Raw genomic sequence first — 144,179 nt, 5'->3', positions numbered from 1 at the left:
TATTGAGAATTTTTATTATGACAGGATGTTGGATTTTATCAAATGCTTGTTCTGAGTTTATTGAGAAGATCATATGATTTATGTCCTTCATTCTTCTGATGTGATGATGTATCTTATTTATTGATTTGCATATGTTGGACCACCCTTGCATCACGGGGATAAATCCCACTTGATAATGGTATATAATATTTTTGATAAGTTGTTGGATTCAGTTTGCTAGTATTTTATTGAGAGTTTTTGCATGTATGCTCATCAGTAATATTGGCACATAGTTTTGTTGTTGTCGTTCTGTATTTGTTTAGTTTTGGTATCCAGGTAATGCTAGCTTCATAGATTGAGTGTGGAAGAATTCATTCCCCTTCCATTTTTTGGAATAATTTGAGAAGAATTGCTGTTAGTTCTTCTTTTAAATATTGGTGGAATTCAGCAGTAAAGTCATCTGGTCCTAGGATTTCTCTGTTGGAAGATCTTTTTATTACTGATTCTATTTAATTATTTGTTATTAGACTGTACAGTTTTACTATTTCTTCCTGGTTCAATCTTGGTAGGTTTTGTGTGTTCAGAATTTATCCATTTCCTCTATGTTTTCCAATTTTTTGATATATAGTTGTTCACAATATTCTCTAATTATCCTTTGTATTTTTGCAGGTTTTTTTTTTTTTTTTTTTTTTTTTTTTTGCTACAGTCAACATTGGCAATTCCTGCAAATGCCTCATAACTTAGGCTATAGGAGTTCATGTGGCTTGTCTGCCTACTGGGACTCAACTCCCCTGAGGGCAGTGCACTGGACTGGTCTGTTCTTCCAGGCAAGAGTGAGGCTAATCTGTCTGCAGCTAGACTTGGTTGTTTCTGTTTTATTTTTAAGTGACTTAAACATGCAACTTTTGAACTTTTTTTTGGAGGGAGGATTTATCATTTTCAAAATTGTAAATGTTCATGTACTGCCAGTGTGACATCTAGTCAGCACTCCAAAATTTTTAATTTAGTTCCATGGATGAGAGTTGCAACTGCTCTGAAGATTAATGTAGCTTTTTCTTACTTTTCTTTAAATAACTAATAATTGTTGAAGAGAAAAATCACTCACATGACTATCTCACTACTTAGCATGCTTTGTAAATAATGAGCTACAACATATTAATATGCTAACCATGTATTTTGGACATCCTGTTTATTTTAGGTAGGTAAAATGAACCTTTTAAGTCTACAAATTTTTAGTGATTTAATTTCACTTGAAAAAATGTCACTTTATGTAGCACATCTTGTGAATTATGCAACTAATTGAAGTTATTTACTCCTTATCTGAAAGAAGAGAATGTAAATGAAACAGCTAACAAGTAATTTATCTATCATAAGAAATATCAGTATTTAATATAGATAAATACTGCATATTTGAAATCAGAAACTTGTATATATACTTAATATGAAAATCCATTTGTGTTTGACCAACTCTTGGCAAGAGGGCATGTGCACTCTCGGCTCCACGGCAAACCAGTAAATCCTGAATGTGATGTTATTATTATCCACAATCTTGCTCTTAATATCTAAACTTTCTAGGTATCCCATATTTCAAATTCTATAGTAAATCAAATGGTTAGAAATTTAGGGAGTTAGACTCTACCTGTAGTTGATAGGCTACTACATAGGCTACTAGATAGGCTCTTTGTGGCATATAGGGAAAAGAAGGTCTCTTTTTCTTAAAAACATTCTACATCTTACATTTTCAGAAAATAAATTTGATAAATTGTTTATACCCGTTTTAAAAAATATTCAGTACCTTACTTCTGTTTTCAAATTATATTTGTTCATTTAATGCTATTTATTCTTATTTTATTTTATTTTATTTATGTGAGAGGTCTCATCTCTGTCACCCATGCTGGAGTGCAACGGTGCAACCATGGCTCACTGCAGCCTTGAACTTCTAGGCACAATCCTCTCACCTAAGCCTCCCAAGCAGCTGGGACTAAAGGTGCCTGCCACCATGCCTGACTTTTTTTTTGAGCTGGTGTCCCACTATGTTGTGAGATGGGGTCCCACTATGTTGCCCAGGCTCAAATTTCTAACCTCAAGTGATCCTCCTGCCTCAGCCTCCCAGAATGCTGAGATTACAGGTGTAAGCCATCACACCAAGGCTGTTTAATGCTATTTAGATGCTTCATTAAGATGCTAATTTATATTTCTCTAAGTTGAAAATTTGATTATTACAAGTGCTCTTGCAATATGTTGATTTTTAGACTATCCTATATAAAAGTCATTATCACCCTTAAAACAAATTTTGTATCCACATTTAAAAGAGACAATTTACGTGATAATATAGAAAATTTAAAAACACAGATCTACTAGTAAGACTCTCCTTTTACTTACAAAGATTTAACCCTTTCAAAAATAATCAGCAAAAAACAAAAAAAAGGAGCGAAGGAATTACTGGATATTTAGGTATAACCCACAGATTTGTGTAGTGGAGCTATTTAGTTGATTAATTTCTCCTTATCCATACAAGTTATGTTGAGAAACTTACTGACTTCCAGGAAACTGCAGGATACTTGATAACTTATTTTAATTAATTAATTAATACCCTAAATATATTGGTTAAAGATTAAATAAGTTGAATTACTTAGTCCAAATCACAACAACTGATGGGTAGTTGCAAATTAATATAATCTAACAGTGGTTTAAGTGTTAGAAATCTCTGAATATTGTAGCGTAACTTTTGTTTCCATGCATGTGGTTTCCAAAAGGAACAATACAAAAAGGAATATCCATGTAAATAAATGAAATTGAAAACTACAACACCCTAATACTCTGCAGATGAACATTATTTTTATCATTTTGAAGGTGACTGAGACAACATTACTTATGTTGTTTTCTACCCACACTAGAATATTGGAGACATTCTGTCAAGAGTGATGTGACTTGCCTCCTTCAAAGTTGGATTATCTAGGCTTTTTCTTGGCCACACAAGCTAAACTCTGATTTTTGCTCATGCAATTTAATTTTGTTCATTTACTTTTCCAACTTTTTCTTAAAGCATCATTGAATCTAATGAAAAGGACTAGCACTCTTATATACATATTTAGATATAAGATACGGTTTGAATGCTCTAGGGCTATGTTCGTAAGATTTTTTTTCCCGAAAACTTTTCTGCTACATTTTATATTTTTTTCTTCAGGAGTCTGATATAAATTTTCAATTATTTCTAAAACTTCAAACTTAAATTCACCTTTTATTAATTACTGTCTACTCTCATGTTTTGATGCTTCATTCCTTCAATAGCAATATGTTGGTTGTCATTCCCTCTACCTATCTAGCTGTTTCTTCCTTCTGTGTCTTTGCATGTCGCCATGAATGGCTGTAAAGCCACTTTTTTTCATCTGACTGACTTCTAGTCAACCTAGTCAGATTGAGCTCAGGTTTCACCACTGGAAGAAGCCTACCCTGATCTAGACCAATGCGCTCTCTTCTATCTCCCAGGGTAAGAACACTTAGTAGCATGAATATTCTCAGCTTTTCACCAGATGGTGGAGCTCCTGGAAGGTAAGGTTGTGGATTAACTATATATGTAGCACCAGTGTTGAGATCACTTGACACTCAGTAAGAATATGTTGAAAAAATCAATTAATAGATGAGTAATCAATTCAATAGATGTCTGGGTGAATTAATGAATAAATGTAGAATGGCCATGTGTTGTCTATACTTCAACCCATTCTCTTAGTAAGTGGTGCTAAAAGCCATTTTTTTAAAGTAGTTTTGTTGTCATTTTCTGAAACACTCCACTATATAATTTAAAATGACACTTTTGATTTGGTTTGTATATTTTAGCAAAAAGACACTATAATTCATTCATATGATAATCATCAGTTTTTTTGACATTCCACATCACTTGGATAAACCTGAGCTCATTTCCAGCTTCAAGGTGTATTATGCTAACAGATATTTATATGTACTGTCACGGATCATAATTGTTTCATAGAAATACCTACTATTTTGATTAATAGAATCTATTGGTTGGAGATACATGTTTAATGTAAATACGTCTGTTTATATCCAAATGATAGGCAGATAAGTTACTTTTGTCCTAAAATCATTGCAACAAGTGATTCCCAAGACTCTATATTTGTTTGAAAATAACTAATGATTTTGAAATTTCCCAGATATTGTATATATTTAGAATACCAACTTTTTTTTCTTTTTAGTAAAGCAGTATGAATACATGCCACCCTTCTTTCTGAAACAAACAAAAATGTTGTCTTAATTCACCTTGTGCATGGACTTAAAACAGTTTACAGCAAAAAAAAAATGTTGATTATTGCTTTGCACCATTGTAGTAGCCTCATTTGTCTTATTACACAGCTTGAGATGGTTTCACATCAAATTAAAAATGTAGGTTATTCAAAGGATTAAGGTTGCTAGTTCAGCCTGAAGAAATTTCAAGCTCATGCATATTAAGAATTTTCTTTATGATTCTACTGTAAACCATTTTTCATAAGGGTGATAATTATATATGCTATCCTTTTGATAGCATTTTTAATTAAATTGTTAAAAAATAAACCTAACATGTCCACTAGACAACGGAAATTTTAAGACAGTAACTGTTAGTGACTGACAAAGTAATTAAACTTTTCAATGTGATAGAGCAATAATTTCCCAAAATGCATTCCACAGACCACTAATTTACTTGGATATTAATGTGCAATATTTAAATAATAATTCAGTAATCAAATAAATTTAAAAAAACATTTAGTTAAACTATTATGTGAGTTTCTTTAATGCAGAAGTTCTCAAAGTTCGTTATATGCAATATAAAATTGGAAACAGCTGTCATTAAGGGTATCAATGAGAAGAAAAATATTTGACACTATTCAATCATCAATTTACTTTTTAGCCCTACTTAACATTACAATTACTCTCTTTTATTTTCCCAATTCATTTATTTAATTACTGAAGAGATAATACATTTACAAGCATCAAATGAAAATGTACAACCAAGTATAAAGTAAAAACCTTCCTTCAAGCAACTTCATACTTTTCTCCACTCTCCCCACCTAGATATTCAATGTCAGTAGTGTCCAGTTTAACCTTCCACTTTCTTTATGCATAGACTAGTGTGTGTGTGTATAGATATATATATCTATACACACTAGTATATATAGAGATGTAGATATCTTCCCTGTTTTACACCAAGATTAGCACACAAATACATAGATTAGAATACTGAAACATACCTTGTCCTTTTACTTAACAGAACATTCCAGAAATCTTTCCAAATTAGTACATAGATAGCTTTCTTGTTCTTTTTTTTTTCTTTTTTAACAGCTGTATAGAATTCAGCTCTGTAGCTATAATAAAATTGATTTTCATCTGGAGCAGAATATTAAGTTGTTTATAAAATATTTCTACTGCAGACAATAAATTACTTTACATCCATGCTGGTATATTTTCTTTGCATCCATGCTGGTATATTTGAGTGATGACTTCACTAATGTAAAATTTCCAAGTAAAAAAGGATTATATTGAGATTTTGATAGATGTTATTCAATCGCCACCCATAGTCGTTACACAAAACATACCATACTAGAAGAAGAGTCTGGCCAATAGAAAATGATGCCACTTAGTTTGGTTTTTCCAGTGAGAAATACTATCTCAGTGTTACTTTAATATGTATTTATCTTAATCTGAGCATAGCTGAATGTATTTCCATTGGTTAAAGAGTCATTTGTATTTCTTGTTCTGTCTTTTTATATGTTTCGTCCATTTCTCTATTAGATTCATATTCATCTTTTTTTTAAACTTCGGTGCACCTTTTTTATATACCAGAGAAATATATATAGATAGACTTGTCTGTCTCATTAAACTTATTCCATGTCATTTAATTATTTTACGTTACTATATATAAAAGGTGAAGTTTTCCTCCATATTTATCTTTCAATTTTATGAAATTTCTTATAATTTATTGTAGTTTTTTGTAGGATTTCTCACATCTATTTATATTAATAAAATCAATAATCATAGTTATGATTGTATTATAATTATATTAAATCACTTAATCTAATATTATAGCATATTAATAATATTGATGTTATGTTATAGTAATATATATTACACATCACATGTTAATTTAGTTCTATAACATCTGTTAATTATATCTTGATTAAAGATAATTTCACTGCTTCTTCACATTTTTTCAACTTAAGACTCAGAAACAATGTCAAGTAATAGTTTTGAAAGTTGGAAGATGGATCTTATATTTTCCATCGCCTTAGAAATGACCACACGATTCCCCAATTAGATATATAGTAATATGGAGAGCTATATTAATAAATTCCTAGAATTCAAACTTTTTGTGGCTCCTTGTATAGATTTTAATTATTCATGGCATATTATTTTTAAGGTTTCATTGTAAATAATACTTATTATTAATTTCTAACTTTTGCCCTGACAATTCTGTAACTTTCTTTATAATTGTACTCTTCCAAAGCTTTTGATGCTTATTTTTGTTCATCCATATGACCTAAGGCTGATCGTAGATGTTTTTTCAGCTCTAACTTGTGTTTTGTGTAATCAACCAGTTATCGTATCCTGCTTATTTTGATAAATTTTGTGTTTAAATTTGATAAATAATTTTTTAAATTCTTCATTTTTATTTTTGCTTACATTCAAGAGGTGAAGAAAACCTGTCCATTGCTTTTTTCTTTAAGTTCTCTTTCAAGTGGCTTCTAGACCACAGTATTCTCCCTTCTTTCTTTGTGGCTGGCTCCCCACCTCGCTTGTCGAATTACCTTCCCTTATCTAGCCAGTAACTATGAGAGTTCCTCTAGCTTTGTTTATGAGCTTCCTTCTCTCTTCATTATATATTCCCTTCCTGGACATTAACCTGCTTCAGGGAGAGTACTCACAAATTTATAACTCCAAGTCTATATTCCCCTAAACTTTGCAGACATATATAGGATTTTTTGATACAATCAAACCTGATCTCATCATCTTCTTCCCCTACATCAAGTGTAGTGGAGAGACTCCAGGTCAACACTCTGATTCCTGTTTCCTAATGTTCATGCCCTTCTGTGTTATTTTCCCAGTTGAGTATGGCTGGAGTTTGCTTCTCAACAATAGAACAAAACACGAGTTACATAATGTACATGATCATGTGTGCATGTTTATGTCAGGTGAGATGTAGTACCCATCTTGTTAGTAAATTATCTTTTCCTTGCTGATTTTTGAAAGTAAGCAGCCATTATGGGAAGGAACTGAGCCTCACCTCTAGCTGATAGCCAATAGGAAACTGAGGCTCACAATAGATAGCTATTGAAAAATTGAATACCACTAACAGCCACTGAGCTAAGAGGTTAATTATTTTGTAACCAAAGTTTGGATGATACTGAAGCCCCAGCCAAAACTTTTACTGGAACTTTTTGAGCTTCTAAAGCAGAGGACCCAGCTACATCATGACCAGATTATTGACACAAAAACTGAAATAATATGTGTCTTGTTTATATCCACTAAGTCTATGTAATAAAGTTATGTTATCAGCACAATAGATAACTCACGTGTCAAGCAGTTTGCCAGATCTCCTATCTCAGTGAGCTTACTCTTCCTCAGTCAGTTACGCAAGCCAGAGAGCCCTAAGATGGTTCCTCATTATTCTCTACCTGCTTTTCTCTGCATTTATTCTATTACCTAAGTGTGTAATAAATCTATTCCATCTCCATCACTAAAAGAACAGGTCAACCTTGGAATACTTGTGACCTTGTTCTCTTAAGTCTAGTTTTTTCAAGATATCTGTAATTTAGCTCTAATCTTTTCTCTGTACCCAGGCTATTCTTAACACAAGAATAGAATCATTTTATGCCTCTTCTAAACATTTGTTGAATGGCTTTCCTTCTTCACCAACAGCACAATCTTTAATTGACTCATAGACTTTAAAAGCCTGGTTCTTCTTCACTCCTACAGTCTAACGTGCTTTCTTTGCCTTTGCCGTATAGGTCTGCTTTCTGTCACTGGACAGTGCTTATGTTTTTTATTCACTAGAAATAACTTTGTTCCTGCTTTTGGTAGTTAAATACTACACATCCATTTAATCTCCTTTCAGTTGCCACTTCTTTTGTTGACTTCTCAGGCTAATAAGGACCTTATAATGTTAAGTACCATTTATTGGTATGATATTTTACAATTGCTGTTTTAAACACTTATCTTCATAATTGCTTTATGAATTCCCTCGAAGAGACATATCAGTTGACTCTCCAAGGTAGTCTTAGGTCACACAATGAGTGTTATGTAAATGTACATTAAATGAATGAAGTGTGAGATTTCCAAATGCATTTAATCATGAAACCCTCACTTTGAAGTCAGATATCTTACAGGACTACATTTCTGACAAATAAGCTTTGGAAATTAGTGCGATGAGTAACAAAGCTGAAAAGGAAACTTTAAAGATGAGTTGAACTCCTTCATTGGGCAGATGACAGACCTAGTGCTAGGACAAGTTAAGGACTTGGACAAACCCATAAAATAAGGAATTGATAGGGCTGAAATTAGAGTAGGAATCTCTTGACTAACTATAGTTTTATTTTTATATTGCAATAGAATAAAAAATAAACTTCTGTAATTTTTTGTTTTTTAAATATTAGAATTTTCACATAATGAAACTGTTTTATGAATTAGAAGAAAATAGGCAAAGCTCTGTGACCATAATTTTAAAAAAACTTTTAAAAAGGCAGTTGAGGAGATAGATGCATTGTGAAAAATATTCATTGCATAAAAAAGACTTCATTTAAATGCATTTCCAGAATAAAATGCAAATTATCTTTGCAGGAATAAAAATAAGGTTTTCTACCCATCTGAAGCCTACCATTCTATCTTAATCATCACTACTATTTCTTACTAAGAGTGGAAAATCAATTTCCTATTTATTTTTACTTTTCCCCGTGATGGATGAGTCTTGGTCAATGGGGCCTTCCATGAGGTCTTCAGTATCAAAGTTAGAAAACATTCTTGAAACAAATTTCTATGTGGCCCAGGAGATATTTTGTAGCATGTAATGACAATCAAGTTAGAAGAAATTTCAGCTTTCTAAATTATTTACCATATTAATTGTAGTATTCTGAAGCCAAATTTGTTTAATTAAAAATGGAGGCTATTTTTAATTGCCTGAAAAATTGTTTAGTGTTGTGTGAAAAATCATTGGCCCTAAAAATAGTTCAAGATCATTAGATAACTGCCATCCATTGATTTCACTTGGCTATACTGACCTATTTTGAGCTCTGGAAACAAACTGGGCAAGTTTTCATCAATCCCACTTGACTTGTCCAAAGTTCATTATGGATTTGGGAACAGATGGGCTGCCTATAACGTCCAAAAATATCTGAAGTTCTGGTTATATCTACTTTCATAATGTGCAATGTTTTAAGTTGAGAGGAGGAAAAATAATTCTTAAAAGAAGAGTTTCTAATCTATTTATACATATACCCATGCACGCAAATGTAGACATATGTTATACATATAAACATTTTATATACATATATTTCTATACATCACATATATATGATGATATTATGTATAGACACTACATTCTATTAGATTTTTGCTAAGATGTTTGTTCTTAATGTGAATATTGCAATCGCCTCGGGTTGATATATTTTGAGTAAAATACCTGCAAGACTCTCATTGCTCTCTCCCAGGAAGTATAAATGACAGATACAGGTTGTAGGCAAATGGAAGATATGAGGTCAATAGTCATTGAGAGTTTCAGGATTATAATTGTTACCTTGGAGATGAGACTTGAAAGTGAGTTTTGTATAATAAAACAATCTAATGACATTACTACTGGTGTACTGGTGCCAAGTTACAAGAGTATTCTCTGTAATTATGAAATTGATAATAATATAACTAGATTACATTTTAAAATTGGATAATATACTGCATTACCAAAACTCTTTTATTTGGATGCAACAGTTGTCCAAAGGACATAGATAGCTTTGTGTTTCTCATCCTTTTGGCCAGTAGTTTCCCACAGAAATGTTTAAATGCCTTCTTATGCAATACTTGCCTTCTATCAGGAGATTTTAATGTTTTTCACAATTAGTAAAGATGGTATTTATACATTTTCTAAATTTTTTGTGTGACTTGGAAGAGTAATTTACATGAAAATAGCTTAATAGTGAACTCTTTAAAGCAGTGCTACTTACCTGTTAATTGAAATAGGATTTCATCTAATGGTAAAGAGGAGCTACTCAAATATGGAAGAGAAAGCAATTGGTTTGGCCCAGAAGGATTCACTGGTGAATTCCATCAAACATTTCAGGAAGATATACCAATTTTTTACAATCTTTTCCAGAAGATAGGAGCTGTGGGAACATTCCCTAACTTATTATAAGAGATGAACATTACCCTAATTTTCCTCTTTTCTTTGTAGTTGACTCACCATCTCCCTTGTAGTGTTACCTTCCCGTATCTAGCCAGTAACTTTTGCAGTTCCTTTCATTATATATTCTCTTCCTGGACATTAACATGCTTTGAAGGGCATACTCACAAATTTATAACTCCAAGTCAATATCTCCCTGGATTTTTCAGACATATACTTGATACAAGACAAAGATATTTTGAGTAAAAGAAAAAAAAAAACTACAGACCAGTATTTTTCATAAACATATAAGCAAAAATTCTCAAAAATTTAGCAAATCAAATCAACAATGTATAAAAAGAATTATAAATTATAGTCAAAAGGATTTATTCCAGGTATGCATGGTTAGTCTGACATCCAAAAGTTAATTAACATAAAAAGCATATCAATAGGTTAAGGGAAAAAATTATAAGATTAAATCAATAAATTCAGAAAAAATATTCGAAAAAATCAAACACCCTTTTATGATAAAACCTTTGTACAAACTATGAATGAAAGACAACTTCTTCAATTTGATAAAGAATAGCTATAAGAAATTTAAGGCTAATATCATACTTAAAAATGAGAAACTGGATACTTTCCTGCTAAGATCAGAAAAAATTCAGGAATATCCCCTTTCACCACTCATTTTCAAGATCTTACTGGAAATCCTAGCTAACACAAGAAAATAAGACAAGAAAGTAAGAGGCATACAAATTGGGAACGAAGCAATGAATCTGTTCTTATTTTCAGATGAAAGGATTGTCTATATAGAAAATTCCAAAGAATTGACAAAATATCCTGTAACTAATAAGCAATTATGGCAAGGTTGCTATAAAAGAAACAATTTCTTTAATATATTGGCAATAAACAATTGAAATTTGAAATTAAAAAGACAATACCATATATATTACCACCATAAAATGAAAATCTAGATATAAATCTATCAGGGAATCTGCCCCACTATTCACATAGGTTCTTTTCTATTTTCCCAAAGGGTCAGCTGGCTTGAGAAATAAAGGGACAGAGTACAAAAGAGAGAAATTTTAAATCTGGGCATGCAGGGGAGACATCACATGTCGGTAGGTTCCATGATGCCCCACAAGCCGCAAAAACCAGCAAGTTTTTATTAGAGATTTTCAAAAGGGGAGGGATTGTGCGAATAGGTGTGGGTCACAGACATCAAGTACTTAACAGGGTAATAGAATATCACAAGGCAACTGGAGGCAGGGCGAGGTCACAGGACCACAGGACCGAGGCGAAATTCAAATTGCTAATGAAGTTTCGGGCATCATTGTCATTGATAACATCTTATCAGGAGACAGGGTTTTGAGATCAACCGGTCTGACCAAAATTTATTAGGCGACAATTTCCTCTTCCTAATAAGCCTGGGAGCGCTATGGGAGACTGGAGTCTATTTCACCTCTGTGGTTTCGACCATAAAAGACAGGTGCACCTGGGGGTGGCTGTTTATAAGCCTATACCTCCAGGCACGTATTCTCTTTCTCAGGGGTGTTCCATGCTGAGAAAAAGAATTCAGTGATATTTCTCCCATTTGCTTTTGAAAGAAGAGAAATATGGCTCTGTTCTGCCCGGCTCACTGGCGGTCAGAGTTTAAGGTTATCTCTCTTATTCCCTGAACAAATGCTGTTATCCTGTTCTTTTTTCAAGGTGCCCACATTTCATATTGCTCAAACACACATGCTGTACAATTTGTGCAATTAATGCAATTATTACAGGGTCCTGAGGTGACATACATCCTCCTCAGCTGACAGGATTAAGAGATTAAAGTAAAGACAGGCATAGGAAATCACAAGGTTATTGATTAGGGAAGTGATAAGTGTCCATGAAATCTTTAAAATTTATGTTTAGAGATTGCAGTAAAAACAGGCATAAGAAATTACAAAAGTATTAATTTGGGGAACTAATAAATGTCCATGAAATCTTCACAATCCATGTTCTTCTGCCATGGCTTCAGCCGGTCCCTCCGTTTGGGGTCCCTGACTTCCCGCAACATAAATCTAACAAAATACATTTTAAATTTATACAAAGAAAAGTACAAATACTGATAAAATAAATCAAATAACTAAATATACGAAGAGATATTCCATGTTCATGGATAAGAAAACTCAATATTGTCAAGATGGCAGTTCTTCCCAATGTGATTTGTAGATTCAATACAATCTCAATCAATATCCTAGCAAGCTATCCTCAGATATAAAAAAGAAAGTGATTCTAAAGTTTATATGGAGATGCAAAAGATCCAGAACAAACAAAACAATATTGAAGGTGAAGAACAACAATAGAAGACTGACACTAACCAACTTCAAGTCTTACTACAAAACTAAAGTAATAAAAACAATGTGATAATGGTATGAGACAAGACAAATAACTCAGTGGAAATAAATTAGTCCAGAAATAGGGCCACACAAATCCAGCCAACTGATCTTTGACAAAGGAGCAAAGGCAATACAATGGAGAAAAGATAGAAAAGTAGTCTCCAAAAATTGATGCTGGGACAACTGGGCATAACATAGTAAAAAATCAAGATGCCTTTGGGTTTGGCAATGGCTTTTTAGATATATACTGAGGGCACAATCTATGAAAGAAAGAATTGATGAGTTGGGTTTCAGTAAAATTAAAATCTCCTGCTCTGCGAAGACATTGTGAAGAGAATGAGAAGACAATTAACAGATTTCACAGATTGTGACAAAATGTTTTCAAAGGATACATCTAATAAATGACTATTATCCAAAATACATTAATACAAATACCTAAACTCAACAATGAGAAAACAAACACAATTTATGAATGGAAAAAAGATATTAACAGACACCTCACCAAAGAATATACACAGATGGCAATTAAGTATATGAAGTAATGATCAACAACATAATATAGACTGAATGTTTGTGTCCCTATACTTCATATTTTGAAATCCTAACCCCCAATGCACAGTAATAGGAGGTGAGGCATTTGGCAAATTATTAGTTCATGAGGGTGGAGTCCTCATTCATGGGATTAGTGCCCTAATAAAAATGAAAGAGCTTTTTGCTCCTTCTGCCATGTGAGGACACAGAGATAAGACAGCCATCTATAAACAAAGAACTGGGTCCCCATGAGACACCATATCTTTAGGTGCATTGATCTCAGACTTTCCAACCTTCAAAGCTGTGAGCAATAAATGCTTATTGTTGAAGCCATATAATCTATGGAGTTGTTGTTGTTATAGCAACCCCAAGAACTAAGAAATACTTTATTAAATAAATGGAAATTAAAATAATAAGACACCAATACTTACCTACTGGAATGACTAAAATCCAAAACACTGACAACACCAAATGCTAATAAGGATGCGGAGCAATAGGAACTCTCATTCTTTGCTAGGCAGAATGCAAAATTATACAGCCACTTTGTTAGACAGTTTGGCAGTTTTTTATAAAATTTAACATAGTCTTACCGTATGATCCAACAATTGCGTTCCTTGATATTTAACTAGATAAGTTGAAAACTTCTGTCCGTGCATTATCTTTCACATGGATGTTTATAGTGGGCTTATTCATAATTGGCAAATCTTGGAAGCAATAAAAATGTTCTTCAACAGGAGAAGGGATAAGTAAACTGTGATACATCTATACAATGAACTATCATTCCGTTATAAAAAGAAATGAGCTATGAAGCCACAAAAAGGTAAGGTACAATCTTAAATGCATATTACTAAGTGAAAGAAACATATTTTAGAAGGCTACATACTGTGCGATCCTGTCTACATAATGTATGACATTCTGGAAAAGACAAAACGATGAAGACAGTTAAAAAAATCAATGGTTGAAAGGGGTTTGGGGAGACAGTGGAATGAATACGTGGTGCATGAGGGAATTTTAGGGCAACAAAACTATTTCGTATGATACTATAATGGTGAATACATGAATTACACATTTGTCAAAATTCCTGGAATGTAAAACATACAGAGTGAACCCCACTTTTTAACTGTTGACTTTGGCTGATAATCAGGTGTTACTTTTATTTCAGCCACCATAACCAATGTACCACGATGGTATGGGATGTTGATGGTTGGGCAGGTTGACTGTGGGTGTGAAGGTTGTACATGGGGACGCTCTGTACTTTCTGTTCAAGTTTGCTGTGAACCTGAAACTGCTTAAACTATAGAGTCCATTTATTTTTTTAAAAGCAATTAATTTGTTGTTGTTTCTCTACAGAAGTAGATAGAATGAAACATTTTGAGAATCACAACTTCACATGAGTCATACTTTTTTTGACAATTTTGTTTTATTTTTGGTAATCTGGCCACAACTTGATGGTGTTTTCCCGTGTATGAACTGGACCTGCCTGTTGATCCGTGTTCATGAATAGCCTTCTCTGCTATCCGTCTCTTTTCTTCTACTATACCCAATATGTCTTTACAAAAATATAACCTGTTTATTTTGTTCTTCAACAGGGGAATGGATAAGTAAAATACTGAAGTATTTTCAACAGGGCAATGGATAAGTAGAATACTAAAGTAGAAGCATGTATAATTATTGAGACTGTACTGTATATTTTCTGCTCTGAAATAATTTTCATTAATTCTACTCCAATATCTAAAAGTCTTAGAGATGGGTATATCTTTTATATGATACAGTCTCTTTCATGACCAATATTCAGCTTCCATAACTTCTCTCTCAGTTTCCAAAAGTGGAAAACCGAATGCTTAATATTTTATATTTTCACCAAAACATTTAAATTATTTTTGTCATGGACAAATTTTGAGCTGTTTGATATTTAAATAAAATGGCAATGATTTTAGAGCTTATGGCCTTCATTTTAAACATCTGCGTAGTTGCATGTTTCTAAAATACTACTTTGTTGAGTTGGGAATTATGAAGTGGGGCCGATTGGAGAGTACAATCTTTCCATTTTAAATTTTCGTGTAAATTGTTACTTCTCTGCAACAGCTGAGCCTGAGAAACAAAAATGAGTCAGTCAGATGTTTATTTCATGGAACATGATTATATAAAGTACACCTGCCATGCCATAGGCATGACAACTAAAGGAAATTTGCTAGTTTTCACATCTAATAGAAATTATAGAAGGCATTCTTAGAATATAATTTTGGCCAGTTTTCACTTCAGCAATCCTTGGCCATCTAAAGTAGAATATTCAACATAGAGATGATTAATCATTTAATAGATAATACAAATATAAGAGATGTCATAAATAAATTATATTTCCCAAAGTAAAAATACAGCTCACAGAAAATGAGAGTATTTGAAACACTATATATCTTATGGAGAGACAATAACCAACACAGTTTATAAGCATGGGGTCTAGAGCCAAACTACTTGAACTGGGATCAGGTTTCTGTCATTTACTAGCTTTGTGACCTTAGGAAGTCATTTAAATTCTCTGTGCCTCAATTTCTTCTTTATTTGTAAAAGAAGGAAAATTATGCCATCTATCTTAAAAATTAATTATAGGATTAAATAGACTATCATCTACCTGGTATATTGTAAGTGGTCCTGATTATATCAATGATGATGATAAAGAAAAAGATGATAGTTATTACCTAGGTCAATTTATTAATGTATAAGGCACTCTGTTTATTATTTAGAATTAGGTATGGAGCAGCCACTTTCAGAGACATAATTGGCCTGTTTAGAAATAGAATAAAAGATGATTAATTTGTCAAGCGGAAAAAGTCTGAGTTAATTTTTCTGAGAAAATGCTGTTTTAGTTCTTTCAGTTATCTATTTTGCTAAGTGTGCACTTTAATTCACAAGAGGCACATAAACATAAATCATTCATTACTTCCTTCAAATCTACTTGAAGAATATAGTGACGTACAGTGAACCATAATCAGAGATACTCGTGTGTTATTTCAAGTCCACTATATTGACAATTGTTTTTTACCTTTCTTAGTTTCTACTTTTTATTTTTTATTTCCTATTTTTCTCAGTTTTATTTTTAAGTTGAGGCTTATAAGTTCTTATAGGAAATAAATAAGATGGCCTGTGTATAACACTTAACCCTGTTCTGGTTCTTTTGGAAGATGTCTTGAGGGCATGAGCTATAGTAAAAATAAAAAAAAGATTAACTTAGCATAGGAATTTTGGGGAGGTGGAAAATTTATTTTCTTTAAGGTATTAAACATGGAATTATAACTGTCCCTGGCACATAGTGATAAGCTTTCAGTACCTTTATTTACTTATTTTATCTAAACAGCAATCACAAGGTTTCTAAATCAGTGGCAGACTAAATATTTATTCACAAAAATGTTTTGGCATTGTTTCCCCAAGTTCCATTTCTCCACCAAGTGACACATCAAGGCAGATGTCAACCTCCATGTACAGGTAGAGTTAGTACTACAGGAGAGAAGCACTGAAATTATGAACTTCAGAGCTTTCAGAGGAATGGTTCATAATGTCCCTCTTCTTCTAAGAGAGGGAGAGAAATTTTTTCTCTATAACATAGTCACATTACTTCTGGAAAGAAAGGAGGAATTTCTTTAGGATGTTACAGCACTTTGTAATGCAAGCAAATGAAACTGGGATGATGATGATTAGTACTAGTAGTATCATCATTTGAAATGTGAACAAATGGCTCCAGGGAAGATTAATCTTTAAATCTGTCTGGGATATTTTACTGTCTTTCACTTCCAAGGCTTGTTTGTCATTCGTTTATCCTTTAAGTCAGGTTGCCAGTATTTTTTGCTCAGAAAGCTTTGACCATGTAGAAACATGAAAATAGTTAGTTTCTTGATACATAGCAGGTGCTCAGTAATGGCTGAATGATTAGAGAACTGAAGGCTGGGACAAACACCTGTGCTACTGCAGAATAAATGAAGAACATGATGTATCTATGTATGAAAGAGGCTTTCCCCAGTCCGTTCCTGACCTGTTACATTAATGGCATTTTCTACTAATGATCCACCCATTCCATGTGCCAGCTTTCCAGTCTTTCATGTCTCAATACTTTACAGCTAATATTTCCTTGGTTTTCTCATTTTCTCCCAAGCAATGCCATGTATTTCAATCCAGCTCAAAGCTTACTTCCTCTGTGAATTCCTTCCAGATTTTTCCAAGGCATTGGCCTTTCCTTTGCTCTCCTATGGTATTTTGTTAAAATAGTAGTGAATCTTTTAGACAGAATATTGTGATATTACCTATTACTGCTACTACATTATGGGTTTAAATTTAAAATTTACTCATAATATTGTCCTGATCTATAAAATTAATAGCATTTTTTACCAATGTGCAATAAAATGCACAATAAACACAAAAACATACCTTGCTCTCACACAATCTATGTTAATTTCTAAAAATGTTTATAACTTAAATATTATCCATGTGGCTGTAACTTTCTTGGTATTGTTAGGCAAGTTTAACACCATCCATAGAAAATCTCATGTAGAGTGTAAAGGCCAGACTGGTGATTCACAACCTGTATGTACATTGCCCTCTGTATGCATTCATTCATGTTAAAATAGTATGAAATTTAAATATGCATAACCACAAAATTTCAAACAATTGTTTTTGTATCGTCTTGTTATTTAGTTTACCCGATGAACAACATTTTGTTGTGTGTGTTGGAAAACTCATTCTATTGTATTTTAAGCATCTGATTACTTGTCTGACTCAACTCCATGGATCTTTTTTGTTTGTTTGTTGTACTTTGTTTTTTATTGTAAAACGTAAAATCAGAAAAGTGCATGAAACATAAATGTGACTTTAATAAAATAAAATTGTCAACCATGTCACTCAATGCAAGAAATAAAACATATCACATATCAGTTTGCTCTCAATTACTGTAGCTTTAATACATGTTTTATCTTATTAGTTTATCTCATCTTTTTCTAGAGATACTTGCAGTATATTATTATAAAAATAGCAAAATAAGCCAACAGAACAGTAGAGAGTGTCAGGAAATAGACCAATGGATGTAAAGTCACATGATTTATGTTGAGAGCATCAGTACAATTTAGTGGTTGATATGATGCACTTAAATTTAAAAGTCTGGGCTCAACTGTATAGTCGCAAGGAAAAATGTAATTTTAACAATTATCTCACACCAAACCAAAATAACTTCAAACAGGTAAATAAGGCCAGGTACCTACCGTGGCTCACGCCTGTAATCCCAGCACTTTGGGAGGCTGAGGCTGGAGGATCACTTGAGGCCAGGAGATGAAAAGCAGCCTGGCCAACGTGGTGAAACCCCATCTCAACTAAAAATACAAAAAAAAAATAGCTGGGCATGGTGGTCTGCACCTGTAATCCCAGCTACTTGGGAGGCTGAGGCACAAGAATTGCTTGAACCCAGGAAGCGGAGGTTGCAGTGAGCCGAGATCGTGCCACTGCACTCCACCCTGAGCGATAGAGTGAGACTCCATATCAACAATTACAACAACAAAAGATTATAAGGATAAAGGTAAATTTTAAAAAATATAGATAAAAACATAAGAAATATGTTTACAATCTTAGGGTAAGCAAGGCAAAGGGAATTCATACAGTACTAACTTTAAAAAAAGTATTTAGAAATTAAACTTGAAAAGTTGAACAGTTACCTCCCAAATACACCAAAATCATATGAAAAAACCAACATCACTAGTCATGACAGGAGTGCAAGCCAAATCCACAAACATGCAAAAATCCTACCACACATCCACCAGAATAGTTAAAATAAAGAAACTGACCACACCAAGAATCAAGCAAAGATATCTATAGACCAACTGAAACACATATATTGCTTGTACCACTGTAAATTGGAACAACTACTTGGGAAAAGTTTTGTCAATAAAGGTCAACTTCAGTATATATTAACAACAAGTTTTCCCAAGTATTTGTTTCAATTTACAGTGGTACAAGCAATATATGTGTTTGAGTTGGTTTACATCTTCTCTGGATACTTGGTGTGGTTACTTTTTTTCATTCAGCCTATAATTCCAAAATTCCATTCTAGGTATATATTCAATGAAAATTAGTGTTTATGAACAAGAAAAAAAAAAGTAAGACAATGTTTATAAGAGCACTATTTATAACAACAAAACCAAAAATCAATCCAGCTGTCTAGCAACAGTAGTATGTATAAAATATGACGGTATATCCAAAGGATTGTAGTGAACAATGCAAAAGACCAAACCTCTTCTACAAAACCCAGCATGGATGATTCTTACAGGCATAATTTTAACTAAAAAAGTGTGAGGCAAGGCCAGATGCAGTGGCTCACGCCTGTAATCCCAGCGCTTTGGGAGGCCAAGGCAGGCGAGTCACGAGGTCAGGAGTTCGAGACCAGCCTGACCAACATGGTGAAACCCCATCTCTACTAAAAATACAAAAATTAGCTGAGTGTGGTGGCAGGCGCCTGAAATCCCAGTTACTCAGGAGGCTGAGGCAGGAGAATCACTTGAACCCAGGGGGCAGAGGTTGTAGCGGGCCGAGATTGTACCACTGCACTCCAACCTGGGCAACAGAGTAGGACTCCGTCTCAAAAAAAAAAAAAAAAGTGAGGCAAAAAAACCATATTGCATAATTTCATTTAAATAAAACTCTCTGTAGTGATAGTGATCCTGTTTGTGAGGAGAGTTGGCTAGGGAGGGCTATCTTACTGGTAATGTATGAGAGGGAGCATGTTGGGACTGGAAATAATATAAACCTTGATATGAGAGGTAATTGCATGCATATATAAAAATGTAAAAATTTTAGCTACATCCTTATTAAAACTGAATTATAATTTTAAAATTTGTGCACCTTAATATAGCTAAGTCTTACCTTAAAAAAAGAAAAATGTTTTCTTACCTGCGTTTCACTTTTTAATGTCTAAATTCTGGAATCACATCATCACATAATATTCATCATAGAAATTTCCTGGAAGTGCATTGGCTTTATAGATCAATTTAGAGGAAATTGACATCTGTACTATATTAAGTCTTCTAATCCCAGAATTTGGCATATATTTTCTTTTGTTAAAGTCTTTGTCATTTTTCTCAAAAATATCATTTTTATATTAAGTTTTCAAATATTATCTTAGATTTATGTTTTATAATTGTTCTTTTTGACACAATTGCAAAAAGCATCCTCTGTTTGCAGCTGAGAATTCTTATTTCTCTTAAATTTATTGGTCCTTGTGAAAAAAAAATAAAGTTTTCAATTCATGTTTATACAATGTGAAGAAAAAGTAATGTAAAACTCAGCTTCTACCTCTAAAGTTTCACTAACTCTGAATTTGTACATTCACCTCTAATATATGAATATAAATACTTTTCATAAAATTTGTGACTCAAATATTTTTATTTTCTTAAAATAATAACAACCATTTATAACCATAGCAAACATTTATTGTTTAATTGCAATATGCTAAGTGCTGTGCCAAGCATTTAACATGTGTAATCATAATTAACCTTAAAACAAACCTATGATTTATAATTCATAATTGTGTTCATTTCTTAGGTGAGGAAACTAAGACATAGACTATTAATATCTGTGATACCATATCAAGTTAGGGCCAGAGCTAGATGAGTGATTCAAGCCTTTCTGACTATAACAAAAATTAGTTTAAATGTGATTTAATTTATTCTAATTAATTGTAGGATCTAGCAGGATTATTGATTAAAACAGTCCCATAATTCACTATTATATGCTTTAATTTAACAAAGAGTATTTATAACTAATCTTGTATGAGGGATTTAATTATTTTAATCAATTGTTGATGAAGCTCAAATATAGATTAAAAACACATTCTATTACATTGAAAAAGCAATTTAACATCATTATAAATGAGCTAACCAAGGATCGCTGATATTTGCCAAATAACATTACAAACTGTGTTATCTGTTTAGTGTGGGTACAAAATATATTACTTCAAATTTGCTTTAATGGATATATTATTTAGTGCAAAACAGTGTCATTTTAATGAGACAAAAATTATTCTCTGTATTTCTTTAAAATTAAAAACTATTTTTGCTATATTTAAGTTAAAATTAACATTAAGGGTTATAAGTATAACATGGCCATAAAAAGCGTAATGGAATATATGTGTTATAGAAGAGTAATAGAGTAGATGCCTGTACGGGCATATCAAACATTTGACTTCCTTGATGGCATTTGTAAGTACATTGCTTTCTCTAATGGACATTTTAATATAAATTAATAAAATTATTTTCAGTTAAATACAGTTCACAGAAGAAAATCATGTTTTTCACAGCAGGTAAATAATTGGCACATGCATTATTTTAAGAATGTCAATAAGCCAGCTGATTTTTACCAAAATACAAGTCCATATAACCAAAATGGAGTTCATAATTCTGCACATGAGGAAAAGAAAATTACTTAGATAAGACTATGTGGGGAATAGTGGTACCTACTTCAGTTTGAAGTGAAATATTTTATAGTAAGAAAAAAACTTCATGGTTTAATTCACTTTTCATCAATAATAGTCTTAAAGTTTGCTATTAAAATATTCCAGGAAATTACCACTAATTCTGTTTATTTGAAGCCTCTGTCCTGTATATCAGGAGGATGTTTTTTCTCAGAAAGATGAAATTGCAACAGTGCACAATGAATCTGAAAACAACAAAAGCAATTACACTTCTTTTGAAAAATGGAAAACATACACACACACAAGCACACATGACACAAATAAAACAAACTGGTAGGTTTTGAGCTTTGTTTGATGTGGAACTTTCCACCACAAATAACATATTTCAAACAGATTAAAGACAGAGAGTATTTTGTGTTTATTTAACCCCCCCCAGAGTATACTGATCTTAGTCATGACGTGTAAGAAAGTATCTTATTAATGTCATAAAAATATACCTATACCATCAAATTTAATGAACTTAATCTATATATAAATACTACATAAAAATGATTAAATTCTTTTTTTTTCCCTGTGGAATCATTGGTCTCCTTTGTCTAACAGAAATTTCATTTATGTTTTTAAACTTTAAAAAAATTTTCTTTCTTCCAAAATCTTTGAAAAGAATAAGTAACTGTTATTGACATATCTCTTAATAAATTTAGAATTTCTGATTAATTGCAGCACATGGATTTATTCCTCTTCAGTTCCTCCCACTTTTGGGTCATTTTTTTTTTCTTTTCCCTTCCCTGTGAATTCCCTGACTGTCATTAAGAACAGCTCCTTACTAAACCTATAGTTGATACTGATTTTACTAAAGATTTGTACAGCTGAGTAAAGTGAGTTCTGACCCAATGAAATAGATAAGTGAGCTTGTTTAAAGCAAAATGAAAGAAATAAAGTGCTGTAATGAAGATAATATAGTTTTGCTTTATGCTATTTGCAAACTGAAAATTAATGTGATATTCATGTTACTATATTTTGTTGTTTTATTGCAAAGGATATTCAGAGGTTTCTTAGAGATTTCATGGCAAACGTAGCTATAACTAGAAAGAATTTATGTAATATTATAGTAATTATTTCAGGAGAAACATACCATTGTGCCTTACACTATAATTCCATACAGCAGTAGGATTGCTGAAGCTGTTGTTCTTTATTTCTTTCCTTGTTTGTGACTATGTACATGAGGGACCTGGGGAAATTGCTCAGAACACTAGGATGGAATGCAAGAGAACAGAATTCTAACATGGTTTTGCTGCTGATTATATATATAAAAAAGAGAAATGTAGTAGACTTTATTTGGTCTTTTAATAGTAGTAGTAGATGATTGGAAGAAACTAAAATGATATGAAAGGCATGTTTTTACTCAAAAACTCAATGCCAGATTGCTTTACAGGTGAGTTCTATCAACTACAAAAAGAAGGTTCAATCCAATCCTGTGTGATACAAGTAGTTCCAGAAAATAGAGAAAAAGCTGTCAAGTGCATTTTATGAGGCTAAACTATTTTGTCAGTAAATGTTTAAAAACCAAACTGTAGCTAAAATAAATCATAAAACATATTTATACCCCAGTAAATTTTCACATAGTGAATGCCTCTCTGTAACTATAATCTAGATCAAATAATGGAATATGGCAAATGCCCAGAAGACTCTTTCATGCTGCCTCCTAAACTTTATGCTTCTCAAAGGTAACAACTGCCCTGCCTTCTAAAAATAAGCAATGTTTTGCCTCTTTATGAACTTTCGGTAAATCAAATCATACAGAAATTACTCTCAGTACGTCTGGCTTCTTTCATTCTATGTTTTATCATGACATTCATTCATAAAAGTGTGTAGATTTACATATAGATGAAGTTCATTAAATTTTATGGTAAAATTATATTTTTGTGACATTAATAAGATACTTTCTTACACATCATCACTATTTAAGTTCAGTATACTTTGGCTAGGTTAAACACAAAATACTCTCTGTCTTTAATTTGTTTGGAATATGTTATTTTTGGTGGAAAGTTCCACATCAAACAAAGATCAAAACCTAGCAGTTTGTGTTATGTGTGTTGTGTGTGAGTTTGTGTATGTGTGTATGTCTGTTTTTTATTTTTCGAAAAAGTGCAATTGCTTTTGTTGTTTTCAGATTTACTATGCTATTGCAACTACATCTTTCTGAGAAAAAAAATCCTCCTGATGTATGGGACAGAGGCTTCAAATAGAGTTAATTTTAATTTCCTGGAATATTTTAATAGCAAACTTTAAGAGTATTACTGAAGAAAAGTGAGTTAAACCATTAAGTTTTTTTTCTTACTATAAAATATTTTACTCCAAACTGAAGTAGGTACCACTATTCCCCACACAGTAATATAGTCTTATCTAAGTAATTCTCTTTTCCTCACTGCAAAATTATGAGCTCCATTTTGGTTACATGGCCTTGTATTTTAGTAAAAATTAGCTGGCTTATTGACGTTCTTAAAATAATGCATGTGCCAATTCTTTACCTGCTGTGAAAAACATAATTCTCTTCTGTGAACTGCATTTAACTATTAATAATTTTATTAATTTATATTAAAATTTCCATCCAAGTAAGCAATGTATTTACAAATGCTTTCAAGGAAGTCAAATGTTTAATATGACTATATAGGCATTTATTCCATTACTCTTCCATTACACATATAGTCAATTACACTTTTGATGGCCATCTTATAACCCTTAATGTTAATTTTAGCTTAAATATAGCAATACATTTTTTTCACTTTTTTATTTTATTATTATTACACTTTAAGTTTTAGGGTACATGTGCACAACGTGCAGATTTGTTACATATGTATACATGTGCCATGTTGGTGTGCTGCACCCATTAACTCGTCATTTAGCATTAGGTATATCTCCTAATGCTATCCCTCCCTCCTCCCCCCACCCCACAACAGTCCCCGGTTGTGATGTTCCCCTTCCTGTGTCCATGTGTTCTCATTGTTCAATGCCCACCTATGAGTGAGAACATGCGGTGTTTGGTTTTTTGACCTTGCGATAGTTTGCTGAGAATGATGGTTTCCACCTTCATCCATGTCCAACCCAAATGTCCAACAATGATAGACTGGATTAAGAAAATGTGGCACATATACACCATGGAATACTACGCAGCCATTTTTTTCACTTTTAAAAAATACTGAAAATATTCTTTGGAATTTTGTGAATTAACAAGAAGGAGTGAACCAACAGATCTTCAGGGTTCAAGCAGCAGACATATACCTTTAAGTAACCTGGTAAGGACTCATTGCTCTACATTGGCCATCTTCCTTTAAACCTAAACTTGGCTGGAGAACCCAACTATGGCTTATGGATTCAAAGGAGTTTTACCAATAGTGTCCAGGCCTTAGATAAACCTAGCCAGGTGTTCTAGATTATGTACTGAACAGAATATTCACTATTGAATCGCATTTCAGTTTTTGTCATAAATAAAGCTACCAAATGTAGGTATGTCTCCTTCTGGATGTTTGTTCTGTTCCATTGGTCTATTTCTCTTTCCTTATGCCAACATCATAGTATCTCAATTACTGTATCTTGAAGTCTAGAAATCTTGTAGAATAAATCTTCCAAAGTTTTTTTTTCTCAATTCCTTTGCATTTCCATACAGATTTTAAATCAGCTTATTCATTTCTATGGAAATATACTGGGATCATAATTTGGATTGCATTGAATATATAGTTCAATTTGAGTGAGGATAAATTTTTTCAGCACTTTCGATTATTTCAATATTTTATTGGCTTATATATTTTATTAAAAGGAGCTTTTTAAATGAGTGGGTCAATTTTAAAATATTAATTATGATATATTATTTTTTATTATCCTTTTCAATATTGCTTCTGTACCATTCTCCTCTTTTCCTTTTGGGATTCCAATTACCCAAATTAGATTTTTTCACTATACCTATTATGGTCTTTTCAGTATTTAAGTTTGGATGTTTTATATTGATTTGATTTTCTATTTATCTACTATCAAATATTCTATTGTTAAAGTTATTTACTGCATTCTTAGGCTTGTTTCGTTATAAAATCATTTGACTCATAGATATATTTTTATTTTATTGTAAAGTTATCTCTTATTTTATTTACTTTCTTTTTTCTTCTCTATTTTATTAAACATGGAACTCATAGTCGTTGTAAGGTGACTTTTTCTGTTGTAGGTTTTCACTTTTGTGTTTTGGTCCCGTAATACTAAGAATGCCTATTTTTACTTGAATACTCTGCAGTTTATATTTATTATTTTAATCCTTCTCATTTGAAAGTTTACCATTTCTTTATTAGACAGGTACACTAGGGACTAACTGGAGACTTTGGTTAGTCAGGATTGCACTTTTGTTAAAGTTCTGTCAAACTTTTTTTTGTCCCAGATAATAGGGTGTAATGGTAGTTTTCACAAGCCTCCTAACTTTAACATATCCTGACTTATAATCTTTGTTTTTCTTAGTGCAGTTGGCCTCCCAAAGGTCTGATCTTTTTGGAGAGCATTTGCAGAGTTTTGTTTGTATTTTCTCTTTGCACTATGTAGCTTCAAAAGTTGGAAAATATCTTGAGGGAAAATCTGGCAGCATGTCAGGCTCAGTTCCCTTGTCCCATGAAATTATCTAAAGCTCTACTTTTTTCTCTATTTCACAGTAGCAGTTTCTCAGCCCAGAAAAATTCTGAATTCACAGACAACTTGTTCTGTGAATTTGCAAATGTCTTTAGGGAAAAAGTGACTTCAGCTAACATCTCTGAAGTTCTTTCCTCACTGGAATCTTGGCTCCCTTAGTTCTGCTGCTTCAAAAGCTCTCGGATGTATTTAAGTAGATTATTTTCAGAGTACTCTGCCATGTTGAGAAGGTGCAATGACACCAACGTATAATATTTTAAATTAATTATATTCAAAGTGTTAGAAATGTTGCTTTTCTATATATTCTAACACGTTCTAAAAGCATCACTTAACTACATGTGTAAAAATTCATTAAAAGTGTTTGAGAAACAAAGGAAATTATGACATATTTAAAAATTAAAATAGCCACTCATAACATCACTTAAATAGTAATAGAATGAAAGGTGGAGTAAATGTATCACTTGACATTCAGTCTATATTCATTTATTTCCTCTGATTACACTCATTTCACTTTGCTTTAGGTACTTCTGGGCAATTTTAGGTAATATAAATTAATAATTTATATGTAATGCTTCTGAATCATGTGTCTGGGCTATTTCTTGATAAAAGGGTTACATAACTCTCAAAATTTTAGGAATCATTCATAGTATAGTCTACTCCTGAAGATTAACTAATGTTTGATTTTAAAATACTTATTTTATGTCTTACACTGAGAAATCCTGCTTTACTCTTTGTAACTAACTGTTTTCCAGACTTATTTCCCAACTACATTATTTCTTTTGCTTTATTTTTTCACACTTTTAACTTCATATTTGGCCAAAAAAGTCTTTCACTTTTATCTTTCTCATAGCACTTTTAAAATGTTATCTAACTATGGTTCCTCCTTGGAAAACACTACTTTGTTATATTTAATAAAACAAATTTATGGATAATAAATATAAACCTTTCTCCTGTTTCTTACCTTTCCCAGAGTGTCTTTCCAAAAAATACTATTAATCCCATGAAAAATACAAAATTATACTTATCTTCCCATAAAATGTCTAAACATCTAAATATAATATTCATGTATGGTACAGTGTAGATTTAATACATTTTACATCATCATACTGAACTGTTCCTAAAAGTAGTTTCCCAACAGCCTTTTCTCTTAAAATTCCATGTTATTTTTATAATTGCCATACTGTTTCTGCAGAAGAAAATTTTCTCTCGTTTGTTTTTCATGTGTAAGGAAATAATATTCAACTTTCAAATTCACATGACATTACTATTAAATTTACACATAATTTAACTTCATTTATGAAGGTTCTTTAAGTCTTGAATTACATACTTATTTTCCTTCTATGATCCCAGAGCTGGCATCTTGATTATAGTGCATATTTAATCCAGGTGCATTATGTTTTTAACATTAACTTTCGTCGCTTTTTAAATTTTGCTTATAGTATATGTGAAATGTGTTAGAGAAAAAATCTCATCTGTTTTCTGCAGTTCTCTTAATTAAGCTGATATTTCTCTTTCTGATATTTCTCGTATTTCTAGTACTTATTATGAATTTTTAAAAATAAGTCTTTGTAAGTGAGGATTAAGTCAAAAACTTCTTAACTAGCATAAATTGCATAGAATAGGACTCAACAAATAACAGACAGTAAATATTTGTTATGTTGAAGGAATTTAAGGAGGTATTCTTTCCAGATTTGTTGATAGTCTGTTCAACAACCAGATAATCACTTTATACACACACACACACATACACACACACACACACACACACACACACACTATATATATATATATATATATATATATATATATATATATATATAATTCAGCTCATTGTCGTAACATTCCCAAAAGAAACTGTAGTGCACTTTTAGAGAATCAATAGTAACAGAGAGGGCTGCCTGAAGAGTCCAAGGAGTCTAGTTCTATTCAATAACATTTCCATAGCTAAGCTTAATAGAGCAGCAAGAAAGACAAGTACTCTTTACTATAATTGAAGATCTGTCCTCTTATGGATGTATGGTATGTATAGCTCCTTACTTTGTTCATATGCATGAAAGTCTTGAATTATAAGCTGTATTTAAAAGCAGTTTTTAAGGAAAGACTCAATAAGTTATCGAATACCCCATCAAATTAAATAGAGAGTAATGATGTATCTGACCCTTTCCATTAAATTATATTGGTATAACTTGGAAAATCAAATAAAATGTTTTACATTCAACAATTGTTTCCTCTTGAAAATTTAAAATCTAAAGTTAATACCTATATAACTGAATGACCATCTGGCTCCACGTTTAATATTTATATATAGTTCTTACATTTTTCAGATTTTTAGGTTTGTCCTCAAGTTCATATTCAGTTAACCAGAAATGTTTCATTTTCTTGATTTTATCAGAAGACGTATTTTCTTATTTTTATTATATAGCATAATGGTAAACTTTATTCACGATGATAAGAATGCCTTTATGTACAATTATTGAAAATAAAACATACTCATGAAATACCTGTTAGTATTATTGCTATAAACCACAGCTCATTTTCCAACAACACTGACAGCATTTTAAGTACCTGAGAATCAGGGTGAAATGGAATCTGTATATGGAGAGACTTATAGTGCCTTTTTAATGTTTAAGTCCTTAATATTCATTTTTATGCTATGGAATGGCAGTTGCTGTATGTAAGAGAAAAGAAACTGTTTGTCTCTTAAAAACTGAGGGGCATTAAAGTTCTATACCTACTCAGCTACCATGGCAGGTGTTCTTCCTTTTCCATGTAGGCCACTGATGCCAAGTAAAAAGTGTCATCAACTAGTATTTGTAGTTTAGACAACAAAAAAACAAATTTGCACAAATTTAGTCTCCATTTGAAGGCTATTTAAGAAAATACACATGCATACTTTATAAAGTATGGCCACAAGCACTTATGACTTATGTAGAGAGGTACCTTTGAAAAACATTTATCTATTTATAAGTTCTAATTAAGAGACAGGAAATCTATGTAAAGATTTATATTCAGCTAGTTGGATCCAATTATCCCCCACTAGGTGTGACTCTCAATTATTCTTCTTTCTCTTTTATATATGACTTATCCTCTCCTTTGAAGGTCTGCATTCTTTGATTTTAGAGTCTTGTTGATGAAGGTGTTTTTCTGTATGTATGTGACGATAAGAAATACATTTCCAACTCTCTTCTTTGCTCTTTATCTTACTGTTCCTGTAATACCACCCTGTGCTTACAAGAATGAGATCCAGAGATACTGATAAATAGTTCCAGTGGATATTTTAAGATATAGATGTAACCCAGCTAAAATCTTTATCTGTCAAGGTTTAGTTAGGAAACAGAAACATCAGTAAATTGAATACGAAAAATTTAATACAAAGAATTTTTGCTATGCAACAGTTGTGTAACTACTAAAATGGATAAGAAATCACCGTACAATCAGCAGATGGAACAACTTCAGAATGTAGTTCCTATACCTCAGGCTAAAGAATAAGTAAATGAGGAAGAAATACAAAGAAGCTTCTGAAAGGTTGAGATTCAAGCCACTTATGAATGGGTATGATTCCCATGAGAATACAATGCCCAGCCATACAGTGATGATGAACTTTGTTGGAGTGTGCCCACTGCTGAATGGAGGCTCACTGCCACTGTAATTGTAAAGAAACTGTCTGGAGGACATTAGTATCAGAATCACAGGGATTGTCATCATTGTGGTCAATGCTTCCAGAACCAGTAGATACAAATGACCTCTCACTATCACATTGAAACAAATAAAAACTTCAAGAAAAGTTTCTTAATCTTCCTTGACATATGCAATATCCCATGGTAGCCTCAACTGGCATAGCATAACATCAAGCTAACAGATGAGAAATGTAGCTTGCACAGTCTCAGTTCCATAATCACAAAAATAAGACAAAGTAACATGAGTATGGAGTTCAAAGGCAATAGATAATAACTGGAATAGTCTACCTTTTTTGGTTATTCAGCATGTAGTCACATCTTTCTATACACCTTTCAACTTTTATGGAATAACTCGTCTACGTTTCCACCTAAAAGTACAGCTATCTTTTGTAAAAGTGAAGAAGTTATCATCCTGTCCCCAAGACATAGTCTCAAGAGTTCTTGTATCCAACAGTGGCTATATCAATTACACCTCCACCATCCCATTGACTATTTTGATATCTAAGTACTAAATTATACTTAGTGGTAAATACTAAATTTCAATAAACTTGTATAAAATAAGAGGAAAAGATAAAGAAAAATTTTATATATTCATATAATAATCCATAACTCTTCATATTATATTTATATAATAATCCATAAGTCTTCAGAAAAGTAGTTGAGAAGAACCACATTTCAATTTGACCAGTTGCTTCTGGATACTGGAATATGTGGTAAAACTAAACAATTCCAGGAGCATGAGCCTATTGCTGAACTTCCTTTGCCATAAAAAGAGTCCCTTGATTGGAACCAACTCAGAGTGGAATACCATGATGGTGGATAAGGCATTTGTGAGTGTATAGATATGGATTTTGACAGAATTATGGGCAAGGAAGACAAATCTACCCCAAGAATAGTTGTCTATCCTAAGGGGAATGAAATTTTGCCTGCTGTACAATTGAAAGCATTGAATGAAAGGAACCTACCATTAAATATTTAGTTGATTCCACCAGAATAGTGCCATATTGAAAATGCAGTCTGGAACCCCACTTTTGTTTTTTTTTTAATTATTATTATTATTATTTTATTTTATTTTATTATTACTATACTTTAAGTTTTAGGGTACATGTGCACAATGTGGAGGTTTGTTACATATGTATACATGTGCCATGTTGGTGTGCTGCACCCATTAACTCGTCATTTAGCATTAGGTGTATCTCCTAATGCTATCCCTCCTCCCTACCCCCACCACACAACAGGCCCTGGAGTGTGATGTTCCCCTTCCTGTGTCCATGTGTTCTCGTTGTTCAATTCCCACCTATGAGTGAGAACATGTGGTGTTTGTTTTTTTGTCCTTGCGATAGTTTGCTGAGAATGATGGTTTCCAGCTTCATCCATGTCCCTACAAAGGACGTGAACTCATCATTTTTATGGCTGCATAGTATTCCATGGTGTATATGTGCCACATTTTCTTAATCCAATCTATCGTTGTTGGACATTTGGGTTGGTTCCAAGTCTTTGCTATTGTGAATAGTGCCGCAATAAACATATGAGTGCATGTGTCTTTATAGCAGCATGATTTATAGTCCTTTTGGTATATACCCAGTAATGGGATGGCTGGGTCAAATGGTATTTCTAGTTCTAGATCCCTGAGGAATCACCACACTGACTTCCACAGTGGTTGAACTAGTTTACAGTCCCACCGACAGTGTGAAAGTGTTCCTATTTCTCCACATCCTCTCCACCACCTGTTGTTTCCTGACTGCATTCCTTCCGAAGGCTCCAGAGATAAACCCATTTCTTTTTTTTCCAGTTCCTAGAGACCTCCCAACACTGCTTGGTTTATGGCCCAGTTTCCTCATATTTATTCTTAGCAACATAAAGCCAAGTTCTTCCCACATTGCCGTCTCTCTGGTTCTCTTTCTTCTCCTTTTTCTTCCATCATATCCCAGGAGGGATGGGATGTGGTAGAGATTAATGCCAACATTAGGAATCTAAAATAATGTAGATGTGTGGTCCCTGTCATATCTATGTTCAGTTCATCAGTTTGCCCTTTGTAGAAACTGGATGATTCATGGAGAATAACTACAGACTATCATCAACTCAATCAAGTAGCAGCTTACATTTCAGTTGCCATGCCAGATGTGACATATTTGCAAAAGCAGGTAAATATGGTCTCAGGTACATGGTAAGTGGCCATGGTTAATTTGTTCTTTTCTAACCTAATCAGCAAGGAAAAACCAAAACTGTTCACATTCACATGAAATGGACAATAATACACTTTGTCACAGGGTTTTGGTAACTCTCTTCCTTTTTATAATAATATTGTCCAAAAACGTATGGAAAATCCTGACATCTTATAGACTATCACATCGATGTTTTTCGTTAGTGACATATTTTTTAGCCTGAGTGATTAAGGCTGGCTTGCATGCTGAAGGCATCTATAGTACTCAGGTACTTCAGGGTGTGAGACATAAACTGTGTGTGTTTTATGGCCTGCCACAATGACTACATTTTTATGGTTTTAGTGGCCAGGGGCTTTTATGTGACATTCTTAGCAAAAACAAAGAAACAAATTATTTCAACTTGCACCTTCTTCCAAAGAGAACAAGCAAAACATTCAGTGGTTTTTGAGTTTTGATGTCACCATTTTACTAGGGCTACTGTTCTAGCTACTAGATGAACCGAAACCTGCCATCTTTAAGTAGAACCCAGAGACAGAAAGCCATGCAGAAGGCATAAGCAGCAGACTCTATGTTGTTAGAGGTATCACTAATGGAAAAAAATATACCATTTATAGTTTGTAGCAAATGCCAGTGACAGAATTATAACAGAGAGCTTTTGGTCTCTGGAGCAAGGTAATTTCTTCTGCAGCATAGAATTATTTGTCATTTGACAAATAGCTCCTGGCATGCTAACTGGGCCATGGTAGAGGTGTTATGGTTCATTGTGAGACCAAGAATTTGCAGCTGAAACTTGCCATTCTGAGATGAGTCCTGTCATATTCATCAAGTGATGATACTGGTAGTGTCCAACAACAAATTATAAGATGGAAGAGTTACATGGGAAACAGAGGATGACCAAAACAAGAAGGTATAAGACAGATGCATGGGAAGGTGTCCAGGACACTATTGGTACCCATAACTATGCACAAATATCTCTCCCTTATCTCATGGCTATAGCTTAATGCAGGATACTCTGTAGCCAGATGAAAGAGGATGAAAATGCATATGCTGAGTTTATAGGTAGGTTAGCATGGCTGTGGATACAAGCTGAGATGGTTGGCAGGTATTCTATAATCTCACCCATTAATGGGTTTTTAAAACAGGCACAGGAAAATCTCTCACTGGGCAGATATTTGGGGAGAATACGTAGTCATCCACTTCGTATGGAAAGCGAAGTGGCCAAGGTTAGGGTAGATATGGATTCAAGGGCAATGGTAAAGGACCTGCTTAGTAAAAAATGAATACAAAAAATATATAAAAATAAAGCTAACTGTATATCAATCTGTCAACCTAATTATACAGAGAAAAGAATTATTTAAGTAAACTTAAAACATAGTAACTTGAACTATATAGTTTATAAATATAGTCTGAGGACAAAAATAAATATAAAGCAGTTAATTTTACTTTTAGTGAATTTATTAACAGTACTATTTATTGTAATTCTGAAACTACATTTGGTGGGATAGAGAATACATACATATTCATAAATATGTATATATGTATGTAGGTATGCATTTATTTATTTACGTTATTAGAAAACCTGGTGTTTTTATCAAGACTCTCCAGAGAGAGAGAACTGATAGGAGATTTGGAGATATATATATATATATATATATATATATATATATATATATGAGAAGAGATTTACTAGAAGAATTGACTCACTTGATTGTGAAGACAAATAAGTCACTTCATAGGTTGAATGCAAACTGGAGAACCAGGGAAACCAGGAGCATGGCTCAGTCCAAGGCCCTAGAACCAGGGAAGTTGAGGGTGTAACATTCAGTTTCAGGCTGAAGGCCCAGGAGCTCTGGGACTGCTGGTGCAAACCTGGAGTCCAAATGCTGGGGAACCTGAAGTTCTGACATCCAAGGACAGGAAAAGACACATGTCTCAGATCCAGAAGACAGAGCAATAATTTCCCCTTCCTCTGACTTTTGTTATACTGGGATCCTAGCTGATTGAATGGTGTCCACCCATTGAGGGTGGATCTTTCCTACTCAGTCTACTGACTCACAAGACAACTTCCTCTAGAGACACTTTCACAGACACATCAAGGGCAGCCCAATTATTCTGATCAAAAGCAAAACACCTGGGTTTCCCTTTCAGCAGAAGAGGCATGGGGCTCAGTGCCACTGAAGCATTGAGGATAATGCAATGATTTAGAATTAATAATGATTTACTAGCTATTAGAATATTCCCAAATTCACTCACATTGACACACAAAATCAACCATTACACACAGTTTTCACAATAAGAAAATAGGGCTATAAACGTATTATTTAAAATGCCTAAAAAACCTATAATATTACATTTGACCTGTGACATATTGGCATGATCTCATGCTATTATATGGAGACATAAATACAGATTTTTATCTCTGTTCACTGGTAGGGCTTATATGTAATGTAATCTAGTACTATCTGGTACACATGTTTTTCTTCTCAAAAGACTGGGAGTTCCTTGGAGAAATGTTTGATTCTATGTCTGAAGCTGGGAAACAAAAAAGGTAAGCTTAAGACATCTTTCACCGAAAAGTAAAAAAGTGCCCAAGTAAAAATGAGGTCACGTCAAAAGGACATGTGCAAGTTTGTGTAGTCTCCCACTGGTCAAAATCTACAGAATCTTTTCAACAGATTGCTCCTGTGAGGATATCCCTGTAGGACTACTGATGGCAAACAAAACAAAATTAGAATCTATGGAATCATGAAGCATGACCCCCTGGAAAAGGTCACTGAATCTCAGTAACCATCTTGATATAAAATTAAGATGTTTTAAAATCTAAACACTCTCACCAGGTGAGATGACTAATCTCTAATCCATCTCTACTCTTGGGCTAGAAGTAGGCCCATTATGAGAAAGACTTGCCTGGGGACATTGCTAACCCTCTTTCTGCTTTCAATATAGATTTAAAGTGATTATATCCTTGAAATTATTAGCTAAGCTTGAGACTGCTTAACAACTCAGGTTTATGCAGGTATATGATCCTTTATGGGTCTCATAAATGATTCTGGACTTCTTCATAAATGAGAATCAAAATTACTGAATAAAAAGTTTCTTGGGAACAGGAAAGTCACAGAGATTCGAAGTATCACCTTGCATATTTCTTAGTACTTACAATGCCATGACATTCTACAAGAAAATTGACCTAGATTTTTAAAGACAGTTAATTTCATAAATATTTTTTATTTAAAAAGACAAAAAGAACTAAAAACGATAGGGTATATAAAATACATAACAAAATAATATCTTAAAACGTAAGGAATACATTTAATCACTTTATATTTATTTACTCCAAAACCTTTTCACGGAAGTGGCAACAATTCAATAAATATTTGCTGAATTTCTCTATAAGTAAGGCGAGTATTTTTTATAGAATCCAGCCTGTGGCCTTAAGTAGAGGCCAAGGAGAAAGACACAGTCAATGACTAATACTTGGATTTTGTTACAAATCACATCAGAACAATAATTCATTCTCAACAGGAAACCCAACTACAGTTAGCAAAAAATACTTGCTATTTAGGAACTAGTGAAGGACATTGGTTTAGTACTGCTAATGTAAAAAAGCTAACATTACATTGTTAAAATGATTGAATTAATTTGGTACATCACATATAACCTCTTTTCCTTATGACAACACCTTGATATACAAGATCATTAAAGCTTACCTGTAAAAAACTTGGGATGCCTTTTCATAGTACATCAAATTTACTACAAATGTATCTGGTTAATCCCTTACCAAACTTGTCCTTTATAGTAATAAATAGGAAAAAGAGAATGCAAAGTGAATATTTTTGATTTAATGCTTTCTCAGATTTTCTGTTTGCGACTCGAGTTTGTCAGAGCATCAGCTGACTGTAACTGCAGACTTTTGCTGCCTCCTCATTTTCTGTGAGAGCACGTAGCAAGCCCTTGACATCTGAAAAGTTTCACTGGGGCCACTTATTCCCCTACTGTGAATCCTTCCTGCTCAAAGCACATCGAATTCTAAGTGTCCAGTAACTTGCAATCACATAATCTTCCACTCAGAGTTAATTCTGATTGTCTCCTGACCTTGGCACCTGTCCTTAATATGGTCAACTGTGTGACCCTGTCTGAAAGCCAAATAATCCCAGGAAACTATATATTAATCACAATCCCCTGTGTCATATTCCTCCTAATAGTACCTGATCAGTCCCTTAACTAGCAATTATGGAACACTTAACCTTGAAAAAACAAGGTGCATAGCAAAGACTTTACTACATCCAGGCAATTGCTAACGTACGATCTTAATATATGACCATTTACAGTGAAGATCTACAATGCTAATTTTTAAAAATATATCAAGAACTTACTACCACTTCAGATACCTTTTCAGTAATCTTTAGTTTAAAAATACACCTATCCTATGACTCAAAAATTCACCCTAAAAATACTCAAAAACATTGAATATAATCGTCTACTGAAAGACATGTACAAGGATGTTCATAATAACTTTATTCCTGCTTGTCCCAAAGGAAAATAATCCAGTTGCCTACAACAGTAGAATGGTTGCATAAATTGTGGTACATTCATATAACTGAACATTATGCATCAACAAAAAAGAGTAATTACTGCTAAATGCAAATAGTACATGAAAGCCAGTCATACTGATGACTGAGAAAAGCCAACACAAAGATTCATCTGTATGATTCTATTTTTAAGGGATGAAAGAATAGGTAAAACTGATCTATAACACTAGAAGTCAGAAATAGTTGTTATATCTGGGGCCTATGACTGAAAAGGAGCACAGTAAAGCCTTCTAAAATGTTGGGAATAATCTATAAAGTGATGACATATCATATTGAGTTATATACTTTCTGCCCTTCAGATTTTGTATACCTTGTACCTCTGTTTAAAAAAGAAAAAAAATAGAAATAGCAGAAAGAACTATTATGTCAAACTGAGAATTCTTTGTTGACCAAGAAGCACTTACAATTATGTTTGCATTAAAATGTTTTAAGTACATGTTTAGTTTAATCTTTAGTAAAAGCCCATATAGATTTCAATGTTGATTTTTTTAGTCTGTTATGGCTTTGTAGATGTATATGCCTGTAGAAGTTCACTTTAATTTTTGGGTGATATCTGAGAAAATATGCAGAAAAAGAAAGGAAGGAAGGAAGGAAGAAGAGAGAGAGAGAAAGAAAGAAAGGAAGAAAGAAAGAAAGAAGAAAGAGAGTGAGAGAGAAAGAAAGAAAGAAAGAAAGAGAAAGGAAGGAAGGAAGGAAAAAGAAAAAGAAAGGAAGGAAGGAAGGAAGGAAGGAAAAGAAACGAAAGAAAGAAAGAAGAAAGAAAGAAAGAAAGAAAGGAAAGAAAGAAAGAAAGAAAGAAAGAAAGAAAGAAAGAAAAAGAAAGAAAGAAAGAAAGGAAGAAAATAGGGAGGGAGGGAGGAGGAAGGAAGGAAGGAAGAAAAGGGAAGGAAGGAAGGAAGGAAGGAAAAACTGGTACGCCATTGATTAAATTATATGACAATTCATCATGTGAAACTATACAATAATTTTGACAACAATAATCGACTATTAACACAAAGATATATTTAGGATGTTGCTTGAGCATAAAATAAAAAATGTTTAATAATTAACTCATTAAGTGATGTTTGCTTCAATGTAGTGGCATTCTTAGCCTCGGTTGAAACTCCTATTATTATCTGTTGGTAAATACTACCTGACCTGGAGACCCTAAGGAAAGGCAAAACCACTTATTTCTAGAAAAATGACTTTCTATAGTAAAGTTTTCCAAGTCCAAGTGCTGTTCTTCCATCTTAAGTGATCTTTGGTGCAAAAAAAATCTATGTGTAATGAATTCTAGACATTTTCTTGAAGAGAGCTATAGGAGACCTTGATCTATGTTCTTTTCGTGGGAAATGGGAGGAGCCTACCTCTGCTTAGCTTTCTGAAACCTCTTTAAACTTCGACTTGCATTAATGAAATGAATTCCTTCAATGCTTATGTTGCATGTATTTTAAAAGCATGTAATAAAAATCTACTACCTAGGCTTTATGTGAGTTACTTTATTTTAAAGGCAAAGAGATCAACTCAATTACAGTCTTGTTACTGAGATCTGCAACATAAACTCTAAGAAACCTGAACATCATCACTTCTGAACTACCCCTATGAATTTATGAATTAAGAATAAAATGATTAGGCTCCTGGTTCTGTACCAGTAACCCTGGTTTGTTTTGCATATATAATCTACTCGAAAGGCAAGAATAGGTCTTGTCAAACAAATACTTTGCGTTAACTATTAAGAAACAATCTAATAAGATATTATTGTATGCAGATTTTATTTATGCAAACTTAGTTTTAGAAAGGAAGTTGATACTTTTCCTAGAATTTCATACAGCTGTAGAATTTTCTTTCCCCTTTTCTTTCTTTCTTTTTTTTTTTTTAACTTAGTTTTCTTGCTAGAGGCAGAGATGTTTCTGGAGCAAGGCATTAAATCAAGCTGTTAGCTCTGCCCCATTATTTTATACACTTCAGGTTGCAACTGGAAATATCTACATAGAAATTTATATGGTTGCATTAAATAACTTCAAGCTCAATGTGTTTCTTCAAGGATGAACTAAATGTTCATATGCAGCTTGTACTTAATAGTCAAGCAGAAGCACACTGAAGCTACTTAAAGGGTAAGAAAGGGCTGAGACCTTCCATAGTTTTCAGTGCTCGAAACGAAAGTTTCAGTAATGACAAAAAAAAAGTCCTATTAAACACATTGCTTTTTATGGCCTAATTTTTCTGGGAGCTGTATTGATCAAAAGTATTTTGGCAGCTGAAACGACAACAGAATAATGTCCAAGTTCTTACATGCGGCCAAATAATAGCCCGATGTAGTAAATGAAAAACAAGACAAAGAACCCCTAGGAAAGTATATGAAATATATTATTATAGAATATTAAATCCATTGCAGATAGCCAGCTACATTTAAGTAATATTAAAACAGAAAATTTAAAGATAAAAACTAGGAAACATTAATTCATTTCCTGCTAATGCTTTCCTAAGGGACAGCTCCAGGGCCCAGTGGGGATTTATTTTTAAATAATATTACTTTTCCACTAAGCGACTTTGCTCCGTCCAAATTATATAAGAAAGAATACTTGGAAAAAAAGTATTTTTGAGGAAATGGAAATCTTTGCAGTCTTTCTGAAAATGTTCTAAACTGATACCACGATTTTAAAATGGTCTATGTATTAAAGTAATTTTAAGATATGATGTGAAGGCAACCACTTAGTATATATGTTCTGAAATGGGTGACAGAAAGTTTCTGAGCTCATGCTGGCACTTCGTTAATTCTGGAAATCCATTGTAATTGCAGAAGCCGGTAGTACAAATAAAATCTCTGTAAAGTCAGTAATATAAATAAAAGTACATCTCCCACAGTGTACAAGAGCAATTTACATCACCCAAATATTTTTAAAACATCATGGCTTACTGAATTTATGAACTTAATGCATTTATTTTGATAGGAGAGAATATCCTCATAGGGGGCCTAGAGAGAATTCTTTTATCATTGCATGTAAATTTAAATGTAGGCGATCTGTAAGATGATTTGTTGTATAAGCTTTTTCACATATTTTGAAGCTTTAACTCAAATCCCAACCCTATTTCCAAATACAGCCTTCTTTGTTATTGCAATAATATTAAGCTCTCTGAAAATATCATAAAATATGTGTTGATATTTATCTAAATTTCCATAACATCTATGCTTCAACTTCAACTCACAGAACTTACTTTCTATATAGGATTTGCAAGATCAAGAAAGTCCTGAATTTAACATGATAAATTATTATTTTAAAAATCATCGTGAGTATTAACATTTTGAAATCTCTAGTCAAGGTTATTAACATATTAGTGGCAATTTAAGTTAAACTTATAGAGAATAGGCTAATAAAGTGACATGTTTAGTATTGTTATTTGTGTGGGATATATAAATTTATAAATTAACATATGTAGCAGAAGAAATATTTTCACTTTGCATTTCCATGATATTAATAGGATCTTTCAAATAAAACTTCCAGCACTTTTGTACTGTTAAATACCCATTATTTATAATTTATAATAACTTGATTCAGACTGCAAAAGTTCTATTTTATGTTATTCAAGTAATGAATTCTGAGAAAACAAAACATACAGAAAAATTGCATGGCTGTTTAGTGCATGAGACAAAATACATTATTGTGAGAATTTTAGCTTGGTTTGTTCACATACAAACAGTACTCATTATAAGTGGTTGTTTTCATTTGCTACATGAGAAGCAAATGAATTTTAAATGCGTAACATTTAGCGTTTAGAATACTGCTTCCTATATGCTACATGTTCTTAAACAAAATTACCTTTCTAAGTTCCTTAATTTGTATTATTTGTATAATTAGTACAATTTTGTTGCATGTATATTTCAGTGACTCCTTTTCTGGCTCTCTGTGAGAACCGGCTAGGAAATGTTTAAATATATCAGTGTTTGCTCACCAAAGTTTCTAACTAAATTGGTATAAGGCATGAGACAGGCATGGCTATTTTAAAAATAACTTCTAAGGTGATGATAATATACATGCAGGATTGAGAACTCTTGGGAACTGTGATAAATTGAATGTCCCCACATTCCACATAAAAATTATTCATTTCTTGAAATTCTCACCATAAAACACAAACATAAAATTGAAGATAAAACTTTACTATGAGCCTCATGCTTTAGTCCTTCACTTTTAAACAAGCTATCTGTTATCAACTGCTTTTTTTTTTTCATTGTTTCTGCCACTTTTCTGGAATTCTGTCTGCTGCTGGTCCTGTTTCATGGCTACCATTGACATTACATGTAATATATTTAGGGAAAAAATTAAGACTTTTTGGATGTACAAGATGCAACATACTAATTTTGCCCACTGGTTACCAGACTCTTGATTTTTGTAATCAACATCAGGTCTACCTGGTGACTTTCCTTTTTACTTATCCTGAAAAATTAAAATAAAGGGATATTTAAAGTTACAATACTCAGAAATTACTATATTTGGCCTAGTATATAACAAATTGAGACAAACATACATACAGAAACATTGACTTCTATATCGTGAGTTTCAAGTTTCTAATACTGTGGATCTAGTAAATGAATGAATATTGCTTCTTAATTATGACACCTCTTATTATTACCACTATTATAAAAATATAAATTCACATATATTCAGTGCCCTTTGTATAGCATTTGTTCTTATTCATAGAACATGAATTATTTAATTCGTACAATAATCTTCTAAACAACCATATACAAATTTACAATTATAAATAATCCAATATAAGTTGGATGCTATTATCCTCATTTCTCAAAGATGAAAATTACATACAAGAAGGTAGAGTAATTTGCCTAAGTTCAATCAGCTCATAAGAGATGAGACATATTTAAAATTCACTTTGAACCAGTAGATATGGGTATATTTTTAATACTTCAGAAATTGCCTGGCGTGGTGGCTCACACCTGTAATCCCAGCACTTTGGGAGGCCGAGGTGGGCAGATCACGAGATCAAGAGATCAAAACCATCCTGGCTAACACGGTGAAAACCCGTCTCTACTAAATAATACAAAAAAGTAGCTGGTCGTGGTGGCAAGCGCCTGTAGTCCCAGCTACTGGGGAGGCTGAGGCAAGAGAATGGTGTGAACCTGGGAGGCGGAGCCTGAAGTGAGCCAAGTTAGCGCCACTGCGCTCCAGCCAAGGCGACAGAGCGAGACTCTGTCTCAGCAATGACAACAACAACAACAACAACAAAAGAGATGGGACTGGAAATTGAAGCCCAACAACTGGATTCAACATATGAAAGACTCTAACTTCCATTGCACTTTCTACCCACCATGGTATACATTACCTTATAAATATTCATTAAAATCCAGTTAAATATATTTTCTAAGTTACAACTTTGTGAAAATAAAATCACTTTTTTGAAATGATTTATTGCTTAAGATATGCCTATGTGTCTATTCTTTGCTGTCACATGATTATGGATATGTCTTGACAAAGAGACTCGCAAGTTTAAAAAGATAACATTTGATGTAAAATATAAAGATATTACTTTATTCACTTTAAATCACAACACCCAGAAGTCACATGTTGCTGATTAAAAGTAATGGCAAAACTGCAATTACTTTTACAACAATTTAATAAACGTCTTTCCTGAAACAAAAATGAAGGCTTAGCCTGGCGTTGTGGCATACACCTGTAGTCCCAGCTATTTGGGAGGCTGAGGTGGGAGGATTGCTTGAATCTGGGAGGCAGAGGTTGCAGTGAGCCAAGATCAGGTGTCAAAGCAAGATCCTGTCTCAAAAAAACAAAAGCATGCAGGCTCATCTCAATTTCATACTAATGGTAAGATGCTGTTTTGTAGGCTTTGACATAAAATCATTTACAGTGGAAACAATTGTCTATAGTATACCTATATACAAAAAGTTAAACTGTAGTGTTTATGTGTGCATACATGAAACTGTAGTACATTAAGTTAATGAATATTTTCCAACTTGTCTTTCAAAATAAAATATTATCTACTCTTATTTGAATTACATAAACTATTGTTATGGTGTATTGAGTTCAAATTATTATAGAATTCAACAAAACATAATGGGAATAGCATTTGGAAAAATGGTGCTACTTCCAATAAAAACACATGTCACAGCAACCCAGAACAAATTCTGATCACACAGTCAAAATAATTGTTAGAGCATTATTATTTCCACAAAGCTCCTTTGGCTATTAATTTTACCTCCTACTCTGCTGGGATCTGCCTTCACTCAAATCTGTCTAATTAGCAAATGGACCTTCCTTCCACCTAGTTGCTCAAGTCAGAAACCTAGGATCATCCTTAACTCTCATGTCTTTCAGCTCATATCACATCAATCACCATATGTTGTTGACTTTATCTCCTTTCCACTTTAAATCTTTCCCCTTCGGCCATTTCAATGTTGTTATCCTGGTATAGGCTACCACCTTCCTTTACCTGAATTAATGGGCAATCTCTTAAAAGACTATGTCTGCCTCAAAAAGCACTCTGTTATCATTTCTTCATTATGCAGCCAGAGTGAGCTGTCCTCAGTCATTTTTATGTCTCCCCTCAATTAAAGCCATTGATTTCTCACGATTTTCAAGATAATATTAGCAACATTAGCATAGCAATGCTTTCCACATCTGTAGGTCTCAACTGTAGGTAGTGCCACTTCCCTAGACTAGATCTGGAAAAGTATATAAGTATTTTTGCATGTCACAATGTCTAGGAGCAAAAGTGGCAACTACTATGCAGATGTCAAGGATGCTAATGATCCTGTTATGCATAGAACAATACCATAAAATGAAGAATTATTGACTTGAAAAGCCAATAGTGCTACCATTGAGAAATACCAAGGTCTTGATCATGATCACCTTTGCACCTCAGCCTCATCTCTTGACATTTGCTCTATATAATCACACACACACACACACACACACGCACACAATGAACACCCCACAATCATACCACACACAAACATACACATACTGATCCAGCTTTTTCAGACTGTTTTAGTTCTCTAAATGTACCACAAGTATAGGTTTTCAATAACACCTTGTTTTTAGGGCTACTGTATCATTTATTATCCGCACAATTCTCTTGACTGTTTCAGGATTAGAAAACTCCTCACCACTAATGGAGTCACAGGACTCAACACAGTTCTTTTCACTGAGTGAGAGCACTTAATAAATGTTTAAAAGTTGAAGAAATGAATTTATTCCTTCATTTGGTGTATGAGTTTTACCTTATCCTATTAACAAAATATAGGAAACATCTTTCTAAAAAAGTAAAAGTACCAATTATAAAAAATATAAATATATAAATATGCATACATTTATATATTTTTGTTTATCTATATATCATATATAAATATATATGATATAAATTATATATAACATAATATATATTTATATGTATTATATATTATAAATATATATTTAAAATATATAAATATAAAATTCTAAAAAAGTACCAATTATAGACTCAATCAGTGTTTGACTAGAGTGAATCCATGAATGTTAATGAAAATTGTTGGTTCATGTAGTTTTGATGTCTTCTTTGTAAATAAAATCAGTTTTAGTTCAATAAGTTAGGTAATTGGCAATTGAATTTTGTATCTTTCAAATAATAAGTTGACAAATAAAAATTGTATATGTTTATCATATACATATTTTAAAATATATGTACATTGCAGTGGAATGGCTAGATCAAACTAATTAATATATTCATTACCTCACATACTTCTCATTTTTAATGGAGTGGCCACTTAAAATCTACCATTTTTGTGATTTTAACTAATTTTATTTTATACCTATGGCATTGTGATGAAAACAAAAATTGAGAAAATAAGCACATTGCTAATGAAAAAATCACTTGTGTATTTGGGTTCCAAGCACTGAGATTAGAGTTGACTGGAAACAGGGAAAACACATGGCCCCTGACCCAGTTGAGCTTAGATTAAACTTTGATGGTAAATATGTAGAATATGATAATTAGTGATGAATGTAATCATCACAAAATTCCAAATAAATGTTGACAATGGGAGAAAAATTAAGACTGTAGTATGATTTCTAGGCTTATGAATGAATTTGTAAGGAGCCATAAGTTTTGGCGTCTCCAACTCATGGTATAGAAATAATTCCATTTACTCTTATATATTGTCACTAGAGATATGAATAATGGATCTAGCATATGTGTCCAAAAACAGTTTTGGTTCACATTAAACTTGCTTCATAATAATTAGGCCAATGCATGTAACAAAATTACACCTAGGGAGTTATAGTTCAAACAGTAAGGAAACATACCAAATACTAGTATTCAGAATTCACTAACACTTAAAGTCATTAAAAAATAATTTTGGAAGCAAGTGAAATATCTTAATTCTTTAAGATTTTCAAGGCTTACAAATCGGTAGCTCTTTGTATCTATACATATATATACACACAGAGAGAATATATAAATATACGTAGACATGGAATATAGATAATATAGATAATTTAAAAATTGTTATATTTTTATTTTTTGATATTTATTATCTTTTATTGTTTTACAAGAAATTTTAGCAGAACATTCAGAGACTACCTGTATACTTCTTTTCTTTCTCCCCAACCACAACATACAACTTTCCCTATTATTAACATCTTACACTGATGTGGTACATTTGTTACAATTGATGAACCAATATTATTATTAAGTAAAGCCATAGTTTACATTAGGGTTTGCTCTTTGTACGGTATCGTTCTATAGGTTTTGACAATAATGTCATGTATCCACAATTACATGCACGGTCTACTCAGTATCCTACAGCATAATTTCACCACCTTTACCACTCTCTGGGCTCTATATGTTCATTCCTTCCTCCATGCCCCTTAACCCTTGAAAACCACTAATCTTTTTACTGCCTCTGCAGTTTTCCAATTCAAGAATGTCATGTAATTAGAATCATACAGTATCTACTCTTTTTAGACTGGTTTCTCTCATTTGATAATATGTGTTTAGGGATCCACTATGTCTTTTTGTGGCATGATAGCTTATTTCTTTATATAGTTGAATAATATTCCATTGTATGGCTGTAACAGTTTATCCATTCACCTATGGAAGGCTATCTTGAATGTGTCCAATTTTGAACAATTATGAATAAATCTGCTTCTCCTGTGTAAGGTAATTCCAAATAGTTTTGGTAGCAAATCTTTCCTCAAAGAAGTTGAGCCTAACTCCTTACTTCTTAACAGAGGACTATGTATAGTGACTTCCTTTTAAATCGCACAGTGTGGGAAAGGGAAACAGAAAGAGTAATTTCACAATGGAGAGAACTGACAAACTACTTCAGCCAGGTGACCAAGGTTTAATCTCAACAGTGACAGATAATGTTTATAGTACAAACTCTTGGCATGATTTGACAAGAATGGCATCTTACCTCTAATCTTCCTCTTCCAAACCTATATCACAGTCTAATATAAGAAAAAAATAGGCAAAATCAAATGAAAAATATTCTAAAAAATATTTGGCTGGTAGTCCTTAAAACTGTCAAGGTCATCAAAAACAAGGAAAACCTGAAAACCTATCACAATCTACAGTATCTTAAAATGACATGATGACTAAATGTAATGAGGTATTCTAGATGAGATCTACAAATACACAAAGGATACTTATGGTAAAAACTGTGAAATCTGAATAAAGTATGGATCCTAGCTAGTAACTGTGACATGTGTCCCATACGAGTGTAAATTGTTAACAATATGGGAAACTGAGTGTGGAGTACATGAAAATCCTACACTTCCTTCCCTGCATTTCTTTAAATGTAAATATATTTGTATTAGTTATTAGGGCTGCTGGAACAAAGAACCACAGACTTTGTGGCTTAAAATAACAGAAAATAATAGAAACTTATTCTCATAGTTCTGGAGGCCACAGGTCCAGAAGCAAAATGCTGGTAGTGCTGTACTTCCTCTGAATTCTTTGGTGAAGATCCTTCTTTGCCTCTTCCAGTTTCTAGCGGAACTTGTTTTGTCCCAGCATAACCCCAATCTCTGCCTCCATCTGTTCCATGGCCATTTTATCCCAGTGTGTCTTACCATCATCTTCTTCTGTAAGAGCGTGTCCAAATTTTCCTCTTAAAAGGACACCAGTCACATTGGGTTAGGACCCACCCCAATGGCACCGCCTTAACTAATTATAGTACATCTGCAATAACTCTATTTCCACATAAAGTCATATTCTGAGGTTTGAAAAATTAGGGCCTCAACATATTGTCTTGGGGGACATACTCTAACCCGTAACCCTACTCTAAAATAAAATGTTTATTTTTTAAAAACTGAATTTTCCTCTCTAAATATATAGAATAACTCTCACATTTTCCTCTAGTACTTTTATTTGGTTTTGCTTCTTACATCTAGGAGTATGATATAAAATATGACATACCCATATTGTTTTCCATTTTTCTTTACAGTTGTCCAAAGCCTTTATATTCAGTATCAATTGCATTCCTTGGTGGTGGTTGCTGAGGTGAGGGAGGGAATGAAGAATTTGGTTATGATATGTAAGTTAAATGTGCTGCTGATTTCACTTCTCAGATATTTAAATTTTTAGCCTTTATATGTATGAATGAGAGTAAGTAAGCTACTTAGCATTTCATTTGATTCCTCCTATGAGATTTATTGACTTTCTATTGTGCCACTCATTGGTCTCTGTTTCATTTGTATCATTTTCTTCAGCCTTTCTTTTTGTTTCTTGTGCTTTTTTTAATGCTATACCATATACTTAATTCATTAATTTTTATGTATCCATTTTTTAAGATACAATTTTGTTCCTTTTAGGTCTATTTCTTTGCCACATATTCTGCTATTTTTATATCCTCTATTCCAAAATATTTTATGAAATAATACTGATTATGTGGAAGTGTGAGCTTTTCATTTTCTATTTTATTATTTCTTTTTAATTAATCATAAAACGTACTTTAAGAATTGAGCTTGTCTTTTTTAAAGTATATGTAGAGAGGGGGTACATTGATATGGTTTGGCTGTGTCCTCACCTAAATGTCTTGAATTGTAGTTCCTATAATCCACACATGTCATGAGAGGGACCCGGTGGGAGGTAATTCAGTCATGAGGGCAGTTACCCCCATGCTGCTATTCTCCTGATAGTGAGTGAGTTCTTGTGAGATCTGATGGTTTAGTAAGTGGCTTTTGCCCCTTTGGCTCAGCACTTCTCCTTGCTGCAGCCATGTGAAGAAGGACGTGTTTGCTTCCCCTTCTGCCATGATTGTAAGCTTCCTGAGGCCTTCCCAGCCATCCTGAACTGTGAGTCAATTAAAACTTTTTCCTTTATAGGTTATCCAGTCTCAGGTATGTCTTTATTGGCAGTACGAGAACAGACTACTACGTACATCCTCTATACTCAGGGTAGAGACTCAATGTATACAAATAGTTCTACCACTTTTATTATTTTATTAAGTCTTCTCTTCCCCAAACTTTGTTCTTGATCTTTGCATGATTCTCTTTTCCAGGAGAATAGCGAAGTGGCTATTAGTACCTGGAACTGATGGAGCAACCAACCATGGGACACTAGGTGCCCACTAAGCCAGAACTTGGGCTGTGGCCAAAACAGCTCAACATAGGCTGTGTTTTATCAGAAACACCAAGCCATGTATTCGAGTGAGAACAACAAAAAATCTATTTATTCTAAGATTAACATGATACATCTGAAATAAAACACTAGAAAGACAAAAGATCACAAAAATACAAAATAAGCAGGTAGCCGTCCCTCACAACCAATCATTTACTGTCATTGCACTCTCCTTCAGTTCACTGCTATGCTCAAATGGTAGGTCTCTTTCTTTCTTTGAAACTGGGAGAAAAGGCTTCAGGCTGTTTCATGAGTGGGTCATCTCAGCATGAGGGTGCGAGCTGGAAACAGATGATAACTTCACATCTGCTGTATTCAGAGTTGCCCTAAAAGAAATGTTGAAGCCAAGTTCTCCCAAAGCAGTGCAGCTGTTAAAACTCTCATGGAAAGAATTAAGTTCCAATTCCTGGAGAGAGGATTATTCAATTATTTACGGATATATATTAAAACCACTACCATAAATAATCACTATTTGGGCAAAGATATTTTGAGGCTATGCATATATCCTGTTTCACTTTAAGGAATCTACCACTAATTCTAGCATTCCTCAATGAATATTGCCTGCAATAAATATTACGGTAATATTCTAATAGTTATTTCCTGTTTTCCTTATTCCTTCTGTACTTATTAATTGGAATCATTCTGTAATGTACAATGTTCCCTCCTCCCGTGAATTTATTCATTCAATCATTATATCACTATAAACTAAGTATTCATTTTATTTAGGATATTTCAATCAATAGTCTCAGTTTTTATTTTGTTGCACAAATTCTTCTGACTTTGATGACTGAAGCTATTTATGGTTCATTCCTGTGTTCTTTTCATAAGCCTTCTAGGTTTTTTGTTTTCGTTTGGTTTGTTTATTCCTCCTTTTTCTTTCTGGCAACACAAAATGCTCTAAGACTCATTTTACACTTTTTTTTTGTTTTTTGCACCAAGTCTAGATGCAGGTATTTCTTCAAAAAGCCCTAGCTTTTTTGGTTGGAGAAGGATGTTTTGAAATTAAGAGTCAGTTGCCAGGTGTGCCGCTTGCTATGGAGGTGTCAGTTTTGAGGCCCTGTTAGCTGAGAGAATTAGGACATATATATATAGACATACTAATCCATTTATACACATGTATCTATACTTAATATTTACCTCTCTACCTGGAATGTATTAACAGAAATATGAGTTCACACTCTCTGATTCCAGTCCAGCAACACAGTGTTCACTGTAGCATTAACCTCTCTTTATTTCTCAGGCAGACACCTGGCTCTCATTATCTATAATACATTTATATTTATGTCCAAAGCTAGAATACAGGTAAAGTAGTTGCAGAATTGCAAATCAATACCCTTGTGAGACATAAATTTACCAACTGGAGTACAGTGTTTGTTTACAGTTATTTTTGATTTTAGTCTTAGATTATATGGTCAAAACACAGTTTTACAAAGTTTTTTTAGTGCCTTCATTATCAGATCCAACACCTTTAATATTCCAATACAGTTGTTACAGTCTATATTTCATCTTGGATTTCCTTAACATTGTGGTTGATTTTTCAAAACTGTTGATAGTAAAATTTACTTTTGCAGTTTATATTTTTGTTTTGACAGATGCATAGAACTGTGCATCCACTATCATAATACCATACAAAGCAGTTCCATCACACCAAAAAGCTTCTTGTTTTGCTCCTTTTTTCTTCTGGTTTTTCACAGCTCTGTTTCTGATTCATTGTACTTACTATTTTTATTTAATATGCTATGTATTACTTTGCCACAGAGTCGATTTGTCCTTGGGCTGCTATCAATTTTGTATTTATTTCTGTAATTCGGCAGGAGTGGGGGGTGCAGGAGGATACAATTTTCCTGGATTATGCCATCTTTTATTTTATCCCCTCATGGTATCTTCCAACCACTTCTCTAAATTTCTGCATTTAAATTTCTTGACCCTCTTCCAGAGAGATTATTGTTTCACTAACCAATTTTTAATTAATGGGGGAAACTTTGTTTCACTTCTTACCTAAAAAATGACAATATGTTTCTGGTTATTGTCTTTTGCTAGTAAGCATATTTTTATTTTTTATCTTCTTTTACTATCTTTATGGAAATGCTGGGTCAGTTCTTTTTAATTATTCATTATTGAAAAAATTTGGTTTATCTGTTCAACTTACCTACATAATATTTCTCTGTGCTACTGATGGTCCATTACATCTTGCCTAACAGATTCATTTTCACAAATCAAAGGACCTCTTTTTTGTCAGAGGCCACAGAAGCAAACTGCTTCTTGCAAATATGACTTATATGTGTGATGTTTAGTGAAATCTCACTATCACTGGTCCTGTGAAATAAATTGGGTTTCAGTGGCTTCTGCCATTTCACATTCTCTCTCACATCATTGCTGAAGTCTCTCAGTCTATGCTCCTTCCCTTCAAAAAGTGCATTTCTATTGGCACTTTATGAACCCTACTCTCGCTGATTCAACATAAGAAATATATTCTGTTTCCCAACTTTCCCACAGACAACTCCTCAGTAAACTTGGCAGACCTTAATTTTACAAAAATAAAGCTTGAATTCTATTTTCTATTTTTCATATTACTGCTGAGTAACATGAACAAATAAAAACTGAATTGATAGGTATCTGGGTTATTTTAGTGTTTGACAAGTATAAATAATGTTGATATGAATATCCACATACAATTTTTTATGTGAATGTTTTTAGTTCTCTTAAGCATACAACCTAGGAGTGGAATTGAAAGGTTATATGACAATTCTGTGTTTAATTTTTTGACGAAGTGCCAAACTGTTTTCTAAGGTGGCCACATCATTCGACATTCCTGCCAGCCATGTATGATGGTGTTAATTTCTACACAACCTCGAAAATATTTGCTACAGTCTCATCTTTATCTTATCCGTACTACTGGGTGCAAAATTATAATTTATTGTCCTTTAAATTTGCATTTTCTAAATAAATGATGTCAGTTATCTTTCCATCTGGTTTTTAGCCACTTGAATTTTTTTTTTAGAGACATGGCTATTCAAATTCCTTGCCCATTTTTAATTAAGAAACTTACCTTTTTATGGCTGATTTGTAAGACTTGTTATATATTTTGGGTACTTGTTAGCTATTGGATGTATAATTTACAAATATTTTATACAGTTCTTTGTGCGTTTTGCTTTGTGCTTTTGATGATGTCCATGGAACTACAAATATTTTTATTTTCAATTGAATTCAATTTATCTACTTTTTAAATTTAATTACTTGTGATTTTGGTGTCACATCTAAGAAACCATTGCCAAATCCAAGGTCACAATTTACACTTATGTATTCTTCTAAGATTTTTAGTTTTATATCTTACATATAGGCCTTTGAAGCATTTTCATTTAATTTTGTGTATTGTAGTGAGACAGAGGTCAAACCTCATTTTTTTTTCATTTGTATATCTAGTTATCCTAGTAACATTTGTTGAAAAGGCTATTCTATCACACATAAATTATTTTGACACCCTTGACAAAAAAATAAATGACAAAATAATAAGGGTTGTTTTTGGACTGTAAATTCTTTTCCTTAATCTATATGTATAGCCCTATTGCAGTACCACACTGTCTTGATTATTGTACCTTTGTAGTACGTTTTAAAATCAGGAAGTGTGAATGCTCTAGATGTGTTCCTCCTTTGCAAGTTTGTTTTGGCTGTTCTGGATCACTTACATTTCTATATGAATTTGGTAGTAGCTTATCAATTTCTACACAGAGGCAAGTTGGGATTTTGATAAACATTATATTTTATATAGAGATCAATTTGGGCAGTATTAGTAGCATAATGATATTGTCATCTGATCTATGAAATTGGAATATCTTTTCATTCACTTAGGTCTTCAATGTGTTTATTTTCTCTTTATGTATTTTAATCTTTTGGGTACTAGTATAAATGAACTTTTTTCTTTATTTTTGTTTTTTGATTGTTCATTGCTAGTGCATAGAAGTACAACTGACTTTTTTATATAGATCTTGTATTATATAACTTTGCAGAACTTACATACTGGTTCTAATAGCTTATATTTTTATGGATTTCCTAGGATCTTATATTATTTATAAGATCATATTTTCTGTGAATAATGATGTCTTTATTCCTTCCTTTTTAATCTAGATTTTTGTTTTTTTCTTTCTGCATGTTGGCCTGGCTAGAACCTGCAGTATGTTATTGGGTGGAAGTGATAAGATTGGATATCCTTGTCTTGTTCCTGATATTAAGTAGGAGACCTTTTAATCTTTCACCATTAATTATAATGTTAATCTTGGGCTTTTCTATAGATCACTTTTATCAGGTTGAGGAATTTATTGTTTCATGACAGATTGTTGAGTATTTTTTAAATAAAAGTGTGTTGAATTTTATCAAATGCTTTTTCCCCATGTATTAATATAATCACTTTTTTTATACTTTATTAATACAATATGGTACCTTAATTTTCTTTTGTTTAATCAACCTTGCATTCCTAGAATAATCCATTTGGTTGTGCCATATAATCATCTTCATATATTGCTGGATTCTATTTGTTGGTTCAGTTGAACTTTGAACAATGTAGAGGTTAGGGGTGCTGACCCCTGTGCAGTCGAAAATCCTCATGTAACTTTGGACTCCATATAATCTAACTACTAATAGCCTACTGTTAACCAAAAGCCTCACCAATAACATAGTTGATTAACACATATTTTATGTTATATGTATTATATATGGTATTCTTAAAATACACAATAGAGAAAACAAAATGTTATTATGAAAACCGTAGGGGAGAGAAAATATATTTAATATTTGTTAAGTGGAAGTAAATTATCGTAAGGTCTTTGTTCTTGTTTCTTCTGGTTGCATGAACTGAGGAAGAAGAGGAGGAGAGTTTGGTCTTGCTGTGTCAAGTGTGGTGAAGCCTGAAGAAAATTTGTGTATAAGTGGACCCATCTAGTTCAAACTCATGTTGTTCAAGGGGCAACTGTGTTTTGTTGAGAATTTTGCATCTATGTTGAAAAGGGATATTACTCTGTAGATTTCTTGTGATGTCTTTGTCTGATTTTGGTATCAGAGTAATACTGGCCTCATAAAATCAGTTTGGAGTGTTCCTTCCTTTTCTAGTTTCTGGAAGATTTTCTGAAGGGTATTAATCAAGCTTTACACATTTGGTAGCACTCACCAGTAAAGCCATCTGAACTTGGACCTTTCTTTGTAAGAAATTGCTAATGCAGTCCCTTTACTTATTGTAAGACTTTTCAGACTTTCTATTTCTTCATCAGTTTAGATAGTTTGTGTCTTTCTAGGAGTTTTTCCATTTTATGTAGATGTTCTAATTTGTAGAATTGCAATGCTCATAGTATTCTTTTATAATCTGTCCAATTTCAATAAAGTTAGTAGTAATGTCTTCTCTTCCATTCCTGATTTTAGTAATTTGAGACGTCTCTTTTTGTCAGTTTTGCTAAAATGTTGTCAGTTTTCGATCTTTTCAAAGAAATATTTTTAACATAATTGATTTTATTGTTTTTCTAACATCTTTTTCATTTATCTCCCCTCTAATATTTACAATTGTCTTCCTTTTTCCATGCTTTAGATTTAGTTTTCTCTTTTTCTAGTTTCTTAAAGTGAATGTTGAGATCTGGTTAAATTTTTAGTAAGTCCTGGGAGTGGGTATTCTTAGAGAACTTCCAGATGAATCAGATAATGTCAGTTTTCTGGGAGTAGGGTTTTTGGAAAGCCCAAATTCCTTTTGTCACCTGCAGTGACTGTTAGCCTGCTCATTTATGTTGAAATTGTAGAGCCATTGGTTTTCAGGGATATTGAGGAGCTAGGAAGAGGAAGGTGCAAATTAAAATACTACAAATCTCACTGTTCTCATGGAAATTTAGCTAGTTTTATTGAATAAATGCTGTTTGTATTGTCACAAAACTTTAATTTCCAGATTTGTGAAAAAAGTTGATTTTGACAATTTTTAGAAATGTTCTCATGGCCTTAATTGAGTATTGAATATTAAGAGGTCCTTACTTCCTCCTTGTAACTTTTATCTAGACTAGCCAAGCAAAAAAAAAAAAAAAAAAAAAAAGAGAAGACTTAAATAAATAAAATTACAAATTAAAGGGAGACATTAAAACTGATACCACAGAAATATAAAAGATCATGAGATATGATGAACAATTATTCACCAAAAAATTGAGTAGTTTAAAAAAAATGAATAAATTCCTAAAATCATGATTGAATAAATTCTTGATCTTTTTCTACCATATTTGCATTCCTATAGTCTTCCTCATCTTAAAATGGCAACTACCTTTCTCCTGTTGCTCAAGCCATATACCTTGATGCCAATACTGACGTCTCTTTTTTTCTCACATGCCATGTAAAATCTAGCCGGTATTTAGGTCTACCTTCAAAAGATATTGAGACTGTCATCCATTCTCATCACTGCTATCACTCTGGTCTAAACTACCATTATCTAACACTGTGTTACTGCAAGTAGGTTTCACTATTTCTGCTCTTGTCTTTCTATTAGCACTGTTTAAAACGGCAACTAAAAGGTTTTCACTGACTGAAATTTTAGCCAAATAAATTCATTTTTCAAAACTCTTCATGTATCCTTATTTCTCTTCTAGTTCTGCATAATCTATCTCTCCCTCCGTCAATCTACCTTAGCTACACTAGCTATGAAGTTCCTTACATAAAACACAGTATCCCCACTTTAGGGGCTTTATATTATTGGTTCTCTCTACCCAGAGTGCTCTTCCTTGAGATGTCTGCATCGATAATTCATATTTTTCTTGAGTCTATGCTCAAATCTCACCTCCTCAATGAGAAAAATGATGACTATTCTATTTAATATTGCATACTACTGCTACCACACTTCTTTTCTTCAACGTTGACAATCCCTCAACTTTGACAATTTCTCTTTCTACTTTATGTTTTTTCTCTTTGCATAACTCTTACTGTCTTCCTACATAATGCATAATGTACTTATATATGATATTTACTGTTTATAGTGTGTCTCTTTCTGCTAGAACACAAAGTACATAAGAATAGAAATCTTTTTGTCTTTGTCCATTTAGTATAATGCTGGGCATATACTAATAATGAAAATGAACTTATGATGAACAAATGCAAACCTCTCAATTTTATCATCCAAAGTCCACAATATTTACCCCATTCTACTTATATGAGATAAGGAGATGTACGATATGAGATGTTATCTTGTGATTCAGGAGGGTGATATCTCTGATCCGGCCAGAAAAGCTCTGAATTTTTACTCCAAAGTGACTTCAATCCTTCTTGGTCTTATTTCTTACACTAGGATTTCTTTCACTGAAATCCATCCATTCTAAGACACAGCATCTCAAATTGTCTACCTAGTCATATTAGTCTAGATTAAGTAAAATTTCTTCTACAAAGTCATTATACATTTCCAAATTACACTAGAGTGATTTCACCAGTCTTTAAACTTTTACCACAATTAATTTCATAAGTGAGATTTTTTATTCATTTAACTATTCTCTGAAAGTATATAATTCTAATTACTTGGAAACTTAATAATGGGAATTACTACTAATTTTTTATTTTTATCTTAACTGCATTTAGCATACAGATTAAACAAAAGGAAAATTCTTTTTTATTATGTTACCCTAATGAATGTGAATTTTTGGGTTATATTGGAAAAATTTTGAAGAGAACTTATTTATAAAATATATAAGACTATTCATTGAATTTAATTTTGTACAGTTAGCTTTCTAGATAAGGTCATTGTCCGTCATTTATATTTAATTATAAGACTTGGGAATTATCATTAATGTTTCATAACATTTCACTACCAGTGACACAAAGTTTATAGTAGCCATCAAGATGAGTTAAATTAGAGTTAAATATTATGTTCATACCAAAATGTGAACAGATTAAAGGTAATATTGTGCTGAATAAAATAGATGTTTATTACAAAAAATTCATATTTTACAAATAAGTAAATAAAATTCATCTGTAACTTGTCTACTCAAAATTGCGCATTCTTAGCATTTTATTATCTGTGCATCTGGATTTGACTTATGTGAGACCATACTTAACATACTGCTTTACAACTTCACTTTTTTAACATTATAATTGTTTCACTTTTTCAGCCTTTGCATTTTGAACATCTTTATATTTAATTAGCAATTTTCCAGATAGTTGTGTTAAATACCTTTTTATATTTGCATTTTGCAGATTACTATATGTTTAAAAAATTCATATTGCTGGATATGTAGATAATCCTTTTTAATTATTTCCTAAAATATAAAAAGGATTGACATAAAATATCTAAATCTTTGCAAATCAATTGTTTTCTTAGCTTTACCAAAAAAAAAATGAGGGGTGAGATTAAATGGTTGAAAAATGCCTAAGGTTTTGACATCTATGCTAAATTGTCTTTCAAAAATATCTAATCAACTTATCTTCTTATAAACATTGTGTAGAAATGTCTCATTATAGAGAATCTTTAATCAGCCATAATCATTTTTACTTTAATTTTACTCTTTATTAAGATGGATAATTAAGAACACTACATATTGACCTAAATTCTGTCTTCTGTGTATTCAGGCTACCTTTACAGAAAGATAAGTTTTGGCCTTATTTTCCTTTTGGCTACTTTACCATTGTGTTTATTTTCATTCTTATAAGAAGTCAGGACTTAACAAATGTATGAGCCATACAATTATTTTCTCAAAATTATAATCAGACTTAGGATTTATAATGTACGTCCTGAGCATTCTCAGCAAAGACAACGCTACCCTAGAATTGCATATTTGACCGGTGGTTTTATCTTTGGTTCTTTTATGTTTGTTGCACTGGTTTTTAAATAGAATTTGTCCATTCATTTTACCAAAGAAGCTCTCCTTGAGTTTGACAACGTGGTGGTGATGGCGGGGTGGGGTGGCATAAATAAGTAAATAAAAATACAGACCCTGCTCTCAAAGTATTTAAAAACCAGTTGGGAAGAGATTAGCATAACGAGTCTTGATACAAGATGAAGTGCTCAGTTTTCCCAGAGAGATGTAAAGGCAGAGTCTGGGAGAATGCTGACGGATACAATTCTATTGTCCCAGGGAGCCAGATAAGTGGGCATTCTATAGGACTTGAAATGTTGAATGGGATTACACTTATATTTTCCAAGAAAATAGATGTTTGTAAATGTTTAAAATAATACAAAGAAAAATAAATTTCTATAGACGAGTAACACTGCCTTAAAATAGTTAAAATTTTAGAGCTGCAGGAATCACAATAATTATGTAATCTTATATCATCTCAGGAAGTAAAGGCAATATTTAGGAAGGTGTGGTAAGTTTTAAAAGAAAACCCCAGTTAGGCATAGCCATTTACAATTCTACCAGTGTCAACAGATATATTGACAGAGCAGCTATTTAAGGCTTGAAGAGGTTGAAATATTGAGTGAAAGTATTTAGACCTGTTGATTTGTATCAAATTGGTGGGATTTTTGACTGAATTATCGAAATGAATAACCTCATTAGATGATTCTGCCAAAGAAACTTTTGCTCTAAGTATACCTACATTTTCTATTTATATTTGGCATTTAAATCAAAATATGTTTTTCAGAAATACTGTTTTTGCTAAAGAGCACTTTCTATTGAAAGTAGACAGTTTGAGGTTTAGCCCTTATTTTGACAGTAATTAACTGTATAAACTTAGGAAACTCCTTTGACCCTTCTGGACCTTGACTTTTCTCACTGGTTAAAAGAGGAGATTCCACACAGTGATCTCCAAGTTCTTTCCAATTTTGTCTTACATTAATATTTTTCCTTTTGGCAAAAGTTAGTTGTATTATAAATCTTAAAATTGGATTTTACTTGACAGAGAGTCTATGAAATTGGCTGTTTGAAGCACAAGCGCCCAGTTGTATGTCAATAATTAGTTGCTTCACTGAAAATGCATTACTTTTCATAAAACCTTCTTCGCTTCCTGCAGAGATGACTACATTTCTCAGGGTAAGCTGCCCTTTCTATTTAATTCATTGTTAAAACTCAAGCAAGTATAAAGGGCTTTTTTTATTCATTTAAAAAAATACTTTATTTCGCTTTAGAATACAGCTACAGAATTGTAGTAGAGTTATTCTGTGTTGAATACAGGTGGGCTGCAAGATGAAATGTACCTTTACTATACAAATAACGAAAGTTGCAGCATATGTGGCTATAATTACATGGCATAATTATAAATTAAATTGAATCTCTAGTCATTGAATCCGTTCATCTCATTTTGAGTGGGAAATAATAGTTTTCCCGGAGATGTTACTTTAGCTAAGCAAGAGATTGGTTGAATAATAACACACGCTTGTAATTTTGTGTGACTAGGCCTGTATTCATGTTACTTTTCAGAAAAATGCTGATTTTTTTCTTCATTCATGGGATATTATTCTTTTTAAATTTTCAGCTCAAGGCTAAAATCTTGTCTGGAGCATGAGAAATAGGTGACCCTTTCTGCAGATCTTATGCTTGCCTCAGCAGCTTTTCCAAGAATCCAGTGGCAGAATCAAATTATCAGAGGTCATGAAGAGGCTGCTTTTGGCAGTGTGCATCACGCTGGAGGCCCATTACTGATGCAGCCATAATTTTTATCAACGTTACACATACAGCCAGTGGTGCCAAGAGGGTTCAAGATTGACTGGCCCACCCATACCCAAAGTGTAGATACCTGCCAGTTCACAGGCTCTGAGGTCTCACTAAGCACTAGCCTGTTAAAAATTAGTCCATTTCAGCAATTGATTTAACTTTGAAAACATCATTGGCAGGCACTCTCCACTTTACTTCAAGTATTTTCTGATTTTAAGCTCATTTTGTTCTGATGAAATACGCATACACATTTTTCTATAGGGTGCTGTTTATTGTAATTTAAAAAGGTATGTTTCTTGAACAGCATGAGTGTATAGTATTTTAAGTATTGTATTTTTATTAAATTGTTCATCAATATTTTATGACAACTAGATTTTTACTCGAAATATCCATGTGGGTTTGAATTATTGTTTCACTCACTGCCCTTTGAAAGCTCATCCCTGAACATCTTTGCATATACTTAGTAAGACAGTTTTTGCTTTTAAAAAAATATAGCCAGACTTCGATTGACTTATATATCTAAATTCTAAGTATAAAAATGTAATAGAATGTTTTCACTTAAAATTGTTTGAACATTTTTCTTATTACTTAATGCAAAGCAGTAAAAAATGCTTTTAAAAGTAAATTTTATGTTTTTAACAACAAAATAGCTATTTCTTTTATGACATAACTGACCAAGAACAGTATATTTTGTGATTCACTGAAAAAGAGGGTAAAGAGGCATAAAATAAAAATATATTCCTACAGTATGTATGACTAAGGACATATATATAACTTTGAGCCCAGAGATGTTGTCATTTTAATTAAGTATTATTTAAGTAGTTGGCTCATTCTATATGCTTTCTATTTTTTTGTAACTACTCTAGAAGACCTTCTTAGACCAGCGCATTTTGCAAGTCACTGTCATCTATTTAACTGTGATGACTTTGTTGAATTCCGTTTTCACAAAATGTCAATGTATTTTAAGCATGTCTCTTGTATAGGGCTAGCTTTTTGTTCAAGATTAATACCGCCAATTGCTATGTTTGAATTGTATGGAACTTAGGCCTAAACAGGAAGACTAGGACTAATAAAATTCAGAGTTGCTGGCAGCTTATAATACTGTCTAGAGTGTCTATAAAATATGTTTCTGTAGGAAGACCACAGAGGGAGAAACATAAATATTAATGTAAAACACTAAATTGTAGAATAAATAAAGGGAAGCAGACAGTTTCTTAGTGTGCTAGTGGTGTCTCTTCATTAACAATATAATTAATAATTGCCCCCAATCTGATGTTTAGTTCTACTGTCACTAAACCAAACAAGAGTCTTAGATAAAAATAAAATTCCTGGCGGGGTGCGGTGGCTCACGCCTGTAATCCCAGCGCTTTGGGAGGCCGAGGCGGGAGGATCACGAGGTCAGGAGATCGAGACCATCCTGGCTAACACGGTGAAACCCCAACTCTACTTAAAAAAATACAAAAAAATTAGCCGGGCGTGGTGGCAGGTGCCTGTAGTCCCACCTAGTAGGGAAGCTGAGGCAGGAGAATGGCGTGAAACCAGGAGATGGAGCTAGCAGTGAGCTGAGATCACACCACTGCACTCCAGCCTGGGCGACAGAGCGAGACTCCGTCCTCCGTCTCAAGAAAAAAAAAAATTCCCCTAATATTAGCAGAATTGGTTCAGTAATGATCCCTAATTATCTATAATAGGACTCTGTGAGCTTACTTAATATTCAGGAATAGATGTACAAATACTCAAATCATGCAAATTAGCCCTTGAATTGTTTGTAGCCTCTTATTAACTCATAGATTTGGGAGATATTTAGTAAAGACCTTAGAAGTCGTCTTAGAATATAAATACTACTAATATTTAGTTATTAGATAGGTTAAAGGTTCAAATGCCCTGTATTAAGATTTATTTGGCATGATTATTACAGAGATTGTTATTTAATTTATATATATATATATATATATATATATATATATATATATATATATATATATTTGGATACAGAGTTTCACTCTTGTTGCCCAGGCTGGAGTGCAATAGAATGATCTTGGCTCACCCCAACCTCCACCTCCTGGGCTCAAGTGATTCTCCTGCCTCAGCCTCCCAAGTAGCTGGAATTACAGGTATGCGCCACCACACCCCGCTAATTTTTTGTATCTTTAGTAGAGATGGGGTTTCTCCAGGTTGGTCAGGCTGGTCTTGAACTCCCAACCTCAGGTGATCCACCCACCTGGACCTCCCAAATTGCTAGGATTACAGGCATAAGCCACTGCCCTGGCTGAGATACATAATTTCAAAAAGAGTTACCTAATTATACCAATCTCAATTTGAAAACTGAGTATATTTATTTGTTGAAAACATGGTTCTCCTAAAATAAAATACTAAATATTTGGTCATTCTAATCTAGATTTAATTTGCAACCTTTTTTCATTAACTGCAATTATCCATGCTATCAACTATTCAGAAAATTAGCAATGCTATCTTTTCATGTGAAATTACTCATGACAAGGAGTATTGACATTCATCATATTTTAATAGAGTTTTAATATCAATATATCTCATTGTGATGATCACATCTAACATTTTATCTCAATTCCTGATTCATACATTTATGCTGATTCTTCACAAATACAATCAAGACATAATTTTTAGAAGAGCTAGCTGTGACAAAGCTGAAGAGCAATTATGTATGTTTGATTGAAAATAATTTCTTGGTTACATTGGGAAAAGCAATGATCTCTTCACAGAATTCCCATTGTAATTAAATCAAAAAATTATTAAAATTAGCCATATATTTGCATTATTTTTCAGTGTTCTTTGATTATAATCCCACAGTGTTACAGGTTTAGTTTAAAATTTGACTTCACTTTTATTGACTGGCTGTCTAGAAAGTAGAAATGAAATAACTAAACATACGTTTTTCAATAACATGTATGCAATTAATTGAACTATAATAACACATACACTTTTGTACATGTATGTGTGTGTGTGTGTATGCTTTGTTCTCCAAGAATCTTTTTTCTATACATATTTTAGAATCAGATTGTCAGTTTCTGCAAAAATATCTGCTTGGTTTTCTATATGGATTTCATTGTCACTTGTATTAGTCGGGGTTCTCCAGAGAAACAAAACCAACATGCAGATATATGAAAGGAAATTTTTTAGGGGAACATGAGTATGAAAGCTGAGAGTTTCATAGTAAGCCACCTGCAAGCTGGAGAAACAGAAAAGACAGTAGCTTGGCCCAACCTGAGTCCAAAGGCCTCAGAATCAGGGAAGCTGATGGTGTAACCCTGAGTCAGAGTCCAACAGCCTGAGAAGGGGGGTTGAGGGACATTTATGGTACAAGTATTGCAGTGCAAAGATCAGAAAACCTGGAGGTATAATGTCCAAGGGCAAGAGAAGAACGATGTTTCTGCTCCAGAAGAATTGGTCTTTTGCCTGCCCTTTAGATCTATCCAGGCCTTCAACCAATTGGATGGTCCCCACTCACACTAAGGAAGAGCAGATCTTCTCCACTCAGTCCACTGATTAAAGTGTTAATCTATTCAGGAAACATCAATAGATATACCCAGAAATAATGCTTTACCAGCTATCTGGGCATCCCTTAATGCAGTCAACTGACATCTAAAATTAACCATCACAACACAATAGATCAATTTGGGGATAATTACTGTCATAATCATATTGAGTCTTCAGTTCCAGAAACATGACGTTGTCTCCCCTTATTTATATTTTTAATTTGCCTAGCAATGTCTGGAAGTTTTAACTGCATAGTTTTTCAACTTCTTTTATTAAAGTTACTTTTAAATATTGTATTGTTTTTGGGCTATTTATTTTCAGGTTGTCCACTGCTACTGTGGTAAAATACAATTAACTTTTATGAATTGTAGTCTGTGACCTTGTTAAACTCTAGTTCTAGTATCTCTCTCTCTCTCTCTCTCTCTGTGTGTGTGTGTGTGTGTGTGTGTGTTTGTTTGTTTGTGTGTGTGTATTTCTTGGAATTTTCTATGAAAAGTGTCCAGTAATCTGGAATAAAGGCACTTTTACTTTTTACTTTCCAATCAAAATTCCTCCTATTTCCCTTTCTTGACTATACCTGCTAGAACTGCTGGTACAGTGTTAAAGTGATGAGAATGTACATTCTTGCCTTATTACCGATGATAAGGGAAAAAGACTTCCATCTTTCGCCAATGAGGATCATATTATCTTTACGTTTTTCCTACTTAACTTTTGTCAGGTTGAAGATTTTTCTATTTTAGTTTTTTGAGTGTTAAAAAAGGTATCACAAGAGAGATTTGGGTTTTTCAACTTTTTTTTGCATCTATTGAGACAATCATATGACTTTCATCTTATACTTTATAAATGCTATTGCATTAATTGATTTTAGAATTTTATAAATACTGCATTTCTAGTATAAATTTCACATGATTGTGGCTTTTTAAAAAAATATGCTGCTGGATTCAGATTTATTGAGGATTTTTGCATCTATGTGAGAAATATTGGTCTGTAATTTTTTGTTTCTTTCTCTTATTGTATCTTTGTCTGGCTTTGCTATCAGAGTAACACTGGCCTTGTAAAATGAATTTAGAAGTATGTTCTCTTTTCCTCTATTTCTGAAAGAGTTTATGAATAATTAGTATTATTTGGTGTTTATATATTTGGCAGGACTGAACTTTTTGCGGAATTAATTTTAATTACAATTCAATTACTTTACTTATAGATTCATTCAAATTTTGTATTTCTTCTTGAATCAGTTTTAGTAATTTGAGTCTTTCTGGAAATTTGTCAACTGCATCTAAGTTGACTATTTTGTTAGCAGGAAGCACCTAACAAAGGAACTTGATTATCCCATATATACCATTTGAATTTCTGTAAGTTTTACTGTGATGAATCTTCTTTCTTTCTTGATTTTATTAATGTGTTTGCCCTCTTTCTATCAATCTATCTCTCCTTTTTCTCATTACTCTATTTTTTCTATCAATTTTAATCTATCAATTTAGACTACCAATTTTATTAATCTTTTCAAAGAATCATATTTTAGTCTCATGTATTGTTTCTATTTTTCCTTTTTATTGATAGTTTCCAGTTGTCTTATGTACACATGACCCATATCTGATACAATATGCTGCCAGAATCTCACTGCTATAATTTATAATAATAAAAACATGTCCGGACAAGAAAGAAAACCAAAAATACGTCTATACAAAAACTTATGTGTAAATATCTATAATTACCTTATTGATAAATGCCAAGAACTGAAATCAATCCAAATTTCCCTAAACTGGTAAATGCATAATCAATCTGCAATTCATTGATGTAATGGAATAATAATAATAAATAAGATCACAGTAGTGTTACACATAACAAAATTATAAATCTCAAATTTATTATGCTAGGTCATGAAAGGATACACACGCTATTATTCATTTGACACTCTGGAAAGTCAAATCTGTGGGGACAAAACTAAAATCATCAGGTAGGGAAATAGCTTTGGAGGACAGAAAACTGGCCGCAAAAGAGCATGATGTGACTTTTTGATCGTATAGAATTCAGCTGTCTTGGCCGGGCGCGGTGGCTCAAGCCTGTAATCCCAGAACTTTGGGAGGCCGAGGCGGGCGGATCACGAGGTCAGGAGGTCGAGACCATCCTGGCTAACACGGAGAAACCCCGTCTCTACTAAAAATACAAAAAATTAGCCAGGCGTGTTGGCGGGCGCCTGTATCCCAGCTACTCGGGAGGCTGAGACAGGAGAGTGGCGTGAACCCGGGAGGCGGAGCTTGCAGTGAGCCGAGATTGCGCCACTGCACTCCAGAGCAAGACTCCGTCTCAAAAAAAAAAAAAAAAAAAAAAAAAAGAATTCAGCTGTCCTGTCTCTTTACCATGGTTATTGTTACATGATCAAAGTACCTGCATTGGTACATACAAAGGGCATTAGTACATACAAAGTGCATTTATCAAAGTACATGGAATGTTACATCTAAAAATATTAATTTTACTGTATGTAAATTATGCTTTGATAACCCTGACATAAGAAGAATAAAGCTAGAGACAGCCTCAGTTTCAGATGTAGAATAAATGTAACATATCTGAAAATTATCATCCATAGATAATTGTACATAAATTCTGTCTTCCCGATGTTTTCTCAATGAATAGAAACCTCTATATAAAATGTCTATTTTAAAGAAGACAATATAATGAATAAAAATTGGACCAATACATAGAAGGGAGCTTGTGGAATATGTGTTGAAGAAATAATTTTTCATCTTTCTATAATTAAAATGGTCTAATGAGAATTTTATCTATTACATGAGTTTAGCTTCAAGACAAAAAAATTTTCATTTTCCTTTTTCCTTGTGCATACACACTACTTTTTATCATGTTCAAAGTGAAAATAATTTTTCTCATGAATTCATTACCCTAGAGTTATTGTATACTGACTAGTCGATACAAAGTTTTTAAAATGGTAGTGATTAAAACTTCCCTCACATCTCAGGTCACTCAAATATAAGCTCTATTTTAATGTATACTAATTGCAGTGTATTCATGTTTTTCATATTAGGCTGACTACGTAACTGTTTCAAAATATTACTTACAGATGTAGGGTTTAAGGTTATAATATTTAGATGTAAAGTGCCAGAGAATTGTATTGATTACCTATATGTATCCAAGCAGCTGTGAGTTACTGCCTTGTCAATCGTTTACTTTTATAATCTACTTCTAATAATCTTAACCCAGTCATTTATTTCTGTTGCTATTCTCACATAAGTACCTATTGCTGGGAAACCTCTACTGATAACTTTCTAGATTTATTCCACAAAAACCCAAAGTCAAGTAATTGAAGTCATGGAGCACATACAAGCAAGTCCTTTTATTGAAAGGGCTGTTCCACAGAGTTTTACGCAGGTCTATTGTTCTTTGGTAATTTTATTTTTATAACTTCCTATAAAACTTTATATCTGGTCTATATACTTTTGACTTAATATTTTTCTACCCTGTTTAGGCAATCTTCATCTTTTTATACCTTGTATTTCATAGTAGAACATATTTCTCAACTCTCACTTTCTTATTTCTATGATCTTTTGTCATTATTTTGAGCAATCATAGAATACTATTAGACTAACTCTTTTCTTTAGAGAGAAACAATGAAGTCATGAGTTGATAAGTGGATTTTTGTGAATTTTCCAAATTTTTAAAGTTGTATCAGCATTAACTTAACAATAAGTTTTAGAGATTCACTTTTTTCTATCTTTCCAAAACATTCAACTCAGTATTCATAGAAATGATTCTCTTTCAAATTCAGAATTCATTGCTCTGTAATATTTAATTAAATTATATACTTACAGCCAGAGCTACAACTGGGATAAAGGATTTTGGTGATAAGCACAAATTAATTTTAGAGACTTACTGATGGGAATATATGGATAAGATTACCCGGAAATTCTCTGCATCTGCAACTACTGTGGAATGAGGATCTGGGTTTAATTTAGATAGGCATTTAAGCAGTGACTATTTAAAAGTGTTCTATTGTAGATGTTTATTAGACCCCAGAAATATTCCTTCAAAAACTGAAATGAATTCAATTTCCCCAATTATGCTAGCAATTATTTCTATCACCTGGAAGCATTGGCTTCTCGATTAAAGCATGTGAAAAAATTATTACATTCTTTGTGGCAGTTTATAAATCTTATCAAACATGTTACATAATTACTGCACAATTTCTGTTTAACATTCAGTCATTTATTAAAAGAATAACAAGAAAATATTAGTGAAATGGTCATTGTGAATCTTTTAAATAATGCTCTATGTAAAAATATGCATTACTACATATACACATTTATTACTTATCTTGTAATGCATTTTATGCAATATAGTGAAAACATGCATGACAAATAAATTATTCAGTGGCCATGTACAGAGACTTCTTAATCTCTTCACAGCAGGGAATGTCTGCTTTATACTTCTAAGACTGACAAGATACAGTGGTGTTAAAAGAAAGCCTGATAGAAATTCCAATTACTGTAAAACAGACTGTGATCTTTTCCTCCACATAAAGCATAACCAAACAATCACCTCCCCATTATCTAGAGTTGTTCTGTTGACAATATATGTGTTTCAACACATCATACAGGGCTCTCCTTTAAGGGTCTTTAAACTCCATGATATTTGAAAGAAGCCCTTAATAAGCTTTATGGATTGAATTGTGTTTCCCAAAATTCATATGTAGAAGTCCTAACCTGCAACATGACTGTATTTGGAGATAGGAACTTTAAAGAGGTAATTAAGGTTAAATTAGGTCATAAGGGTGGGTTCCCTAATCTAATATGATAGGCATCCTTGTAAGAAGAGGAAGACATACCTCGGATGCATAGGCAAACAGAAAAAAATGCCAAGTGAGGACACTGCAAGAAGGCAGTCTGCAAGTCAAGGACAGAGGCCTCAGGGGAAGCCAATCCTGGTGGCACTTTGATCTTGGACTTCTAGTCTCTAGAACTGTGGGAAAATTAATTTTTGTATTTTTATGCCACCCAATCTGTGGTATTTGTTATGGCAGCACTAGCAAATGAATACAACAAGCTACTCTAGTGAAAATAGCATAACAGACTCAAAATCAGTAATAAAAGTTTGGTGAAGTATGTGTTAAATTCGCTTTGCTATTGTGTTTAAGAAGGGGTGTAGCTAAATATAATTAAGCACTAAGATTTTTGCAACTTAATGTTCATCATACCTCTGACTTGAACTTACTTTTTTAGCATTAATTTATGTAATTCCTTATTTAATTGTATTCTATTTTATGTGGATTTCTACAAAGTAAACCTCTCAACTATCCTTTTGATTTATATTGAAAGTGAAAATATTCTTTATAGTAAATAATTAAATTTGATATAAACAAATCCTTCACTGTATGGCTAGATAATGATTCTTGTTGTCACAATTTCATTGCTGAGAAACTGACTAGAGAAGATTCGTGGTTGACTGTGTAGTAGCGTGCTATTGCGTGGCCCTACTTATAAAGACCTCAAAGTAATCACATACAAATCAATGTGTTCTCTGTGTCACACTATCTATATTTTTCCCATTTGAAAAATATGATGATACTGAAGAATTCTTATAAAAGTTATGAAAATATAAAATAAATTAAAACATAAGAAAAAAGTCATTGGAAATTAATAATTTCAAATTTACTTAAGCATGAATTTCTGTTAGGAAAGGCAGTTTTGTTTAGAACAGTTTTAACTTTAGAGCCTGTCATTTAATTCTGTGGTTGTCTTCACTTGTTGACACTAATGTACATAATATCTAGGGAGTTGTATGTACACCAAGGGCAAAGACTGACTACAAGCAATTTTACGAAGTAATTTATAAAATGTGTTATGCAGTTATAAAATCAGTAAGGAGTTATAAGATCTCCTGCTAGTTTGAAAGAATAAGAACTAAAGGAAAAAGAAGTGAAGAAATGTGAAATTAGATTTATGTAATATACTTTTAAAATCATCAGTTTTATGATATCCTACTGGTAGGAGAAAAATTACATTAGACTCAAATATAAGGGTGACATATTTTAGAATATAAACTGTCACTCTGCTTGCTAGGCAGGCTTATATTACTTTGTTTTTTAATGTAATGTTGATCTATCGAAAGTCTTTTCATTCCTACTACCAATATTGAGGTGTTCAACACTCTGGCAAGAAAATTTAAATCTATATATAGGTGTTGCATTTCATGGCTTGGACATTTTTCCTCCAATAAAGTGGCACAATGATTAGTTTTGTTCCTAACTGTAGGGAATCCTTACTGTAAAATGTTTTTTGCACTTTTCTTTGTTTCAAGTTTGTCCACTACCTAAGAAAAGAATAAGAAATACAACTGGGATACACGGTCTATGCAGTAACAAAGCAGTCCACGAAAGACTGAAATATTAGTAATAAATATCTGCAATGTCTCCTATATTCTTTTGAAAAGTGAAGGATAAGGCAAATTATATTATTTGAAATCGTGCAGATGAAATCAAGTTTATCTAAGTAAAGTTGTCTTTAATTGGTTGATTAACAACTAAATGAAGGGATCTTTTGACTCAACCATTGACTCCCTAAAGAACCTTAAAGGCATTTAGCTTAATCCATCCACTTTGCAGGTCAAAAACACATGTGAAAGTATTAAGTGACTTTTCTTCCTCGCATAAGTATTGCATAATAGCTAATTGAGAACTTCATTATAAAGCGACACCATATGTATAATACATTTAGAAAAATAGAAGTAGATGTGCAGATACATTTATAAAATTTATAGAATTAGTACCTTATACATGTAATGCGAAACCATTAATTTATTTGAGAAAACCATTGCAGTATTTTACATATTTAAAATTCACTTTGAACCACGAGGTATGGGTATATTTTTAATACTTCAGAAATTAATTTTACTGTCTTGACATGTTATAATTTGTTTAAAGTCCACAAAACACACACTTACTATTACTTTTAGAAGTTCAATACTGAGTTAATGTGGAACTATTAATATAATTATGGATAAATTATGTCATAATATTGCAAGAGCAGCTTCAAAACAAGACTGATGGATGGTTTCCTTCCTTTTAAACTCAGATGTATTTGCAAAACTGTAGGACAAATAACCAAAACAGGACAAATGTTTTAAGTGTCATATAAAAAGCATTTCAGGGATATATCAATAAAATTGTAACACAACAATTAATTATAAGAAAAGAATTTATATTTAAGTGTTCAGAGTGAACCTACCCATGCATATTTAAAGTTAAAATTTCTCCCTCTCCCAACTCTGATCTGCTTTAGACTGATTGTATATGGAGTAAAATAAGAGAATCAATAGTTATATTTTATTTTCTGTTTTTCCACATGGATCATCTACTCTCCCAGTTTGCTAATTCTAGATTCATAGAAGTGGAATACGGATGAGGTGAATAAAAAGCAGCTATTGGAACTCTCTGGGCTTGGTCAGTGTTTGAAGCTGACATACCCTCTCATTGGATGGTGCTTGGGTGGTGCATAGGTAAGATTGCCAGGTAAAAGATTCCCAGACAGAAATTTGCATGTAGGAAATTTATTGGGGAATGCTCCAGAAACACTTTCAAGGAAGTAAAGGGAGCAGGATTAGGCAGATGGAGAGGCTGAGCTGTGATGCAGTAACAACAGAGGCCTCAGTTGATCCCACAGGAAGCCCTGAAACTAAGATGGCCCTTTAGAGTTGGCCAAACTTGAGTAAAGTAGGGTAGATGTTTGCATCTCGACATTCTTCAGAAGGACCAGCTATTCAGTATGATCTGTCCCTGTAGGTCCTCTCAACACAGAGAAAATTTTGTAGAGAAACTCAGCTATGAGCCATGATGATACTTTGGGTCCCTTTCTATCAATTAAAACATTGACCCTTTGCCCATCAGGGCAAAAAAATAAAAATAAAAAATCCCTGGATTTCCCATTTCCCTAGTGTACAGTTACCTGGGTAAATAGTCATAGACTCCCTTTGGAAAAAAACTAGGTAATCATTACTGCAGACAGTTCCCACAGTTGCAGTGCCCTTTTTTCTTGGAATCTGATCTCTCCTTTAGTCAATGAGTTCCAAGTATGATAACTGGTTTGAGGTTGGAAACTGATAAGAGATAATCACTTTTCATTAGAACATTGTCTTCCATTTTCTGATCATTCATTCTTAATTTCATTTGTTTGTGTAAATGAAACAGTATCTTTATTGGCTGTATATCCATGTTGTGCTTTGGAACACTGTGCATTCTTTTAAATATTTTCCTTATCTCTCAACAGAACAGGTAACCCTGGCTGCCATTCTACAAACTTGTCACCTATTGTGGTGATTGCATCACCTTGCCTGTGACAATGGAATGCTGCCATTTGTCCTCTACTACATTAATATTTCTTTATTCCCGTGGCTACTGGGAAGTCCATTTCTAAGACCGTATCACTTACTACCAAGACTAACACTCAAAATCTACTGAAGATGAGTGTTTCGTAGACCCTGCTGTCACAGAGAATTTTTCATCTCTAACTCTTCTTAAAATTGGCAAATTCATCTCCTCTGGCAGCTTGCTTAGGATCCTCTATCCCTTTTCAGTTTAAGCTTTATTAAAAAGGACTCTAACATCTGATCTATAAGAAACATGTTCTTTGAGCAACTTTCATTTATTGAATCAGCCTTTCCTTCAGCTGATTCAGACTTACTCAGGTAAATAATTATGTTTTAAATTTGTCAGTTGAGGGTTGAACACACACCTTGCACTGTCTACATTCCTGAAGAAATGTGAAGCATTTTCACTGAAATGGACGTAAGGTTCCACCACCTCTTCTCACTATGGTGAGGGAACTCCAGGCTCACCACCAACTCTCTTTATGGAGGTCTCTTGAATAGCCACTGCCATCTTGGCCTCTCCTGGAAGAACTCCTAGCAGAACTTAGGTGGTCAGCTAAGAATTGAATTGTTCTTGGCAACTTCCTTAGCAAGTTTTCCTTTGGTTGTCTAATACGTCTTTGTGGAATAATAAAGTACTATTTGGAGCTTCAGATACACCGAGAAAAAGAGAGCAAGGGAGAGAAAGAGAGATTTAAAAAATCATGTTACATGTCCTATGACAATTTTGAGTAATTAAAGTTTATAATGAATAACATTTTATTTGGTATAAACATGGTCTCCGTGGTACATTTGAATAATATATTAATGACAGTTTCAAGCATATATTTTTATGATGTAATATTATAAGTCCTGTAAGCATTACAATGAGTAGCTTTGCATCTCTAACTTCCTCTTAATGCTTTACCGGGGGAATTGTAGGCTTTGTGGGGCCTTAATCTTGTATAATTTGGGGCTCTTTTTAAGGGAAATAACACAAAATTACAAAAAGAAAATTAATTCAAAAAGTGAATACTTATTAAGAATGAGAAAGGTAATTACTAATGAGATTTTTAAAGCTAATCAACATCACACAATTTGGAAAATAAGATACTTTTATTAATTACTTTTCTAACATGCTTTTATAATTTGTAATTTTTTTACACTTTAGCTGTATAGTCTTTAATAGTCCCTTCATATCATAATTTTAATACCATTTTCTTTAGAAAGAAAAGAAAGGTGATTTAGTGTTTCCTAAGCAAAAATTCTTAAACTTTTTTGATATTATTTATCATTTTAAATATTTTCCCTTTAAGCCTCTCAACCTATTATTATTAAGTAGTGTACATTTTTAGGATTGTTCTCAAATTTGTAACAAGCTTTATCATTTTTCACTTATAAGCTGCATGATCTCAGCTCTCAAATTTCCTTGTATACTCTTTAACTAGTGTGTCAACAATGTCATGGTTTTAGTGGGATATTAATTACTTACATGTTATCTTGTTGTCTTAGTTCATTCTGCGCTGCTATAACAGAATGTCACAGGCTGGGTAATTTATAATCTGTAGAAATTTATTTGGCTCATGGTTCTGGAGGCAAAGAAATCCGAGATCATGGGGCTGAATCTGGTAAAGGCTTTCTTGCTGCATCATAGGATGATAGAAGCCATCACATCGTGAGAGAGAAAGAAAGAGGGAAGGGATTGAACTCATCCTTCAGGAGGAAACTGCCCTCCAGATAACTAAATCACTTCTGCAGTAATGGCATTAATCCATTCATGAGAGCAGAACCCTCGTCACCTAATCATCCTTAAAGGTCCAACTTCTCAGCGCTGTCACACTGTGGATTAAGTTTCCAATGCATAAACTTTGAGAGATACATTTAAACCATAGCATTTGTCATGTATTATTTAGTAATTATTTAATCCAACTTTTTAGTTATTTTTGGTAGTGGACTCTGTCTATCCAAATACTTACACAGCTCTATTATTAGAACAAATAATAGAATTAGGAAGTCTGCTTTCTTAACTGTATGCTCACCAGAAAGTTTTCTGATCTGTATTATGGTGTTTGAGTAGATTTAATCATGAAAATTGAAGGCCCAGTGTAAATGACAATTGTAAATCTATTCTCTTACCAGACCCAGTTTCATAATAAATGTGTAAAGTCACATTCTAGTACAAAGATTTGTCTATTTCTCAAGATCAAAATACTCTGAAGTGGAAGAGGGAAAACGTTTATAAAATTACAAAGCTAAAAACTGTACCTTAGATATACATAATACTCTAATTGATATGCAAATACCCTGAACACTGTTTTGAACAGCAGAGACAACCAGCCTCTCTCTTATACTTGATAGATTTGAATTATGAAGAATAGCATTTTAAATGTACTTAGAAGAATAAAGTAGGCAATATTTACCATATTTATCCTAAGGAGAATTAATAGAAAAATATATGATTTACCAACTCATATGAATGCTACTTATCTATACATCTTGATGAAAATACGACAATTAAGGAAGAAAAGGACAATTTTGAAGCACCATGAGGAGGGTTGTTAAGAAGACAACACAGGTCTGAAAGGTTGCTGCCCTGCTGAGAATATATGTTGAGTGAGCGGAACTTGGGTCTATTGAACTCATCAGCAGTGTGGGGGGTGAGTAGGGACAGTGCCAAAGGAAATTTAGTTGCTGGAAAAGACCACCTACTGCAGCCTACTCACTAATTGCTAGTATGTCTTTAGCCTTTTGTTAGCAATGACTTCAAAGATTATTAAATGACAAATGTATAGATGTGTATGTGTATGTAAACCATTACAAGTCCTTTAACAGCTTTTGGTTCCAAAAACAAAAACAAACAAAACTTTTATATAAATTTGCACTTCGCTTTATAATTGAGGTCCCAAGAGATAGCTAGCACGAGGCACAAGGTAGGTGTTTATCAACTGCCTAATATGTCCCCGCTGAGTGTTAGATACTCAGGCACAGGGGTCTTAACCTAAGTGTTATGCATTTTCCAACAGCAAAATGTCATGCTAATTAAAGGAGTTTTCTCTTCAATCCAACTGAGCATAAACATGAGACTTAACTGTCTCTGATACAGCTTCCAAGTCTTCTCCTAACTCTAAGAGAATAGCTCTGAATGCCTTTACAGGACTTATGCTCCTTTTTCTGAGACCAAGCAGCAGTAATTTGTCAAAAATAGACTCCTCTTATTGTCCTGCTTCTGCTTTCACTTTCAATGAAAGCAGACTAAGAAGAGGTTGCCATGATTTACTCTTCTTTTTACTTCTTGCTTTAAAAGTGGTTGTCATAAATGGAGATTTAGTTCTCCAAATATTAGGTTTAGAATCCCCTGGCCTAGGCGAAAGAGCGAGACTCTGTCTCAAAAAAAAAAAAGAAAAAAAAATAGAATCCTCAAATTTGAGTCTCTCACCATTGTGTTGACATAGAGGTCTCAAAGAATTTTTAGAAAAAGAAGTTATTTTCCTATCTTTGGCTACATATTTCTTTTTCTCACTTCTTGAAGTGTGTGATCAGCTGCCCACACTGTGAATAAAGTTCTACTATTTCTTTATTAAAATCCACAATGATACCAAACAACTTTTGAATTTTTTTCTTCTCCTACATTTTTAATTTGGCTGATGCTCTGCTTTAGTTATCTATTTTTTGAAGTAAATTTTGTTAATTTACTGTTTGTAATTGACATTGTTCATTTACTGTTTGTAATTGACATTGTTCATTTAAAAATGATTAGAATGAAACTATAAGAAATTTCCTTATTTCTTTAATGTCCTTCATATTTGTGGTTAGCCCTTCTTTCTCTTGCTTCATGACATTTTTCCCCTTCAAGATATATTGCATATTTCCTTCAAGATATATTGCAATAGTTTGTGAAATTACTCATTGCTAAATTCCAATTATTCACTTTTCTTTTGATTTCTGCATGTTTTTGATGTTCATGTATCTTCTTTTAAGAGTTTATGAGCTATATTTTAAAAGCAATAAAACAAAAAGATCTTAATTGTTAGATGAGTTTTAGCTATTGCATATAATCAAATAATCACTACTAAAATCTTGAAATAAACTAACATAATTAAACAAAATTTTCAAGCTATATTTGCCTATTCTATATTCTTTACATTTTCATAAAAATTTCAGCATCAGCTCATCTTTTTTTTAAAAAACTTTAGGCTATGTTTTGTATTTTATTGAAACAACATATCAGCATGATGAGAACAGACATCATAAAAATTCAGTCTCCTAACTTATGTGTATGGTATAGCTCTGTATTAATTTAGAACAATTTATTTATAATTTGTAACTTTTTACTCTGAAATAATTTTAAATTTAGAAAGTTGCAAAATAATAAAAACATTCCTGCTATACCTTTCAACCAGATTCCCATAATGCTATCATCTTACATACTTACAGTACAATTATTAAAACTAAGACACTAACATTGGTAAAATATTGTTAATGAACTTACAGATAGTATTTGAACTTCATCATTTTCCCATTAATATCCTATTTCTTTTCCATGATTCAATACAAGGTTCCACGTTGCATTTAGTTGTCATGCCTAATTAATTTCCTCACACCTGTGGCTCTTTTTCTTTCATGACCTAGACACTTCCAGTTATTTTTTTAGAAAAGCCCTGAATTTGAATTTTTTTAATGTTTTCTAATGTTTAAACTGTGGCTATGAATTTTGGCAAGTATAAAACTGAAGTGATACTTTAACATTCTCAGTTCATCTTATCAATAGATAAATTATGTCAATTTATCTCATTACTAGTGGTACTGACTTTGATCACTTGGTTAAAGCAATGCCAGTTAGATTTTTTCCTATACATAGTTATCATTTTACCCTTTGCAGTAATCTCTTGGGATGATTCCTTGTGACTATGTAAATATCTTATTTCTCATTATATTTTCATCCACTGATTTTAGCTTCCATCATTGACTAGCATCCACAATAGTTGTTACCATTATGTTTTATATTTCCATTATTTATTCTACATTTTAAAACTGTAATTCTGTCTAAGAGATGTTTCTTCTCCCTATTTTACGTCTGTCTGTCTGCACTTATTTGTATCAAAATATATTCATAAATACTTATTTTATTCTAAGGGATATATGCCCTTTCTATCATTACTTAATTTGTTGGTCAAATTTTGAAAGCTTGGCCATTTGTAACTTCTTTATAATTAATTCCTGTGTCCTTTTGACATGTTCACATTAATTATATTGTTTTACTACTTCATCACTATCTGGATAAGAGTCTTATGTTTTCACTATGTCAGACCTGAAGAAAGCATTTCTCCAAAAGGCCATGATTCTTCTTATCGGAGATTGACATTTAAATGTCAAGATCCGAGCAGTAGGTGTGTTCATTGTATTGGATTGTCTTTGCTTCTAGGACCCTTGGACAGAGCTAAGAAATATATCTATATATTCTCAAATACATCCATATACACAAAACTTGTTATTTCTATAGCTATCTAATAGCTATTTTTCTCTTTTGTTATATACTTTTAATTTAATTTCACTACGATTAAAGAGCACAATTTGTGTCCTATGAGTTGTTGTTGTTTTTGGAATTGCTATATGGCCCAGAATATGGTATCTGGAATATATCTGTTCTGGTATAGTTTCAAAAAAGGATTAGTCTGTTAAATAAGATATTTCTCTTTTCCATCCTTTATTTTCTTCATCTGCAGAAAGTAGTGAGCTGCATTTATGGCTCTGCCATTTAATAACTATGTAAATCTAAATATCTTACATAATTTCTCATGAAGTTTCTGCACCTTAAAATGATGATTATAGTGATAAACCTATTTCAGAATCATGAAGGTTATTTATGTTTGGTGTCAACCTCAGATTAAGAAAACAGACTATAGACTGAAAAAGCAAATATGATGTAAGAGATATGATATTTAAAGTGAGAGTTGTTTATATAAATAATGTGGTTATAAAGTTGAATAAAGATTAAGAAAATAGAAACATCATCCAAAATTATACCTGTGACCAGTGGTACTAAAATGTAAACATCTCTGTTCAAATGGTATCAAAATATATTAAGTACAATTGAATAATTTAAAACCAGTATCTGCCAAAAAACAAAAAAGGCATACAAGGAAAGGAAAAAGAATAAGGGTTGGCCTGTATGTATGTGTGGTGGGGGGCTGGAGGGGGGTGGGATAAACAAAATAAGAATTAGCGATCCTAGAGTAAATATTACAGCATTCTGGAGCTACTAAAGAAAAGGCCCCTTCGTCTGTTGGCCTGCTGATGTGCTCTTCTTTTTTTCTTTTTTTTTTATTATTTTACTTTAGGTTTTAGGGTACATGTGCACAATGTGCAGGTTTGTTACATATGTATCCATGTGCCATGTTGTTTTGCTGCACCCATTAACTCGTCATTTAGCATTAGGTATATCTCCTAATGCTGATGTGCTCTTTATAATGAATAATTCCTAACATTTTAAAGGAGTACATTGGGTGCTTGAGGACACTAACAGCATTAAACACCGAATAAAGGAGAATTATGCAGATCTGGCTATAAAAATGGGAAAAAATAGCAAACATCATTTTGTGAAGGTATATCTGTGTGTCAAGAGAACAAAAAGATAGGTAAATAGAAAGAAATTTTATTCTTCCATAGTAGGGAAAAGAGAAAGATATTTGATATAATTTGATCAAAGCTGTTAGATACAATTAGATGTCAGAGATAGGCCATGCCAGGTATGAGGTGTGAAGAATTCGTATGGAGATGTGTTATGGATAGAATGTTTGTGTCCCCCTACCAAAAAATTCCTGTGTAGAAGCAGCGACCCGACATGTCTGTAATTGGAGATAGGGCCTATAAGGAATTAATTAGGGTTAAAGGAGGTCATAAAGTTAAGGCCTTAATCTGGTAGAATTGGGGGCTTATAATAAGAGGAAGATAGTTCTCTCTCTGTCTCTCTCTCTCTCTCTCTCTCCGCACACACACAAAGAAGAGGTCATGTGAGCACACAGCAAACTGGCAACTGACTCTAAACCAAAAAAAGAGGCCTCAGAATGGAGCACCTTGATCTTGGACTTCCTGGCCTCTAGAACTATGAGAAAATAAATTTATATTGTTTAAGCCACCTAGCCTATGGTATTTTGTTATGGCAGCCTGAGGAAACTAATACAAAATGTAGTGATTAATTCTCCCTCACAGGATTAAGGAAGCCCAAAATGGTGAAAGAGCATGGCACAGATGCTGTGCCGATTGGGACCACCCTAACATAGGCACATAATAATCACCACAGTGGAAATGGCAGAAGGTTTACAGGGATACACATTTTAAATGTACTAATAATATATAATTAATTTTGGGGAAAATTTCAACAAAATACATTTTGTTATTAACACTGGGCAGCAAATCAAATAAATTATTGGTGATTAAATATGAGACATTCATTTTACATGACAAACACGTGCAAAGAGGTAATGAAATCCAAGGAAATTTTTCAGAGTAAAGCAACAATAATAGTAACTGAGGTTATTTGACTTCCATGAATTTTATTTTGTCAACTTGAAAATGGAGATGATACGATTCATCCTACTTACTTGAAAAAGGCATTGTATATTTTCAGTAAGATAAAGCTTTTGAAATTTTATTATAAAATATTGAGGATCATATAAATTCCAGTCATTAATTTATATAAAGGATATAAACAGAAAAATACATAAAGCTTGTGAAGAGGCTAAATTTAGTAAATAATAGTTATGCATATTTTCCAACAACAGTATGTGCAATCCTATTTTTGCAGCTCTTGTCAGTAACCCTAGAAAATTATAGGATGGATTTAGTCAGAACTAAATATACGTACTCACCATGAAAAACTTGAACCATGCTAATGTAAGTGAAATTGTTTTAAATTTGAATATTCTACATTTAGAAGGCAAATACTCAGAGTTGAAAGACTAATAATATTATTACACTGAAGAGAAATAACTTTTAGATATGGAGAATATAGAGAACATGATTGAACCCCAGATTTAATAGGAAAAATAAAAAAATAAAAGAGAAATATGATGAAATGTCTAAAATGATAAAAATAGGATACACAGAACGTGGGGATGGGGACATTAACACATGTCTATGAGAACATGCAGAACATTACCACCAGGGGTATGACAAAGTTAGCACTTCATGTGTTTAACTTAAATTTCAGATAAGTTCAAAATTATCAACACAGAAAAATAAGAGCAATAAAAATAAAGAATTACAGAGTAGAAGAAACAGAGCTACATCCAATCTTTGAGTTTGCCATAGAAACAAAATATTGAAAGATTTACAGTTGAAGAAGTCTCGTAAGTGCCCTTGGACAAGACCTTGTGCCATGGGACAATTATCCCTCACAAGAGTAAGGTTGAGTACCATGTCTGTAAGCTCACAGGAGAGAAATATCTTTACTGAAAGTGCTGAAAATCACGGTACGGGAGGTGACTCGCAGTGACTCTTTGAGTGTATTAACTAGACAAGTGGAAAATAATTATGGGGTAAAAGAAAAGTGCAACAAAGGAAGGATGCAGAGAAATGTATGGCTTGCTTGGGGAATGGCAAGCAGTTTAACCCAGATGTATCAGACAGTCTTGATTATGTCAAACAAAGCAAAGGTATAAAAAATACATTATAAATTAGTTCTCAGGACTGTATGAAAAGGAAAATTATAAAAGAAGATCAGGGAATTTTAGGCCTACATATGAAGCCATTTTGGTGTATTAAAAAATGTGAACTGTTTCTAAGTGTAAAGATCACAAGAAGACTAAGACAGATAATATATTATGAAATGCAGAATGAAGTAAGAATGTTGAGGACTACAAATCTAAGGTGAATGAGCTTTTAAGTAAGTGACAGGCAATATTAAAGTTTACTTCGGTGTTGGCAGTGCATATAAATGACCAGTCATTAGAATTCTGTAAATTGGTTTGTGCACTGGCACTGTATCTTGAACCCAAATGGTCAATGGAAACCTATACACAAAGAACGTGAAACACAGCTTCCCATGTTTATTTTTACAGAGTGGATGTGGAGGCCAGAAGCTTTCTGCACAGGCCAATTCTGTTCTTCCACTCCCTTTCCATCACTGTAGGCAACTCTGTTGAGTTCAGCAAGAAAATTACTGATCATACAAAAAAATTAGATGTTGAACTATCATCCTCCTTCTAGTTCTAATTAACAGTTACATGATTTATTATACTTCTGACTATAGAATTCCAAATTCTTTACAACAATGTTTCATATGCTTTTAATTAAAAGAGATGAAGAAAATAGATCACAATGAAAATAGTTTAAAATTTGGCTGAAGATGTTATCACTATTTGTTATTTTATATTTCTATTTCCCCATATATAAAATGGATAGATTGGACAAAATGATGTATATAGTTCTTCCCAGCTTTAAAATTACTTTAATATATGGATTTGGAAATAGAAAATTAAAAAGTTGGCAGAGCTTTAAAAATATCGAAGTGATTTCTGAATGCGAAAATTAAATTACACATATTCATTTCAAAAATTTTAATCTGGTCCTTTTTTATTATTAAATGAATTAAGTATCATATGATTTTAATGCATTAAGCAGTGGGGTAATGGAACAACAAAATGAACTACAAAATATATTCAGATGTCTATCATTAATGCTTTAATATTCACACATACACTTTCTAGAGTCAAAAAATATAGAAAAATTATTGGATACTTTTGTTTCCATGCATCTATATAACCACCTCTGACACCTAAGCTTATGCCTGTTTCAGCTGTACAGTGGAAACCAGAGACATTCTGTATTATAAAGACAGCCTGGCCATGACTATATAAATGGTTACCCAGAAACGTCAAAAAAAAAAAGAAAAAAAAAGGTGTGGTTAATCAAATATTCAAAGTAACAGAGGCTAAGATGTATCTGTCAAGTAAATCCTTATCCCATCCACCAGCCTCTCCTATCCACACACACATCGATGAGTTAATATTCTGTCTTCTAGAATAAATGTGGAAATTAGGTCTATTTTCAAACATCCGTGGAGGACTTGCTCAGAGGTGCACCTTGTCTGTGATTGTGCTCTGCAGACACACACCCCATACTGGCTACTGGTCATTACCTGGACATGAGCACTTCTCTTTCCACAGAGGCCAAAGGGAAGCCGACTATGCAAAATGCCGACTTCACTCTCCTCTTACCTATCTTTATTTTCTGCAACATTACCTCAGAAGGTTGTGTGTGGGGGTTAGAAAGAATCTTGTGCAATAAATATACCAGGGTGCAAAATAATAAATACCACATTCCTTTTTGTTTTCTGACCCATGCTAACCCTGCTCCATGTATCCACTTTCTGGGTAAAGAGATGAGATAATTTTTTTTTTTCAGTTATGTACTTTAGGATAAGGTAAGAGAAATTATTTGCTCTCTAAAATCCATTTAATACTGCTGTATGAAGACTTATTTCTCTCTTCTACAACTTCCTGGTGGTATGCTCACTGACCTAGGGGACCTTGAAGATGGCCACTCTGCTGCCTTTGTGCCTGGCTTAGAATCAATTGTTTGTTCAGGAATGAGAACTGAAACACCCAAGTGCAGCTACCAAGGGGGCAGCACCTCATAGTCACCCCCTTCCAAGGGTCTGTCCTTTACCTGACAGGAGTTACTGGGGAGCATGATCTCCCAATAGGATGAAAGGCCTTCGAAATCTCAATCCCTTCTCAGTCACTGTGAAAACTCTTAAAACACTTCTATTCCTACCTTCACACCTCCAGTCTAGGTGTTTAGTTTTGTTGTTTTAATTAAAGCAATAAAAGATTGGACTAAGAATTTTCTTTTCAGAGGTCCTGGACACCACTCTCCTTTAGCAAAGCCCAGAGGAAACTCAAAGGCTTAATTATCTTCTTTAAAATGAGACTGAAGAATACCTATTTCTTTCAGACACGTAGAGTAATAGGAATAAATCACAAATTATTGTGTCACATATAATTCTGTCTTATGTTTCTGGAATGGGGTATGTGTAGAAGACAGAAATGAGGAGACACATCCAACAAACTACATCGTTTACATTAATCAAAACATTGTACAAATAAAAGCAAAATTCTAGCTGTGGAAACTACTTTGAAGAAGTGATGAAGACAAGCAGCACCTAATAATGAGTAAATATAGCCTCTTAAATCTCTGGGATGTAGATTAAAATTCCAATTTAGATATTATCTTTACATGGCCCTTAAGCCATCTTCTTATTCTTTTTTCCTCTGTTATAAAATAGAAATAATGATATTTACATCACTGTGATGAGGATTAGATAGAATCAGTATAAAGATGTCACACAACCTGACACTTAATATGTGCTTAATAAATGGTATGCTTATTGTGGTTATTATTGTCTTTGTGATAGATGTTGAAGATAAAATGTAAAAAATAGTGGAATATAACTCCCCTGCATATTGTCCCGGATCATTTTTGCTTCACCTAATGTGGCAGTTAAATAGAAAATAATCCATTAATGACTTTATACCTATCACTGAAGGCAAAGACCCAGACATATATTAGTAAATTTAGAATAACAGCTTCCTATCTGAGACCATAAAGATACCAATAAGTTTAACAATGTGACTCACCTACCTTTACCTCTTGCTCTGAAATATAACTACACCTCACTGATTGGAGGGTATTAAGAAGCAATGCACCTATTTCTATGTATCTCTTTTCATTCTAAATACATTGAAGTCACTTAATCAAACTCTAGAAGTAATTCCAAAATTACTAGATTATATAAAATTTATCAGAAATTCAAGACATTAAGTTTCCCATTAAGTACAGGAATTGGAGATGCATGATTTAAATTAATTTTGTGCTCCCGAATTGTATGTACTATTAAAATGAAAACCACCATATCTGCCACATATATAACCAGATATTAAAACCAACTAGAAAATTTGCTGCAATAAGGCACTCAAGAATAAAAAGAAATTTTTATTGCCTTGGGAGAAAAGAATCTTTTAGAAGGGCAGATGTAGAAACTTTCAGGACTGTTCATGAAAAATGTCTGAAAAGAATAAAAAGGAAATGTTTCAGACCAAACTTGAAAGCACCTTCTAGACTTTGGAAACAGAACATTTTCTGAGAGAAAGTGCAGAATATGCCATCACTGGGGATGTGGGTGGTTCAGATGGTGGTCTTAGTGTTAGTGTTGGTTGATAATGTAAAATCTTAGCATATTTGAGAAAGTTTCAGAAACAAATTCAACAGGGGCTGATAATTTTACTTGACTATAAGATTGGGAAAGTGATTCTCTAAGAAGTGAACTAAAATTGACTTTGAGCTATTAGACGGAATCATATAAGTCTAATATCTAGTCTCGCTATGCCTATTAGGGCTTAGTTGGATGAGTTTGTAGAGTTCTCTCTCAAAGCAAAGGCCATACAAATCTCAAAAACTGCATCTCTCCAGAAGGCTTTGGAAACACTTTCTTAATATATTTCTATGCTGTGAGTGTTAATTCTAGTAGGCTTGGAATTGGCCTAAATTGGTTTTCAAAAGTGGCTGCAGAGCACTGCCCCTAATTAAACATAAAATGTACAATATCACATTAAGAGCGCTGCTTTGTAACTGTGGATCTAGCAGTTTGAGGTTATTTTGTCCCAGTTTATCATCTTTCCCTATTGGTAACAGTGAGACTGATGATTTGCTCTTGGTCTCAGTGAGACCTCTGGAGGATACTACACTGAAGATCCTGACATCGCAAGAATATATTTACATGACCAGCAGGGTATAAAAAACCCTGTTCAAGATTTCTTCTTGGGTTCCCTGGTTTCAGGGTTCCCCATGTACCTTGAAAGAATGAGATAGATAAATACAGAGAGAGAGAGAGAGAGAGAGAACACATACATCCAATATATCTATCCCTGTAGAGAGGACATTTTGAGTTGGCACTGGCCTCTCAGTACCCCTTGCTGTGAGGCAGCCAGAGCTCTGGTACATATGCTTACTTTAATGCTTTCACTATATTTTATTCTTTTTTCTACAATGAGGCATCCATTTGTCAGCATTGCTTTGGATTCCCGTGAGTCCCCTTTAGCAATGGAACCCTGGCTAACTGTTACAGTTAATGCATGAAAGTATGCTGTGGTACAACATAGAAAATATATTGTATCACAAATATTGTTGTCTATTACATGAACGTAATGTGAATTTTTGAGGAAAAACTGCTATGTTTTATTATGTTGATCATTTTTTAATGTAATGTCAGGAATGCAGTTCTTGGAATACGTATGATGTTGGTAGGTTAAAAAAAATGTTACATTTTAAAATTTTCTTAGCCAGCCATGGTAACTCACACCTGCAATGCCAGCACTTTGGGATACTGAGGCAAATGGATCACTTGAGGTCAGGAGTTTAAGACCAGCCTGGCCAGCTTGGCAAAACACCATCTCTACTAAAAATGCAAAACTTAGCCGGGTGTGGCAATGTGCGTCTGTAATCCTAGACTCCTGAGGCAGGAGAACCTGGGTGGCAGAGTTTGTAGTAAGCCGAGATCACATCACTGCATTCCAGCCTGGGCAACAGAGTAAGACTCTGTTTCAATCAATCAATCAATAAAATATTATTTATATCAAATGAACCTTATTCTGAGCTCTCATGCTAGATTTTCAGGAAATGTGCTTTAAATCTTGCTGGAACTCCCTCTTCACCTACTGACAATGTGGCAGATGTTTACTAAGTGTTTACTAAATATTTGTAAAACAAAACACCACCCAAAATGGAAGCATTTAACTTTGGCCCACATTGATTATCACTGAGGTGCTGAGGTTCTGACACACATGATTCTTTGAAGTGCTGATTCTTCGAAGTGCTGATTCTTCCAGGCTATGCTTGGGGAATGAGACCAAGACATATGATGCTTACAGTACAGCCTTCCTAGCAGTACCATAAATCCATTCACCCTCTTGGCCAAGTCACCTATTCAGGATACTACAAGACAGGATCATGTGATCTCAAAACCTACATGACCCATAGGCTGCTTTCTCCTCCCCAGTGAGGAGATAGTAGTTTTTTTCTTCCATGTTGCTGCCTCTTCCCCTCACTGCTTCTACTTAATAACCCACTCCAGGACCTCAGGATTAAGAATAAGGATCTTGGAGGGATATTATCAAGATACTTTCTGCTGGGCTAGTAAATTCCCTTTAGATGAGAGGGAACAAAGTCTGGCCACCTTCTGAAAATGGAGTGGAAGTATGGAAGAGGAATACATATGGAAACATAAATAACTGATAGCAGCTAGATAAATAATTATCAGCATGTATTTTTACATACTGGATTAATGCTTGTGGAATTAGTAAGAAATAAATTAGGCTACAGATAGAAAGAAATTCTAATTCCATTTTAATACCTTAGTTGAAATATAGTTCACATACCATATAATTCACTCAAAGTGTACAACTTAATGGTTTTTAGTACATTCATAGTGTTAAAGCAAACTAAATATGGCCTGAGAAGGACTCCATACTTCTATATTTGAGTCCTTGTGGACAAGTCATAACCTAACTTAATAGGTAGACGAGACTGAAAACCTAACTTAGGAGTATGCACCTGTAACAATAGCTGAGTCTTGGCCAATACCAGCAGCCATACATCAACCACTCATACACCGCTGAGTGTTCAAACTGTGTTCAAATAAGGCAAATGCTGAGCTGTAACCAATCCAGCTGTTTCTGTACCTCACTTCCAAGTTCTGTACATCACTTTTCTTTTTTGTCTATAAATTTGTTCTGACTACAAGGCATCCCTGGTGTCTGAGTCTGCTGTGATTCTGGGGGCTCCCCAATTAGTGAATTTTTTTCTTGCTTAATTAAACTCAGTTAAATTTAATTTGTTTGAAGTTTTATTTTAACAGTAGATATATGCAAACATCACTATGGTCAATTTTAGAACATTTTCATCACTTCCAAAATAAACTTCATAACCTTTAATTATCTCTCCCTATTTCCTGCCTCCGTCCCTATGCAAACACTAATTTAGGTTTTATCTTTACGGATTTCCCTGCTTTATTTATTTAGCTAAATAGTTTCAAGGTTCACCCATGTTTTGGCATGTATTAGTATTTTGTTCCTTCTTAAGATTGAATAATATTTTATTATATAGACATATCACTTTTAAAAATCTATTCATTGCTTTATGGGCAATGAATTTTTTTTCCATTTTTTAACTGTTATGAATAGTGCTGCCATAAACATTTGGGTATATGTTTTGATGTGAACATGTTTTTGTCTACCTTGAGTGTAACTCTAAGAGTAGAATTATTGGGTCATATGGTAACTCCGTGTTTAATCATCTGATGCCAGTTTTCCAAAACAGCTGTGCCATTTTACTTTTTCATTATCAGGATATGAGAGCTTTGGTTTCTGTACATCTTCACAAACATTGCTTTGTTATCTGAATTTTTGATTCTAGCCATTCTAGTAGGTGTGAAGCATTATCTCATTGTGGTTTTGATTTGCAGTTCCCTGATGACTGATGATGTATGTGTCATGTCATTTCTTGGGCTTATTGGCCACTTGTGTATATTCCTTGAATAAATGATTATTTAAATACTTTTCACATTTTTAAATTGGGTAGTTTTATTATTGAATTGTAAGTTTTCTTTATTTAGAAATCACATATTTTATAAAAGGCTTATCTCTTAATTCCATTTTTATTTTGGTTTTATTTAAAGAGAACAATTGTCAGTAGTTTTGTAGTTTCATAATTTTCTAAGTTTCCAGTCATTTGTCACTTTTGTTGGAATTTGGTAGGACACTGCAGAGTTACTAGTGTTCAAAATTCAGAGACGCTGAGTTTTTTGAGATTAAGCAGAGCAGGATGGGGTTAGAGTCCAGTGAATCTTTTCACAGCAAGCTATGGGACTGAAGTTAGGATTGTAGCAGGGAAACACAACAGAAATAAAGTGATAGGGAGTCAATTACCTGAGGCTGTTGCCAGAAAAGAAAATATGCGGAGGCCTAATCCGGACTGATAGACTCTGCGGTATTGATTGAATGTCTCTGCTTCCCTCCTGGTGTTCCTGCCCTTCCTGCCTCAATCCAACTCATCATTTGTGTTTATTAATCAAAGCCCCATGCGATATACCATTTTATGGATATTATCAGTTTATTACCATTGGTTTTTAAGCAGATCACAATTCTTTTAGCCATTATTTTATTCCTATTAAAAAAGAACATGTTGTCACTTCAGCTTGTTTGAAGGAAATACCACAGGTTTTCCCATTAGTGCTACTCCATTTTCTCCTGATAGTGTCCAAAATAAATTAAATCCATGTGCTCATCTGCAGCTCACATCAAACTCCTTACTTTGCAGGATTTAAATAACTTCAAATAAGTCCCTAGGGTTATCCTCAATTGAATTAATAGCTGGATTCCTACCACATAATCTTTTGAAAGGCAGCACAATCTTCCCTTGTGAAATGGTTCCTCTGACACTTTTCACTTAAAGTGCTAGCTACTTCCTAAATTTAGTGTCTGTAAAAAAAAAAACACCAAAAAATGTTGTTAAATGCAGGTTCTCAGGCCACAATCCCAAATCTTCTAAATCAATAGGCCTTGGGCAGGACCTGTCACTCTGCACTTTTAATAAGCTTTTAAGGTGATTCTGAGATAAGAAGTCCACAGGCCCTACTGTAAGATGAGAAACCTACCTTAGAAGATTGTTTTTCTTCTTAGAGTAAGAGGACACTTTTTTTGCTTGCTCTTTCCGTCAACCCTCCTGCTCTTCCCATAGAAAACATCATAGACAAACTGAAGAACTTGCATCATTTTAATCTTTTCATATTATTTTTCCCCTGTCTACTCCATTTTCCCTACCCATGATATGTATATTAGATTTTTCATCTTTTTTATTATACTTTGAGATTTAGGGTACATGTGCACAGCGTGCAGGTTTGTTACATATATATACATGTGCCATGCTGGTGTGCTGCATTATTATTTCATATCTATCACATCGTATTTGATACTTTTTATATTCTTAATTATTTCATTTTGGAAATGTACCTATTTTCCGTCTTCTAGTTGTCTTGTAGCATTATACACGGTGTTTTTTCTTTCTTCTGACCTAACCACTTACCCCTTGCTTTCAGTTAGTAATAGAGCTTGTGAGGTGTACCCTCATCCAAGATACTTTGCAACACTTGTCTGCAGAATTTTCCAGGAAATATCGTCTTGTCAATTTTTAGTATTCTCTGGCTTTCAATGACATAGTAATTTCCTTTGCCTTTCATAAGCTCCTTCCTGTATAGTTACAGATGTGACTTCCATGGCTGCTTGTGGTTTATTTCCACTTACATATCAGAATTCATGGAAATGTCACATAATTTTTGGCTTTTTAATATTTGTTACTATTAACTTTATCCTGGATGCACACATGAAGTATTCTGCCTAGGAAGTAGACTTCTTAATTACTTTACAGAAAATAATAAATATGTTGACCCCCTCTCCCACCTTGTCCCAGATCTTACCTTAGAAGGGACAGATGAGAGCCAGGGGAATCTTTCCTGTGCAAGTGGCTGGGCCCTCCATGGTCATGGGACAAGGAAAAATTATTTTTCTCTGCTTACAAATGGGAAACTTCTGCCTCCATCTCATCCTGAAAGAATATCCTTCCTACTTTATCCTTTTATTACATATAAAAAAGATTTCTAGGATCTAGATAGTCTTGTGTCTTAGCTTTGATGATCTAGAGATGTTTCCAATTTCTAGGGCTTCATCTCTTTTGAAACAAATATATCTAGGTAAATAGGTTCATAGTCTTCATGGCACATAGGCGCCCAGTTCGGTAATCATTTGGCCCTTTTGGACCAGAATAATTAACCAAATGAATGTCTACAAATTGAATTCTCAGGTCACATGAAGAATAAACTGCTTCCAGGAGAAGTAAAAACAAACATTCTTTATTTTTGTATTTTATACATCTCTCTGTCTTAGAAGGATGGGGCTTTTTACAACAGCATGAAGAAATTCAGGGAAGTTTATTTTCCTACACTGATGTACATTCAAAAATTCTTAGTAAAAGAACAAGAAAAGTTTATTATGCAGGAAGTTAAATCAGCAACTCTGGGTTGCTTAAACCCTGCCCATTCCAGGAAAAAAAAATAAAAAGCCTGTCTCCTTCAATGGTTCCTGGAAGATGAGCTATGAGCCCTTGTAATAGTCTGCCTAAATGTATGTTTGTATGCCTTGAAGCTTTGGACCACATAGTAACAGTTTAAGCAGATAGTTTGTGGTAACAGTATAATTTATGGTGCATAACTATTTTTGCTCTGGCTCTGATGGATGAAATCTATTAGCTGAGGTCAGTCAGGAGGGGGTTGCATGCCTGTGTGACTGACTTCCAATAAAAACCCCATACACCAAGGCCTAGCTGAGTTTCCCTAGTTGAAACGCTTCATATATGTTGTTACTGGGAGAATTAAGCACTTCCCATGCAACTTCATTGAGAAAGGACAGCTAGAAGCTCATGCCTGGCTTCTCCTGGATTTGCCCATTGCACATTTTCTTTACCAATTTTATTGTTTCCTTTTAATGTAATAAACTGTAACCGTGAATGTGATCGCTTCTCTGAGTCTTGTGAGTCCTTCTAGTGAATCATTAAGCCTGAGGGTGATCTTGGGAATCCCTAACATAACCGTAAAGGATTAAAAAATAAAAAATAAAAAAATTTATATAATCACTTTTAGTCGTTCTTGTAAAAATTATCAATGTTTAATTATATATTAAAATGGGAGTTTAATCTGAAGCCTCTTCCAATGTGAAATACTAAATTAATGTGCAATTCTTTTCTGTGTTCTAAGAATCAATTATATGACTTCCAAAACTCTCAACCATTTTGAAGGCTTGAGAAGGCAAGTGGTGGAGATAAGAAGAATGAGAAGAATTTCTTCAGAGTGAGCTATTCTGCTTTTCTTCTAAACAAAGAGTGGAGACTGCCCCTTTTTTATTTAAAATCAAGATGATGCTATAAGGAAACTTGGAGAAATCTTTGGGTACATGGTGAACTGGTTTCTAATTCATGATAGACAGCTGGCAGAGCCAGGCTTAAGTGGTGTAAGATAGTAAAATAAAGGTACCTTTTGGACTCTATTTGTTGAAGTAAAAAATACAAGATATTTTTCTTTGTACCTGATATAGGCCATACTTTCAAGAAAGTCTGCATAGGGTTTTCTTAAATACTATACATGATAGACAACTGAAAGAATTAGGGAACTTTCGTAGTAGAATACTGATTACCTAAGAATGTGGGAGAAATCACAAGCAATCACTTGACAGCACAGGAAATATGTGCTGTTGTCAAGGGAACTAATAGACATTGGCAGAGATGGGAAACTTCCTTAATAACCCATCAGGGTGCTGACAGAATAAACCTACAAAACGTAATGAATGATACATCATCGTGATGGTCCTGGTCAAGTGAGAGCTCTCCTGGAGAGTTGTCACTCCTCCCTCTCCACGACTCTAAACACAGAAGAATGTGGAGGCTCCAAAACTGTGGTTAGGGAGGGGAGGAAGAAGTTGAGAAAAAGACCTATATGAAAGGAAAGAGAGGGAGACAACCATAGACATTCCCTTCTCTGAATTCAGATTTTGCAACCTGTGCTTCTTGACTTAAATGCTTATTTTGTCCTGTATTGATCCAGCTTCTTCACCTTACTTTTACTTAATATTCACATCCTGTACCTTCTTCCATTTCTTTAAAACTATTTGTTCTCTCATAATTCATGCTTGCTTCAAGCAAGAATTATATTTTGGTTTGTTTTCTTCACCGGAATCCAATGACATTAGCATTGAAAGCACTTATACAGGTTAGCCCAAAGTGTCTGAGACAGGTCTCAGTCACTTTAGAAAGTTTATTTTGCCAAGGTTAAGGACACACCAGTGACATAGCCTCAGGAAGTCTTGATAACATGTGTCCAAGGTGGTCGGGGGTATAGTTTGCTTTTATACATTTTAGGGAGACATGAGACATCAATCAATATGTGAAGGATATTCATTGGTCCAGTCTGGTAAGGCAGGATAACTTGAAGTGGGGGCTGCCAGGTTAGAAGTAGATAAGAGACAAAAGGTTGCATTCTTTTAAGTCCTTGATCAGCCTCCCACTGAATATACAATTTAGTCTGGCTCAGTGAATCTGCATTTTTACATGAACAATAGGGCAGAGGAAGCAATCAGATATGCATTTGTCTCAGGTCAGCTTAGATGATGACTTTGAGTTCTGTCTGTCCTTTGTCCACAAGGAATTTCCTGTCGGTAAATTGTGAGGAAGGTGTGTAGCTTCTTTGTAGTTAAAATGGGAGGCAGGTTTGCCTGACATAGTTCCCAGCTTGACTGTTCCCTTGGCTTAGTGATTTGGGGGACTGGTCTATTTTCCTTTCACATACATAATATCATTACTGAGACACCGATTTATGTTTTCTGTCATAATGATTATGTTCTCCTTAGCACTTCTGCCTTATGTTCCCCTTTCATTCATTACTTTACATCTTTTGCGTTAATTCAATATTTTTATTATTGTGTTTTCCCTTCAATTAACTTTCTACATATATATTTACTAAATTACAATGGTTTAGTGGTAGCCCCTGACTTGTCATAGACTAATACAAATGTCTCTGGTCCTGCTAGAATTCATGAACCTTTTCACTTTGCTTATCCTGCTATGTATTTATACATAATTGCTTTGCATTTTATTTTTACATATGTTTTGAGTTGCACAAAACATTATTATTTTTTACAACCAATATTGTTTATTATGGGCTTATGTATTTCCCCTTCCTAGTGTATTTTATTCCTTCCCTTAGTTTCATTTTTTAATCTAGAATTATTTTCCTTCATCCTGAAGATAAAGTATTTCTTGCAATAAAACCAACTGGCAAAAAACAAACAAACAAACAAACAAAAAAGTAATGGCCTAAACTTTTGTTTTCCTGAATGCAAGCCTTTAATGGTAATAAATATTTCTGCTGATTTAGAATTTTAAATTGGCAGGGTTTTGTTTTGTTTCTTTTGACAAAAGAAACAACAAAAATTTATTGGCTTAAACAACAAAAATTTATTTCCCAGCTTGCCCAATGTTCCACAAAACTGTAACATTATGGATGTATATATTTTAAGCTGCTAAATTTGTGGTAATTTGTTACTTAGTAATAGAAACATAAAATACTCCCCTCTTGCTCCCCTGGAAGTTACACTAAGCCTAAAACCTGAAGGAGATCTGTTTTGATCTTCAGATTTTCTCAGCCCAGGCCCAGTCTCCTGACCACACGGCTTCAGATTGTGACACCTGTTTTGAAGGGGACACTGACAGTGAGCATAAAACACTTCTCCTGCTGGTTTTGTCTTTCCAGCAAGATGTCTTTTGTGAAAATTTTGAATACCTTGTCTTTATTGCTTCTACAGTTATCTGATGCATTCAATTACATGTTTTAGTAATTTGTCCCCTTTAATCTAATTGATGCCTCTGGGAATGTTAACTTTCACCCACCTCATTCTGTCCTGAACTAGATAATTTAATTACTAATTACTAATTTTGCTTAGTGACTTCAAGTTACTTCATTTTTTTTTTTGTTTTTTTCTTTTTTTTTTTTTTTGAGACAGAGTCTCATTCTGTCATCCAGGCTGGAGTACACTGGTGCAATCTCAGCTCACTGCAACCTCCACCTCCTGGGTTCAAACGATTCTCATGCCTCAGCCTCCAGAGTAGCTGGAATTACAGGTGCACACCACCACACCAGGCTACTTTTTGTATTTTTAGTAGAGACAGGGTTTCATCATGTTGGCCAGAGCTGGTCTTGAACTCCTGACCTCAGGTGATCTGCCCACCTAGGCCTCCCAAAGCAATATGTTTACTATTGAGAAATTTACATTTCTGACCAAAAATTTGATTCTGATAAAGGGAAAGACTAACTTCTATGGGATAAACTTAAAGCATGATTGGGAGAGAAAATAAAGTGGCTTCATGATATTTTGTTCTTATGTGATGCTTGTTTAATGGAAATGTAAGTGTATGTGCACATGGATGTGTGCTTGCATGCTTTTATTGATGTAAATATACATTTTAAAACAGAAAAAATTATTTAATGGACACATACAAAGTTTTAGACTCCTGTATTTTTGAGTCCTAGTACTGAGTATTTAAAATTATTTTTCATGTTCCCTAAATTTCTATGAAGAGATCACCATGCTTTTACACTTCTGTATTATGAAAGATTCAACATAAGAATAAATAAATCACCTTAAAAAGTTAGACTTCGTATGCTAACATCCGTGGAGCTCTCTGACAGGGCTACAAACAAGCTCCATATCTCCACTCTGAATCAATACCGTTGGTCTTTACTCAAGTTTGTGGTAAGTAATCAGCAATAAAGGATTAATATACGCTGGCATAATGAGAAGCTGTGGTCAGCACACCCCTCAGGATAATGACTTAAAAAGTCAACATTTTTCAATCTGAATTCTGCAACCCTTAATTCTGCCTTTCCCTTATTCTCAGTTCATTCTTTGACTCAACACTAACAGAAAACAGTTCTCTAATCCTTTAAGGGAAGCCATGAGGTGGAATTTTTAAAATATGTTTACTCTGAGGTGTTTTTTTTTTCAAATCGAATTTATGACTTATATTTTGGAGAGCTGACAAACAAGCTTAGGCAGATCAGCTTGCTGTCAGGATGGTGGACGTGATAAGTTTAACTATCGTGAAATTAGGCGCTGGGCACGGTGGCTCACACCTGTAATCTCAGCACTTTGGGAGGCCGAGGTGGGCGGATCAGGAGGTCAGGAGATCGAGACCATCCTGGCTAACACGGTGAAACCCCGTCTCTACTAAAAATACAAAAAATGTTAGCTGGGCGTGGTGGCGGGCGCCTGTAGTCCCAGCTACTCGGGAGGCTGAGGCAGGAGAATGGCGTGAACCCGAGAGGCGGAGCTTGCAGTGAGCCGAGATCGTGCCACTGGACTCCAGCCTGGGCGACAGAGCAAGACTCCGTCTCAAAAAAAAAAAAAAAAATTAAGCTAACTTGGGGGCAACAGGCTTGTAACCAGACCTGTCTTCTGTGCAGAAAAGTAACCAAGACACAGAACGACTCTCAAGTTCTGAACATGTGCATCCTGTTCTGGAAGTAGAGCAACAAAGGCATCTTAAGCAAACTATTATTTTTGGCGAGAAGGAAAGCAATTATCAAGGCCTCTTGACATTTCATATCTTAGTGAATTGATTTGATTATATTTGATGGCACTAATCATGTTAAGAAATCCAAGCAGACAAATAGGTGATGTGAAAGGTGTTTGTCAATTTACAGCAGGGTCCCAGTGTGTAATTTAGAGACAATGTGGACAGCCAGGACAGCCTTTGATTTTAGAATTTGGAAAAAGAAAGGTCCCATGTTCTTAGACAATGGTTCAGGGGACAAGGCAGTTTATAAGGTAGATACTGGGACACAGGGAATTCAATGACAAAAACTGAGATACACACAAAAAAGCAAGGACTCGGTGACCAAAGCTGAATGTCTTTTTGGGAATAAGTTTGAGAACAGGCTAGAAGGGAGATAACTAGAGCTGACACTCACAAAATCACATTCAGAGAAACACTAATGGTAAAAATACTAAATCTCAAAGTGAGGGATTTGCTGTTCACATTACTCTTGACTGAGATCAAAATTGGTCCTAGAATTCTGGTGAGAATAAACTTTCAAGTTGGCTGGATGTTTCTTCAATGGTAATACAGACAGGAGAAACTGAAGAGCAATAAATTGGCTAATCAGGGCTTCCACAAAAATCTCTTGAAAAATTTAACTCTATACATTGAAATTATCAAAAATCATTTTATTTAAATTGTTTTTAAAGTCAGTTTGAATCAAAACAGTAGCATTAAGTATAAAAGGTATAAATTACTTAGATTTTTTTCTGTAACCTCAAATAAACTAAGTTTAAATATAATGTTAAATATTCAAAAACTTAAAGTATAGTCATATTCTAAATTTGTCATAAAGTGGTCCATTATGTTCAGCAAAGTTTATATTTGAAAGAGCCATAAGAATACCTGGAGTAAATTAGGTTATCACCTTATGATGAAAAATGAGAATACAACAAAAAATATCTCAATTATATTGGAATAAGGTGGAGATACTGAACAAATCTGTTAATAGGATAATTGCAGGCATATAAAAGTGATTAAAGAATAATACAAAATCTTAATGCTAATTATACTTCTCTATTTTAAGTACTTCACAATTATCAAATTCTTCAATTTATGTAACATTGTTTTTTATGGTTTGCAATATTTAAGACACAGATAAGTGCCAATCTTGCTATGGTATTCTACTATTGAACATACAAAGTAAAAAAGCAATGTGAAGATAACACATATAGAATTTCAAATAAAATGCTGTTTCAGATTAGAAAGACAACAATTAGATTATAACCCAAACATCCAAATTTTACTTTAAGTATATTAACAATAAAATTAGAATTAATTTATAAAATACACAGACTATTTTTAAAGAAGAGGCATATTTTCAGTAAATGTTAACATATGCTTTTTTGCAGCAGTAATTTACACTACAAAGGATAATATATGAAGGAAAAGAGAGTAAGGGGAAAATAGTCAAGTTGGATTTAGACTACACTACACTGAATGATGTGCTTGTAAAACTCCAGAATCCTTCTTAAAATTTAGCTTATGTTCAGAAAGAAATCTAATTATCAGGCTGCTAACAAACAAATGAAATCTCAGCTCAGGGTCTAAACCAAGATAACTGAAGTGTCATCACAGTTTTGGCACTAATTGGTCGTTTACAGCCCAGGGAATTTTTAAAACTGACACCAAGAAAATGAAAGGCTTTTGCTTAGTCACTGATGTTTAAGTGACAAAAGGCAACAGCAAAGTCAATCTTTCTCCTAGGGAAGATTTGAGAAGTTCTGCAAAAACTGTTAAACTAATGTATCTATAAATATCTGTGTAGTTTTATTTGCTGCCTTTTCTTTATTGCATAAATATAAGGTTCTCTACATAGTGTTTTGACGTACATATGCATAGTGAAATGATTACTACAGTCAAACAAATGAACATATCTATCATCTCACACCTTTGATTTGTAATGCATATATGTATGTGTGAGTGTGGTAAGAGCACCTAAAGTCTACTCTCTTATTACATTTTCAGTATATAATACACAATTATTAACTATAGTCCTCATGCTGTATATTAGATCTCTAGTTTATTCATTCTGACCCATATGTCCCCATGCGTCCCCCAATACCCTGCCCCAGTAATCACCATTCTACTCTCTATTTTTATGTATGCAACTTTTTAATATTTAAAATTCCACATATACCTGAGATCATGCAGTATTTTTCTTTCTGTGTCTGGCTTATTTCATTTAGCATAGTGTCTTTCTGACTCATTCATGTTAATGCAAATGACAGGATCACTTCTTTAAACTGAATAATGTTCCAGTGTGCATATATATATGTATATTTACTGATGTATACATACACAAATGCGCACACAATGGATGTGTTCACCATTGGTCTGTTGACACTTTGTTTTTTTTTCGTATCTTGGCTCACACTTGTTAGAATGGCTGTTATCAAGAAAAGAAGCAATAACAAGTGTTGTCGATGGTGTGGAGAAAAGGAAACCCTTGTCCACTGTTGGTGGGAATGTAAATTAGTACAGTCATTATGGAAAACAGCATGGGGGTTACTCAAAAAAATTAAAATAGAATGGGGGTGGAATTACAGCAAATTATTTCATTTTATAGTACATCATCAAAGTAGAACAAACTGTTATATATTCCAGCAATCCCAGTTTTGACTATATACCCAGGGAAATGAAATCAGCACCTTGCAGAGATGTCTGTATGCCCAGGTATACTGCAGCATTATTTGCTGTTTCTTAAGCCAAAGCAAATTATAGTTGGTTATAGAGTTAAGAACAGGAGATTCCTATATATAAATTCAATACTAATAATATTTTATTTCCTGGAATTTTTACCTTACACCCAAGCAAAGTGAAAAATACAAAGCCTCACAACGTGATATTTTAGAATTATATCAGTATGACTAGTCTTAAAATTACACATGTCAAAATGTTGAATATGTGCTACAGATGCTTAGATATGGCTCATCAATTCCCTCTCAATCTTTAATTGTACAGTACAAATGTGGGTGAATTCATTGAAAACTAGATTTTTCATAAACGGAAGATAAGTTAGCCTTATCAAGCAATATTCCTTTCCATGAGCAATTTCTGAAAACTATTAGATATTAAAAGATATTAAAACTTTATATTTTTCTGAGGTATTACTCACACTGAGAACTTTTGCCTGGCATTCTGAAAATAATAGGGTGGCATTACAACAAATTATGCTACCTTTCAGTTTATTACCAAAGTGGATCAGATATTCACACACCAGACGTATTATTCATAAAATGTCACATTACCTTCTGTTGTATTATTTTAATGTTACTAAAACAGAAGACAAATGATTGCTTAAATAATTATTCTTCATTTAAAGGCATATATTTATATAATTATATGTAGGTAATATTTAAGTAGCAATTGTAGTAAAGATTCAAAATATATAAGAACAAAAGAAAATATATTATGGTCATCCAAGAATTTGGAAAAATATTTTGAGGAACTAAGATGTTCCTTTTTCCCTTAGATGTTGGGATGTCTTTCTTGGTCTTCTACTACTCCTTCCTGTCTACAATTTTTAGTTAGTAATAGTGATGGCTTTCTCTTCATGACTTCTGTTTTAAGGAATTCTGTGCTCAGCTTCCTCTCTTTCCACACATCCCCCTATCGTCTCAGCAATCATTAGCTAGGTAGTTAGTTAGATAGAATGATAGATTCCAAGTTTATATATTAAAGCCAGACATTTCTAGGAGACAGTTATCTCCTTGTATGTACAACTGCCTATTAGGGCAATTCTGTAAGTTCTTCAGGATCAACACATTCATAACTGCACACATTAGACTTCTCCTTTTTCTGTATTTCTTACATCCCTGAATGACACCATTATCTAACTATTTACATACATCAAAATATACTGGGCCTGGCATGGTGGCTCACACTTGTAATCCTAGCACTTTGAGAAGCTGAGGTGGGTGGATCACTTCAGGTCAGGAATTTAAGACTAGCTTAGCCAAGATGGTGAAACCCCATCTCTACTAAAACTATGAAAATTAGCCGTGTGTGGTCGCGGGCACATGTAATTCCAGCTACTGAGGAGTCTGAGACAAGAAAATAGCTTGAACCTGGGAAGTGGAGGTTGCAGTGAGCCGAGATTGTACCACTGTTTTCCAGCCTGGGCAACAGCGTGAGACTCTGTCTACAAACAAACAAACAAACAAAAACAAAAACAAAAAACTCTTCATCAATATAAATTCGTTATTTATTTATTTTTTTTTTTTTAAGGAGTCTTGTACTGTCTCCCAGGCTGGAGTGCAATGGCACAATCTCAGCTCACTGCAACATCCACCTCCCAGGTTCAGGTGATTCTCCTGCCTCAGCCTCACGCGTAGCTGGGATTACAGATGCCCGCCACCACGCCTGGCTAATTTTTTGTGTTTTCAGCAGAGACACGGTTTCACTATGTTCGCCAGGCTGAAATTCTTGGTATTTTTAAGCATGAATATAATCCTCAATTATTTGATGGACTTCAATTAGAAAGTAGCTTTTATTATTCATTAATCAATAATATTAATAAAAACTACTGTGAATTCTCTAACTTTTTAATTTTCAGTTTATCACTAAACAAATATTTAAAGATTAAAAACTATTTGTGTGTGTGTGTGTGTGTGTGTGTGTCTACATAGGCAGGATGTCTTGTTTATCCAATTTTCATATAATGCTTAATTCATATATCACTCCATAAAATCCCCAAAAGTTGATGGTAAACAGGTTGAAAAATACAAACCTCTCTCTTTGAAATTCAAATCCTCCTAATATTGATCTGTTTTTAGATCTTCATTATGTCTTGTCAGAATTGTTAAAATAACCTGCTAAAAGTTCTTTCTCCCCCATGCTGTGACTGATTCTAATGTAGTTTAATCTGACAGTTGTTACTAAAATGCAAATACTTATTTGAAAGCCTCTCTTCAATTCCAACAAAGAAGTGCCATCAAGTATCTTAGAAAAGTATGTAAAGTGATTTTTATTCTGGTGCTATTTTACCTTACTTTTCCCATATGAACACTATACTGTACTCATATAATTTGACAGTTTTTCTATATTTTTACTACTTCCCTTGGAAATTGTCCCATGTTTTACCCTCTATCCACCACTGACACATCACCATCTGTCAAATTTTCTCTGACTTTCCTAAGCAGATATCAGATCCTCCCTTGGTAGCACTTTGCTAATATCTTGCTGTGACATTCTATTCTGTGAAAATTGTTTGATTATATGACTTCCAACTAGTGTGTGAACTCCCTGAAAACTGTTTCTGCATTATTTACCTTTGCATCCCTAGTAGCTAGCAATGCTAGAAATATAGGGAAGGGTGGAGGGGAGAGAGAGAAGGGGGGAAGAGAGAGATAATTCCAAACCAAAACTTTTTATTCTCAACGTCAGACTCATAGAGCCATCTGTTCACTGATCATTTTTACCTAGATGTCTGGCAGATTTCTGACACTCAAAATTAAACTTGAAGTTTCTGTTTATTTCCTTTTTCTTTTTCTTTCTTTTTTTATTTTTTATTTTTGCTTTTATGTTATCATGTTATGTTATTTTGACCTAAAATGCCCCTCACGAACATTTCTGCTTTTCTCAACAATCTTTCTATCTCCAATTCCTCTGGCCCACCTTTTGTCAGAGACATTCCCTGAATCCCCTATGTAGATGAGTTCTGTATTTCCTCAGAGCTTTTAAATCACTTTTTAAAAAATTTTTTTCACTTTTGCTACTTAGTACTTTTCTTCGTGACAGAGAACTTGTTAAATTCACCCTTTCTTTTTACTGGGTTCTAAATATCCACAGAACAAGTCCTAATAATTTTCCATTTCTGTAGTTTCTAACAGCATTCCATACATAAAGTAGGTCACTAAAAATGCTTTTTAAGTAATATTTCCTGCTGTACACAAAGCTATAAAGACATCATCCTATTATTTTTTATCTGTATATTAACTTATACCTTTGTTCAAGAACTTTACTAAAATAGAAAGATTGAGTGCTAAATACGATACAAAACTGTGAGATTAATATTTTTCAAATTCAAATAACTCAGCTGGGCATGACTTGAATTATTAGGGAAAATTTCATGAAAACACAAGAGAGAATAATGGTTTTCTCTTTGAAATATAGACTACCAGTTCAAAATAGGGTATCAAAAATAAAGAAGAGTTAGGAAAGAAAAAAAACCTCGTTTCTGAACTCATTTTTAGAGGGTTTATTACTGCTTGGCTAAACAAAATTGTCTTTTCATGGCAGGAACAGAGTAAAAAGGGTAGATTAAATTAGCCTATTATGGAAACACAGAGGAGACCCAAAGGCTTCTCTTTCAGCTAAAAAAAGCATAATTTCAGGCAACAATTATACATTCTAATCACACTATATAAAGATACATGGTAAGAATTCATCAGCTGTCTGAAATTTTCTACCAGAATTCCACATGTATTCTGGATAAAAATATTCTTTAATCAAATTGAAAAAAAATGGCCACTCTTGTTTCCTGTGGCTAAATCTGTAAAGTATTACTTACCCAGTTAATAGTCAAGTATATCTTTACTCAATTAATACTTTAGTTTGATTAATTAGGATGCACAAATATTTTAATTCTAAATAAGGTACAAATTCAAGTATAAAAAAGTTTTTGCATAACCACTGGATTTGTGGATATGCCTTGAATTATTCAAGAAAAATGTAATGAAAGTATCATTAAGGAGTATTTTGTTCTTTCTCTCTTAAATACAAACTATTTATTCAACCCAACATATCCAAAATAAAGGAAAGTTTACAAAAGTCTAAAATAAGTTTGGTTCTGTGCTTATTTTTAGAGTTTATTGTGTCCAGGGGAAATAAAAACAGCTTCTTATTTAAACTCAATAAAAGAGTAGATTAAGTAAGTCAGACTATTATGGAAATAGAGATAAGGCCCAGAGGCTTCTTCAATTTCAGTTAAATGCTTAATTTCAGGGAAACATTCTAGGGTCTAATCACAGTACATAAAAGGACTCACAGGAATGCTTCTTTTCTTACGCTCTTTCATAATGCCTTTGCACAGATTTGCCTTTCAATAGAGGTTGCAGTGTCAATGACAGTCCATTTGAGCTTATTCTCTGACTGATATGTCAGGCTGCTGTGATGGATGTCATAAGGAACAGAACTATCTTGGAGATATTTGACTGAGAGCTTTCTTCTGGAAGAGATTTTAGGGAAGGGATTCAGGGCCATGAAGAGCTGGCGAAGTATGTGAGGGTTTGTCCCAAGTGCTGAGCCCTTGCTGGGCTCTATGACCTTGTGTCCTCAGGAGAGAACCTATGGACACAGAAACTGCAAACAGAACACAGAGCAGCAGTTTTCATTGAGGATCTTATAAAATGCAAGCACTGCTTCTTTGGGCCAATGTTACAAAGTTTGAGAGGAATAGAAAAAAACAAAGAGTATTCTCATCGCATGGAGCACAGTACTGCTTTGAGATTGAGACTCTCAGGGGTCACATGTCCTGTTTTACAGGAACACTGAGCATAAGGTGGAAGCAGTGGTCAGAGGCAGTGGATATGACTATGACAATGCACCACCAAAAGTAGCTTCTTAGGCCAGGGAGGTCCATAAAGAAAACTTGAACAAAAGAACACAGGGAGATTTAGGTGTGCAACACAACAAGAAACATTTAAGAGTAAGTGAGGATTTTTCAAGATTCTGATGCTCTTCAATCTTAGGCTGATAGGGAGAAGATCTAGTGACATTTGATTTGCTTCTGTCTTTGTTTTTCTTTTGAGACAGGGTCATGCTGTATCACCTAGATTGTCACAATTACAGATCACTTCAGCCTCGACCTCCTGGGCTCAATAGATTCTCCCACTTCAGTCTCCTGAGTAGCTGGGACTGTGCCACCACACCCAGTTAACGTTTACAGAGCCTCACCGTGTTGCCCAGGCTGGTCTGGAGCTCCTGGGCTCAAATAATCCTCCTGCCTCAGCCTCCCAAAGTACTGAGTTTACAAGTGTGAGCCACCGTGCCCAGCTGATTTGATTCTTTTGATACAATCTAATTCTACCTATGCACGGTGACCCACAGGTCACATCTATAATACAAACTAATTTTCATTAGGATATGTTTCACTAAAGTATCTTCACAAATCGAATGTGATTTGTTTAAAAGACCATAAGCAAACATATCCAGTGGGAAATAGTGTCCCACACCACAGGATTTTATCCACCTACCATCCTGAGAATGAGTTACCCATTGTGTGTCTGCCTTGTTTTCATGTCTGTAAAATAAATATAATGAGATTGACCTCAATTTATTTCATTTACATAACCAGCAAATACTACATAAGAATATTCTTATTGACACAGGATTCTATTGGTGCCAGAAATTTCCATAGCTGTTGGCGCCTTGCTCAACTTCGGGCTCACTGACAGGTTTCCTCCACCCACTCTGCTCAGCTGGCTGCACTCAGCTCGCACTACCAGCCTGGATTCCCACCCGCCATGGGTCTGCACTCAACCTGCAGCTGGCCCAGGCACGCCACGACCATCCTCCGCCTTAGGCATCAACATCTGGATGAGGGGAATGTGATGGCGCCCAAAAACTCAGAAATGCCAGCAACCACAGAGTTCCAAGGGGTGTTAGGCTCTCACCCAGGGAGTCCCGAAGTCTGAGCCTCCAAGGACTGTTACAGTTCTCTCTCCTTCTTGCCGCCCACAGCATGGCAAATGGGGGGCCATGTTTCGGTTTCTTTGTGTTATAGCTCATTTAGTTCTGCCGTCCAGCTCCAGCCTGCAGCTCCTGGGCTGGCTTGGCCCTGCTGCTGCCACTTCCCATTACATAGGGCAGCTGCCTGGCACCAGCAAAGGGCAGGAGGGTTACAGTGTTACAGTTCTGGCTCAGGAATCCCAAGGTCTGGGCCCCCAGAAGGGTCACCACTCTTCACTCCCATAGTCCAGCCTGGCAAGCCAGCCAGGAACACATTACAGACCTTTTTACCCCCACCATTCACTGGGCTCCAGGTTCTTGTCCCACAACCAAAAAGAACAAGGTTAAGCGGACACCAGAGAGTGAGCAAGGCAGGGAAGGATTTTATTGAGTGAGTGAAGGAAAGCTCTCCATGGAGAGTGGACCTGAGAGCAGGTGGGCCTCTGTGTGAGATGGGGCCTTGGAGTAGTAGTCCAACATATGGCTGACTTCAGGCTTTTTATAGGCTCGGAATGGGGGAGTGTGTGCTGATTAGTCATTGGCAGGCCTGGACAAAGCACTGATTCATTGCTGAAAAAGGCATAGAGGAAGTTCTCACTCTGGTCATGGACTTTACCAGGAACTGGCAGCCTGGTTTTCAGTCTTCAGGATGTCTTTGGCTTGAAGGACCCACCCCTGTCTGCCTTAGGAATTTGTCTGTCTCTTGCCACTATCGATATTAGGCTTTTATGCTACTTGGATGAAAGTTGTTTCATGAATTTGGTAATTACATTTATTTATATATTATTATAATATTTAATTCACATCAATGCAAATATTCAGCATTTTCTCTCATTCATTCATTCATTTATTCATAATTTTGGCTGCCTAATTGTTAAGCACTACACTTAATCAAAATCAGATTTTTTACACTCATTATCTCTTCATTTGATATTGTCGTTTTAGTAGGAAATAAAAAGTAAGTTCAAAATAAGACTGCAGCCTCCTTACAATATATTCTTTGAAAACTTGAAAATCCTCTTAGATTAATACAACCTGTTTATTAATACCTGTTTACTAACATGACCCAAGTCCTTAAACTGTGCTTTCATTTTTTTGTTAAATATTTAACGTGTTAGAATCCAAAATAAGCTACCAAAAGCTAACAAGTTAATTGTCTATAAAATTCAATACTGTTTTCAAGTTGATGTTACTTGACATTTTTATAATGAACAATACATTAAACAGATATCTTTAAAATTAATATTTAATTAAAAATTGATTTTATGTATGATTTCCAAGTGAGATTTTAAATAATTTACATATTTACTTACATAGGTAGGTAACAAATTCAAAGTATTGACAATTAGCAACTACTAAATATTCAATGTATTTTGATTTGTTAAATGCATTGAATACATTAGTGTGGGTCACAAAATATGAAGTAGAGGCAAAATTAATTTAAATCATATATCTAAGTACAAAGAGAAAATTAGTAAATAGAAAATACATGTACTGTATTATTTGATGTGAATAAAATATTCAAATCAAAATTAAAACTAGTTTAACTCCTGATGTAACAGTAAACTAACACAGGCTGCCCATTTTATTGACCCTAGAAATTATAGAAAAGTGATAGTTACCTGCAAAACCATAAGTGAAATAAAAATATGTCAATATGTAATGAAGGCAGTAGTAGCATATCCGTTTAAGAGGTGTTTAATTGGGAAGTGAAGATCACTGATATAACCTTTCAGTTATTCTATTTATTTACAAGTATTTTGAATGAAATAAACATTCTGTTCTAGACTTTGTTTTTTCTTTTTTTCTTTTATTAAATAGCATTTTTCTCTGGCTTATTATTTATGTAGTTTCTTGGTACTTTTCTGTTGTTTGTGGGAAGGTGTACATACTGTGCACCTAAGTAAATATGCACAAAGTGAACACTTTCATGTAAACAATACTGTGATCTAAATACACAGGATGAGAATGTATAAAGAATGTTTATAAATCAGTAAGAAAACACAGGTAATAAGGTAGTGTCTATGTGTAGTTCTCATTATATTTTTGTGCATGGATTTGTAGAGCTTCTGAAATCTGAGCATTAATATCTTTCATCTATTTGGATAATTCTGAGTTATTGTCTACATGAAATTTTTACATTATCTTTCACTTCTTTTCTCTCTTTATTACCCCATTTTGTCTCTCTCTGTGTGTCTCTCTTTCTCTCTCTCTCTCTCACACACACATTTTCTTAATTTTTCTTTCTCTTTGAACTTATCTTCCATTTCATTTATCGTGTTTCCTGCTGAAGCTAAATAGCTATTAAATCCACAAAGACATTTCAGTATTTTAATTAGTGTGTTATATGTAAAATTTACATTTAGTTTATCACTTTATAGGAGTTTGCTATATTTCATCTGTGAAAACCCATTCCTCATTTTTTGAGTTATTATGAAACAGTCCAGGAAGGAAGAACTATACTAAATGCTTTGCTGTAGCATCTCTAAAAGAACTACAAAGAACTCTGACAGCCATCAGACATCTAAAAAAGAAACTGAGTTTATGGTGGCAGTAGCACCAATTATAAAGAGGAAAATTGTCAGTAAAGCCCTATTTTGAACAAATTTTATTGTTTAAACAGCTGGCTCTGAAGTAACTCTGAAAGAGCAGTAATAGTCTCCTAGTAAAGCTGTAAAACTGAAAAGCAATTACACCCCAGCCATAATGCCAAATAGTCCTATTAGTGGTTCTATCCAGCCTCTAAGGACCCTGTGTTTGCCTATGTCAGGCACAGTTCAGAGAGTTGAGAACATAAAAGAAGAAAATGTTCTCTTTAATTCTTCACAAATAAACTCACAGAAGCAGAGAACATGGAATTTAATCAGGCCAATTTGGCTAGTAAGACTTTCAGAAAGATGACCTAAAATATATCACACAATCTCCATTAACTGAGAGAGAAACTGAGCTTCCACTAATGAAGAATGTTTTAAAAATATTTTTAAAACACTAGTTTTTAAGTAACTACTCGATGAACCGAATTGTATGCCTCCACATCCCAATTCATATGTTGAAGCTCTAACCCATAATTTGACTGTATTTGGAGATAGGGCTTTTAGGAGGTAATTAGAGTCATAAAGTTACCTCGTAATCCAATTGCATTGGTGGAAGAGGAAGAGAAAGAGATTTCTCCTTCTCTCTCCACCACTTGGGAACATAGCAAGAAGGCAGCCATCTGCAAACCAGGAAGAGAGAGCCCTCTCCAGGAACAGAATCAGCTAATACCTTGACCTCAGACTTCCAGCATCCAGAACTGCAAGAATAAAAATTTCTTTTGTTCATGCCACACAATCTGTGCTATTATGTTATGGCAGCTGGGGCTGACTAATTCGAGGTCTATTTATTGAGTTTTTGGCATTTCTCTAGGTGCATTATGGCCATTATCTCACTTTACTCCACACCAATGGTAAAAAGTAAGTATTTTTCCTCCATTGTTAACAATAAAGAAATTGATGGTTTGAGAAATAACATGTCTTGAATTACTCACACGTTTGTTTGGCTCCAGGGATCCTTCAACATCACATGAACAGTCCTCTATCAAATGAAAGACATTGAAAGGAAAAGAGGATATATGGCTCCCTGGCTGGGAAACTTGAGGGCTTAGAGTGGGCCCCATATTCAAATAAGTATTTTTCCTTATTGTTTAGATGCTTTGCATGACATGATCTTCGTTCCTGACAAATTGCTATTTTAATACAAATATAAAAGCCTATATGGGCCAGTCACGGTGGCTGACACTTATAATCCCAGCACTTTGGAAGGCCAAGGTGGGTGGATCACTTGAGGCCAAGAGTTGGAGACTCTTGGCAACGTGGTGAAACCTTATCTCTACCAAAAATACAAAAATTAGCCAGGTCTCATAACCCAGTCTCAAAATAAATAAAAAATAATAAAGAAGTAGATTAAAATTTAAAAATAAAATTTAAGAAATATTAAAGCCTCTCTGTGTGTGTGTGTATATATATTATACATATTATATTATCAGTATTCAGATTAACTTTTGTATCTTGATGATTGAATTGTTTATATATTATATAATATATATTATAATTTATATATTATATAAATTATAATATATATTATATAATATATAAACAATTCAATAATATATATTATATATTATATATTATATAATATATATATAAACAATTCAATCATCAAGATACAAAAGTTAATCTGAGTACTCCAAACTGTGGTCTTTTTTTTTTTTTTTTGAGACGGAGTCTCGCTCTGTCACCCAGGCTGGAGTGCAGTGGCGCGATCTCGGCTCACTGCAAGCTCCGCCTCCCAGGTTCACGCCATTCTCCTGCCTCAGCCTCTCCGAGTAGCTGGGACTACAGGCGCCCGCCACCACGCCCGGCTAATTTTTTTGTATTTTTAGTAGAGACGGGGTTTCACCGTGGTCTCGATCTCCTGACCTCGTGATCCGCCCGCCTCGGCCTCCCAAAGTGCTGGGATTACAAGCGTGAGCCACCGCGCCCGGCCCAAACTGTGGTATTTTTAAACGAACTGTAAACTTAAGTGTGGACAAAGATAGTATTTCATTTTTATTTGTAGAATCCATAATCTCCATTTTAGTGTTTTGACTTCTCTTTTTCTAGTGTTTTCAGGACAATAAAGAAAGAATTGGGTTTATTTTTGCTGACTGCCTCTAGAAGACCTCAAAATAGATAATGGACATCTTAGCTGGCGTTTACTATTACTATTTGAAGGATGTCCTACCTGCATCTAAAAATCTGTTATTAATTTATGAATTATCTAAAGTTGACATACATATTATCTTAAAATCTTAACTCCAGGACTTACTATGTAGGCCTGGGCAAATTTACTTATAAAGAATAATATAATTTTTAAATGACATATAAAAATACCTTCGTGTAGTGTTTAGTTTGTAACTATGTCTTAGACTTTCTGAAATCACAGTGCCTATATTGGGTTGGAAGAATATACTGGGCTTAATTCTTTCAAGAAACTCAGTATAGTAAGCCTACACCTGATGCAATTAGATATTCTACAATCATTTCATCAAACTAATCAGGATACCTATTTTGATGTATCTTAAAGAGCTACCAGGTCTGTTTATCCAGCTTAGATTTAAAAAGGTCTAGATTTTGCAAAATACGCAGTTAAAAGATACAGCTATAATTGATTTGTTATTGAGCAGTTAGAGGAATTCATTTAAATGAAAAAGATATGGACTTAATTTTTCTATGTAACTATTGAACAAAATCCATGACAGTGAACATGTTCCTGACCAATTTTACTCCTTTTGCTCAAGATGCTCACTTGAGGACACCACTCTCTCAGAGGGTAACTCTTTGCTCTTTCCTTTGTGAGGTTATAGACACAAATGAATATGCATGGCCATAGCTGCTTCTTTCTGTAGCCTTATATATGAAAATAGATTATTAGTGCTAGTGCAAGATACTCAAGTTAAATGAAAACACTCCACAGGAAAAATAAACCATTTTGACAGTTTAAAATTTGTAGTTATTAAAAGCAACAAAATTGTCAAAAGTAAGGAGTGTTTATTAATTACAGAAACATAAACTCTTAATGACATCTCATTGATACCCATTTAATTGTTCCTGTATCCAGAGGATGTCTCTGTGAGTATGCCTCCATTATTCAATAGAAAAAAGTGCTTTGTGAACGCTATCAAAATCAATTACAGTTTGTCCACTTCAGGGGGCCAATGAGGCAGAGAATTAACCTCCAACTAATTTCCAAAGTCATTTACCAGCTGATGGCTTAGTACATTTACTGCCACAGGCACCATGAGCTTTGGAACATTTGCAAAACTCATGCTATAGGTTGCAGGAAATGTATCCTCTGGGTCATGACAAACCCATGAGCTACATATATTTATTTTAGACTCATAAAATCCTCTGAGGTCCAGACAATGCACCTTTAGTATTAATTTATATTTAATAAAAATTTAATATCATTATTAAATAAATGCTTAAAATCAACAAGAAATCCTGTGCTCTCTAATGCAAAATAAAAATCTTCCAGTCACTTAGTTAAATTATTCTAAAGGACACAATAAAACTAGAGGATTAATATGAGTTTATATGAATGTTATGTTTAACCCCTTTTATAATAAGCAGGAACTACCTCCAGGCATTATGACATTTACAGACGATGAAATCTATTAATGTAATCTATTTCTCCAGGCAAAAAATAATTATTGTGACTTAATAGATTCTGTTGTCTAATTATCTCCTAGGTTTTAAGTTATTGAAATAGATAATACAAATATATTAACTCTCCATGGGCATACTTTTTAATTGTTTAAAGATTTAGTCACAATTTAATCATTTTACATTTTTACAGTGATAACTATATCATTTGAGATTCTGATTTGAACATTACTCTAAAGTTTGGAAAATGTTGTATCTTCTATTTCAGTGTATAAATGTATTACTGAAAGTGGGTAATAAATATTGCTTTACATAAAAACATTAACAATATGAAATTGGCTAGGAAGAAAATTTCTCCAAAGATGTCAGGATTACCGGATAAGAAAATGTAACAGTGTGCTCAGTATCAACATGTCTAAAAAAAATCCTCCTTATGCATTCTGCCAGACAGGTAAATTGATCTACAACAGCCTCTGAAAAAGACAACCTAGAAAAGATGCAGTATGAAAGAAAATTGATACTGGGTTAGGGGAAAAAGAACAAAGCATTTTGGGGGCTGTGTTCAGACCAACATTTCCAATACGGAAAGATCAAATGAAACTTTAAATATCTGAGTTCATGTCCTTTGCAGGGACATGGATGAAGGTGGAAACCATCATCCTCAGCAAACCAACAGGAGAACAGAAAACCAAACACCACATGTTCTCACTCATAAGTGGGAGTTGAACAATGAGAATACATGGACACAGGGAGGGGAACATCACACACCGGGGCCTGTCGGGGAGTGGAGGGCTATGGGAGGGATAGCATTAGGAGAAATACCTAATGTAGATGATGGGTTGATGGCTAAAGCAAACCACCATGGCACATGTATACAAGCCTGCATATTCTGCACATGTATCCCAGCACTTAAAGTATAATTAAAAAAAGACATCAAACATGAAAAAAATGTGAATTTTCAAAACACTGAAGACAATAATGTTTCATTTGTTTTTCTGCTATAGAGTTTAATCAGATACAATATTTCCTAATTCAGTCTTGAATATATTTATCTCATTAATACAAAAGGCTTATAATTATCATGTTTTACATATATAGAAAGAGCTCTTAAAACAGTTGCAACATCAGATAAAAATATTCAGAGCTCTGGTTAATCAAATTGGCAATACCCATAGAGAAATGGTCAAGCTCAGGAATTCTTACAAATCTATGTATCCCCAAATGTGTTCTATTCCAAAGCATGAAATGCTCACTATTAAGAGGTTAGTAAATAATGTTGTGAACTTAACTCTAGGAAGCAGTCCTTGTGACACCTGAAACTGATTGTCAGTGCATGAGCTCTGGGCCATGGAGCTGGTGCTGGCCTGGGCTGGGGCACAGAAGGCAGAGGTTGGAATGAGGAGATGCTGGAAGAGGCTGGGCTATTCTAAGACGGGAAGAAGGGCCAACAAGATACATATTTTCCTCATATGTCTTTTTATAGTGCTTTTTGATTTATTTTGGCTTCTTTTAGACCCACAGATTAATTTTAATAATGTAATCTTTATTATCACAAAATAATACTATGTTATCCACCAAGAAGTATTTATTATATTCCAGACATTGTGCTAAGCATTAGTCTTAGGATGTCTTTAATAAACAAGCACTTTTGAAGATTTTGATACAGCGGTCTTCTCAAACCAGGGTAGCTAGCAGCTTCCCAGAAGAATCTACATATAAACTAGAATACAAAATTTCCTTATTTTTTTCATATAGACAGGAGATATCAAAAGAAATTCTAGCTTTTAATGGGCTTCTTTGTCCCATGCCTGTCCCTAATATCACATCAATACAGGCCCTTAGCCTCCAGCTAGTTGGCTACTTTATAAAATAGTTGAGAATAATTGTCAAGGGAATCAAAAGTACAAAAAGATTTAATTAACAGATTTTAAGAGGGAATTGACCATGCAGTATTTCAAATGTGTTATGTCCTCTTACGTGAAACTTGTGCCCTCATACAATGATTGCACCTTATAAATTATATACATATACAACCACACACACATAATCACTTAATGATTACAGAATTCTAAATACATCAAGCATTTCCTAGCTTGTCCAAATCCGTCTATTTGACAGTAGTATGATCAGCAACTTCAATCCTGCAAGTGAAGCAGATGGCATGAATAAACTGCTTGTACCAATATATAGTAAGTGCTAAAGGTTAATTGAACTGCCTCATCATGAATTATATATATTTTCCTCAGTTTAGCAACATTTAGAAGAAAATGATGTTTTCCCGTAGCTTAATTAGTGATGACATTAATTATAATCACAACAGTTCTAGCACTACTAAAGATAAACCATGAAACCATTAATATATAAAAAATAAAATGTTTTGACCCCTTAAAGGAATGTGTTATGTTCATGGTATTGCAAATGGCTTTCAAATGTGCTTTGAGAATTGAAGCGTCACCTAACATAGAGATGATGCTCTTCCAGGGTCACTGTCCTCTGCAAAAGCCAACGAAGGCCACAGAACCCTGATGGTTTCTCAAAAACACTTTCCTAGAATAGTATAATTTCAAAATGGCACTAAAGAGTTAGTAATATTGTTGGCTGGCTCTGGTTCCCAAACAAATGAAAATAGTTTTGGGTCTCAATACAAGGTCATAGATTTCAACTCTACAATCAGATATCTCAACTGCCACTTATTTTTTTCTATGTTAAAGTTGTTTCTCCAAGGGAACATAATATAAAATAAAAAGTTTTTCTCTTCTTATTTTTCCTTTCATATGTCATTTTAATAATATATTTCAGATTTTTAAAATTAGCTAACTGTAAAACTTATATTTGGGGGTAAGATTTGAAGGGTGTATAATATTTGGGGTTTCTGTGTGTGCAAGTGGCTGCACACACATGCACCTGTCATTCTTAGGCTCATTATGAGCAGGGTCCTTGCCTTAAATACATTTATATCTCCACCATCTAGTATAAGTGCCAGAATATAGCAGGTGGCTCAAATATTTTTAAAGAAATAAATTAAGACTTTAAATTATTGAAACCTAAGGTCAACAGAAATAGTTGGCATTTCGGTAGTCATCCCTAGCTAGGTCACATGTGGAAGGTTTCTCTTTGTGTTTTCATTAACTCACCAGGAGTGTGTCGGTCTTTAATACTATTCACTAACATTATATGGCTGTTCAATTTTTTTCTTAATCCATGTTGTGAAACACCACCAATAACACACACAGAAGTGTTAGGTATATGATCCACATCATACTTCTCATCTCTGAAGTTTTATTCACAGACACCATGTAACCAGTCCTGATATGTATGATGCCAATGTCAAAGTACAAAGAAGGAACCTCAAATAAGAGCTCCGCATAGGAAAATACTCCCTTGATATAGCATCTATAGATTTTTTAAACTGTCTTCGAACACAATTTTAGGTATTAGCTCAAGTAATTTAACCCTTCATTATATAAAATAAATCTAAAATAATTTTTATTAAAACACCTGTCATGTTTCATAAGCTATTTTCTAGCTTAATTTGGGGATATGTGTAAAATCTATGTTCTAACTCAAATTAGAAAAAGGACTAATGTTATGTTCTTAGTAATGAATAACATGTTTTCTTCAGGAAATTTCAGTGTTTTTTAACCTTAATTTCATGTTGGATATTAATGATGTTGTCACAACTGAACTCTCAGCAGCACTGAGTGAGGCTCTACTTCCAGTACCACAAATAATAAAATTTCTCTATCTGATTCCAATTTCTTACTCTTATAGGCTTTGGACATAGGGCAGACGAGGGTTAAAATCCTGACTATCATGTACTTCATAAGTTTAGACAAGTTACTGAATTTCTCTGAGGCTCTATTACAATGAGGATAATTTATTCCTAATTTTTTGTAAAAGTTAGAAAAGAGCATGTGTAAAACGGCCCTCCAAATAGACAACACTCAACAAATGCTTTTGTGTATCTTGCAGAGCTAAGTCTCTTAACCTTGATTATTACAATTAATTCTTCCTTATTGTTCTTCTCTCCCTGATCACCTTACCTTGTCTGTATCCCATAGTCAATCATTTCAACTTTGTTCTCATTTTAGATTTAATTTTTAGAAACTACTCCTTTTGGTATCATCTTTTGTCAACCTATATTATTTCAGCCGTCTTTTTAGTTTTTAAATCTGTACCTATTTCTGGAACACTCAGCACAGCCAGAGGAAATCGCATATAAGCATGTTAATCAAATCCATTATTCAGAATTTTTCCAAAACCAAGGTTCATATTTCAGAACTGCTGATAGATATTGCATTAATGCTTTGGATGAACCTCAAACTTAAACAGTGTGCTAATCAAATCTTATTATTTTCTTCCTCAAATTTGCTGTCTGTCATTCTTTTAGTGTTCAAGCTTAAATAACTGAACTCACTTTTGACTGCTCTCATGGGTGGTCTTGAGCAGTTCAACTACTGCTGAAGTTATCATTCTAAAACGCAAATCTTTTTTTTAGTTTATTATATGGCTTACAGATTTTGATGGCACACCTACGACTGCAGAACAGTGCTTAAATCCCTCTTCAATTTGGCTTCTAAAGTTTTTCCCAGATTTTCTTGAACCACACTTTCCTTCTCCCATGTACTTTTTGGTCCAGCCAACACTATTTGCTTAACATGCCATGTGAGTTTTCTTTTTTTTTCTTTCTTTTTTCAGGTGGGGTGGAGGGTAGGTGGGGGACAGAGTTTCGCCCTTGTTGCCTAGGCTGGAGTGCAATGGTGCGATCTCGGCTCACCACAACCTCCACCTCCCAGGTTCAAGTGATTCTCCTGCCTCAAGCTCTCGAGTAGCTGGGATTACAGGCACCCGCCACCACACCCAGCTATTTCTGTATTTTTAGTAGAGATGGGGTTTCACCATGTTGGTCAGGCTGGTTTCAAACTCCCAGCCTCAGGTGATTCACCCACCTTGGCCTCCCAAAGTGCTGGGATTACAGGCGTGAGCCACCATGCCCAGCCACCATGTCACTTTTCTTTAATCTATTTCCTCAAAGTGGAATTCTCTTCTGATCATTTTCTTCATTCCCTTGCGTTTTTCTCATAGTAATCTTTCAATTCACAACCAGTATATCGCCTCTCCCCATCCACACTTTTTTCATCCACCAAATATCTATCTGAGTGTTTGCTAACAGTCACATGGAACATGAGCATCATCAAATTTGAAAAAGTTATGTCCCTGCTCTCCAAAACTTTATATTGTACTTAGAAAATATACATGCAAATAATCAACTGAGAAAGAAGAGTTAATATTATATTATATAATATGATTGCTTTAACTGAATGTAAAAAATAAAATCAGTAGGGCTTTCTAATTAGTACTCAGAATTTTTTACTTCAGGAATCCTTTGACTTTTATATAGATACTTTCCTGAAATAAAACGCACCTTGATGCAAGATTTTTTTTTTTCTGGTCTTCAATCAAACCCAGTACTGTTACAGGTAATATATTTGGCAAGTTCATTGGTGGGGACAAGATAATATAGATCAGAACTGAAGAATCTGCAATTGAAAGAATTTCTTTTAAATCATTTTGTTATTTCAAATACATATCTTATATATCCTACAGGAAAGAATATTTGTTGCAACCTAAACGTATATTCTTCTAAAAGGAGCCTACACGGGTAGTTTAAGTTAGAATAAATGTCTCTTTCCTCCGTACCACAGCAATTTACTATGTTATAACAATTAACCTTTTTCCCTCTCTCGACTGTAAACTCTTAATGGAATGACTCTGCTGTCATCATGCCATTGGAACAGCTTTTTTCAAGGTTGCCAGTAACACGTCTCTGTCTCCATCTCATTTTATCCCTCGAAAGCCCTCATACTGTAAACTACTTGGTGCTCCCCAAAGTACTGTTATTTCTTGTATTTCATGGCATGCCCTTTTTGGGTTTTCCTTTTTCCTCACTAATTTATCACTGTCCCCTTAGCTGGTTTCTTATTTTCTGCCAAACCTTTTAATATTTTGAACTCTTTTCTGCTCTCCATTGTGACCTTTCTTTTCTACTCTCCAATCATTTTCTACCTAGATTATTTAATGAGTTCCCATAGGTTTAGATATTACCTTTTGTCTACTGACTCACAATTATCTCTTTCTAATATCCATATTCAAATATGCAATTGCCTTTTGATTCTCCACTTTAATATGCCAAAGAATGGAAAAAAACACAGCATTATCTGGGCAAAATAAGCCTCCTCTCTTACCCTCACAAGTCATCTTTGAGTCCATCCGTGAAGATTTTTCTGCCTGATACTTAAAAATGCCCTTGCTTCCTTCAATTTTCTTTTTCTTTTATCCACTCCTTGATACTACCCTCTTCTCTTTACTTCCACTGCTATCATTTTAATTCTGTCTTTATTATTTTGGGCTTCAATTATTATAAGTGACTCTTAACAGATCTCTGTTTTTCCATTCTTGCCTAAATTCAATCAATTCTTCAAATAACAGAAAAAAATATTTCTCTTAACGTAAAATAGATCACATCTTTACCTATCAAATACTCTCTAATGCCTTCCAAAAGCACCCAGAGGAAGAAGAAAAAAAAAAAACAAAAACTCTAAACTCTTTCAGTGGCCTCCAAGGCCCTCAATAATTGGTCTCCTTTCTAGCATTCTAATTATATTCTGTGTTTTCTCATTACATTCTCATCACACTGTGGTTCTTTCAATTAATTAAAAAGCTATCTTCTTCCCCATTTTGAGCTGTCTGTATATGCTACTCCTTCAACTTGAAGGCTATTGTCCTCTCTATGTCAAAGGCTTAATTTCTCTTCATTGAGGTCACAGTCACTCTTTGCCTGACTGTTCTACTTAATGTTAGTTCATTTCCCTCTTCTACTTCAGCTTCCTCTTTACTTAGAAACAACAATTTTAATGTATGAGTATTTTACCTGATTTATTCCTATGGCCACAATTAGCACAAAACCAAATAAGAGCAGGCCACTTCCCTGCCCTCTTCATCATGTTCCATAATACAGTTCTTTGGAACTTGGCAGCAATCTAACCTTGTGGATGAAGAAATAAATAAATACTACGTACTCAATAATTATTTGTAAATTGTGTGTGAGTCCTAATTGCATTCCAAGAATGTGGCAGCCATAAAGAGAAGGAAAAATATATTTCGATTGAGGAAAAAATAGAAAGTAGAAAATCCATTTGTACATAGAAAATCCATTTATTGTAACAATAGTCAGTATATTTCCAAAATGCCACTGATGTTTATTTACTGGAAAGAATATTGAATGTTTCATTTGTGATGTATCACAGCTTTACTACAAGGGTAAGTTTATAACATCAGATGTCAAAAAGTATTTTGTGCCTCAGAATTTCACATTTTTTTCAATATTTTTCTCAAGTCTTCTTTCCAATTAAATGAAGATAATACGGAATATCTTGGTAAACAGGAATTTCTATGATTCTGCAATTATTTAAGCAAGTATTAATATGCATACATAGCATAAGTGTGTTAAAAATGTATATATAAATACAAATATAAATATATACATATATAAATACACACACGCATATGTATACATATATATTTAAAACAATCATTAGCAGTTCATTTTGTTACATCTGTATAGCTATGAATATGAACACAATGCACCCTACATTTTCATTATTCCTTTTCTTCTGTGCAATGGTACACAAATGGTATTAACAGTATTCAAGTATAAGAAACAATCAGAAAAAAACAAAAACTCAGTAGAATTTTCTATCAACATGTCTCTCCTCAAAGAGGAAATGGCCAGCTTACCCTGCCACTTGTAACTAACAGTTATTTGTGTGGCCTCAGATTTGCAGCTGAAACAAATCTTAAAAGCAAGCATGCTTTTATGATATAAGCTTTGTAAGTAAGCGTTCAGTGCCCTGGAATAATACAATTGCTTGCCTTCAATAAAGTGTTTCAATATTAATCTAAATACTATTTTTTCTTTTACATTTGCTACTATGTGTTTCTTTTAGATTTTTCCTTAGCTGCCTTGGTCAGTGACAAAAATTAGTTTATTTACTTATTTTAGCATTTTATCTCCTCTTAATTAGGTAATAACCTCTTAATTTTAAATGTATTTTTTTCTTCAAGAAGCATGGTTTATAATCCAAAATCATACTTTAATAATTCAATAATATTGTTATAAGGTATAAAATATAAACACATTCATCATGTCATTGCACATATAATTACATAGTACCTGCTAGACCATTAAAATTTGTTTACGCTGATGAAAAATTGTCCTTACTGTTATTGCAATAGAAAATTCACAGAAATTTCAGGAGAGTTCTGAGTTCCCAAACAAATTTAAAACTTTTTTAGAAAGATTTATGTACTACAGATCTTCTTGTATTAAACTATTTATCACTGAAGGTAATTACCCCATTTTTCTTCCAGCTTGTAAGAATTTATCCTCTAGTATTTTACGCTTAATTAAAAAAACTATTTTATTCTATGTAATATTTTACAAAAGGTAAAAGATTACTTGAAATACATATATTTTGAAATAGAGAACCTCAATTGGCAAAAAAAAAATCTTTTGGAATGAAGTTTTTCAAGGGATGGGACTTCACAATCATATTTTTTACTAAAATAATACTTCCAATTCTAAAACAATGGAAGAGGTGCATGGGAATGAATGAAATCAAAATTCTGAATTTTCAACCTGATGACTTATCACATTTTCATAATAAAATCTTTCTGTTTTGTCACATGGCACACATGTATATTCTGTTAGATACACTTAATATTAAGTTCTTACTGTATGTCAAGAACTTTATATAGATTTCATGTAATTCTAACGAACACCCTATATGTAGGTACTACAGCTGCACACAGTAATCACACGTGAAAACTAAGGTGCAGAGTTTAAAATACATATCAATGATCATTCCAGGATCTAATTTATTCAAGTAGCCCAATTATGTAGATCTATTCTAAGGGAGGAGGAAGGGAGCAACATTGTCTTGGCATCCCTGAAACTCTGCCTAACTCATCCTCAGGGCAAATATCTATCCCTGCTGTTTTAAGATGCACATACAAAATGACCCCTTTTTAGCTCATAGTTTCATTCAGTTAGTGTTTTTCTTTCTTTGCTTCTGCAAAATTTACCCTGATAGTATTAAAATCTTCTTGCAATCAGCACCATTACAGTTCTTAGACTGGTTTGTTCCTGAAACATAGAGGCAGAACCTAAAGTAAATAAATAAAATTAAAACACAATTTTGAAGCTAATTATCTACTCTTTATCTACTCTTTTTTTTTTTTTTTTTTTTTGAGATGGAGTCTCACTCTGTCACCCAGGCTGGAGAGCAGTGGCACAATCTCAGCTCACTGCAACCTTCACCTCCTAGGTTCATGCCGTTCTCCTGCTTCAGCCTCCCGAGTAGCTAGGACTACAGGTGCCCACCACCAGGCCTGGATAATTTTTTGTATTTTTTTTAGTAGACACGGGGTTTCATCGCGTTAGCCAGGATGGTCTCGATCTCCTGACCTTGTGATCTGCCTGCCTCGGCCTCCCAAAGTGCTGGGATTACAGGTGTGAGCCACCACACCCGGCCTACTCATTTCTTTTTTAAGTTTGTCTAAGAATATGTTTTCCCAGTTTTCATCAATCTGCATCATTTCTTATTTTTTAAATGCATTTTCTTGTTCACCTAAGTGGCCCCTATAGCAGCTGCTTCTTATACACTCCTGTATTTTTAACAAGATTTAACTTTGGTGACCATTCTCATCAGGGATCATCTAGTCAATAATCCCTGAGATGATCACATCACTTCGATTTTGTGAGTCCCCTTCTCTTGATAGTGGAGACATGCCCATTTGACTATACTTTGTTTGACATCAACCCTATCTATTTCCATTCTCACAAATTCCAGTGTTGGTTTTTGTGGTGGTTGTTGTTGTTTGTTTTTCAGAAAACTGCCTTAATATTATTTATGTAAACTGCCTCATCTGCCTAACCAAAATCTGAAAAAAACAAACTTTCATTCTCTTTAGAATATTACAGATATAGACATTTAAAAATTGCACGGGAGACCATGACCAAGTATCTTGTTTTGGACTTCTTCTTTACAGTGAATAATTGTAAAGTTGGACAAAATATAATGGGCATCTCTACTCATGCATTGGACTAAGGACAGCAAAAGAGACAGTAAAAGTAAAGGTAAACATAAAGGTAGCACTACAGTCACACTAGCTTTTTCCTGGTGGAACTTTCCAGACCACAGCACAGGGAAGGATAAACCAAATATAGTGGAACAAATGAACAGAAACATTCAAAAGAATAAAGTGATCTCACACTATATATAAAGATTAACTCAAATGCACCAAAGGCCTACATGTAATAACTAAAACTATAAAATCCCTAAAATAAAACATAAGGGTAAATCTCCATAACCTGAAATTTGGCAAAAGATGCTTAGCTATGACAATAAAAGCAGGAGCAACAAAAGGAAAACAGATTTTTACTTTATCAAAATTTAAAACTTTCTGGTGCTTGAAGGAACACCATGAAGAAAGTGAAAACATAACACTCAGGAAAGGAGAAAATATTTGTAAATTACATACCTGATGAGGGACTTTTATCTAAAATACATACAGAACTGTGATAACCCAAAAATAAAAAGACAAGGAGGGGCTTCAAGATGGCTGACGAGAGGCAGCTGGTACTCATTTTGGTACACACAAAAAAGAAGCCAAATAGCAAATAGGTAACGGCACCTCTAATAGATCATCTAAGAGAGAACACTGGAATTGAACATGTAAGTGTCAGGAAATACCTAGAGTAAGGGAGGAGGGGAAAGTAATAAGCCTGGAGATGGCGTCTCACTGCAAAGAAAGGGTAAATGACAGACCTAAAGTGGTTCGTATTCCACTGCGAACTCTGACAAGTTTAGCCACTGGAGAGTCTCTCAGCCTTCACAGGCCCTGAGACTAACATAAGGAGCTGCCTAAAGACCTTGCAATGGCATTGCTCCAGAAAGAGAGCTCACGCTGGGTCCCACACACGCCGGGGTCCTAAGCAACAACAGCAAGTCAATATTCTCTGCTTTAAAAGAAAGAGAAGATAATGAATTTATAAAAGTGGGAAAAGTGGTCCAAGATTTAATTGTTTTGGAGAATGGAAAAGGCGAATAAATACAGGACATCCAGTGGGATTGCTAAAGGGCATTTATTGGTTCATTTACTCATTCATTTGTCTACATTTACTGAGTTCTTATTGTGTTAATATCTCTTCTTTCTTGTTCTCTGATGGACTTTGCTCTTTGTGCCCTTTGAGATTTGTGCCATTGCTTTCTCTCTTTCCCAGTCATTACTCTCTTCCTTTCTACTGGGTGTTTCCGTAGTCATGTAAACATGCACTAGGAAATCTCATTTTATAAAGGATTTTTTCTCTGACTCCACCTCCCACTTCAATTTCACCTCATTTTCTCTGCTGCCCATAACAGGCAAATATCTCCAGTTTATAGTATAGCAATCATCCACTATTTTTTAAATAAGCAAATTATTTAAATAATGTTTTAAAGAAGTTTTAAACTACCAAGAGTGCAGTGACTCAAGAAAAGGGCTTCAAGATGACTGACTACAGGCATCTGTTACAGAAGAATCAAAATAGCAAATGGGTAATTACACTTCAAATAGATCATTTATGAGAGAACACTGGAATTCAATAGAGAAGTGACAGAAAACAACTAAATGAAGGATAGAGGAGAGGTTTCTGTGCTGCTCCACCAGGATGGGCTGGGAGCCTGGAGAGGGTCTCCAATGCAGGAAAAGGGTGAGTGAGAGTCCCCCAGTGGTCCACATTCCCACTATGGACTTTGGAAATGACAGGAGAGCCCCTCAGCCCTGGTGGGCCCTGAGACTAATACAGGAAGCTTCCTGGAGACTGTATGATGGCATTGATACAGAAAGGGAGATCACGCTGAGTCCCACACACCACAAGTCTTAAGCAGCTACAGCAAGGTGCCATTTTGAGAGCCCAGACCACACCAGACTGCATTTTGTGCTGGGGCCTAACAGCCTCTGTATCTTCACCTTCCTAGAGCCACATTGATAGACCCTACCTGCAGCCACCACCACAGTTGGCTGCTGCTGTCAGGGCTGATGCACAGGCGGTGACCTCACTGCCTCCAGCAGAAGAACAGTCTCCACCTACAACAGCCAGCACCTGCACGCACCACCCAGGAACCTGAGGTCAGGTCTGCCTGGTTCAGCTGCATGCCCACTGGTGCCTTAGTATGCCATCTGGGGGCCAGGAGGTCACCCAGCCCCATACACTACCATTGACACCCAAGTAGCCCTCGCAAGGGGCCTAAGCGCAGGCCTATCCAACCTGCTACTCCCATCACAGCTGGAACCCACCTGCACATGCCACCTGTGTGCCTGGGGACTAGCCCATCCGGCCCATCACAGCTTTCACCAACACCAGCACAGATCACTTGGGAGTAAGATGGTTGTCCCACCACTGACTGCCATTTCTCACTCCACCAGCTGCCCAGTAACTGGAAGACCTGCCCACTCAAAGCACCTGAGCAAATCACTTGGAGACCCAAGAATGAACCCACCTGGACCGAGGATCTGAGCATGTCAGAGATATTATTACAGATATATTTCTAGGAGACACTGTACCTATTTGATGGGAGATTTTGTCTTGAGAATATATCAAAATGTGTTTATAAGAGCATGCCATCAACATCTACCTAGGTTCCTTCTTTCTATCTTTTGCAGGAGTCAGATCTCCATTGTGGTTTGATGGCTCTTTGGTTGGCTTCCCAGTTTCTTTAGTGGCATTCCCCAGTCAACCTTTGCATGTCTAATCTCATCTTGGTCTCTGCTTCTCAAGGACCTGAACTAAAGCATATAGGAGTCTTGGTAAAGCAATGAATATGTAAAAAAAAAGATTGACTCAAAATTATGCAAATTCAAAGTATAACATATAAAATTTAGAAAAAATACTGGATGCCCAAGCAACAGAATGGGTACTACAGAAGAAAGATTCCATGTACTTCTTCAGAAAATATCAATGGAAAGAATTCAAATTGAAAAACAAAAAATAAATAAATTAATTAAAAGATTAAAGAAAATAAACTGAACTTTAGTGCCCTGTGGAATAATATCATACAAACTAACATATAGATAATTAGAGACCTAGAAGGAGACTAGATTGAGAATAGAGTATAAAAATGTATTTTAAAAAATGATCAAATTTTCTTCTAATTTGATGAAGAACATCAGTCTACAGATAAAAATAAATCTTGATAAAACCCTGGCATCATACATAAAAGAAAAACCACACCTAACCATATAATAGTTAAAGTACTAAACACAAAAAAAGGAAAATTTTTAAGGCAACCTAAGAAATAAAACTCATTATATGTTGAGGAACAATGAAAGAATTATGATCTGTCTGCAATAGAAACAATGAGGGTCGAGAACAATATAATGCTCTATTTCAAATGGTTTTTAAAATGACAATGCAGATTTTACATCCAATAAATATGTTCTTCACAAATAAGTTTATTTAAATAAATTATCTGATAAAAGCTGAGATAATTAGTGATATGATTTGGCTGTGTCCCCACCCAAATCTCATCTTGAATTTTAGCTCCCATAATTCCCATGTGTCATGGGAGGGACCTGGTGGGCAGTAATTGAATCATGGCGGTGGGTCTTTCCCATGCTGTTCTTGTGATAGTAAGTCCCACAAGATCTGATGGTTTTATAAAGGAGAGTTCACCTGCATGTGCTCTCTTGCTTGCCACCATGTAAGATATCTCTTTGCTCTTCCTTCATCTTTTTCCATGATTGTGAGGCCACCCCAGCCATGTGGAACTGTGAGTCAATTAAATCTCTTTCCTTTATAAATTACTCAGCCTCAGGTATGTCTTTATTGTCTTTATTAGCAGCATGAGAACAGACTAATACAATAAGCCACCAGCAGAGCTAAACAACACACACAAGACAAAGTTGAATAAAATATTATATGAAAACTCAAACTAGATTGAAGAGCTTCAGAAGGTATATTTGTTTTTTAGTTTTTAAAAAATTAAGAGGACAGTTTGAGCCCAGGTGTTTGAGACCAGCCTAGGCAACATAATGAGACCCTATTTCTACAAAAATAAAAATAAAAATAAATATTGGCTGGGCATGGTGGCACACACTGTGGTCTCAGCTACTCAGGGAGTGAGAGGATGACTTGAGCCTGGGAGGTTGAGGCTGCAGTGAGCTGTGATCATACCACTGTACTCCAGCCTAGGTGACAAAGTGAAACCCTGTCTCAAAACAAAAGAAAACAAAACAAGTTGACTATAAATAGAATGTCGTAAGTTGTGGATACATTCTATAATTCTTAGAGCACTAATAATAGTACGAAGAAGTGCAGCTAAGATGTGAATAGAAGAAAGCTAATGGGTTATTTAAAATCTTTGAAACATGAAAGAGAAAGCAGGAAACAAGAAAGAGAATACAAAGAAACAAATTAAGATAATTTGTTTTTAAAGATGATAGTTAAATCCAACAAAATCTATAATTTCATTAAATGTAAGAAGAAAAAGTATTAAAATTGAAAGTCAGATTTTCAGATTAGATTCAAAAAGCAAGATTAGAAACAAAAGCAATTTTGTTTACAACATTAAATTTAAAAAGAAAGACAAATAGGCTTAATTAGAAAGATTGAAAGAGATCTGACATGCAAACACTTAAGACAAGGAAAGCTGATTTGGCTATACAAATAGGCAAAGTAGAATTCAAGAAAAGGGTTATTAATAGATGAAGATAAAGATAAAAGTGTTAATTCTTCAAATGTACCAGTCCTAACGTGAATATACCTAATAATAGATTTTCAAGTTACATGAAGCAAAAAATAAAAGAGTGAATGAGAAATATGTAAAATTGTAGTTGGAAATTTAATTATTCTTCAGTAATTGCTACAACAAGTAGTTAGAAACCATTAAGAATATTGAGGATCTGAACAACACTGTCAACCAACTTGACCTAATAAACATCTTAGAAAACAACTATCTCTCCCTACAATGTATTGTATGTTTACCCACAACGTTCTCTACACTACTAATAAAAGTAATAAAGCATTTTTTGAAGCTATTGCAGTTAGATTCCACAAAGCTCATGAAGGGAATGTATGACATGGTTTGTTTTTAAAAGATTTCTATTGATCAAATCTCAAATTTTGGCTTCATCAGAAGAGTAAAATTTTATAACAACGTTCTCCAGGCTTTTCACCTCCTTCAGAGACTGGAAATTAGTTTTCAAATTATTGATTCCAGGAATGTGTTTTTCAGTTCATTTGAAAGAGATTCAGTATTGAAATCTATTATTATTGATTTTATTTGCACAATGTCAGGCTTAAACACAGGAAAAGTAAAATTTGTATGTTCAAAAGGAAATCTTAAAACATTTTATGAGTAATTTGAAAGATAATTCTGTTGGCTATTTGATAAAATTATCTAATTATTATAGGCAACAAGATTAGAATCAATATGGGAGTTGGAGTCATCAGACTTGATATGTTTTATCCAAGTGCCCCTCCCCACAAAGTGCTCAAATTCCAATGGTGGGCAGTATGATGATGATGACAATAATGACTATGCAACATAAAAGAATATCTTTGCACACACAAAAATTATCATGTCTTTCAGGCCAAGCTCAGTGCATCTGATTTTTCCTGATTACCAAGAGTGACAATGTGAGTCATCCAAATTTTGTTATTTTTTTCTTCCTCATAGGCATCTTTATACAGACTACCAAAACTGAATTATGCATACATACTGCATATTATTCAAGAGTATGAGAATTGCATCTAAAGTTCACTTTATAAAAGTAAATTTCCTTAGGCATTATTCTGAGCATTGGAAAGGCAGAAAAGTATTTCAGACAGGGTATTCTCACAACAATTCCACAGCATGAGAATACACTGCTTCCTAGCAATACTATATCTCATTATCCAGAATTATTTAGAAGAGCAAGAGATACGAAATTTGGGGAGTCAGAAGCTATGTCTACTTACTGTAAACATGAAGGAAAGATGCACGTGATGGCAAAGAACAATTTTCAGGACAATATTAAAAACACCTAGCTTGAAACAGAGCTGAAACATTTCCAGAATTTATTATTATATTATAATCTTAAATTTCTACAAGTCAAAGTAAACAAAAAATATTTATTTATTTAAACAAAAATATACAGACATTAGTAAACCTACAGCTTATTCTAGAGTCATGTACAAAGAGGAAAATGTATATTTCCTTGAATCTTTTTATACTATGTTTCCAAAATAGCTTTTTGAAGTTAATTTATTTAATTTTTATATTTCTGTGCTTTCTTTTGGAAAGGATACTACCATTACAGTTAAAAATTATTTTTAACAGCTTTATTGAGATATAACTTAATATTATATCTCAAAAAAATGTAAATGTTTAATGTATCTAATTTGATGAGTTTGGATACATGCATACAATCATGATAGTATCACCACAATCAAACTAATAAACATATTCATCACGTCTAAAACTTTCTTTCTGTCGTGTGTGTGTGTGTGTCTTAAGAATGCTTAACATGAGATCTACTCTTTTAATAAATTTTCAAGTAAACATTAAGTAGTGATGTTAACTATAGGTAATATATTGTACAGTAGATCTCTAGAATTTGTCTTGCTTAACTGAAACTTATGCCTACGGAACAATGCCCCATTTTCCTTCCCCCCAGCCCCTGGCAACTACCATTCTAATCTCTGCTTCTAAGCATTTGACTATTTTAGATAACTTATATAAGCAGAATCACAGCATTTTTTTTTCTGAGGCTGGCATATTTCACTCAGCATAATGTCTTCTAGGTTCATCCATGGTATCATAAATGATAAGATTTCCTTGCTTTTTAAGATTGAATAAAATTTCATTGTATGTATATATTACATTTTATTTATCCATTCATCTGTTGTTGGACATTTGGGTTGTTTTTATTATATATTTGGCTATTGTAAATAGCACTGCAATGAATATAGGAGTGCAGATATTTCTTTATGTTCCTGTTTTCATTTTCTTTGGATATATACCCAGTAGTCAGATTGCCACATCATATGGTAGTTCTATTTTTAACTTTGAGAAAATTTCATACTGGTTCCATACTATTTTATATTCTACCAATGGTGTGCAATTGTGCCAATTTCTCCACGTCTTTGCCAACATTTATTATCTTTTGTTTTTTCAATAATAGCCATATTAACAAGTATGCAGTGGTATCTCATTCTAGTTATAAGTTACATTTCCCTGATGATCAATGATGTTGATCACCTACTCACATACACAATGGCTGTATGTAGAAGAATAAAATTGGACCTCTATCTTATCCTGCACACAAAAATTAACTCAAAATAGATTAAAGATTTGAATGTAAGACCTGAAATCATAAAACTTTTAGAAGAAAACATAGAAGAAAAGTTTCATAACATCAATCTTCGCAATGATTTCTTGGATAAGACATCAACAGCACATGCAGCAAAAGCAAAAACAGACAAGACATATTAGATAAAGTACAAAGCTCGGCATGGCAATAGAAACAAATAAGTGAAAAGGCAACCTAGAGGAAGGGAAAATATCTGTAAATCATTTATCTGATAGTTGGTATAAAAATGTATAACAAACTCCTGTAACTCAATTGCTTAAAAACAAATAACCCAATTTAAAAATGGACAAAGTGTTTGGCTAGACATTTTCTCTAAAAATAGTTTTAACACAACTGATATAAATATGAATAAGAATTTCAGGTGAGATATAAATGTGGACAAATTACCAATGACATTTTAATATTACCATAAGACTTATGAAAACTTGTTCCTATGATACATATAAACTGGTTATTTACATGTGTTTCATCCAGTGTTCTGAAGATACATTGTCCCATCCAATAATATATTAAAAGTTTTTATGGTTCATGTGAATGTTTTAAATCCCCAGTTGGAATTTCTGCGTTTCCAATCGCACTGGGATTTATACCACACTGTTTTAAATTTCTCTTTTTATTAAAATGTATAATTAACCAAATCGCCAGATTCTCTTCATCCCCCATCTATGCTTGATCCAAGCATTTAGACATGATGTATTCTCCCTCATGGTGACTGGCCCTGGATAGACTAAAGAGGAAATGAGGCCCATCTTCACCTCGCAAACAGGCTCTCACTACCACCTCCATCCACAGTGGCTCCCATGAAGTGCTTTGGCGGCAACATTAGTGGCTCTTTTTTCTCCTCCCACCGCCCCGTGGAGGCCATTGGTGCCTGAGATAGCTTCAATCCACTCTTCATGCTGACAATGGTTTCTCTTGGAAGACATTAATGTTCATTGTTCACAGCATTAAAAATGCCTAGAACTAAACCTAAAGATTCTTATTCCTTCCAGAAAAGTCTCTGAGATTCGTCACACCTGGAAGGCCCAGGGCAACATTCTCAACTTTTCAGTGCTGAAAGAACACTTGCTTGTGAAGCTCTAGTTCAACGACAGCTGTTTAAAGACATATTTTTAATGAATTTAAAAGAAATTCCCAGGTTTGCGCTAGCAGAGTAAGGATTTGTAATGTAAAAAGACATATTCTTAAAATAGCACTTCTTCCCTCTTCTTCTGTACTCTGGGAATGAAGTGTCTGACCGCTGGAGCACATTCTCCTTAGCTTGAGGTTAAAACAGTCTCCTATTCCTTATGCAAGTCTCTTCGTCTCCCAATATATCAATGAGAAATCTGTCTCAGTTTGGAGTGAAGGACCTGAAATACAACCCAGATAGCTCTCACTCTGTGCTTCTGCTAGTTTAGATTGCCTTTAAAAATATGCCAGAAGAGTAATTGTTTTTTTAATATATATAAAGTATGTGCTGCTTTTATTACTACTGAAATGTTTTAAAAGTATTTTTTTTAATAAAGAATGTTAGGCAGGCACAGCTATTTGCCTACGCAACAACCATTCCTTTCTTACATTTTAACAGACAGTTAGTTTTTATCATGTGGGGCAGCAGTATATTTGGAAGATGATCTCTCCCCACCACAAGAAAATGAATTATATTATTTGCAAACAATAGGAGAATTCTAATTTCTGTTTGTCACTGAGTGATTTAGGAGGAAGGACTTTCTGAGGAGGTGGAGGGAGAAAAACTTTGCTGTCTGAGGCTTTTGGGAAATCGTTTGCCTCCCCAGTTACAAAGAAGTAGGAGGAGAAATTCTCCTTTTGCTTTGCCTTCAGATGCATTTGTACGGGAACATGATATCAAGAGCTGTAGCAACTATCTTTTTACAAGGACGGTCAAGCCTGGAGTTGAAAGTCACCATATCAAAATGTCAGAAAACTGGAAAGAACATGGGCCCTTGATGACAACACTAGATTTCTGTAATAACCAATCTTGCAATAGCCAGCTTCCAGTGTGATATGAAAATAAGCCATTAAAAGGAACAACGTACAGATATGTGCCACTACATGGATGAACCTCAAAAATGTTAAGTTAGGTGAAAAAATCCAGGCACAAACAAACACATATTGTGTAATTCCTTTTATATGAAATATTCAGGATAAGAAAATTCAAAAACAGAAAACAAACTAATGATTCCCAGAGGATGGGAATGGGGGGAATGGAGAGTGATTACTTAATGGATACATGATGCTTTTCTGAGTTATTGAAATAGTTTTGAAACTAGAGAGAGGTGGTGGTTGCACACCATTGTGAATGCACTAAATGCCACTGAATTGTACACTTTAAAACAGTTAATTTTATGTTAAGTAAATTTCACCTTAAAATAGAAAAAACTTTGGAACAAAAAAGAAAAAACAAGCCCTTTATTTAAAGTCACTTTTAGATGCTTGTATTTTCCCTTGCAATTAGAGGTGTCCTAGTGGAAACTGGGGATGAGGATAAACAGACTGTGAATACCATAGCAAAGTACTCATGGCAGGTAGAATTCTAAGGTGGCCCCAACGTTTTTTCCCCTAGTGCCCATGCCTTTGTGGAATCTCCTGACCTTGAGTGTAGAGAGGTGTGACTTGCTTCTAGACAACGCAATATGGTAAAGTTGATGGGACAGTTACTCCTTTGAATTCATTACTTTATGTAAGACTGTCTCAGCTGACTGAAGAGATTCAAAGATGGAGATTTCCTTTTGGTCTTTAGGAAGCAAGCCACCATGTTGTGGAGAGGGCCATGTGATGTAAAATGATTGACAGCCTCTAGAAGCTGAGGGCCTCAATCTGCAATCATAAGGAACTGAATGCTGCTGACAAGTAAGCTTGGAAAATGATGTCAATCTGTGGATGAAATCACAACCTTGGCAGACATTGTCGTTTCAACCTAGTGACATCCTGAGCAGAAGACACAGTTTACTCATACCTGGACTTTTAACCAAGAGAAACTGTGAGATCATAAATGGGTGTTGTTTTCAGCCTCTAAATTTGTAATAATTTATTATGTAGCAGTAAAAAACAAAAACAATCCTTCAAAGGAAACCTCTCCGGATAAAGTAAATTGGCAACAAATTTTCTAGTAAATGCCTTTGGAGATCATTAGTAACTTTCTCACTAGGTTCTTAATTTTTCCATTAACTATTTAGCATATTCTTAAAAATAGCTAACTCTAAAATTTAGTCATAGCTTTAATATTGTAATAACTACTTGACTATTTCTTAAACCATCTCTTGGGCATAAAAATGTTCTATAACACAGACTTCCTAAAAGTATGTATTTTATATAAATTTTTCCATTAATTATCAATATGCATAATTTTAAACTTGTATTTGCCATTTTCAAATATTAGTTTAATGTCTGTCTATGAATTCAGGCTGTTACTACAAAGTACCATAGAATGAGTTGCTTACAGTAAAGCAGAAATTTATTTCTCACAGTTTGAGAGGCTGGAAGTCCAACAACAGGGTGCCAGGATAAGGGTGGGGGGTTGTGCAGGATACAGATTGCTGACTTCTTGTATCCTCTCATTTTGTGAAAGAACAAGAAAATTCTCTGGTATATCTTTTATAAGGCACTAATCCCATTCACGGAAGTTCCATTCTCATGGCCTGATCACCTCCCAAAGGCCCCATCTCCAAGTACCATCATATTGGGGTTTGGGTTTCAATATATGAATTTGGAAGGGAAGGCACAAACATGCATCTCATGACAATGGCCAAGTACAAATTATTTGCCTAAGAATGAGTTAAATTGTCAAATCAACTGTGAATACATAGCCAAACATAATTGTATCTTTAAAAATAATCTTGGAGAAAAAGATCTTCCCATAGGTTATATTATTTCATACTCATAAAAGTGAGGAAAGTAAAACAGAAAAAAAGAAAGAGGGGAAGAAATGAAAAAAAGGGAGAGAAGGAAAGTACATAGTTTTTATAGTCCCTACAGAGCAAAGCATAGGGATAGGTACAGGACAGCTTATTAATACATGTGACATAATCTTTAAAAATCAACAAATGTTTGATTAATGCTTAGATGAGAAAAATCCAATACAGGTTTGTGGTCATAAATTTAATACAATAATATGGTGGAAGATAATTTTGACTTGGAGGCAGAAAGAACAATTTTGCAAACAAAGGAAAATGTGTGTTGCTGGGTTTTTGTGTGTGTGTATACGTGCATGTGGGTGCAGCTCCACAAGAATAGCCTTTGAGGAAAAGTCAGCAAAATCTGTGAGTATTATTTACCTGGACAAATATGGCTACGACAGAATTTTTCTTTTTTGAGACATACTCTCCCTCTTGTCGCCCAAGCTAGAGTGCAATGGCACCATCTCTGCTCACTGCAACCTCTGACCTCCCGGGTTCTAGTGATTCTTCTGCCTCAGCCTCCAGAGCAGCTGGGATTACATGCACCTGCCACCATGCCCGGCTAATTTTTGTATTTTTAGTAGAGACAGGGTTTCACTATGTTGGCCAGGCTGGTCTAGAACTGACCTCAGGCGATCCACCCGCCTCAGCCTCCGAAAGTGCTGGGCTTACAGGCATGAGCCACCGTGCCCAGCCAGAAATTTTTATTTCATTTTCACCTCTTACATTTTTTTGTAAGGCAGGCAATTTTTTGTTTATTGATTTTTCACAAATCATTGAGTCATGTTCACATGTTGTGTGTCACCTTATTTTTCTGTGATAGCATTCTCTTGACTTATATCTCTTCCTGAACCTTAGTTTTACTATGATGCTAAATGCTATTTCCATTTGAGATCTAAATATGTCAACTTCCCTAAGATTTGATCTTCTTTCTATCATTAATAACTGTGATTTTTCCAAAACGTATCATCTTCTGAGTCATAGTTCCTTGGCATCTGAAATGTACAATAACTTTGGAAGAGAAAATAATGTTTAAAAATGGTTTGAATTATCTCTTTTAACACTTGAAATTAAATATTTTCATCACAGTTGGAAACCAGTGACCTAGACCGAATGTAAACTTTCTTCCCTTTGAAAAGTATTGCTGTGAATGCCAGCTCCTCTAAAAAACATCACTATAAGTATAATGAACATGATGCCAGTGATTTGGCATTGCCTACAAAAATTCATTTTCTTGTTTCCATTGGCCTGTTGAAAAATCTCTAAAGGTAATAGATTGTGTGATCCCTTGCAACCATGTGTCCCAACCTCAAGTAGAGATGTCCGTTTGTGGATTTTATTACCCAGTATGATTTGCGCATTTGCTTATTACAAATCCATTCACCCTATATTTGCAAACATATGTTTATATGTTCCCTCCTTTTGTCTTTACAGTTTGTGAAGTTTGGTAACATTCCTTTTTCTTATTTCTTTGGGAATATTTTGCACCTTTTACAATGCCTGGCATAGAGTAACCTCTAATACAAAAATATTGAATAAATACTAACCACTTTCAGGACTAAACTCAGCATGATGTCATGGTCTTGTCCCATCTTTGAATGTATCCTATCTTTAAAACCTAGATCAGGACAAACTACATAAACAGATAAATTATTCTCAGGTTTGCTTGCCATTACCAAAGTTTTACACACTATTTCCCTTCTGTGATTGTTCTTCTTACTATATTAGTCAGTTTTCACACTGCTATAAAGATACTAACCAATAATGGGTAATTATAGAGAAAAGAGGTTTAATTGGTTCACAATTTTGCACGTGCTGGGGAGGCCTCAGGAAACTTACAATCATGGCAGAAGGGGAAGGGGAGGCAAGTACCTCTTCACAAGGTGGCAGGAGAGAGAAACAAGTGCAAGGGAAACCGCCACTTATAAACCATAAAATCTCGTGAGAACTCACCTTCTATCACGATGACAGCATGGGGAAAACTGCCCCCATGATCCAATCACCTCCCACCAGGTCTCTCCCTGACAAGTGGGGATTACAATTCGAGATGAGATTTGGGTGGGGACAAATGGCCAAACCATATCACTTACTATTCTACTAAGAGAGAGCCGATAATAACTTGAGCCACAGTAGAGATTTGGAGAACAAAAAAGATGATTTGCTTTAACCATGATCAACAGTGTTTAATGATACAAGTTTTATGGGCTGCCATCAAAAGTCATACCCAGGTTAAGTCAGTTTCATGCTGCTAGCATTCCTATTGACAAAGTCAAGGCAGCACTACCTAGAATTGCGTCGTTCAATACAAATATAATGGGAGCCATATATACAATACTATTCAAACTTAAAAAAGAAATAAATTATGTTATTTGTGACAAATAACCCAAATATATGCTGTTTATTAGAAATTCACCTCAAATTCAATGGTGTAAGTATATTAAAAGTGAAAACAATTGAAAAAAGATATGCATGCAAACATTAATAAAGCATGAGTGACTATAATAATATCAGATAAAATAGACTTCAGAGCAAAGAAAATTACCAGACACAAAGAGGAATATTACACTGATCAGTTCACTAGGAGGACATAATGTTTCCAAATATGCACACATCAATCACCTCTTTCTAATCATTGTTTAATCCTATCCTGAAATAATTTTTTATTCAATACTTATATTGGCAGTAAGTTGAATAAACAGATGAAATATGAACTGAATACTGTTAGTCATTCTGTTCCTATTAATTGAAAATCCAAGTTATAATTTTAAAATGTATGTTCTTATTTTATTTGTATTTAAATCTTTGAGATATAAATATATAAAATATACTTTATTTTCTATTAATATCATATTTACATTTCCAATATGTTTACTATGTAAATATAATATATATGTATTAAGTATAATACATATGTTACTTATACACACACAGAGAGAGACCGAGAAGTAGGGGGGGGGGAGTGGGGGGACCTGAGAATGCTAAAAATGAACAACTTAGACATATTGTATATCATACATGGTTTATTTAGATATTTGTCATGTTAACTACTAATACTTCATTTCGATGTTATCTGTAATAAGAAGGAGTTGATATTGGGGTGTATTTATACATCTAAGACATTTTAGTGTTTTATATTGAATTTAACTGAAAGACAGTAAGGGGGGATAATTGTTAATGACTTATATTTGGTGAAAAAAATAGAATTACTCATAATTATGCAGCAAATAGCTCTCAAACTTATATGCCATAATTAAAACCTGGTTATGTTTTGTGTATATTAACAAGATTTAAAATGTAGATTATAACAAGTGGATAATTCTATTTAAATTTTTTATTTAATTTTAATTTTTATTTAACTGATAAAGAATATCCTCTTTAAAGCAAAAATCAGGCTGAAAAGAACCACTATCAGTTTTTATTATATGTAGGAACAGAAACAGATTCATTAAATAGTTTTGACATATGTGTATTATTGTATAACTACTGCATGCCTATAGATCTTTGTTCCATTTGCAGTAGATATTCCTAGTATATTAAAACACAATTCTCTCCTTTAATGTCTATTAATTTTTTAGAAATCTGTGAATAAAATACAATTGGTTTCAAAGCCAAAGTTCGCTGTATGGAAATGTTTTTGTTTTATTAAAGATTGTGAATATTTTGTTATTATAAATTTTACTACTTTGCTTTCCTTCTTACTTTCATTTTTTAGAGGTAAAGTACAGGACTGCACTTAATATTTTAGTGAAGAAGTCTTAGGCTGAATATATTTATTATCTTACCCATCTGTATCAAAATTCTCTGCCTTAGTTCCACCTTTCATCTAACTTGTAAAATTTCCATTAACTTTATACATATAATTCCAAAAACTGGACTCAGGAAGAAAGTGATAATGTCATGGATGCTATTCTATGAATAATAAACTAGCTTATACAAACATAAAATTTCATTTGCATTTCTTTTGTTTGATGATCATAATTTTGTGGGAGAGAATCAAATCAGAAAACTGAGCTTAATAGAAGAATGGTGTAATTTTTCTATTTCTAAATCTATAGGTGTAGAAGTTGTGACTGAGATTTCCTGGTTCTAAGTCTAGTGCCTTCAGTGTATCCTCATTTCATTTTAACATGCAGACATGTCCAGTGGCAGGATCAGAGGGTGAGGCAAGTGTATCTAATGTTTTTACAGTCTCATTCACAATCATGCCAAAACAGTTTTGAATAATTTTGGGTCTCCACAAATCAGCACTCACTACTATTCTCAGGGGATATTATGATAAAAATGCAAATCACTCAAAGTTCATCCAAGGAAAAGGCAATACAACAAATCAATATAAATCCAGATAAAGTTGTTGTGGGCAACGTTAGTTCCCAAAAGGATGTATCTGAAAGTAATACAATTATTGTACATGCGGATAAAAGTACAACACTAAAAAGATACACAGGGATGTTTCTAATTAGCAGGTCTGTTTGCTCAGATACACACATCCAGTCATGAGGAATATTTGGGATTACTATTTTGGAGCTTTTCCTCTTAGTTGAAGCCTTTACTGACTTCTCCAGGAAGATCACTTCAACCCTGCATTCCCAACCAAACCATCATAGCATTTTGTATATTTCTCTGTTATGACCTATTAGCCCATAGGGAAGTACACAGCTCTCCCTTTTTCTCAGTTTGTGTTGTTCTACCCCCAAAATAGGAGTGCTTCTCCAAATTATACAAGTACTATGATCTTTTCATGTGGATTTGGTCTCTTAATAGACTTGCATTTTTCCTAGAAGACCTGGGAAGGTCCAGCATTAATATCACCTGCCTACTGCGACCCTCCTTTCCATGCTAAAATGTAAGCAAACTGATATTGATCCTGTTTCCTCAGAGTGCTAGTATCTAGGGCAAAAGCCAAAGACCAGGTCTTTGCAAGGCATGGGGCAAAACACTTCCTCACGCTACTTTTCTATTTGCATTTTCTTTATGGATTTCTGGCTCTTCTTGGACAGGTCTTTTATTCACCAGCATGGAGGGCTAGAAAGGGCTGAAGTCCAGGTGTATATTTTAAAACAAATAGGCCAAAGGAAATATCTTGTCCACTTTGATTCTCAGCCTTAAGCTAGTCACTATCCTCAGAAAGAGAAGTTTCTGTGTGGGCCAGTCATGCCAAAATCTAAAAAGGCATTTTATATCAAAGCTTCAAGTGGAAGCAGTTTGGCTTTTTACTTGTTTGTTGACCATATCTTTTGTCCATATATTTTCTTTGAGATCTTAGATAAGTAGTAAGCGACCTATTAAGGATAACATTCAACGGTTCGGAAATCTGTATCTTAATTTTTTGATATCTTTCTATTTTGCAGGCTACCATGCATTTGTCATGATGATCATTGGTTTATATTTTTGTCTTCTGTCAAACTACACTCCTTGAAGTCACGTACCACTTGTCATGCACATTCTCGTTTCTAGTTACCTCACAGCCAAGCAGGTACTTGATGCTTGCTGAATGAAAGATCAAAGAAACCTTGACAGGACCCTCAGACAACCTAGTAAGCATTCGACAGATGGAATTTTAAAACTGCCACTTGAATGTTCAACTCATATAGAAACACTATTTAAATAAAATGCTTGGCAATTAATTGTTGAAGTCATGTTGGTAAAGTATGACATAAGAGGATTGATACCAGCTTCTTACAACTACTTTCATCCTTCAAGAAAATACTTCACATAAGCTAATTGACCAAAGATTGTTTGTAAATGTGTAAAAATTAAGCAAATTCCTCTATTAGTCCCTGAAAATCTCCTATCCAGCTACATTTTCTTAACTACAAGTTATGGACATGATTTATGGGTTAGTTTTTCTAAAAACATTAACCAAAGAGAACAGACCTATATCTAATATTTGTTTTTTAGATGTAAGTTATAGGGGGCCCAGGAACAGATATTTCTTTTGTCATTCTTTAATACAATATTTTAAGATACATTTAAGCTTTTTTCTAGGCAAAATGCAATTTAGGAGATAAAGTGAATATTAGGAAGAGTGGTTCTAATTTATCCTGGCTTTATCTAGCAGCTTGAAAATAAGAATTCTGAAGAGCTTTGTAAAAGTAAAAAAATTGAATTATTTCTTGCTTGCTTACTTTATCTTTTTTATTTTGTTAATATTGATTGTTTTGTATGATGGTGCTTTGCAGTTTTAATTCCCTTAGTAAAAATAATATTTATCTCTGTTAAGAAATCATCTCCCGTTTAGTGTCATGATGTGAGCGAAGAATATGAGCTTAGCATAAATAGAAGTAAGGACTGCAGATTAGCCAGAAACAAAGGAAATACTTTGCCAACCTTAAAAGAAAAGCAGGAATTGTGAACTGCAGGGGGAAAGAGGCTTTAACTGTCACAGTATTTACCTAATTTATATTCAATACAAGAGTCTTATTTTTTGATATTCAGTTCAAGAAAGTGGCTACATTGATCTTTTAAAACATAGTCTCCGATTTTCCTCTCATTTGGTTTGGCCCTTCAGCTGCTATAAAGATACCTAAAAATGTGGAGGCAGCTTTAGAAATGGGTAACAGGCAGAGGTTGGAAGAGTTTGAAGGGCTCAAAAGAAGATAGAAAGACAGGAGAAACTTTGGAACTTCTTAGGAAATTATTAAATGGTTGTGACTAAAATGGTGATAGAAATGTAGACAGTGATGGTCAGGCTGATGACATCTCAGATGAAAGTAAGGATTTTATTAGGAACTGGGGCCAAAGTTACCCATGTTACACTCTAGCAAAGCCCTTAGCTGCATTGTGTCCACATCTTAAGTATCTGTGAAGTTTACACTTAAGAGTAATGAATTGGTTGTCTGGCAAAAGAAATTTCTAACCATTCAAGGTGTGGTCTTCCTGTTTCTTCTACATCCTAAATCAAATGTAGGACCAAATAAATGACTTGAAGTTGTAACATATTTAAAAGGAAAGTGGAGTGAAAAAAGATGGAAAACTCACAATCTGGCCATGTGATAGAGAAGAAAAGATCATTTTCAAGAGAGAAATTCAAGTGGACTGTGGAGCAACTACTTGCTGGAGAGATTAGCATGACTAAAAGGGAGCCAAGTTCTAATATAGAAGACAATGGGAAAAAGATTTCAGGGCATCTCAGAGATCTTGAAGACAGGCTCTGCCATCACAGTCCCCCTTCCAAACCAAGGTCTAAGAGGAAAGAAAGGTTTCATGGGCCAAGTCAAGGGCTCCATTGTCCTGCTTATCCTTGAGACACTGCTGCCGGCATCCTGGCTGCTCCAGCTTCAGCTGTGGCTCAGAGGATTTCAGGTGAAGCTTGGGTTGCCACTCCAGAGAGCACAAGCCATAGGCCTTGGTGATTCCACATGATGTTAAGCCTGCTGGCATGCAGAATGCAAGACTGAAGGAAGTTTGGCGCCTCCACCTAGATTTCAGAGGTTGTATCTGAAAGCCTGGGTGCCCAGGCAAAAGCATGCTTCAGGGGAAGAGCTCTCACAGAGAGTCTCTGCTAGGGCAGTGCTGAGGGGAAATGTGGAAGTGGAGCCCCACACAGAGTTTCCAGCATGGCACTGCCTAAAGATGCTGTCTGAATGGGTCTGCCACCCTCCAGACTCCACGGTAAAGCCAAAGCAGCCTGCAACCTCAGCCTAGAAAAGCTGCAAGCATTTACCTCCAAACCATGAAAACAGCCACAGGGGTTCCCCCTGCAAAGACACAGGGGCAGAGCGGCCCAAGGCCTCAGGAGCTCACCCCTTATCCCAGTGTGCTCTGGATGCAGGACACAGAGGCAAGGATTATTTTGGTGCTTTCTTTAAAATTTAATGCCTTCCCTTCCAGGTTTCAGAGAACTGTATGTGGCTTGATGCCCCTTTCTTTTGGCCAATTTCTCCCTTTTGAGATGAGAACATGTATTAGTCTGTTTTCACACTGCTAATAAAGACATACCTGAGACTGAGCAATTTAAGAAAGAAAGAGGTTTAGTGGACTTACAGTTCCATAGGGCGAGGAAGGCCTCACAATCATGATAGAAGGTGAAAGTCACTTCTTATATGGCGGCAAGAGACAGAATAAGAACCAAGTGAAAGGGGTTCCCCTTATAAAGCCACCAGATCTTGTGATACTTATTCACTACCACAAGAAAAGAATGGGAGAACTACCTCCCATGATTCAAATATCTCCACCAGGTCCCTCCCATAACATGTGGAAATTATGGGAGCTATAATGTATGATGAGATTTGGGTGGGGAAACAGCCGAACCATATCATTCCGCTGTAGTTCCTCCCAAATCTCATGTCCTCACATTTCAAAAGCAGTCATGCCTTCCCATCTATCCCTCAAAGTTTTAACTCATTTCAGCATTAATTCAAAAGTCCACAGTCCAAGGTCTCATCTGAGACAAGGCAAGTCCTTTCTGCCTATAAGCCTGTAATAAAGATACAATGGGGATACAGGCATTGGGCAAATATACCCTTTCCCAGTGGGAAAAATTGGCCAAAACAAAGCGGCTATAGGTTCCATGCAAGTCTGAAATTCAGCAGGGCAGTCAAATTTTAAAGCTCCAAAATGATCTCTTTTGACTCCACGTCTCACATCCAAGGAATACTGATGCAAGGGGTGCGTTCCTATAGTCTTGAGCAGTTCTGCTCCCATGGTTTTGCAAAGTACAGCATTCATCCTGGCTGCTTTCAAAGGCTGGCATTGAGGGTCTGCAGCTTTTCCAAGCACACTGTGCAAGCTGTCAGTGGATCTAACATTCTGGGGTCTGGATGATGGTAGTCCTCTTCTCACAGCTCCTCTGGGCAGTGTTCCTGTGGGGACTCTGTGTGGGGTCTTCAACCCCACATTTCCCTTTCTCACTGCTCTAGCAGAGGTTATCCATGAGAGCTCCACCCCTGCAGCAAACTTCTGCCTGGATATCCAGGTATTTCTATACATCCTCTGAAATCTAGGCAGAGGTTCCCAAACCCCAATTCTTGACTTCTGTGCACTTGCAGACTCAATGTCATGTGGAAGCTGCCAAGGCTTGGGCCTTGCACCCTCTGAAGCCATGACCTGAGCTGTAGCATGGCAACTTTTGGCTGTGGCTAGAGCAGCTGGGACACAGGATACCAAGTCCCTAGGCTGTACTCAGCAAGAGGACCCTAGGCCTGTCCATGAGACCATTTTTTCCTGCTAGGTCGCTGGGCTTGCGATGGGAGGGGCTGCCAAAAAGGTCTCTGACACACCTTGGAGACATTTTTCCCATTGTGCAATTAACATTTGACTCCCTGTAACTTATGCAAATTTCTGAAGCCAGATTGAATTTCTCAGAAAATGGGTTTTTCTTTTCTATTGCCTCATCAGGCTGCAAATTTTCCAAATTTTTATCCTCTGCTTCCCCTTTAAAACGGAATGTTTTTAACAGCATGGAAGTCACCTCTTGAATGCTTTGCTGCTTAGACATTTCTTCTGCCATATACCCTAAATCATCTCCCTCAAGTGCAAAGTTCCACAGATCTCTAGGGTAGGGGCAAATGCCACCAGTCTTTTTTCTAAAACATAACAAGAGTCACCTTTGCTCTAGTTCTCAACAAGTTCCTCATCTCTATTTGAGACCACCTCAGCCTGGATTTCATTGTTCATATCATTATCAGTATTTTGGTCAAAGCCATTCAACAAGTCTCTAGGGTGTTGCAAACTTTCCCTCATTTTCCTGTCATATTCTAAGCTCTCCAAACTGTTTCAACCTCTACCTGTTACTCAGTTCCAAAGTTGCATCCACATTTTTGGTTATCTTTCTAGTGGTGTTCAGTAGTTCACTCTATTGGTACCAATTTACTATATTAGTCTGTTTTCATGCTGCTAATAAAAAAAAAAAAACCCCAGAGACTGGTCCATTTACAAAAGAAAGAGGTTTAATGAACTTTCAGTTCCACGATGTTAGGGAGGCCTCACAATCATGTGAGAAGATGAAAGTGAAAGGCACTTCTTACATGGTGGCGGCAAGAGAGGGAATGAAAATCAAACGAAATGCATTTCTCATTATAAAATCATCAGATCTCGTGAGACTTATTCACTACCACAAAAACAGTATGGGGGAAACTTCCCCCATGATTTAATTATCTCCTACCAGGTCCCTCCCATAACATATGGGAATTATGGGAGCTACAATTTAAGATGAGATTTGGATGGAGAAACAGCCAAACCATATCAGAATGTTTACCCAATTCTTACATCATTATTGTATCTTGGAAGTAAATATCTTATTTTTTATTTTACAGGCTCATAAATGGAAGGAACTTACTTTGCACCTCAAATAAGACTTTGGACTTTAAGTTAATGCTGGAATGATTTAAGACATTTGGAGACTGTTGGGAAGGCATGATTTCATTTTGCTTTGTAAGAAAGATGTGAGATTTCGAGGGCCAAGGATGGAATGATGTAGTTTGGATGTTTGTCCCCTATAAATCTCATGTTGAAATGTAATCTCCACTTTTGTATGTTGGGTCTGGTAGGAGGTGTTTGGATCATTGGGGCAGATCCCTCATGAATGGCTTGGTGCCCTCCTTGTTAAAGTGAGTACATTCTTACACTGAATTAACATGAGATCTGGTTATCTAAAGGAGTGTGTCACTTCCTCTCCCACTTCTCTCACTCCTGCTCTCACTATGTGATGTGCCTGCTCCCCTTCATCTTCTGCCATAATTGTAAGCTTCCTGTACCCTCACAAGGAACAGATGCTGGTGCCATACTTCCTGTGCAGCCTGCAGAACTGTGAGTCAAAATAAATCTTCTCTCTTTATAAATTACCCAGGTTCAGGTATCATTTTATGGCAATACAGTCTAACACAATGGGCACTCCATTTCTTTAAGCTTTAGAGTTCTCATATGAAAAACAGAGTGAATAATATTTGCCTTATCAGATAAAATAAAGATTTAAGATTTGGCTGTATGTAAAACACCCAGGATATATGTTCTTTGTAGTGGGTTGAATAGTGTCCCACAAAATAAAATGTCCATCTAAATCCCAATATCCATGAATGTGACCTCATTTTAAATTAGAGAGTTTGCAGATGTAATTAATTTGAGATTATCTTCAATTTAAGATAGGCTTTTACTGGTGACCTTTTAAGGGAAAAAAAAAGAGGGAAATTGGGCACACACAGAAAAGTCTTTGTAAATTTTCTGGCCGACATTGAAAGTATGAATCCCTTAACCAAGGATCATTAAGAGTTGCGGGCATAAGTTAAAATAAAAGCGTGGAATAGATTCTCCTGTAGAGCCTCCAGAGGGAATTAATCCCTGCCAACACCTTGATTAAGGACTTCTGGCCTCCAGAACTGGAGAGAATACATTTCTGTTTGTTTTTGTTGTCAAGTATGTGATAATTTGTTACAGCAGCCCTAGGAAACAAATACAGTCTTCAGAATTGATTCTCTTTAATTCTCATGTTTTCTATGAGATTGTATATTTTTAAGACTGATATTGAGTTGCTGTGCACCAATATGGCCATACAGTTAAATGTAGCTGGCATTGATTTTTTTATTGCCCCACTCTGATAAGATTGGGCCTGTGCCATAATTGTTATTAAGTATTTTAAGTGATACCCTTCTATATTTATTTTATTGATTCATCCTGACCACCAAGAAAATGGTCATGGATGGTGTATATCTTGAGAACAGAAGTAAATTTAGAATAGAAGTTTATGGGAGATGGAATGCAACAAAGTGTGGAAGGCAGAGGATATGGTCTAACTAGGGTTATATTGCCTGGTAAGACAGGAAATCCTATGAGTCTTCAGATGAAAACAGGGAGTATTCATTCGTTGCTTTTTAGAGTAGAAATACATGTAAGTCCAGATGCCATCTGCCTGAAAACAAAAAAAATTATTCAGTGTGCCAAATCAGGCATATGAACAGGAGTGTCTGTCAAGGTCTTTTCCAAGACTAAACATCTGCGACCTTTTGGCTAGATTTCAACTACTTTAGGGCAGCTTCAGACTACAGGAATAATTAGATTGGCAGACTTAGACAGTGCTCTAGGTATTTATGGAAAGTGAAAAGTGAACAACATTTCATGTTCTTAAGGATTGTAAAGTCTAATTAGAAAACTGAGATGTAATGTAACAACAATGTAGCAAATTATAAATGTCATCCAAGAGGCAGTGGCAGAAATCAATTCCTGATTTCATTGTTCATTATGGATCTAGACCAAGAGCTTGCTGTAGGCTATAGACACCAAAATGTGCCCACATAATGCATATGGCTTTTCTTTTACAAGTAAGTATATTACTAAATGTTCTTCCTGTATGTTTACCCTTGAAAATTAGGCTAGAGCTGTTCACAGTGAAGTTTTGTCTCAACCTAGATAGCACTGCATGGTAAATAATAATAATAAATTAATTAAATAACATTTTCTATTCTTGAAAAGTATATTTTTTCTCCCAATGAAACCTATTTGTTTATTGGATATTGCTATCTCAGAAATCAAAGGTAAAATTTTATATTTAAAACCATTTTTGGTTGTGCTTTCTTACTCCATTAAAATATAAGATTTTAAGGTAAAAATAATTAAAGTCTAGAAGAAATAGACATGATTGCCTGTACAGTTTTATTGTCTTTATTTCTCTCTAAAAACTACTTTTCCAAACTGGGCTTATTTAACTATATCCTTGTTAAATACAGCAAAGGGAGACAAAACAATGGTTTTAATATAAAAGAATGTAGCGTACCAAAGGGAAAAATAACAATGCTCTGTGAAATAATTTTTTAAAGAAATAATTAAGTGGAAATTTCTGTGAATATAAAGCAGATAACTATATGTTTCATTATTTTATGACATGAAAAATAATTGGAAACAGTTATGTTTTCAGTTAGTTATTAATTTTAAAAACTAGCAAATATGTTCCAAACAATTTGTGGTCAAAATTTCTGTACAACAGATAAAAATTAGAAATGTTTCATAATCTAATTGCACATTTGTATTTAAATGTATGTGAAAAAGGAAAAAAAAAGTTTTAGAGGAGACATAAAAAGAAATACCCTTATGGACTGCTGTACTCTTACTTAGGACTGAGTCTAATTTTTGGTTCCTTCCATTTCCTTGTGAGACCAATCTAATTTGGCAAAATTGATTCTTAGGCTTTTTAAGCAAGAAACCCTCTATTGGGGGTATTGATTAGAGTGAGAAAATGGTATAAGCCATCTCTTTAATAACATCCACTTCAACAGTCTTGAGATGCTGTGTACTTCATTGATGAAACTTCCCAGAGTGTGGATTCCCTCTTCCATGTAAAAAAACATTGTTCACGATCAAAAACTCTGAAACAAATTCTACGTATACAGTTTTCTATAGCACTGACAATTATTTACCCACTGGTAATATCCAAGAGCCAGATTTGTCTCAGATGGTGTATTCTGTAACAATCACACAAAACAAACAAAAGAAAACACAGCTTAGAGATGTCTCCTGATCTGACCCAGAGATTCAGGGTTTTCTGCTTTTCAAAGAGGCTGAAATAGGAAAGAGTCTGATGTCCCAGCTACACCAAATACCATGCTTTACTAATTACCCTGAATATTCACCTGTAGACATGACTAATCTTTGTTCAGTTCAGTGCTTCCCAACTATAACCACCACATTAGAATTACCTCTGAAGCTTCTAAACCTCCTGTAATCCAGGCCACACCCCAAAACAATTAAATCAGAATCTTGGTTGTGATATCTAGAATGAGTTAAAATTTAAATTTCCCAGTTCCAGTTTGCAGCTAGATTGTTTTCCTTACTTCAGATGTTTGAAAGTACTCACTAGACTTACAGGGTATACTCACATTGGGGCTTTTATTTAAAGGAAAAAATGATGCAGGCAGGCATTAGAGGTCTGAAAGACATTCCAGAATTTGACCTA

Source organism: Nomascus leucogenys, chromosome 13 (assembly GCF_006542625.1).
Source record: "Nomascus leucogenys isolate Asia chromosome 13, Asia_NLE_v1, whole genome shotgun sequence".
In the NCBI taxonomy this organism is placed as follows: domain Eukaryota; kingdom Metazoa; phylum Chordata; class Mammalia; order Primates; family Hylobatidae; genus Nomascus; species Nomascus leucogenys.
This window is presented reverse-complemented; position numbering follows the sequence as displayed.